This window comes from Eschrichtius robustus, chromosome 11, assembly GCF_028021215.1.
Source record: "Eschrichtius robustus isolate mEscRob2 chromosome 11, mEscRob2.pri, whole genome shotgun sequence".
Taxonomy (NCBI): domain Eukaryota; kingdom Metazoa; phylum Chordata; class Mammalia; order Artiodactyla; family Eschrichtiidae; genus Eschrichtius; species Eschrichtius robustus.
The window spans coordinates 14,263,098-14,395,043 of record NC_090834.1 but is presented as its reverse complement, the minus strand read 5'-3'; the positions used below and the strand labels follow the sequence as shown (position 1 = coordinate 14,395,043).

Here is a 131,946-nt window from a genome sequence, read left to right as displayed (position 1 = left end):
CAGCAAAGCCTGCCTGAGGCTTGCATTTCAAGACCACATTGAATGTGGTTCTGTCCACATTGCATACTTAATCCTCTGTTCTATACACCTCAGCATTACTCTCGTTGGATAAGCTTCTTTTTTCTTTTCCACTTATCTTTTATATACCTAAGTACATATTCTGCCCTGATTTCTAAGGATGGCTCAATATAATTTACTTCTTTAACATCTCATATTTGTATAGCACTTTACATTTTCACTGACTATCTCATTTAGCCCTCAGCTTCCCTCTGAGGCATGCGGCACAAATGATAGACCCACTTAAGACATTTTTGATCAGAGACATACTACGGCCACAGGAGTTAATTTCTGCAAAAAATCCCCTGGTCAGTAATGTGTTAAGAAGTCAGGAACTAAGCAGCAGAAACACTCAGTGATTTGGCTAGGATCCCATGGGTAATCCGTAGAACCGCAAGTTGGACCCAGGTGGTGATCCCATGTGTAGCCTCTGCCCTGCCTTCACTCCTTGTAGACTCCCTTACATTGTTTTTCATGGTTCCATTCTGCACTGCTTTCTGTATATTCTCAGTCCTTTGCCCTACTGTCAAGCTGTTTAAGCTTTCTTGACAAATCAGATGTCAGCCTACCTAATCGTATATAAAGTGATATCTAGCTTTGTGAGACTTAGTATTTCCTAATTAGTGTGGTTTTCATTTCTACTGGAATACGAATTGGTATGATCAGGATGACTCTTGAGATAAATACAGTAGCAATTCCGCCAGAGATTCCCTAACCAGGGAACTTAACACTAGGCCTGCTTACCAAATGAAAGGCCCCGATACTATTAAAATACTGATAAATACATGCAAGGCCCTTGACAGTATGCCTTCAGCCTTGGCGTAATCACATTTTGCCACCAACCAGGGTTTCAGCCACACAGCTTCTAACCAGTCCCCGTAAAAACTCAAAGCTTTAAATCTAGTCTTCAGATTATGTACCCACTGCCCCTGATTGTTGCAGTTTTCTACCAGTCACCAGGCCACTCTTCTTTATTTCTTGATAAATTTTTTTCTCCTGGCTTTCTGTCACTCTACCAAACGAATTCTGTCATAATTCTTGGCCATTTCAACATACACATGGATCAGTAGTTTTCAAAGTAAGGAAACTTGGTAATGAAAATTCTCAGGTTCTACCTAGGAAGGGGGGGTGGGATCTGGCAATCTCTGTTTGAATTGGCTCTCCGTTTAATTCTGATGCATGCTAAAGTTTGAGAACTATTGACATAAATTGTCCTTCCAACAAACTGGCCTCAGTTCCCTTAAAAAGTCCAATGATTATGTCTCACCTTCCCTGGGCGTTCATTCCTGTCGTTACCAAGGAATTTCAGCCACTCCGTAGTTTAAGTTTCACGCATCCCTCTCTCTGACCATCTATAATCTTTCCAGCCCATTCCCTCTAATATCCCAGCTATGTTAATTTGGAGTCACCATGACCATCAAAAAATTGATACTACCATCTCCCTCACCACCTCGATGTCCCCTTTTCTTCTCCCGGCTTATTTATATTCCATGGTCAATCGGGATCACTTGAATAAACCCTGAACTTTACCTCTCACTCATTTCGGTGTACTCATTTGCCAAAACCACATCCTCGGCTAAGTCTGCTTAGTCTGTACTTGCACCCATGTAGCTGAATGTAGCTGGAGGAAACAGCCAAGGTGGCTACTCTCACTTTATGTTCATGATCAGAATCTTCAGATGGTACTTAGTACTACCTGACAACCACACTGTGTTTCCTTGGGCCACGATTATTTCTGTCAGCAGATGACCTTGCTTACTACTTAACTAAGAAAACTGAAGCAATTAGAGAACTTCCATTGGCTCCCACAGCATCATTCTCACATACTGTCTGCACCCATAAATATTCTCCACCTTGCCTATACTAGATAGTTTATGTGCCTTTTTTTTTTTTTTCTCTTTCTTTCTCTTTGTTTTGGCCCTGCAGCTTGTGGGATCTTAGTTCCCTGACCAGGGATCAAACCCGGCCCCTCGGCAGTGAAAGTGCGGAGTCCTAACCGTCAGACCACCAGGGAATTCCCAATTCATGCTCCTTTTTAAAGCCAGTCCCTCCATTCAGTGTCTTTGTGCCATCATTTCTCCCCTTTTCCTGTTGTTTGTCTGTTGTTCCTATGAGTGTATACACATATTATCTACCCCATCTTTTACAAAATTAGCCCCCTTTTGCAGCAAAACACCTCAAAAGTTGTCAATATTCAGGGCCTTCCCTGGCGGTCCAGTGGATAAGACTCCACGCTCCCAATGCAGGGGGCCCGGGTTTGATCCCTGGTCGGGAACTAGATCCCACATGCGGCAACTAAAGATCCCTCATGCCACAACTAAAGATCCCGCATGCCACAGCGAAGATCCTGTGTGCTGCAACTAAGACCCGGCGCAGCCTAAATAAATAAATAAAATATTTTTTTGAAAGTTACCGGTATTCAGTGTCTCCAAATCCTGTTCTCCCTTCAACCCATTCCAATCCAGCACTCATTCCTACCACTCCACTGAAACTGCTCTTCTGACACTTTAAATGGGTCACTTCTCAATCATCATTTTACTTGCTCTTTCAGCAATATCTGACTCAGCTGACTATTTCCTCCTGCTTGGTGCACTTTCTGATAGACTTGTCTTGCAGAACTTCCCTTTGGCCTTCCTTCTTCCTTCCTTTTTGTTCACTTCTCAGTTTCCTTTTCTGGTTCCTCCTTTCCCTGGCAGCCTGTCTTTGGAATATCCCAAACATAAGGCTCAGCTCTCTCGCTCTCTCGCTCTCTTTCTCCCTCTCTCTCTCATCATTCCACTGGAGATCTCATCCAGTTTCCTGGTTTAAATGACACCTCTTAACTGATGACTCTCAAATTTATAGCTCTAGTCCCTACCTCTCCTCTGAACTCTAGGCTTATATGCCACTACACCTCCACTTGGGTGTTTAATAGACATCTCAAACTTAGTATATCCAAAGTGAACTCCTGATTTCCTTCCCCATCCCCATCCCAAACCTGTTCCACAGTTTTCTCCCTCTCAGCTGATGGCAACTGTGTCCTTCCAGTTGCTCAGGCTAAAAACCTTTGGAGTCATCCTTGACTCCTGTCTTTCATGTTCCATATCAATCCTTCAAGAAGTCCTATTGGTTCTACCTTCAAAATATGTCTATTTCTTACCACCTCCACCACTAACACCAAGGCGCTATAATCTCTCACTGGGATTGCTGAAATGCCCTCTTAAATGGCCTCCTGCTGCCAAGCTTGCCTGTCTACAGTCTATTTACATCAGTCAGAGTGATTGTATCAAAGTGTAAGTCACACCATGTCACTCCTCTGCTCAGAACCCTTCAATGGCTCCTGCCTCACTCAGATTTGAAGCTAAAGTCCTTAACTGTGGGCCACAAGGCCCAACAAGATCTGGCTTTCCATTATATCTCTGACTTCATCCCCCTCTACCCTTCTCCTTTCTCACCCTGCCCCTCTGGCCCCCTTGCTGTTTCTCAGACTCACCAGGCAACTCCTGCCTTAGCACTGACTGGTTCCTCAGTTTGGAATACTCTACCCCAAGATCTTCCCAGGGCTGGCTCCCTCACCTCATTCAATATTTTCAGTGTGGGCTTCCCCAAACATCCTAATTATAATTGCAAGTAAACCTCCCTCCAAATACTCTTTTCTCCTACCCTGCTTTTTTTTCCAAAAATTTCAACTTCTAATATTCCACATGATTTACTGGATTATTATGTTTATTGTTTTACCTTGCTAAAATAAATGCAAGCCCCACAAAGGCAGAAATGTTTAAAAATCTGTTTTGTTCACTGACATTATCCCAAGCTCCAAGCACATAATCACTCAATACAGATATGATGAATAAATTAATTTATCCATTAATGAATCTATACCTTTATAAATGCTGTTCTCTCGGCCTTTACCCTGTCTCTTTCTACCTGTACACCTCTGTTCCACTTTGAGAAGTCTTTTCTGATTTTCCCGAACTGCTTCCCTTTCCCCTCCTGTTGGGCCTCTTATAGTACACATCACTGTACCCTAATGACACATTTACATTTGTTTATTCCCCTTGCTAAGCTTTTTAAGGAAGGTACAGTATCTAATTCACCTTTGTAATCCTAGCCTATCTCATTATCTATCTGACTTGTCTATAGTAGGTTTTCAAACAGTAAAACAGCCAACTCTAGCTTACCGTGTTTGGTGCTAGGTTGATAAAACAGAAGAGTATAGTGGCAGTTTGCCACAGAGGGAGATGCAGGCCTAGGGGACTCATTTCCTGAAGGCCTGCAGGCTGAGACTGCTACAAAGCTGATGCCAGCTGAGTCACTCCTGCATCTCAGCCTCTAACTCTGAAACTCAGAGATTTGGATCCCTGATTATCAGCCCTTCTCTGCTAAGCAAGGTTAGTGCAGTGCTGCCTTCACATAAGACCTAGGAGGAAAGAATGAGAGGGTGGGCAGCAGAAGATCCTTTACCGAAGACCTAGCCTGAAATCTGAAAATCCCAGAAATTCCTTAGGAACTGATCATCTTAACTCCCTCTTTCTTTGCCACACCTGCCTTTCAGGAATTATACCCTTCGGAGAGCTGAAAGAAGTACATCATATATAAGTTTATAGCACCACACTATTCCTCATAGGATTTACACATGCAGCCTATGGGTGGATTTTTTTTTTTAAACATTTTTATTGGAGTATAATTGCTTTACAATGGTGTATTAGTTTCTGCTTTATAACAAAGTGAATCAGCTATACATTTACATATATCCCCATATCTCCTCCCTCTTGTGTCTCCCTCCCACCCTCCCTATCCCACCCCTCTAGGTGGTCACAAAGCACCGAGCTGATCTCCCTGCGCTATGCTGCTGCTTTCCACTAGCTGTCTGTTTTACGTTTGGTAGTGTATATACGTCCATGCCACTCTCTCACTTCGTCCCAGCTTACCCTTCCCCCTCCCCGTGTCCTCAAGTCCATTCTCTACGTCTGCGTCTTTATTCCTGTCCTGCCCCTAGGTTCTTCAGAACCATTTTTTTTTTTAGATTCCATGTATATGTGTTAGCATACGGTATTTGTTTTTCTCTTTCTGACTTACTTCACTTTGTATGACAGACTCTAGGTCCATCCACCTCACTACAAATAACTCAATTTCGTTTCTTTTTATGGCTGAGTAATATTCCATTGTATATATGTGCCACATCTTCTTTATCCATTCATCTGTCGATGGACACTTAGGTTGCTTCCATGTCCTGGCTATTGTAAATAGATATGGGTGGATTTTTATAAGAATTATATGTTGGACTTCTTGCACAAAGTAAAAAAGGTTATCTTTAGAGCCTCGAAGTTTTAATGCATTCCAGTGTTGTCAAATCCAAAAGCAATTCAAACACTGTTGTGTGGTTTTGAATTATAGACTACTTGTTAAAACAGCTATTGTTTCCCCTAAGGATTACCTGCATTTTTACCTTGATGTCATCTCACTTTGGGTCTCAAGAGGGTAGGGAAGTTAATAGAACAAGTGAATAACTATAGTTCTGAGATAACAGTGAATTCTAACATGATGGTAGAAAAGTGATTACCACTTTTGATGACCTTCAGGTAGAGTAATGGAAAGAAAACCATGTAAGCCCAGGATTGTTGTTTTGGGGAGTTTTTTTTAAAGTAATGTGAGCCAAATAAATATTGTCAGGAGTGATATTTTGATCGTCATTACTTTGCTTTGTTTGTTTGTTTTTTAATATTTATTTAGTTAGTTGCACTGGGTCTTAGCTGCAGCACATAGGCTCCTTAGTTGTGGCATGCAAACTCTTAGTTGCAGCATACACGTGGGATCTAGTTTCCCGACCAGGGATTGAACCCGGGCGCTCTGCATTGGGAGTGTGGAGTCTTATCCACTGCGCCACCAGGGAAGTCCCTGCTTTACTTTGAATCCTGTTATGGTTTCATCTGCCTTGAATATTGCGAGCAGAAGAATGCTTTATTATGTGATACCCACGTTACTGCTACATTAGGGAAACTGATTTCCACTTCTGTGCAGGCTCCAAATTTCACCCCCACTGCACTAAGGGTAAACACTGAAGCCAAATGGCCCTGGATTTGAGACCCTTGAGTTTGTTTGCTCTACCTTCACCGTCTGACACCACCCCCCTCCACCGCCTGCCACCGCGAGCCACCCATCCCAGAAGAAAGCTGCCTCTAAACACTGAGTAGCAAGCCTCTCAAAGTTGTCTGTGGAAAGGCCCACCTGAAGAACACATCAGCAACGAAACCCTTTTTCTTTTCTCTCTTAAAATGGTATCCGTAGCTGCATGTTTTCCTTATTGCCCGTCTCACCAAAGGCCTGGTGCAGGTTAGCAGAAGCCACTCCGCTTAGATGTTTTGAAACAAAATGTTACTCTCCTCGCTGTTCAGTGCAGAATGAAATGATGTGGAACCATTCGCGGTGAGGTGAGTGAGTCAGGGTTGAAGGACTGGAATGCAGGACTTGATTCCTGGTTTCCTAACTCTAACTACATCCTCTCTATGCTTGGATATTTAACCTGGTCATTGCACCCTGAGGGGCAGGAATGGGGACGGGGGATGGTTTGCTTTTTATGTGTTTATTCAGAAACTTACATCTGAACTCTAACCCACATGTAAGACACTTCATTTCAACTCTAGCAGGAGCAAGTGATGATTCATAACGTATTCCTTGTGTCAGAGTCCCATGATTTTTCCTGGGTCTTAAGCAATAGGATTGTCCAGATATTAATAGAGAGGACTCAGAGAAGAGAATGCGGCTAAAGAGAAAAGGCTAAACCCTAATCCTAATTATCTTAAAAGTCAAATTGGGCTTCCCTGGTGGCGCAGTGGTTAAGAATCCGCCTGCCAATGCAGGGGACACAGGTTCGAGCCCTGGTCCGGGAAGATCCCACATGCCACGGAGCAGCTAAGCCCGTGCGCCGCAACTTCTGAGCCTGCGCTCTAGAGCCCATGAGCCACAACTACTGAGCCCACGTGCTACAACTACTGAAGCCCATGTACCTAGAGCCTGTGCTCCACAATAAGAGAAGCCACCGCAATGAGAAGCCTGCGCACCGCAACGAAGAGTAGCCCCTGCTCGCCACAACTAGAGAAAGCCCGCGCACAGCAACGAAGACCCAAGGCAGCCAAAATTAAATGAATAAAATTAATTTAAAAAAAAAAAAAAGTCAAATTAACCAGTGATCCTTTAACTACCTAGTCTCTACCCATAATGTTTCAAAATAAATTCTCAGTTTTTAAACTTGGTATCAGAAGCTCATATAACTTCACCTGTTAGAGACATTAATAAGCATAGCTTTTAAAGCAGGCTTACATTTTTGTATCAGATTATGAGGTCTTTGCCTTGTGCAATGATGGCCATGCTCTCATGGTTTTATTTGTTTGGTTTTTTACTTCAGTTATCTTCCAAAAGATATACAGTGAGTATTTTTTTTTTAAGTCTAGGAATAAACTAAACACAGTGCATGCGTTGTATTATAGATTCAAAAACATGTCGAAACAAGCTTACTCATCTAGCCTTGGAAAAGATAACCTTTGGGAAAACTTCCAGGCCAGTCATGATTGCTGGAGAGAAAATAACCAAATGCTTATTACTCAAAAGTCTTCTTCAAGTGACCATAAAGTCTAGTCTTGCAATGCTAACATCTTCACTTGTGGAAATTCATCTCAGAATCAGGAATTGGTAGCTTCCAGTTCCTCTGAGAATATTCCTCCATCAACAAGCTGTCCACCTAGCTAAGGGACAGCTTCCTGGAATTAAGACTGAAGAACCTAGGTTATAATTAACTCAGACTTCCTCCTCCTCTTGTACCTTGGCCATGACCTTAATCCTCACCTAGAGTTTCCACCCCATCTACAGATAAAAATTTGTTCTAATTTAGACCAACTGAACTCTAGTCTTGTTAGCCTAAGGTGAGTTAGCATTGGTGGTTGAAAGGAATCCTAAACCAATTTCAGACCATTGAGTTAGACTTTAAGCATGACTCAAAAACATCTAGACATATCAGTGGGAGAATAACATTGCTCAGTATTACCCTTTCTCTGCCTGTAGTTTAAAAAAAATTTTTTTATTTGGTAATGTTAGGTCTAGTGAATTTTTTCAAAGTAATTTGGAGGCAAACAAAATGTTTCCAGTTCTAGGAACTGCAGCATTGACAATACACAGAAGTAATTAAAAGGAGTGTTAAAATGGGAAGGGCTTTGGAATTTAGCAGCTTTCAGCGACATGGATTTAAAGTCATATTTAAGTGAGAATCAGTAGGTCCATTGACTTATCTAAAGACCCCAAAGCCTTATATTATATGATCTCCTTGGCTCTTAAAATTTCACAAGAGATAAGATTTATGGGATAAAGAATATAGAATCAAGTGTTCAGCAGGCATGGGAGTTGAGATTCAAAGAAGCGGTGATACACCTTCGTTCACATGACAGTCTTTGAGAAAAGAGGAATGCCTTACCTGCTACATTAAGGAAAAATAGAAACTATGTAGCAAGGACTCCTTCAATTTCCTCCCCTCACCTCAAACTGATCTATTTCTTCCCTCCTTTCTCCTGTCCTAGAGGAAGACATTTAGAACACTCTTTCTGAAATTATCCATCTACATTTGCTCTCGCTTCTCTGCCTTTCCACTCTTCAGTGATCTGAAGAGACCTACCCGTTCCCCATTTTCCTTTGTTCATTTATTTATTTGTTCAACAAACATGTATTACACTCTTGTTATAGGGCATATTAAGTGCTTGGGATACTGAAAATAAAAGACACGTATCCTACCTTCAAAGGACTCAAAGGGAAGAGGTAGCAAAATAAACAATTACAAGTCACACAATTATGATACATCGTGTAAAGATCAACAAGAGAAGTCTGCACATTATGCTATGGTTGTATACACAGGAGAGGTTGAAGAATGCTGGGGTAGTGGGGCTGGCACCTGAGATGGGTCTAGAAGTTAGCCAAGAGAACAAAAGGGGAAAGAAGGACTTTTTAGACAGAGGGAATAGCATGCACCAAAGCAGGACCGTAGGAGAGAATTCAAATTTAATAAGGCAGGAACACAAGGAATAGATGAGTATTGGAGGAAGGGGTGAGGGAGAGTTAGACCAAATAACACAGGATCTTCAAGATGATAAGGAATTATTAAAGTATTTTAAGGATGGAAGTAATATGGTCAGATTTGCATTTTAGGAAGATCAGTCTTCTATCAGAGGATGATTAGACTGGGAACTATAGCAGTTATCCTGAAAAGAAATGAGCAATTGGGAGTGCACGTGGTGTAATTAGAGGAGGCTGTACAGAAAGAGGCAAACTTTGGTGTAAACAGGAATTTAGTTTAAGTGAAGATGCCCAACAAAGTGTTGGTTCTGTGTGTCTGAAATTAGAAAGAGTGGTTAGTGCTGAAGATGTAAATTTGGAAGTAACAAGCCCACTGCAGGGACTGGGGCCTGGCTTCTGAGATGAGATTGCTTAGGAAGAATGGGAAGGCTCCAGGAGGGGACAGCAGGTGTTTCTGTAGGTTTTGTTTATTGCTGTATCCCCACCACCTACAACTGTGCCTGGTATGTAGTCAGCACTCAGTAAGTATTTGAATACATGAATGAAATAATGAAAAGAAAAGAGGATTAAGAACATAACTCTGAGAAACATCAACATTTAGGGATGGACACAGAAAAGAAGCCACTGAAGGGATCTGAGATAGAAAGATTAGAGAGGTAGGTGGAAAAGCAAGACGGAGAGAGTGGGGTCACGGAAGCCAAGGGAAGAGAGCTTCCAGAAGTTCAACCATGCTGCAAAAAAGACCAGGTACAACAAGAACTAAAAAGTCTCCATTAGTTTTAGCAACTAGAAAGTCATGGGAGTTTTTTGGTGGCAGCAGTTTCAATAGGGGTAGTGGGTGGCCAGATGATAGTGTTTGCAGAGTATGTGGAAGATGGGAAGGAAGTGGAGGCTCTGAAGGTAGATGATTCTTTTCAGAAACTTGGCTGCATCTTCATTAAGCAATTTTTTCTTTCCTTTTTCATTGATACTTTCCCTGAAGCTATAGACAGGCTCAAGTCTCCCTCTCTTAAAAACAAACAAACAAAAACACCACCTTCCCTTTAATTCATTCTCAAGCTATTGACCTATCTTTCATTACCCTTCTTCTCAAGCGAATGGAAGTATGTGAGTGTATCTTGAATCCTCTTTCTTCTGTTAACTTTCCCTTTCATTTATTTTCTGACCGAGGTAGCCCTTGTAATGTATCACTCTGTAATGACTATATATATACAATTAACTTATTCATTTACTTATCCATTCATCCTTGTCTCTTTTCTTTCTCTCCCTACATTTAGTACATCAACGAATCCTTACGCTATCTTCAAAATATATCCTGAATCTGTCCATTTCTCATCACCTCCGCATTACCACCCAAGGCCAGGACACCCGCATCTCTCACCTGGACCACACCAGTCACCTGCCAACAGATCTCCCCACCTTCACCCTTGCCTCTCTATTATCTATTCTTATACTAGCAGCCAGAGTGATCCTTTCAAGTCTTAAGTTAGGTATGTTGTCAGTCTTCTATTCAGAACCCTCCAGTGACTCGTCATCTCATTTTAAGTCTCTGTATGAGCTGAAGCCCCCCCCCCCCCAATGCTTGGCTCAACACATTTCTACCACTGTTCCCGCCATTGACCTGACTGCAGCCACACTGGCCTCTTTGTTGTCCCCTAAACACACTCCACCTCAGCCCATCTGCATTTGGTTTACTCTCTCACTTCCTCAGCACTCTGTTCAAATAGCCCCTTAACCCAAAGGTCTCCCCTGGCCAGCCTGCAAAAACAATTGCACCTTAGCCTCTCCCAGCTGTCTACCCTCTTCATCGTACCTACATAGCACTTGTCACCAGCTGCCTTATGATAGTCACTTATGTGTTGTCTGTTTCCCTTCACTAGACTCTGAGCACCTACAAAGTGCCCCTACCAAGAGCACCTCCCTTGGAGAAGCAGAGATAAAGATAACCGAGGAACTATTCCTGCCCTTGAGGAACCCACACTTCAGTGAGTCATACAACCTAACAAGTAATTAGAATGGAAATGCTCAAAGCTGTCTGGATGCAAGAGTCAGGCCCCAGGGAGCAGTGTGGTTTGGGGCAGCAGTTCGGGCATTCTTCCGCCTGGGTAGTAGTTACAACCATGAGTTCACTCTAAGAGAATGTGAGAAACGAAAAGCACTCAGGAGGCATCACTGTCTAAGGGGTGAAGGACAGAGAAAGCAGCCAAGGAGAAGAATCAAAGAGGTGAAGAAGGGCTGGAAGAATGGAAGAAAGACAAGACAGGAGCTCGCTGAGGTTGAAGCTACTATATTGTCTTTCTAGAATATTACTACTAATCATTGCAATGAAAACATTTATTAACAGTTGGCTACGTGCCGTTACCATCCTAAGCATGTTCCTTATGTTCACACATTAAACCTCACAATGACGCAGGAAGTTAGGCACTAGTGTGGCCCCGTTTTACAGAGAGAAAATGGATTCACTTACCCAAGTGCACCCACCTACTGAGAAATAAAGATTAGAACCCAACCAGTTTGAGCTTGCACTCTTAAACACTATGTTGTTATCTTTAATACAATACTGTGCCAGCTCTATATGCGTTTTCCTATTTTATTGAGTAGCTATTAAGGTCAGGTACTGTTCTAGCCTCTGGATACAGAGCAGTGAAGTGGACCAAGTCCCTCCCTTCATGGAGTGCGTATCCTTGTGGGGGTGATTGACATGAAACAAGTCCGTAGATGCAGATACAAGTGCTATGAAGAAAAACGAAGTAGGGTAAGGTATCACGAATGACAGTGGTGGCCCCTCTGAGGAGGTGACATTGAAGTAGAGATCTGGAGGAAGTGAGAGAGTGAGCCAAGAGGATATCTGGGGGAAGAACATTCCAGGCAGAAGGAACAGCGAGTGCAGAAGCCTTAAAGTGTGAGTGTGCAGGTGTGTTCCAGGAACTGCAAGGAGGTCAAAGCAGTAGGAGCACAATGAACTAGGGAGAGAGAGGCGGGAGATAAGCTCGGAAAGATACAGAAAGGCTTCCAGGACATATTGTTAACTGAAAAAGATTAAGGGATAAGGCATAGTAGTTTGTATGGTATAATCACATTGAGTAAAGAAGTATGTGTGTGTCTGTGTGTACATCCATATAGATAGATAGATAGATAAATATAAATGTGTTTATATTCTGAAATAATAGACAACAAACTTAATAGTGATTATCTTTTGAGGGAAGGAAGGGATATTTAGACTTTTTTATATTCTTCCCTGTTATTTGGAAAATTTTACCTCGCATATGTGACTTTTATAATAACCAAAAAATAGCTAAAACTCTTTTTTTTTATAAATTTATTTATTTTATTCATTTATTTTTGGCTGTGTTGGGTCTTTGTTGCTGCGTGCAGGCTTCTCTAGTTGCAGTGAGCGGGGGCTACTCTTCGTTGTGGTGCGCGGGCTTCTCATTGCGGTGGCTTCTCTTGTTGTGGAGCACGGGCTCTAGGCTCATGGGCTTCAGTAGTTGTGGTTCGCGGGCTCTAGAGTGCAGGCTCAGTAGTTATGGCACACGGGCTTAGTTGCTCCTCGGCATGTGGGCTCTTCCTGGACCAGGGCTCGAACCTGTGTCCCCTGCATTGGCAGGTGGATTCTTAACCACTGCGCCACCAGGGAAGTCCCAGCTAAAATTCTTAACCACGTGTTAAGGGGCCCAAGCTAAAGTTCTCTTTCCCTTATGGCTGAGCCTCTCCAAAGTTGCCTCCACTGGCTTCTTGCCCTCTCCCTGTCCTCTTGCCCTCTCCCTGTCCTCCTCAACCAAATACAGTCCGACTCCAGACTTCATGTCTCCCCTGCCACTGCACTTACAGGGCTCACCTGCGACTTCCCTGGGACTACGAGGAACACCCTTCAGTCCTTTTTGCTTCTGGAACTCTCTGCTACATTTGACATTGTTTACAGCTCCTCTGGTTGAAACTCTTTTTCCTTTGGCTTCCCTCTTGCCCCCTGTTATCTCACTGAGCATTTTTTTAAAATAATTCATTACAAAAAAATTTTTTGGCCATGCCATGTGGCACACGGGATCTTAGTTCCCCGTCCAGGGATCCCGTGCCCCCTGCAGTGGAAGCTCAGAGTCTTAACCACTGGACCCCCAGGGAAGTCCCACACTGAGCGTTCTTTCTCAGTCTCCTTCCACTGGCTACTTTTTGTTAGCCTACTAGATAGAAAGATAAGTTTCTTCTGGTTCTATCCTTGACCCATTTGCTTCTGTGTGCCACACACACTCTTTCTGTGTGGTCTCATCCCTGCCCATAGTTTCAGTGACCATCTTCATGCTTCAAGTCCCAGATCTGTATTTTTAGCCTTTTCTCCTGAGCTCTAGTCCAAGACATCCAACTGCCTATTAGACAGCTCCACCTGCAGATCTCACAGGATCTCAAGCTCCACTGTTCTGAAACTGAGCTCATCATCTCCAAGCAAAACCACCTTCCTCCTCCTGTTGTCCTTATCTTAGTCGGTGGTATTGCCATCTGCTTGATCGACTGCAGCTGGCAACCTGAGACAAGCCCCTCTTTTTCATCCCCCAGATCTAAATGGACACCAAAAGTCATTCTATCTGCTAAACACCTCTGGAATCTGTCCTCATTCCTACATCTTCACTGCCACTGCTCCCATCATCTGGACTACTGCATGTAGTAGTATTTCAGTGTCCTTCAGACATATGAGTCTGAAGGCGTGGGAAGAGGTCAGAAATATCCTCACTGCATTTTCTGCCTCTAGGCTCACCATCAGCCTGCTTCCTTATACCCAGTTGCTACAATGATGTGGCACAAATTCCCTCATGTCAATCTCTGTTTGAAATCTGTCCTTTCCCCCTAACCTTTCCAGAATAAATTCCAAACTCCTTAATATGATCTGGCCAGTCTTTTTTTTCTTTTTTGCCCTGCCACGCAGCTTGTGGGATCTTAGTTCCCTGACTAGGGATTGAACCCTGGCCCTCAGCAGTGAAAGCATGGAGTCCTAACCACTGGACCACCAGGGAATCCCCTGGCCAGTCATTTTTTGACACTTTCCCTCGTGTACCTAGTGTTCGAGCAATACTGAAGTACTCTTTGTTTTTCAAAGGCCTCTTTCCTTTTCATGTTTCTGTGGAAGTTTTGTGACATACATCTTTGTATCTCCAGATCTAACATAATACCTGGTACAAAGTAGATGTTCAATAGATGCTAGTTGAATAAACGAAAGAACAGAAAATCAGAAAGCACAGAGGTTGAAGGTGAGAACACCAATCAGAAGACTTACTGTAGAGTACAATTTAGGGGCTTCCCTGGTGGTGCAGTGGATAAGACTCTGCTCTCCCAATGCTGGGCGCCCTGGTTCGATCCCTGGTCAGGGAACTAGATCCCAATGCATGCCACAACTAAGAGTTTGCATGCCACCACAACTAAGGAGCCCTGGAGCTGCAACTAAGGAGCCTGCCTGCCGCAATGAAGAGCCGATGCAACCAAATAAATATTTATTTGTTTTTAAATTTTTAAAAAATTTTATTTACTTTTTGGCTGTGTTGGGTCTTTGTTGCTGCGCGCGGGCTTTCTCTAGTTGCAGCGAGCGGGGGCTACTCTTCGTTGCAGTGCACGAGCTTCTCATTGCGGTGGCTTCTCTTGTTGCAGAGCACAGGCTCCAGGCGCACGGGTTTCAGTAGTTGCGGCTCGCGGGCCCTAGAGTGCGTGGGCTCAGTAGTTATGGCACACGGGCTTAGCTGCTCCGGGGCATGTGGGATCTTCCCGGACCAGGGATCGAACCTATGTCCCCTGCATTGGCAGGCGGATTCTTAACCACTGCGCCACCAGGGAAGTCCCATAACCATTAAAAAAACCAAAAAAGAGTACAATTTACAGGTAACCAGGAAGAGAGGGAAAGGAAATGCTTTCGTTCAACATTTCCTTCAAGCTTCTACAAGGTGAAGCAGTAATAATCAAATAATAATTATTCCTATCATTTTTCTCTCTTTGAGAGATATAAACTTTGATCATCGGTACAATTTCAAATGGAAACAACTTAACTGATTTTAAATAAAATGTATTTTTTAAAAACCCAGCACACGCGACTGCCTCTGACAAAATAAGACCTCCTGGGTATAAATCCCAAGGTCCAACAGTACATCTGGGAAGGGTCATTTATTCCACAAATATTAATTTAGCTGATACAGACACTGCTTGGCACAGAGGATACAAAGAAAAGCAGTATACAGCTCCTGTTCTCAAGGAGCTCACGGCCCCCAAATTATCTAGTCTTTGCCTTTGGCCGGGACTACACCTAATCCTTTACAGAAAGCCAGCTGTTCATGCTGGGGTGATTATTTAAAGTCCTTTTAGTCACAGATATAGTTATACCTAATTCTTTTTTTTTTTTTTTTTATACCTAATTCTTTTGGAATGGAAACTCATGGAAGGGGCAGTAGCAAAATGCAACCATTGCTTCCTTAATGGAAGGGTGCCTTCGTAGAAGAGTAATGAACTTGGCTCTTCCTTCCCCAGAAGAAAGCAGCATCTAAGGATTCTGAACAGTCCTCTCTGTTCAGTGATGATCAAGCCTTCCGATGGGCAAGCTTAAATGACTCAGCCACCATTCTTTTCTTAGTTCCAGGACTTTGGGGACTACTAATGCAATGTTTTCCACTGGGGGCCTGTTTGGAGAAAGGAAATTGCTTATTTGAGAGGGGGTATCTTCACCAATGACTAAGGAAGTGTTTCTGTCTGAATGAGAGAGAATGCACTTTACTTGGATTAGGTCATTCAGTCTTCATAATAATCCTGTGAAGTTGCTATTAATATCCTTATTTTTGCAGATTAGGAAACTGAGGCATCATGAGCCTAGGTGCCTGGTTTAAGATCACATAGCTACAATGACTGGATCTGAGTCCATGTTAGTTTCACCACAATACTGGTTTGCAACTAGAAATCTTTCCAGACAGGAGAAAAGGGAACGAACATCTAGAGGTCCCTTCAAACCAGAAGCAATTCATGAGTTTGCAGGAAGGGGCAAAATTTGGGGTGCCCTTCTTAAAAATTTCCTTACATCATTTGGAAAAAAATTTAAGTATGTGCATGTCTATTAAGTTGGCAAAAATCAAGAAGTTAAAAAATCCTTTTCGGAAGGGTGTGGAGAAAGCACTCAAACATTGCTGGTGGGAGTAGGATTAGTACAATCTTTACAGGGCGGCAACTCAATCTTTACAGCGGACAACATGGCATACATTTATCAAAATTATAGGTGTACATACCTTTTGACTTAGCGAATTCCACTTCTAGAAATTTATACTGCAGATATATTTGCACATTTGCAAAGTAACATACGTTCAAGGTTGTGCACTGCAGCATTGTTTGAAATAGCAACAGTTTGGAAATAACTTAAGTGCCCACTAACAGAGAACTGGTTAAATAAAGTATGCTACATCTATTCCATGCAGCCGCAAGAATGAGGAAATGCTGTCTACTGACCAGAATGATTTCCAAGATATAGATTTCTAAGCAAGATCCAGGAAATGGGTTTGATATTCTTTCATTTGAGGAAAAACTTCTATATGTATTTGCTTGTATAGGTACAGACTACTTCTGGAAGAATATACAAGAGACTGATAAACTTCGTTGCCCCTAAGAAAGGATAAGGTATGACTGCGGGAGAAGAGGGTAGTTAAAGTAAGAGTGGAGTGAAAACTTTATTTCTTTAAATTTTTAACCATATTAGTGTATTAGGTAATCAAGAAAAATAAGCTGAATTAAAATTTAAAATAAAAAATTAAATAAAGCACATGCAGTTTAAGGTAACTTATGAGTAAGGCATAGAATGCCTTTTTTCAAAAATACGTTCACATTGCTGTTAAGTTATTACCACATCCATCCCCATAACTCTTTTCATCTTATACATCTGAAACTCTATACCTATTAAACAATAATGCCCCATTCTCCCCTCACTCTGTCCGCTGGCAACCACCATTATACTTTCTGTCTTTACAATTTTGACTGCTCTGAGGACCTCAGATAAGTGGAATCATACAGTATTTGTCTTTTTGTGTCTGGCTTATTTCACTTAGCATAATGTCCTCAAGAGTCATCCATGTTGTAACATATTACAGAATTTCGTTCCTTTTTTTAAGTCTGAATAATAGTCTACTGTATGAGTATGCCACATTTTGGTAATCCGTTCATTGGTTGACAGACACTTGGTTTGCTTCCATGTTTTGGCTATTGTGAATAATGCTGCCATGAACATGGGTATACAAATATCTCCTCAAGATCCTGCTTTCAGTTCTTTTGGGTATATACCCAGAAGTGGAACTGCTGGATCATATGGTAATTTTTTTATTTTTCCTCAAGGAACCACCATACTGTTTTCCACAATGGCTGCACCATTTTATATTCCTGCCAACTGTGCACAAAGGTTCCAATTTCTCCACATCTTCACCAACACTTGTTGTTTTCCTAATGGGAGTGAGGTGGCATAGTATGTCTTTTGGGGTTAGTTAGTATGTTAGTTGATATTGCAGCAGTATGGTTAGTTGATATTGGTGTCAGACCCCAATGAGATTTGGTCTTGCCACTTACTAGCTGTGTGACTTTGGACATTACGCCAGTTTCCCCATTGGTAAAATCAGAATTATCTCGGAGGGTTGGTGAGAATTGAATGCGCATAAAGCACTCAGGCTCACAGAAAGCACTCAAGAAATATGTTATTATTCTTTCCGCCTTAAAAACTCCAATAATAAACCAAATTCCAACTTGCTCTGGCTCCTTCTGGACAAGTCAGGAGGCAAAGAGACAAACTAGATGATTTTATCAAGGAGTTTTCTACTTAGAGGCTTGAGTCTGAGGACTTCACACAGTCTTCACAGACATTCTTCCTTCCTGCTGTCCCCACTCAGCCTGCAGACCTCCCACCTGTGCCCAAAGAAGAGTGCTTGAAAGGAAGAGGTTACTCAGAACCCAGCCGGTTTATGTTTTCTCAGGGGTGGAGGTCGGGAAGAAATCCTGTTGACACAGTTTTGTAAAGCCTGTCACTCAGTCAGTCCCCTGCCTATTACCTCTGCAGACCGTTATGCATATTAAAGAAGGGGGGGCGGCAAATACAAAAGAAAAATAAGCGAGAGTGAGTGAGAGAGGGAACAAATCAGGATGCTTGAGGGAATCCACGTGGTCGCCAATCTGTAACTGATCAGAGCAGCGACACTGAAGCAAAACCCCCAGCGCCTAACGCTAAATATACTGCAATGGAGAAACCGTCCACAATGGGGTGTCTATGTCCTTAGCAGAGTCCTGGGGCTGCCGTTTAAGAGACTCTCCCCGTACTCCCACCCTTTTTGCACCTAGTAAACCACGCGATGTAACAACGGAATCTGGCTCTGTGTGTGCGCTGTGGGAGTGTGCGCTTTGCAAACCATCTGGGCTCCATCCTGCGCGGTTGGAACCACGATCGATCCAGGACGAGTTGGGGGAGTTGGCGCTTGCCAGTGTCTCCTTCCTCTCCCTGCTCCTCTCTAGCCCCCACCCCATCGTTCGCTCTGCACAAACGTTTCGCGGGTGGAGGGACGTAGGTTTTCAGCACCAGGAGGCCGTGGACCTTCTCTGGAGGCTGCAGTGCACCCTCCAGAGGGCCAGAGCTGATTGCAACCTGCTCACCACGACCCTCCCCCTCCTCCCCAAATTCGCTGCCCCAGGCTGTTATATTACAGGCGGGGCGCTGTACCGTTGCGGGAGTCCAGGAAGGCTGCGTGACCTTCCAGCGAACTCCACCTCGGCCGGGGGTGGGAGGGATGGAGGCTGCCCCGGGGCCTGCTGGCTGTGTATCGATCCCCCAGCCTCAGCCAACACAAGTTCTCCCGGTACAAACCCCTCCCTCCCTTCTGTGCTTTCCCAGCCTTGCAGGCTTCTAACGCCTAGCTTGTGGCGCCCTCCTCTCTTTCCCGCAATAAAGTGAACCGGGTGGGTATGCATCCCCCGCCCTAACCCTCCCCTTCCCCCTCCCCCCTCTGCCTACTAACCCCGCGCACAGAGCTCGCCGCCGGCGGGCCCCTTCCACCCAGTGTATCATAATGCCCAACGCTCTTCTCCTCCCCCTCTCTTAATCAGAAACGTGGTCGCGAGCCACCCGCCCCCCCGCGTGCATACATTAGGGTCTGCTTTGCATGCAGCGGCAGGCAGAGAACTGAGGAAGAAGGGGCGGGGGCGCTTTTGCCCGCCTCTTCCCTCCAGGCCCCGTTAGCCACCCAGTTTCAGCTTCGTTGTAACGCCGCCTCGTTAGCGGAGCACGCCGCGGCCCCAGTGCCCGGGCTGGAGAAACACAACCCAACTCTCTGCAGAAGGGCACCAAAGCCAGAGGTTCCTCAGCCCCGAGCGCACAGTAGGGCGAGGAGGTGGCGAGAGGCCGACCACTCGGTGTGTGCATTTTGGAGAGAGCTCCAGCCTGAAAATGGGAGGGGCTCTTTTTTATTATTATTATTTTTTAAAGCGCATTCATTGAGGGCCTTTCTATTTTGCATATAGTAAACTGGGCAACAATTCCGTCTTGCCTGTAGCACAATAAGGGCTCTTTTATTCTAGAAGCGTTAAATGCGGGCTAACCCCTCTCGTATCCGTGCCTCGAGGCGGAGAAGGCGCACTCATCCCCGGCCCGGCAGCCGCGTTAGACTGGAAGCTGCTCTCCCGGGCGGTTCGATTCCCAGCGCATCCCGGGAACGTGTGTAATCGGCCTCTCGGCTCTCGAGGCTGCAGGCGGCCGGCCTCCCTCCGCCTCCATCCTCTCCGTAGTCCTCGCCCCTCCCCCTCTCCCCGGAACCCGCGCTCCGCGTCGGGCTCCTGGGCTTCCTTCCCCCCCTCCTTTTCCCGAGTAATGCCGCTCCCGGAGGGCGGGGCACGCAGTTATCCAGGTTGCGGGGCGGGCGGGCGGGCGGCAGGCTGCGGCCCGGGCCTCGGGATGGCGTAGCCGCCGCCCGGCGTCGGCAGCGCGGGTCCGAGCCTGCTATACAGCTTGCTGGGCCGGCTGGCGCGGCCCGGCCCTCGGCATAGCGGCCGCGGGGTGCAGGCGGCCGGGCGGCGCCGAGCGGGCCAGGCAGGTTCCGGGGCCCGCGGCCCCCCCCTCCGCCTCCCCGCCCCCCTGTGTTGTCGCCTCTCCCTCTCGCTGCTTCACTTCACGGGGCGAACATGGCGCACAGCTGTCGGTGGCGCTTCCCCGCCCGACCCGGGACCACCGGGGGCGGCGGCGGCGGGGGGCGCCGGGGCCTAGGGGGCGCCCCGCGGCAACGCGTCCCGGCCCTGCTGCTTCCCCCCGGGCCCCTGGTCGGCGGCGGCGGCCCCGGGGCGCCCCCCTCCCCCCCGGCTGTGGCGGCCGCGGCGGCGGCGGCGGCGGGAAGCGGCGGGGTTGGGGTTCCAGGGGGAGCGGCCGCCGCCTCAGCAGCCTCCTCGTCGTCCGCCTCGTCTTCGTCTTCGTCATCGTCCTCAGCCTCCTCTGGGCCGGCCCTGCTCCGGGTGGGCCCGGGCTTCGACGCGGCGCTGCAGGTCTCGGCCGCCATCGGCACCAACCTGCGCCGGTTCCGGGCCGTGTTTGGGGAGAGCGGCGGGGGAGGCGGCAGCGGAGAGGTAAGGGGGCGAGGAACCCCCAGGTCCGGGGTCTCGACCCTCTGCGGAGCCCCCTCCCCTCCCCCATCCGGGATTGTGGAGCATCCCAATTCGGGGACCATCCTGGGGTCCCTGACCCGGGGCAGATGGCCCTCCCATCTCGGGACCCCCATCCAGGGGTGCAGACCCCCAGGCGTCCCCACCCCGGGGTTCGGACCCATCTGGCCGAGGGCGTTTGACCCCCACCCTCCTTCCCCTGACCCTTCCCCACATCCCCTGGCACAGACCCCTCGCCCGGGTTTCTCATCCCGGGACTGAACCCCTCCTCCCTTTCACAGATTACCTCATCCGAGCGAGATTCCTCCCTCCCTCCCTCCTAGAGACTTGATCCCGCCACATCCCCGCCTCCCTCTCTGGGCAGATGTTTTACTCCTGGGGCAGTTTTCCTCTTGGGCATCTCTCGGGGGATGGCCTCATCCAAAGCCACGTTCTTCTCCCACCCTTGGGGACCGATGTCCCTTCTAGCACCTTGCTTTCGAAAACCTGATGAACCCTCGCTCCGTCCCCGGGCCAGGTCCCTACACTACCAGCCACTCCCCCTTCCTTCACCTCCACCCGCACCCCCCCCTACCCCCAGCGGAGAGGTCCTCCCGTCATCCCGCCCTTCCCCACCGGGAAAAAGCTACTTTCCTCTCCACCTTGCCTCCCTTCGCCTTCTTTCCCTCTGAAGATAACGGCGATCTCCTCCTACAGCAGTCTGTTTCCCCCATTTTACAGAGCTGCAGTTTCTAGCCTATTGGTAGCAGGGGATTACTGTACCTTCACTCTACCCTTTCCCTCCTTTAGAATGAAGGATTAGTGGCATCTTCGAGGGGAAAATTGTCCACTGTCCCCTAGGCTCAGAGAAGAGCAGCTTTCCACCATTCCCCCTGGAGAGGAGGCAGGTTTCCCCTCCAGCTCTGGGGAAGGGGGCCCCCGTGAGGGGCGGTGTTTGTGGGGTACTTGGGCAGCATCCTCCCAGGGGAAGCAGCTGCTCTCCTACCCCACCCACTGCGCCTGAGAGCACGCAGTCTTCAAACCTAGCTCCCTCCCGCCCTTCTCCTTTTCTCCGTCATTTCATTATTGATCCACCTTTTCCTAGGCCAATCCTGGGGCTTGGAAGGGGTGGGGGAAGCAGGGTTGGGGTGAGGAGAGTAGATAAGGGACAGTTTTACTGTAGTGCGGTGGTGGTGGCTGCTTCTGGTTGAGAGAAAGAGGGTTATGAAGAGGTTATGAAGCAAAGTTATTCCTTAGAAGGAGTTAGCGTTCTCTCTCTGATTTGTTTGAGGGGGACCCAAGGTGGATGAAGGATCTCCAGCTTTGCCCCTTCCACATTTAGTACTGGGGCGAGAATGGGGATGCTTTGATAGGCATTATTCAGCCCCCTTCAGCCAAAAGGAAAGTTGCCCTGGGAAGGGAAGTTGAGTTCAGGTTCAGCCAGTGGCGTTGCGCATTTGTTTTCCATTGGATGCAGAAGGGGGAGTTTGAATCGTAGGGGAAGGGGGAGAATGGGATGGGGGATGCCAGGAGGAAGAGCAGCTGCTAGGGGCTGAAGCGGAGGGAGGTAGGGGGTTGCTGCTTTGGAGTGCTCTTGATTGAAACAGAAAGGGAAAGATAACAACCAGCCGTTTCCTGCGTGCTCTGCCGTTGGTGCACACAAAATATCCTGGGCAAACCCCTCGTCCCCTATTGTGCCCCGCACCCCTTTAGATCTACAGAAAGATCCTGGGCAGAAGGGGAGGGAGGAGATCCCAGGGACCCTGGCCCCTCCTTTCAAGGAGCTGGCATTTTTTAGTTGTTAGTCTTCCTGCCTCCTTTTTTAAATCGTTTCTAAGGCATCCTGATCAGGAGACTGACAACAACCCGCCTTCTGACAGAGCAAGGAGGACATGATGGGGGCGTGTTCCTTGCGATGTAGCTAGCTGCAGCGTCCCTTTTCCCTGCCTCTCTCTGCTCTCTCTCCACCTCCTTTTCCCAGCCTTCAGAAGGCAGCTGCAGTCAGCAGGGTTGTTTGAGACTATTTATTGGTTGCTGTAGATTATTATTTTTTTTTTGAAAGGCCAATTCTGTATTTTTTAAGCTAACAACACAGATCCCATGTAGTTGGAGAACCAAAGGCCTCATACATGACAAAAAGACTGAACCGTTCAGGTTACTTGCATGGAGTTGGTGCTTAAATGTGAGTTGATTTTGCTTTTTTAAAAGATACAGCAGCAAAAAAAAAAAAAAAAAAAAAAAAAAAAATAGACTTACTGACATTTCATTTACCTGCTTGTTTTCAAAATTGAGACTTGCCTGGTTATATGTAGAATTTTAGCCCCATGTATATTTGAGTATAATAAGAAAGTCTCTATTAGGAGAAGTTAGTCTATTTTTAAGGGGATCCTGAGAAGCATTTTCTTCTTGTTTAGCATGCTTATTTATTTTATACTGAAGGACCAAGTGTTCACATTCCAAATGTTATCACATATTCAAAAGCAAAGTTTTATGCTGACAGCTTCCAATCATAGCTTTTCAAGAGACTGGTTAGAAAGAGAGCCACCTGGATTCAGGGACCTAATGTCTGGGCACCAGAATATTTTATCTGTTGGTCTTTGACAAATCACCTTTAAGTTTTAATCAGGTGCTAACATTTTCTTATCCACTGGCATTATTTTGCTTCGCAGTAGTATGTAGTGTAAAGCCTGTCAAGGAAATGCAGTAATTTCAAATAAGATCATATTAATACTTATTTTCTTTAAAACTTTTGCCTGAACAGTAGTTGCTACTTCATTATGAGGAAAGTGGTTGACTCCTTACATTAAACTTCAGTATTTTTTCTGAATTAGGCTTGAATGAGCTGTTGTTCCATTGATAAGCCTTTTATGTGGTAGTTTGAGTTAATCTAGGATGGGTTAATGGTATGCATTCATGAGTGCTAACCCATGGTATGGCTTAGTACTAAACCATGGTGATTATATCCTTTGACCTGGTTGTTTTCAACGTGGAAAGCAAGCATTTTGTTACAGAGTGTTACAAATCAATGATAAAGTTCCAACAAGGAGGTTTAGGGTTCCCACAGGCTGCCATAGAGTTCTAAAGATTGTTTCTGAGAAGTTGCTCACAGATCTGTATCAAGGCTTGTCTGGATTCATGAAGACATGGTTTGTGATCCAAAAGGATTCTAGCCTCTTTAAATTCTGGTTTGCTTTAAGTGAATAATGACTATAACTTCTCCATAACGAAACGTAAGTTAATACTTATTGAACTACTAAGTTAAGGTGGTTGAAAGGTGACAAAACTTCCAGATCAGTTCCGTTTAAACTCCTTTAGCTGTAGGAGATTTGTCCTTTACTGCCACAGGTTCTGAACTTCCCTCGGGATTGATATCTCTCTGAGTAACAACTACATGTAAGGGTTCTTCATGACCAAGGTCTGTCAGAATGGGATTATTTTAAAAAATACATAGGTGTTGCTGATCTCCTGTTTGGGCTTTCTGTGTGACAATTATGAAGTAGAATTAGAGTTTTATTTGATTGAGCACTGTGAGAAATCACAGAGGTCTGCTATTTCGCCTTCCCTTTCCCCTGCATGGTGTCAGGGTCCCACTTTTCTGAGGATTGTCTCAGGTGGTATATATGTGACTCTACTTTGCCATCTAATTAAACATAGTACAGCATCCTCTCTGTTGACTAGAATTTGGGCTGTTTTAATATGAACCCCAGAAATGGTCTATTTATCAGCAAGTAATCTTTGTTTATTACTTTCATAATCCAGTTACCATTCCTACCACCTCACAAAATGTTAAAAGCAGAATTGCCACCCTGATCATAACATGGCAAACTTTGATTAGATATAAATGGAAACCGAATCACAACATTGGTATGTATTTGTCTGTATTTGAAATGGCAGTTTAGTTCGGGTGGACTAAGGTGGGCTCTTGGGTTGGGCTTAGAAAAGATGGTGGTCCTGGAGTGGGAGAGTGTCTGTGATTTTTTTTTTTTTTTTTTGATGTTTGTTGGGCATATGTGCCAAGAGTGGGAGTTGCTCCTTCATTGCCTTCACAGCTAATCCTGAGCTGGGCAGAAGGAAAGTGAAGCAGAGAACACAAGTGGATTAGAAGAAGCCCCTCCACGTGGAAGTCGATGGACGTGGGCTCTCCTCGCACTCATCTCTGTCACTCGCCACTCTGGACAATTTCACTTTTAACTTGAAATTTCCGATCAGTAAAATGAAAAGGTTGGGCTAAACGTCAGCTCAGGAATCTTTTCTACTCCAGTATTCTGATTCCTCTCTGTTACATTAATTATTTGCTCAGGTCAGAACTTCTTATTCTGAATTTATTTAAAAAGTAGAGTCAGTGAGCCTGTTTGGTAATTTTTTTTTTTTTTTTTTTTTTTTGGCTGCATTGGGTCTTTGTTGCTGTGCGCGGGCTTTCTCTAGTTGTGGCGAACGGGGGCTACTCTTCGTTGCGGCGCGCAGCCTTCTCATTGTGGTGGCTTCTCTTCTTGCAGAGCACGGGCTCTAGGTGCGGCGTGGGCTTCAGTAGTTGTGGCATGCGAGCTCAGTAGTTGTGGCTGGCGGGCTCTGGAGCGCAGGCTCAGTAGTTGTGGCGCACAGGCTTAGTTGCTCCACGGCATGTGGGGTCTTCCCGGACCAGGGATGGAACCCGTGTCCCCTGCATTGGCAGGCGGATTCTCAACCACTGTGCCACCAGGGAAGCCCTGTTTGGTAATTTTTAATATCAGAGTGTACATTTGCCATTAAACTGCCATTATTATTGGGAAGAGAAATTTGAACTTGGTGGGAAAGTTTTCATTGTATGGACAAAATGTAAGGATTTTATGGAAAAAGTTCTTTGCTGAAGTTGACCAATTTCATTTATAAGAAAAGTGAAGATAAAATATTAAGTATAACTCATTATCTGGTGTTGAGAGGCCCTCTTGTTTGGCTAAATTTGTTTTCATGTTTTCAATACTGTAGATTCCTGACTCTCCAAAAGGGAAGTTATTTTCAGTCTAGGTAGTATATTCCTTTAGGTATGTGAGCTTTTAAATGAAAAAAATCCAATACACTAATGTATTTATAAATCCAAAGTGATGGTACCTACATTGCAGGGAGTAGTTGTTAATATGCTCTAAAACATACTTTGGTTTGTACTGAGCATCACAAATGCAGTCTTTAGAACTTTTCTTCATCTTTCACTGAAAGGCATATCACTTGTCCCCATCTTTACCTTCCGGCTAATTATCTTAAGGCACATGCTCTTGTAGGAAATCATCGTTCACAAAATAGTGATTGATCTTTTGATTGGAAGTTGAGAAGAGAAAATAGTCCCATCTTGACTCCCCTCCCATCTCTACTCACCTGGGAGCTGGCCTTCCATAGAGCAGCTGTGCAGGCTTAATACCCGTTGCCTTCCTTGCCCTGTGGCTAGGGGGGGTGGCAACACTGTTTCGCTTGCTCTGAGGCATAACAGACTGCAGTGCCGCTCTCTCCTTTGGAGACTCACTGTTTTAATTGTAGGTCTCCTAATTAAGATCTCTTTGTGCCTGCCCACATTCCACTAGTGTTGGCACAGAACTTCAGCTTCCTTCTAGCACTTAACTGAAGGCCTTCAATCCGGCCTTTTGTGAATATCTTGTCTCTTTCCATTCTTCCTCTGCCAAGGTGGAGAGCCCAGTGGCATAGACCTATGAGAAAGGGGGAAGCTTTGTGACTATCACTACTTTGGGAGGAATTTATTCTAGGATTGCTGGGATGGGACCTTCTTTTGTTTGCATATGTTATTTTCAGGAATTAAGAAAAGTTAAACTACTAATGAGTCTGACATGAGGTAACTACATTTTAGTCAGATTCTTAACCCTATAGGCACTAGTAGGAAGAAGGAAGCTAAAGAGTTTACTATTAAGTGTTTGTTTGGGTCTTATCTAGATTGATTTAAAGCTTGATAAATAAAAGCTTATGGAGTAAATCACAGACTTGGGGGTTTTGTGGTTGCGAAGTCAATCAAATGAAATTACTGATTGTTCCTAAATTGTATCAGATTTTAAAGCATAGAGTTAACTTTGATATTTGAATTAACTTTTTTGATTAGAAAAGACTGCAGGAGGATCTAGAAATTATTGAGTTAATTAAGAATACTCTTGTAGCCTCCGGTATTTCTTGAGAAGATCAGGAATTGGCTAGGTTTCTAGAGCAGTTTCAGAATAAGGGAAAGTAATTTTTCTGGAAGATGTAGTTTCACTCTAGTTCCCATTATGTTAGTGCGCAAAATACAGCATGTCCTTTAACGGATCTATATGTGCCATGCTAGAGGAAATGCAGTCTTTATTAAGAAGAAGGAATCTTGAATCCTTCACCTGGACCCAGATGGTTTCATTGATCACATCAGTATGAGGCGGACAAAGGGCTACTTTTTTGTTGTTGTTATTGTCATTGCCTTAGTTGTGAAGGCCTGAAAGAAGGAAGTTTATGGCATGCATGAAATAAAGCTGGAGGCCTGCGCTCTTATACCTGAGTGGGTGGTTTTATGGCCTAATTCTCTAATTGCTGGCGTTTATGACAGTGTGGATGCAACTGGCCCTATGGCTGAGGTGGATTATGTTGGGAATAGGGAGAGAAAAGGGGTCCTTTTGTTAGCCTTTTCATTTTCCCCCTCAATAAGTTCTCTGAGAAAGCCCTGAGGAAATACAGAGACACTTGGACTGAGGGAATGGCATCCCATAAAATGGTTCTTTATGTTTTTAAAAAGGACGAGCTGCTTTTCTTGATCTATCCAAAGAAATCCATACCACCACTGTTAAATATTTCAGTGAGCTTTGTACCTTGTCAGGTTACACACCAGGGGAAGCCAGCCAGGAGGCTGGAGGTGCTGCTAGGCGTTTGCTTTTAAAGACTAAGACATTTGAAAGAAGAATGTTGTTGTGTGACTTGTAGTTGTTTTGGATGATATAAATCCCCTTGTAGGATTCGTATGAAACTTCTTAGAGGCCAAACTTGGTTTAACTTTTTAGATGTTGAATACAACTATTCTAATGAGTTTTAGTTTTAAGGAAACAGTTAAAGATATAAATGTAAGAGTTAGTTGGCAGTTTTCTGTGCTGTGTATGAAAATTCCCCTTTCTTTGAAATGAGTAGTTGTTTTTCTATTTGACAAATAGACTGAAGGGATTTCCCCAGCTGTTTTACCTTTAATTATCGCTTCAGCAATGCCTTGTGGGGCACCAGTGGGTAGGATCTAGTCAACTGCCATTTATTTCTGGAGTTGGAGTTTTTTCCATATATTTTATCTGTTTTCTTGTATTTCTGTGTTTTGGGTTTGGTTGGAATGTTTGGGTGTAGATGTTTTGATGTCTCTCATCAGTAAGAGCTATGAACCTTTCTAACATTCGAATTGTTTTAGAGAGATCCAACCCTTATGGTCCACGCTTTGCTGAGGCATCATTGTTTCATTCTCATTTTACAGCATCAGAGTAATTGTGGCTTTCTGTCTTGAATTAGGGGAGTAATATTACTTGTGAGGAGTGTTTTTGGAGAAATTTTTTTTCACTAAGCTCTCCTTTGTACCATCTCAGTTCTAAAAACTGGGGAGTAGTTAATCACACGTATCTGTAATAAATATCTACACCTAAAGGAATAACTATTTATACGTGCTTGTATTCAACTTCTGTCCATCCATGAGTATTGACTGATTTTTAGATCAAACACAAGCATACAATATTGTCCCTAGATTATTGCCTTTAATTATAAGCAGTAAAACCATGTGGATAACATCTCTTTAAGCTTAGTTAATGAGGAAATCCTTTTGTAATCTCTCCAGCAAGGATTTTTTATTTGTACATATATAAATACCTTTACAAAGGAAGGACAGAATCTCATTATGTAATTTGTAATAGTGTGAGATAGTACAGCACAGTAATTAAGAGCTATTAAGACCATGGGCTCTGGGCTCAGTCTGCCTGGGTTCAAATCTTGGCTCCATTATTTATTAGCTGAATGACCTTGAAGAACTTTCTTAACCTCTCTATGCTTCAGTTTCTTCATTTGTAAATCAGTGGTAATTGTGCTTCATAAGATTATTGTGAGGCTTAATTGAAATTATGCATGCAAAGTACTTAGCACTTTGCCTGGTACAGAGGAATCCCTAATTATTATTAGGACTCAGATTGAAAGGACAGGAGTGCTTAATCTTTTTTTTTTTTTTTTTTTCCCACCGAGGTATCAGGTTTTTTTTACTTGGAGGTATACATATGTATGTGTACACATATATAGCTATTCGAGTGCTATAATCTTGACTTTAGAATGTTCTTGATTTTGGTATGGGTGTCAAGTTCATCAGTAAGCTAGGTGGAACCAAACTGAAGCCAGTCACACATCTTGGTAACAGTGGGTACCGTTGGTATCCAGCTAGAATGTAATTAGCGATAAGGCACAAAAGGGAGTAAAAAGAACAGGACAGTAAATAGGCGGGTAGGCAACCAAGGAAGACAGTGCCTTCATGAGTTGCATAACTGTCAAGCCAAGGCAGCTATATTGGGGTTGCTACCCTTGGTCCCTGTAACTAGTGTTCCTTATCTTTTTGAGTATGAGTACTTGGTGATTTCCTAAAACAACTCCGAGGTTCTTCAGGGTTCTTGGCCCCCAAGTTCAGATTCATTAGTCTGTACTTGGTAACTATTTGACATTTGTTCTCAAGTTTTAGCTTAGGGAGAGTAAGTGTTGGTCTGTGGAGATCAATGCAGCTAACCATTTAATTACAGAAGAAATGCTAAGTTGTAGGTTGGAACTTAACTTGAGAAATAAAAATAGCCACAAGTAGAATAGTCAAAAACAAGTTAAACTTTACCTAGTAGAGGATAGTATGCTTAAGGAGGAAAAATATAGTTCTGTTTTATCTCACTTTAAAAAAAAAGGTTTGCTGAAATACTTAATACACTGTCTTTTACAGATGAAGAAACCGAGGTACAGACACGTTAAATAGATTTCCTTAAGTCATATGGCTAGTAAGTGGCAGAGCTAGAATTCAAATCCAAATCTGTAACTATTTGAAGGCTTGTTCATGCTCTCTGCACTGTGGTACCTTCAGTCCCTTTCTCTTCTCACCCCATCCAATAAATTTCTGAGGCTTGTCTGTGATACTATTGTATTGTTTCTTTAATCTGTCCCTGTTTTTCTGTTTTTACCATCCTACTTTAAATTTCCATTACCTTTGCATGGATTAAAACCGTAAGCTCCTAACCGGTCTCTCTGCCTTCCTTTTCACTGTATAGTGGTGCCAGTGGTTTTCTTAAATACAGATCTGATTCTGTCACTTTATTCCTAAAACCCTTTGACTACTCACTGAATGTAAAATAAGATTTAAAATTCCCAGCCCTTTATAATCTAGCTGGCCTGCATTTCTACATTTTGAACATTATCTCCTGAACACACATTTTCACTTAAAGTGCTTCAACCATATTGAACTACCAGTCTATTAGATGTTCTCCACAGTCTGTGTGTACCTGCCTTTATACCTTTGCTAATGCCTTTCCTTTGCCTTAAAATGTTTCCCATCTTGACCTTCCTCTGACTTATTCATCTTTCATGGCTCAGTTCAGATCCCCAGATCCCAACTCTTCCGTGAAGCTTTCAAGATACCACTACTAGCTTAAATTCAACTCCTTTCCTGTTTTCTAACTGTACTTTATACCTACCCTTAAAGAATTTACTCCAGAACACTTTATGTTGTAAATACTTTTGATTGTGTCGGTCTTTCCCCCATTAGATTATGATTTCCTTAAGACACAGACCATTTCTGAGTTATCATTTATGTTTTATATTGTTTACAGTGGCGACTTTTCATATAGAAGGTGATCAGCGAATGTTTGTTGAACTGAAAATTTGGTATACATACAACTTCTAGGAACACTTTGCAAGGACATATTGCATAAGCTATTATGTTGTTCAAGACTATTAGCAGGATAATTTTGAGTAATTTTTAAAAATAGTAAGCTAACTTAAGTACAGCAGAGGAAAGTCTTAAGAGCCATCAGAGGACATTTTTGTAAAAGTACCGATTGGGGCTTTAAAAGTGATGTTGCGTGTTATAAAGCAGAAACTAACGCACCATTGTAAAGCAATTATACTCCAATAAAGATGTTTAAAAAAAAAAAAAGTGATGTTGAGGAATCCTGATGGGATGGCATCATCTTTTATATAGGTAATGCTGGCACTGGTCACCCGCTTACTTGAGTGTTGTTTCCACTTCTAGGTTCCTCAGCTTAGAGGGGATGAGGATACCTTGGAGAGGTTTCTGAGGAGACTCAAAAGATGATTATATGATTGGAAGTCAGTCCTATGAGGAAGGGTTGGGAGAATGAAAAGTTAAGAGGCAACTTAATAACTCTTCAAAAAACATGAATGGATCCATTATTAGGAATGGTAACCAGCTGTTTTCCAGATCTACTGATGCTAAAATAAGAGAAAAATAGGTTTAAATTGAAGCAAAGGGTAGTTGTGTAAGGAACTTGTTGCTAATGATGGTTTTCATTATAGTGATGGCGAAAAGATTACCGAAATAATTTTATGATCTTCTCTGGAGGTGAATTTTAAAGGACAGGAGTCCTGCCTATGTATGTGTAAAATGACTTCTCAAGCTACCTTCTCATTCTCTGAATCAATAAGTATATTTCCATTTAGATCCTAGAGGGCATGGATCATGTTTTATACTTTTTAATATTCCCCAAGGGGTCCTAGTCTCACTGGCTCCCTAAGAAGTATTTGAATTGTCAATTTATGGCAACAATTAACTTTCAGTAGTAAGCTCCAAAGAAATGTCTTTATGAAATGATTTTATAGTGGTTTTATAGGAGAATAAAAACTTAGTAAATGGAGCTAAGAGGGAAACCTTAAACATCAAGAGAAACCAGGGAAAGTAGTAGGTGTGGTCTCAATATAGGAAACAAATATTTATAGCTTTTATGTCCATTTTCAGTTGTAGTCTAAAGAGCTGTGCTTCAGAATATCCCTTGTTAAGGGTATCACTGCTTGTGGATGCATTATAACAAGTGCTTTGTAAATCCTTTCCAGTCTAATAAGTTGGCTTCATGTGAATGAGGATTATAAAGGCCTCTGACCCTTGGCTTTTGAGGCCATGAGGAGGGCTTACATTACTTAGAATGAAACCTTTTTAGATATGTTGGGTTGCAAAAAGCATTTCCGGTACAGTCAGAATGAAAACTGTGAATTGGGATTATTCATATAGATTACCAAAAGTCTGGGCAGAGCTGATATTAACACCAGCTCATTTTCCTACTAGCTCTTGGTTCCAAAACCTTGAGTGGGTTATTGAAGCTTTAGGACTTTGGAATTTAGTACTGGAATTGTGTATAATTTCCTTCTTGTAGGTAGTAAATGGATACTAGGCTTATTTAAGGTTATTTGGCCTTAAATATTAAAAATATAATGAATATTTTCTAAGTTTCATATAGCAAATGCTGTCTACTGTTAACCAGACCATCTCATAAAATGACTGGAGTTCAAAGGTGAAGCTGGATTGTTGCAGGGATTCTGCAAGTGGTGGCAAAGTGAAGGGCGGCTTGATTCCCTAATTGTAAAATTGGTGTCATTTGAGAAACTGGGAATTGGAAATATAAGGGAGTCATACTTTTCCTGTAACTTTTTTTTTTTTTTTAATTTTTAAAACTTTATTTATTTATTTTTGGCTGCATTGGGTCTTTGTTGCTGTGCGCGGGCTTTCTCTAGTTGCGGTGAGCGGGGGCTACTCTTCGTTGCGGTGTAGCAGGCTTCTCCTTGCAGTGGCTTCTATTGTTGCAGAGCACGGGCTCTAGGCGCGTGGGCTTCAGTAGTTGTGGCTCGCGGGCTCTAGAGCGCAGGCTCAGTAGTTGTGGCGCACAGGCTTAGTTGCTCCGCGGCATGTGGGATCTTCCCGGACCAGGGCTCGAGCCCGTGTCCCCTGCATTGGCAGGTGGATTCTTAACCACTGTGCCACCAGGGAAGCCCCTTTTCCTGTAACTTTTAATTGCTAATCATACAGGTATAAATTCAGAAAGCAAAAGATTATAAACAGCAAAGAATAATTCTCATGATTCTTTATTCTACTTGAGAGATTCCAGTGTTAGACTAATAAAATACCAGGGACTTTTTTTTTAAGTAAGTCAATGCCACATAATGTGTGCTTCTCAGAATGTGATGATGAACTTCCAAATATGATGTAGTAGTCAGAAGAGTCAGTTGGTTTTTTAAGCTAGTAAGAACACAAAACTTCCCAACTGATATATTGAACATTAATTCCTCAAAAATGTTAGGTCAAAATTGTGTTTGCTGACTTAGTAGCTTTGTTGTTTTGCCAAAGGGAATGTTTACTTTTGTCACGTAACTTCACTTTGCTCCTTCAGAAAACTGGCTTTTTGGAGAGAGAATTCTTTTTACCTTTAGAGGAAAGAAAGTTGTGAATTTCTCAATGTTACTTTAGTTGCTGTTGATCATTCAACAGCCCAGAAGGAAAGATGCAACCTGACTTTTGCAGCAAGATCAGAACAAGCTGGAAGAAAAAAATACAAATTTTATAGTAGAAACTTGTAGTTGAATGAACATATAGCTCAAAATGAAGTTAACTGCTGAAAGTTGGCATATGGAGGACCAAAACCTCTTGTAATAAAAAGAATCATCTCTGAAAACAGTGTTGGTGTTTGTTTAATTTTTCCAGCCTATTCAAGTGGATCTAGTCATTTTGTGGTACTTTCCTGTTAAACAGTGAAGAATAAACCCTGTCATTGTGCTGATTAATTTAATTTCTACAGTATATCAGTTAAGTGGGCTTATTTCTTCTGCTTCAGCAAGTAGATAAACCAGTTCAGACTTGGAACCTAGGAGTTTGGAAGTCCTGATTTTTGGTTTTTTGTTTGTTTTTTAAGGTCCTGTGAAGTAATTTGGGGCATTGCCAAGAATCTGTATAGCTTACTATCTGATGTAGTGCATTCATTTTGCCTTTTTTTTTTTTTTCTTTTTTTTAAGACAGTGAGCTTCTTTTTGTCTACCTCTTTTTCCGGAGCAGGATGGGTGGAGTTCACCTGTCTCATTTGTTTAGCTGTTTTGAGCATCTTTGGTTCTTGCTCTTGTTGATAATGGAGTGAGGATGAGGAGATACTTCTTTCTTTAATTACAAAGTGGGTATCATTTGTATTTCTTAGGTGAGAGTTGCTAGGTAGAATTGAATTAAATATTTGAAAACGATTTCATTCTTGTGTGGGTGAAAATTTTACCAACTGTTGTTATTGAAGAACATTGTATTACTGTCTTTGCAGTCTTTAATCCTAGGTGACTTTTGGGGTTAACATTTCTCAGTATCAGGCAGAGATCATATTTAAAACAGGGTAAATCTCTTCCTATCTGTTATGCATTCAAACAGCCACAGTTCTCTTTGAGGCACCAATAGCCAGAGAGAATCTGGCCTTGGCCCTGTCCCTGCCATTGTGTTGACAGGAGACTATGATGTCAGTTCAGTAACTGTGTACATTTCTAGACTGCTTGGATTTCAGAAACCATCTTGGCTTAAGAAGTTTGTCTCCTGATATCTGTGTGTTTGACTATGCTTGAGTATTTTATTCTTTTCCCTTCTTATAAATTCAACAACATCATTGTTAAATTCACCTTTTGGAAATGATTTACAGGTGTCACTATCTTTTTTTCTTTTACAAATGGTGAAAAACTGCTTGCAAAGAGGCTCATCTTCCCCCCTAAATGGCATTCATAAACATAGCACTCTACAGAGTAAGAAACGGTGACTGGAAATCGAATCTGTTTTTCAAAGAACATCTTTTATGTACCAGGCAGATGACCAAGTGTTGGGGCATTAGCATTGAACAAGTCCCTTCCCCCCTTCCCTCATGGAACTTACTGTCTAATTTCTCTTTACTGAGCTCGGCTTAAAATATAGCATGAATATACGTACTAAAATTATAATACCTTGCAAGATACTTTGGAAGTTGGTAATTTGAAGGCCAAAGCTCTCAAAACTAATATTAACAGAACTGTTCTTGGGAGCAATTCAAGTAGTAGTCTTCATTTACTGAGTTACTGATTCTTGAGAGTCAGTTATACCAACTGTAATATATGAATCAAGAGATTTAAAGTACTCCCAGGGTATTTAATAGCTTTCCCCTTCCTGTTAAAAGGGAACTTAAGTACTAGCACATCCTTTACTGCCTTGTACAACTGAGGAAGTGCCACTCTCCACTTGTACTCTGGATTCCGTCCCCTCTCATCTACTCAAGGTCATTCCTGCAGTTAGTCCCCCTCTCTCCTGCATCAGCAGTTTCTCTCTCATCAACATATAAAACTGTCTAACTGTCTTAATATAATCCTTGTTTTAAAAAACTCTTGACCCCAGGTCCTCCCCCAGCAACTACCCAATTTTCTGCTCCCTTTCACAACAGAACTCCTTGAAAGTGCAGTATGTAATTGCAGGTGCTACTTTCTCACCTCTCAGCCACTCCTCAACCCCTGCAATTGGGCTTTTATCTCCATGACTCTAGGAAATTGCTCTTATCAAAATCCTCAAGGGCCTCTCTCTTGCCAGATTGAATAGATAATTCTCAGTCCTCCTCCTGTTCAACCTTTGGGCAGCATTTGAACCAGGTGACCACTCCCTTCTTGAAACACTCTTTTCTTGGATTCTGTAACACTACACTCATCTGCTTTTTTCTTAACTCATTGGTTATTAATTTTCAGTATTCTGTATGTATCCTTCCTCTGCTTAACTCCCCTGAATGCTGGAGTCACCTACGAGTCTGCCTTTGGCCACCTTCTCTATCTGTGCACTTGTCCTCAGTGACCTCATCCAGGCCTCATCTGTATGCTGAGGACTCCTAAATCTTTGTCTCTAAACCTTGACTACTTCTTAGAGTCCCAGGCTTGTATTTCCAGCTGCCTATTTGACATTTCATTTGCATAATAATAAGAATAAGCATGATGAGCGTTTATTGAGTGTTTGTTGTGGGCCAGGCAGTATTCTCAGTGCTTCACATGTATTATCTCACCTAATCTTGCCCACCCTCTGAGGTAGCCACTGCTATTCCCAGACAAGGAAACAGGTATGCATTGAAGCACTTGGATATTTAGTAGGTACCTTACACTTCCCATGTCCAGAAAGTCTTGATTTTCTCCTTTCTCCTTGTTTCAGAGTGACTCTACCCTTTACCCAATAGCTCAGGCCTAAAATTTGAGAGTTATCCTTGATTTCTCTCTATATTCACATTCCAAATAACCCATCAGCAAATTCTGTCTGTACTACCTCCAAAATACCTTAAATCCACCTTCCTCTCATTAATTCTCCTACCAAAACCCCACACTTACCCATTATAATCTTTTGGCTGGACTATTCCCTTATCTCCTTGCTTGTGTTCTTACCTCAGTGAAGTTTGTTCTTCACACAGCAACTGTGGATTCCATGTGTAAATCAGTCAGATCTTATTATTCCCTCACTTTAAACATGTTGGTATCTCTCCCCCATCTCCCTTCTCCCCACTGCTTGGATAAATCCAGATTTCTTACCCTGTCTGGCAAAGCCGTACATGATCTGGCCTCTGGTCAGGTCTGCTGCTTCCAGCACCGCCTCTTCTCATCTCACTCATTCTGCACAGCCACACTGGCCTTTTGGTCTATCATATGTGCCACGCTCGTGCTGTCTCTGGGCCTTTGCATTTACTATCTAGCTAGAATACTATGCCACCTAGATCTTTATATGTCTGTCTTTTTCTCATCATTTAGGTCTAAATCCGGGTTCAGCCACTTTTTTCTGCCAAGGGGCAGATGGTCTCTGTCGCAACGACTCCCCCCTGCTGTTGTGGTCCAGGAGCAGCCATAGACAATACAGAAATGATGACACACGGGGCTGTGTGCCAATAAAACTTTATTTATGCACACTGAAATTTGAATTTCATATAACTTTCATGTGCATGAAATATTCTTTGGATTTTTTTAACCATTTAAAAATGTTAAAAACCATTCTTAGTTCATGGACTGAACAAACCAGGTGGCAGGCCAGATTTGGCCTGTGGGCCACAGTTTGCCAAGGTCAGCAGCCTTTCCTGACCACCCTAGTGAAAACAGCCCTCACAGGTAACCCCCATCAATCCTTCGCGCCCTCGTTGCGTTCTTTATTTGTTACATGGTTATTTCCTCATGGGGCAGGGATTTTGTCAGTTCTTCACTTGTGTAGAGTCTAAAACAGTGCCTGGCAACACTCAGTAAATACTTGCTGGAGTGATCGAACGCCAGTCACATTTGAATTTTGGCTGAACATATAGCTCAAAATGAAGTGGCAGTGGGGTTAGCAGATAGACTGCTATCTGGTCTCCAATTATTCAGTCTCTTTCCTAATCTAATTTCATATGTGTGTATCTAGAATAAACTTCAAACTTCAAAGTTATGCCTTGTCTACATTTGAGACCCAAAGGTAGCTCCTGCTGTTTATTGGATGAGCTTTGACCATACCATCCTAGAATTAACAAGGTTCTGATACTTTATTTGTCTTTGATCTTGGCCCTGCTGTGGCTACCCCTTTCCAACCAAATCAATTTTTATCAATTTTTGCATCTGATTTCCCACTTCTCCCCATTACCCCCTCCCATTTATTCTTTTTCTTAAAAAATATTGATTGATTTGGCTGCACCGGGTCTTAGTTGTGGCACTGGGGATCTAGTTCCCTGGTCAGGGATCAAACCCGGGCCCCCTACACTGGGAGCGTGGAGTCTTAACCGCTGGACCACCAGGGAAGTCGCCTCCCTCCCATTTATTCTTTTTTAAAAATAAATAAATAAATAAATAAATGTATTTATTTTGGCTGCACTGGGTCTTCGTTGCTACACGCGGGTTTTCTCTAGTTGCGGCGAGCGGGGCTCCTCTGTTGCGGTGTGTGGGCTTCTCATTGCGGTGGCTTCTCTTGTTGCGGAGCATGGGCTCTAGGCATGCGGGCTTCAGTAGTTGTGGCACAGGGGCTCAGTAGTTGTGGCTCACGGGCTCTAGAGCACAGGCTCAGTAGTTGTGGCGCATGGGCTTAGTTGCTCCGCGGCATGTGGGATCTTCCTAGACCAGGGCTCGAACCTGTGTCCCCTGCACTGGCAGGCGGATTCTTAACCCCTGCGCCACCAGGGAAGCCCTCCCATTTATTCTTTTTTTTTTTTTTTTAATTTATTTATTTTATTTATTTATTTTTGGCTGTGTTGGGTCTTCGTTGCTGCAGCGGGCTTTCTCTAGTTGCCGTGAGTGGGGGCTACTCTTAGTTGCGGTGCGCGGGCTTCTCATTGCAGTGGCTTCTCTTGTTGCAGAGCACAGGGTCTAGGCGCATGGGCTTCAGTAGTTGTGGCTCGCGGGCTCTAGAGCGCAGGCTCAGTAGTTGCGGCGCACGGGCTTTGTTGCTCCGCGGCATGTGGGATCTTCCCGGACCAGGGCTCGAACCCGTGTCCCCTGCACTAGCAGGCGGATTCTTAACCACTGCGCCACCAGGGAAGCCCCCATTTATTCTTTTTTTTTTTTTTTAAAGAAATTCACGTTCTTTTATTTTATTTATTTATGACTGTGTTGAGTCTTCGTTTCTGTGCGAGGGCTTTCTCTAGTTGCGGCAAGTGGGGACCACTCTTCATCGCGGTGCGCGGGCCTCTCACCATCGCGGCCTCTCTTGTTGCGGAGCGCAGGCTCCAGACGCGCAGGCTCAGTAATTGTGGCTCACGGGCCCAGTTGCTCCGTGGCATGTGGGATCTTCCCAGACCAGGGCTCGAACCCGTGTCCCCTGCATTGGCAGGCAGATTCTCAACCACTGTGCCACCAGGGAAGCCCCCCATTTATTCTTAATCAGCCATTGTCCATGATTTATTTCCTTTAGAGCTACGTTCTAAAAAACTTTCGTAGGTTGTGAGCCTCTTTTTTTCTTTGAGAATCTGAAGAAATCTGTGTCTCTCGTCTGGCAGATGCCCATATAAACAGAGTTTTGCCTGTGATTTCAGCAAACTCTCTAAGCTTTCTCCTGCCTATCAACTTGTCTGCAACTAAATGCATGCTTAGCCCCTTTTCTGACAGGAGAGAACTCCCTTCCATTGCACTTTGTCTTCATTCTCTCTCAGTGCCGACCCCTCCTCCCCATCCCTTTTCCATTTATTAGCGATTTGCTGTTGAGAATTTTCAGTCTCTTCCTGGCTGCTATGTTCTCTTCCAGCATCTAAACACATTCAACTCAAAAAGTAATCCTGGACTTCCCTGGAGGTCCAGTGGTTAAGACTCCACTCTGTGAGGAAACTAAGATCCCACATGCTGTGTGGTGCGGCCAATAAACAAACAAACAAATAAGTAATCCCCCCAGGCAAATCTTTCCCTACATTGTGCCCATTGTCTCTTTCCCATGTAATTGAGTTTTTTCAAAAGAGTGGTCTATACTGACTTCCATTTTTGTCACTTTCTAATCACACCTTGACCCACTGCGCTTTGGTTCCTCCTGCCTCTAACACTGCCTTGAAGTTGACCTTGGCAAGGTCATGGGTGACCTCCCAATTTTGATATCCTCTGTACAAAATCCTTTTGTGTCCCTCCCCAACTTGGCCATCCCTTGATGTGTATTCTTCCCTTGACTGTTCTGTACTTAGATACATGATCTGTCTCCTTGGCCATTCCATCTCTGTCTCCCCCCTCAGCTTCCCTGTCCCCTGTACGTGAAGTGTGGGTATTCCCTGGGGATCTGCCATGGCTCCTCTTTTTCTCTATTCTCTCCCTGGGTGACTGTTTATACGTACAGTTTCAGCATTCATAAATTCATTGAATCAGGTGCGTTTTCTCCAGATCATTATATCTTACAACTTGGACAGACATTTCAAATTCAAGCGTCTAAACTGATTTCCCTCCTGCTCCTAGAAACCTCTCTTCTTTCTTTTTTCCCAATCTTATAAATATATCACCATAAACCTAATCAACCTAAGCCCAACACCTGCAAGTCTTTACTGATTCTTTCCATCCCCTGAACCCTTTATATTGAAACCTTGTTCATTTTGCCTCCTAACTGTCTATGGAATCTGCCCTTTTCCTTAATCCCCATTGCCACTGCAGTCATTTTATAGCTGTTCTTACTGCCTCTGGTTTTAAAGGCAGTCTCTACTTCCCCACTGCTGTCATAGTGATCTTTTGAAAATATAAATCTAATCATGCTTCTCTCCTGCCCGAAAGTGTTACTGATGAGCTGTAGCCCTCAGGATGAGGCCCACACTTCCTTGAAGATAAACTTCAAACTCAGAAAGGCATTTAAGACCTTTCATGATCTGCCTCTGCCTTTTTTCCTCCTCAACATCTTATGCTCCTTTCCCACATCAGCTAGGGCCTCAGCCCTATGAACTGTCTGTAATTTCACTCCATGCCATGCTCTTTTCTATCTCTGTGGCTTTGTATGTGTTATTCTCTCTGCCTGAAATATCTCCCTTCAACCCTAATTTACCATCCTTCAGAAGTTAGAGTAAGCTTTCACCCTTTCCGCAGTGGCTTTCCTGACTCTTTCTCCTTGACTGGGTTAGTCACCTTTCTGCTGTGCTTCCATATTTATTTTTCTGGCATGTGTATTCCTTTGGCATAGCAGGAAACACACTGCATTCCATTAGTTTTTGTGTTTTTTAAAAATTAATTAACTTATTTATTTTTGGCTGTTTTGGGTCTTCGTTGCTGTGCCAGGGCTTTCTCTAGTTGCGGCGAGTAGAGGCTACTTACTCTTGGTTGCAGTGTGTGGGCTTCTCATTGCCGGGCTTCTCTTGTTGCGGAGCACGGGTTCTAGGTGCAAGGGCTTCAGTAGTTGTGGCACGTGGGCTCAGCAGTTGTGGTGCACAGGCTTAGTTGCTCCGTGGCACTTGGGATCTTCCTGGACCAGGGCTCAAATCCATGTCCCCTGCACTGGCAGGCGGATTCTTAACCACTGTGCCACCAGGGAAGACCCCTCCCTATGAATTCTTAAAAGAAGAATCTTATTGTCTAATTCTTTTGAGTCCACCAGTATTTTCTGCTACTGTGCTATTACCACATAATGTTTTTTAAACAATTAGTGTACTGCATTTCCTTTATTTTCATTTTACAAACATTTATTACTCTAAATTTGTGCCAGATACTAAAATACAATGAATAAGTAAACTTTCCCTGTCTTTAAAGAGTGAATGCTCTAGAGAAGGAGACAAACTTGTAAACACATTCTGTATCCATTATGCTAATTAAGTACTGGTGATTATGTGTGTATGTCTTTAAAATGCAACACTAAGACCTTGGTATTTTATTTTTTAAATTTATTTATCTTTTTGGCTACACTGCCCAGCTTGTGGGATCTTAGTTCCCCAACCAGTGACCGAACCCAGGCCCTTAGCAGTGAAAGTGCAGAGTCCTAACCACTGGACCACCAGGGAATTCCCAAGCCCTTGGTATTTTAGAGCTTGTAGCGATAGACACTCAGAGAAATGTGCCAGCAGAAGTGATAGCTAACTGGAATAAATTGCCAAAGGAGAAGTGTTACTCTTTAACTAGAGCTGCTGAGATGCACAATATGCCTCCTTGATGTTTCTTCGTCTTCTTTAGTTCTTAGTAATTTTCTTAGTTCTGTGGCCTCCTCATATGATGGAACCATATATGATGATACCAAAAATTATAAGCCTTCAAAACAAAGAATTTCAAACAATTACGTATCAGGGCGCTTTTGATACTGTCTATGGTTTTTGATGTTATTTTCAGTTGATTCATCAATAAAGCTCTGTAGGTGAAGAAATTTGATTTTTTTTTTAAACTCTAAAGACTGAACATTTTGGAGACAGAAGAATGCTAAGGTACTTACCACCTAATTCAGTGCTCTGAAGTGCTGAGTCTCTTGCTAGAAAAGAAAGAAGGGTATGAGCGGTCATCCTAGGCCTTATTCATCAAAGGCCAGGTGTGGCCAAGCTTGTTTAATAGAAGAGTTTTCAAAATAGCTTTGGAACCTCCACATTCGATTGGGAGGTGAAGAACTCCAGGTGAATGATTTCTGCTCTGACCAAATTGGCAAGAACTTAACGGGAGGAGCGAAAATCTATTTTACTTGGGGGTAGGAAGGAAAAGGCATTGACGTCTATCAGTTGCAAGTTCATCAGATCGCTGGTATTACTAGGAACTGTGTCGCATCTAATCACTGCAGATGATTTAGGTCTCGATTACTTAAACTCGCTCTGATTTCTAATGCTGGAGCGGTGCCTGGTACAATACTGAGGCATGGAGAGAGACGTTGCCATCCTTTGGAAGAAGTTTGAAATTTGTTGAATATTTCTCCATGAACCTAATACTAATACAAGTGGAAGAATGAACTATTCCAAGATTTAAGCAAGTTTTTTATTCCAGAATATGAATTACATAGTAATTTATCCTTCACCGACATTTTAAGGGATTTTGGCTTTCTAAAGGAAGGCTGAGATTGTGCACCTGCCTGTCTGCTTTAGATACTTCTTGGGAGCAGGATCATGTCTTACTACTTATCTCTGCATTGGGAGCAGGTAGCATATAAATGGTTTTTGAATGAATGGACAAGTGAAAGAAATAGTGTTTTGTTTGCAGAGTTGTCCTAGTAGTACATAATTCCTTGAAATACGGAACCTCATGTATTTTTCCAAAATATCTTCATCGTTACATTTTAACTGTAAACATCATTGTCTGTAATACTTACTTTGGGTTCACTTAGATTCTCTTGTGGAAAACATATTCCTATTGCTTCATCACAAATATAATAGCCACTAAAGGATTAAAATTCTGCCGTTAAAATAAAAATCATCAAATGTTAAGATATTTATGGGTAACATAGAATTTGCTAGTAAACTTATGTTTGGAAGTTCTCAAATAACCCCTAGAGATAGGGGTAGGGATAATAAAGAAATTCCACACATTTATTATTTTAGAATTAGCTTTTACTTGGGAAACGACATTAGCTTCGTTGCATTCCTAATCTCTGGAAGCTAAATATGATCCAACAGTATTTTATGGTGCTCAACTTGGCAAGGATATTTTTCTATCTTTGGAGGTGAGAAGAGGGTAAAATCTTGACGATCTAGTCTCCAAGGACATCATTATCCAGAAGGAATAGGTTTGTTGCCTCTTGCCTGTACTTTGTCTTGGAGTGCTGTGCTCATCAGAGGAAGCCAGAGTGAAAGGAAAAGTGTGGGTGGCTGTTTGGGCCCAGTTTCCAGGAATACTTTGTCCTGTGTAGTGTGGGGTCCCCTGTTTCCTCTCTTCACGGCTGTCCAGGCTTATGATGCCATAGTGCCAAACATGAATTTAATTGCAGCTTCTCTTGTTACCTTTTTTGTAGACATTTTGACTTAGTCTTTTGATTTCTAGGCAAGCCTAAATCCCTGGGAAGCTAGCACTGTTACCTTGTTTACTGAATCTTCCAGAAACCCCATGTGTTTAAAGGGGGTGATGGGAGCGACAGGAGAGGCAAAAAGGACTTCATTTGTAGCGCCTTCTTGCAGCATTTTTTCCCCCAGTGCTTTCTCAGCTTGGTTTTCCTTAGATTTGGGGGGACTCTTACGTGGACTTGGAAGTTCAGAGTTAGCTGACCAGAGCTCTTTAACATAACAATGATGGCTTTTGTTTTTGGCTAAACTGTCTGGATTATTTAAACAATGGGTGCTTATTTTTTAAAGCATGCTTCAAGAAGTCAATCTATATTTGAAGTGAAAAGAAAGCTCTTGGGTGGAAGTCAAGTCATTCTTTTCTTATTCCAACTACAAGACCACAAAGAAAGAGTTAATGCTTTCTGTCATTTTGGAAAGTACTTGGAAACTTTAAACATTGGCAGAGTTAGTTAAATTACTGCTTGACAGCTCAGTAGTACTCTTTTGGAGCACACTGAATTAGGGTTGTACAGTTATATATTGTGAAAGTTAGAAATATAGAAAAGTGACTCACTAAGGTTGCTGATAATGAACATAGCAGTGTGGATCTCATGTTTCCTTTAAAGATTAAACATTTTTCATTACTCCAGCTGTTGGTTACTTTACCTGTTGGCTATTATATGTATAGTTGCTAGAACTCTCTCATTGCAACACTTGGAGCATAGAACTTACGCATGTAGCAATGTAGTCCCCTGGCAAGTGTTAGGAAATCCTCAGATGTCTTTGTGAAATGCATAGATTAGCAGTTGTTCCATAAGGATAATGCAGGGAAAGAATGAATTAAATCAGAATCTTTAAGGATTTGAAAATGGGTGTCAGGTTACTTTAATAGTAGCTGAAAGAATAGGGTATTTTGTACTGTAGGTGATTTATTGGATTCCTTTAAATATTTATTCATAGTTTTAGATTGTAGCCATTATGGTAGGAAGTTATTTGTAAATAACTGTATGATCTTGGGCAAGTCATTTGGCCCTTCAGAACTTCAGTTTCTAAAACCACATCAATAATAAGAACTACAATATGGACACCACATTATAGTTTTATGAATGATTTTACATAAATTACGTAACTTACATAAATTATTTCATTTATTCCTTACAACACTCCAATAAGTAAAAAAATTGAGACCTCAGACAAGCCCTTCCCTCTCTTCAGTGGTGGCATGTGCCAACAAACGAGAGGATGAAGTGACCCCCTCTACAATTGGGGGGCTTTAACTGTTGGAACTTAGTTTGGGGATTATCAGTGTAAATTGGAGGTACAAGAAAATCTGTCTATAATTCCTTATTTTGTTCTTATTGTGGATTTTGTTTCTGGCATCTGAAATTCTTTCTCATCTCTTTGTAGAAAACTTAGTTTCTGAATCAGTGAATTTCTATTAATCAGGTTGTTTAAATAGACCATATTTCTTGACAGTTTGTTCAAAATCGGTTAAATCCTTAGTATTTTTTTAAAAGGCAGGTTAAAAGTTAGAGGTAAAGAGAAGTTTTTGCCTTTTCTAAGTATGACTGAAAATAAGATGCTTCCTTCAGTTATTCTTGGATGCATTCTTGAATTGATGTGGTCAATTCATCATCCCTTTCACAAATGCTGCTGCCCACCATTAAGTCTCTTATCACAGGGCATTTAAAAATGATGCCGTAAAATGCATGTTGAGAATCTTTGGATCTCAAATGTATAGAAATCACATCTAAATGTCAATTCCTGAGTTAAGGAACTGACGATAATGGCAATTTCAGTCTCTATTAATATTTAGTAGGCAAGAGATTATGATATTGTAGATTATTCCTTATGTGTCTGTAGACTTAGCTACTTGTTGAAAAGATATATTTGTTTTATTGGGGCTGTATATTTCTGCCATTGTACTGATTTGCTTACTTGAATTAAAGTCATTCTTTAATTGTTTTGGGCTGTATCTATAGTTTGAAATTTAGGACTGTCCCCTATGTACTGTGCACCAAAGATAACTTATCAATGCATTGTTCAATTACTACACAGCTCCTGTTTGTCTGTAATGAAGCCATATGGCTGGGTCCATTTATTTCAGTATTAAGTTATTTTATAATAATATCCATATGAATGATGATGAGTAATACGTAGAGGCTAAATTTTCCAAATTCATTTGTGTCTCCTCTGGGCATTTCTTTGGGATATGTTCAGATTCATGTTTTTTTTTTTTTTTCCTGATTTTAAAATAATTTTCCTTTGTTATAGGATGAGCAGTTCTTAGGTTTTGGCTCAGATGAAGAAGTCAGAGTACGAAGCCCCACAAGGTCTCCTTCAGGTATGGCCAGTTAAATGCATGGCATCTTTACGTTTTGTTTGTTAAGAGACTGTGACTTCCCCTTGCCTTCTTTGCATGTAAAGGGTGGTCTTAAATACTGGGGTTTTTTGGGTGCATCCTTCCCTTTCCCTCACACTAAGTAGGAAATGGCTTATGAGCTAGCTAGACCTCTTTAAGGGACTTCTCTGTCAGGCCGCTCTTGGTTTATCTTCGATTATGCTTCTCTGTGGGAACCACCAGAGGCATGGGGGCTAGATTTCCATGGAATGCTTGCAAAACCTGGTAGGCAGATTGAAGGTTACCTACTGAGAACAGCATCCTCAGATTTACACATTTTGAATTGTATGGCAGTATATATGACTTTGGAAATAATTTGGCCATTGTTTTTTACAGATGAAATTTGGTCTGCTATTGTCAAAGAGCTAAAAACAAAATGTTGGCACTGTATGAAACTATTTTATCTGATCCTTGAAAAACTGTGTTAAAATAAAGAAAATAAAAACGGCATGGGTATTTCCATTTATTAGCAATATTTGTCATTGTTCTCTTATATCTAGAATGTCTCGAAATTCTAGACTTAACAGCAGTCTCCTGCAAGATGATCCTCAGTGGAAATAACATTTAATGGCTTGCAGAATTCTGTTCTGTATAGGAGAGGGCTATAGATCTTTTGATGAAAAAAACATTCCCCATCTGTGCTGCCATTGTGACTTCTTGTATGGTTGTCTTTGATTTTATGTGCATAGACAGTCTAGTTAAATATGATGTTGTTAGCTGTGCTTTTGGTCCTTGATGTTGACATAGTTTGTGATGTTTGTTAGCATTTGCATTTCATTTGAGTCATCATATATTATATAGTAATCCAACTCAAACACATAAGTTGACAGTTTTTCCTTTCCCAAGTGGTGGTGGTATTGCCATTCTAGTTGAGAGGACTTAGTCAGTAGTATTCCAGTATCTATGCCATTTAGACAGTAGCAATATTCTCTTTAAGATGTGATGAAATCTTAAAACTTCATATCAGGTGATGTTAGAGATTGTCTGGTCTGACCCTTCATTTATAGATAATAAAATGAGGCCCAGAAAAGACATGATGAGCATTTACTTCTGACTGATTTGTGAGTTCTTTGAATGTGTTGTGGATTATGGATGTTAGCAGCAGAGCAGGACTCTTCTCTATTCTGCTTTTTCTACCTGTCCACCAAAAGCTTTTTTTAAAAGATGGATAGAAGAGGTTTTCAGAATTAATAAAGGCCTTTGAGTAGCCAAGTTCAAGTCTACCAAGATTATAAGGAATCTTGTGATGTACTTCTGGGTAGGAGTTTATTTTGTTAATTCACAACCCTTTCTTGATGGTTTCCTCTTAAGTTTTTTTCTTGGCTGTCAGTGTACCTTAAATGTTGGTTTTTGTCTGTTTGTTTGTTTTTTTAAACCATCTGTATATACTTTATTAAGAAATGAAACCGTTTCTCTGCTGTCTTTGAGTCCATTACTTTTGTTGTAATTAGTATATATTGAGAACAGATTTGTGAATCTTAATCTATTAAGAGAAGTTTCAAGTTAATTGGTGAGGAAAGCATTTATATTTAGAAAGCTCAACAATAAGACCTTTGTTGATTTCTGTTCTGTTAGAAAGCTGGTTCCGTAGTCTAAAATGTTCATCATAATGGCATAAATCTCTTCTGGTGCCTCTTAGGGGAGGTTTTCATCTCAGAAGAATGTTGAGTCATATAAAACATTGAAAAGTCACGAGAGAAGAGATGATATGATAGAGGAGGCAACTCTTAATACATTTAGAAAGTACAGACTATATGTGGTGATCAATCTGTGGTGTATATAAATCAAATCACAATGTTGTACACCTGGAACTAATATATATTGTATGTCAATTATACTTCAATAAAAAAGAATGCATCTTTAAAAAGAAAAGAAAGTACAGACTATACAAAGAATTTTAGGGAGTTCCCTGGTGGCCTAGTGGTTAGGATTCCAGGCTTTCACTGCTTTCAGTGCTGGGGCCTGGGTTCAATCCCTGGTCAGGGAACTGAGATCCCACAAGCTGTGCAGCATGGCCAAAAAAAAAAAAAGAGAATTTTAGGCAACAGTGGTTTTCTGAAGTCTCTTGATAAGCAGCAAATATAAGTTGGCAAATTCCGTTTATTTAGAATAGAAGAAATCGGATTTATATTGTCAGTTTGCTCTTGACATCAATTATGGTTAAATCTTTTTTGTAATTTGAGACTAACTAGTTCAAGAACCTACCTGTAGGTAGGGGAATAGATGAATGGACATCTCATGTCATTTCACTGATTAGTTCACCTACCACTGAGTTCAGTGATCTTATTCTGATGTCTCATGAATGAATGTTTTTCTTTTCAATGAAACTCTCTTAACTTACTTTGGCAAAGCAGATTGAAAATACAGGAAGCTGAGCTGCCTATAGAAGTTGGTATATTATTGTAGCCTATAGAAGTTGATATGTTGTTGACTGAAGAGCATCTTGTTCAGATTTATTAAACCCAAAATTCTGAGTTGAAAAAATGGGATGACTTACTATAAATGTGTTCTCAGATGTTAACTCTTGGTGGCTACGATATGGAAAAGGTCATACAGATTTTTTTTAAAACACACCTTTTTTTAATTCAGAAAAAACCTTGTTCACCTAAAGTTGTAGGAAAATTAGTTTTATATATTAATTGCTCAGTTGAAAACCTCTTATTGTCTTAGTTTTTCTATCAAAAAGGTAGTTAAGTGTTCTTTTAGGTAGGATGTTATTTACTTGATTTCTTTTAGGCAGGTTTTTGGTGAAAAGAAACTAAGCACAATTAAGATGTTTTATTGACTGATTAGACCCAGGTAGAGTTCAGTACAGAATGGCTTGTGCTAAATTATATTCAGCTTAGTTAAGACCTAAACTACAAAGCTAAATATATGCTCTTCATTGTTTAATTTCTATACACAGTTAAAACTAGTCCTCGAAAACCTCGCGGGAGACCTAGAAGTGGCTCTGACCGAAATTCAGCTCTCCTCTCAGACCCATCTGTGTTCTCCCCTCTAAATAAATCAGAGACCAAATCTGGAGATAAGATCAAGAAGAAAGATTCTAAAAGTATAGAAAAGAAGAGAGGAAGACCTCCCACCTTCCCTGGAGTAAAACTCAAAATAACGCATGGAAAGGACATTTCAGAGTTACCAAAGGGAAACAAAGAAGATAGCCTGAAGAAAATGAAACGAACACCTTCTGCTACGTTTCAGCAAGCCACAAAGATTAAAAAATTAAGAGCAGGTAAACTCTCTCCTCTCAAGTCAAAGTTTAAGACAGGGAAGCTTCAAATAGGAAGGAAGGGGGTACAGATTGTACGCCGGCGAGGAAGGCCTCCATCAACAGAAAGGATAAAGACCCCTTCAGGTCTCCTCATTAACTCTGAACTGGAAAAGCCCCAGAAGGTCCGGAAAGACAAGGAAGGAACACCTCCACTCACAAAAGAAGATAAGACAGTAGTCAGACAAAGCCCTCGAAGGATTAAGCCGGTTAGGATTATTCCTTCTTCTAAAAGGACAGATGCAACAATTGCTAAGCAGCTCTTGCAGAGGGCAAAAAAGGGGGCTCAAAAGAAAATTGAGAAAGAAGCAGCTCAGCTGCAAGGAAGAAAAGTGAAGACGCAGGTCAAAAACATCCGACAGTTCATTATGCCTGTTGTCAGTGCCATCTCCTCGAGGATCATTAAAACTCCTCGGCGGTTCATAGAGGATGAGGATTATGACCCTCCAATTAAAATTGCCCGACTAGAGTCTACACCGAATAGTAGATTCGGCGCCACGTCCTGTGGATCTTCCGAAAAATCAAGTGCAGCTTCTCAGCACTCCTCTCAAATGTCTTCAGACTCCTCCCGATCCAGTAGCCCCAGTGTTGATACCTCCACAGATTCTCAGGCCTCTGAGGAGATTCAGGTACTTCCTGAAGAGCGGAGCGATAGCCCCGAAGTTCACACTCCACTGCCTATTTCCCAGTCCCCAGAAAACGATAGTAATGACAGGAGAAGCAGAAGGTATTCAGTGTCAGAGAGAAGTTTTGGATCTAGAACGACGAAAAAGTTGTCCACCCTACAAAGTGCCCCCCAGCAGCAGACCTCTTCCTCGCCACCGCCACCCCTGCTTACTCCACCGCCCCCGCTGCAGCCAGCCTCCAGCATCGCTGACCACACACCTTGGCTCATGCCTCCAACCATCCCTTTAGCATCACCATTTTTGCCTACTTCTGCCGCTCCCATGCAAGGGAAGCGAAAATCTATTTTGCGAGAACCGACATTTAGGTGGACTTCTTTAAAGCACTCTAGGTCAGAGCCACAGTACTTTTCCTCAGCAAAGTATGCCAAAGAAGGTCTTATTCGCAAACCAATATTTGATAATTTCCGCCCCCCTCCACTGACTCCTGAGGACGTCGGCTTCGCGTCCGGGTTTTCTACATCTGGTACCGCTGCTTCAGCCCGATTGTTTTCGCCACTCCATTCCGGAACAAGGTTTGATATGCACAAAAGGAGCCCTCTTCTGAGAGCTCCACGATTTACTCCAAGTGAGGCTCACTCTAGGATATTTGAGTCTGTAACCTTGCCTAGTAATCGAACTTCTGCTGGCACGTCTTCGTCAGGAGTCTCTAACAGGAAAAGGAAAAGAAAAGTGTTTAGCCCTATTCGATCAGAACCAAGATCTCCTTCTCACTCCATGAGGACAAGAAGTGGAAGGCTTAGCACTTCCGAGCTGTCACCTCTCACCCCACCGTCTTCTGTCTCTTCCTCGTTAAGCATTTCTGTTAGCCCTCTTGCCACTAGTGCCTTAAACCCAACTTTTACTTTTCCTTCTCACTCCCTGACTCAGTCTGGGGAATCTGCAGAGAAAAACCAGAGACCAAGGAAGCAGACTAGTGCTCCGGCAGAGCCATTTTCGTCCAGTAGTCCCACTCCTCTCTTCCCTTGGTTTACCCCAGGCTCTCAGACTGAGAGAGGGAGAAATAAAGACAAGGCCCCTGAGGAGCTGTCCAAAGAGCGAGATGCTGACAAGAGCGTGGAGAAGGACAAGAGTAGAGAGAGAGACCGGGAGAGAGAAAAAGAGAATAAGCGGGAGTCCAGGAAAGAGAAAAGGAAAAAGGGATCAGAAATTCAGAGTAGCTCTGCTTTGTATCCTGTGGGTAGGGTTTCCAAAGAGAAGGTTGTTGGTGAAGATGTGGCCACTTCATCTTCTGCCAAAAAAGCAACCGGGCGGAAGAAGTCTTCATCACTTGATTCTGGGACTGATATTGCTTCTGTGACTCTTGGGGATACAACAGCTGTCAAAACCAAAATACTTATAAAGAAAGGGAGAGGAAATCTGGAAAAAACCAACTTGGACCTCGGCCCAACTGCCCCATCCCTGGAGAAGGAGAAAACCCTCTGCCTTTCCACTCCTTCATCTAGCACTGTTAAACATTCCACTTCCTCCATAGGCTCCATGTTGGCTCAGGCAGACAAGCTTCCAATGACTGACAAGAGGGTTGCCAGCCTCCTAAAAAAGGCCAAAGCCCAGCTCTGCAAGATTGAGAAGAGTAAGAGTCTTAAACAAACTGACCCGCCCAAAGCACAGGTACTCTTTTCCATCTTGCCCATTAAAATCAACAGTCTCTCGAGCCCCATCTAGGAGCAAGTTTTAGGCTGAGTGTTTCAGTTAGATCCAGTTACGGGAATCGGGAAAAGATGGTGGCATTCGCAGTGGTCCTTTACGGACGGGTAGGATTTTGATAGGTAGAAGAAGATGATAGGGGAGAAATTTTTAAGGAGAGGAAACAGTGTAGGGTAGAGATAGAAACGTATAAAACGTACTTGAGGAACGGGGATAGCTGGACTGGTACGTGTAGGAAAGCGGTGAACCAAGACTGAAAGGTACGTGGGGCCACATTACCCTGAATGCTGAGTTGTTTGTACTTAATGGGTTTGGTTTGATGGAATCTGTGACTTAATTTTGAAGGTGCATTTTTGCAGTCAGACTGTTCTACTGTTGTTTACTATAGAAAACAGGGACGGCGGGGGGGGGATCTCTGCCTCTGAGTTGTGAGTGATTAGACCAATAGAAAATAGGTATTTGCAGAATACATATGAGAAGCACTTAGCCTCAAGTTGTGGTACAGAAAAGCTGTACAATTCAGTTAGTGAAGATGATGACAAACAGATTTTTGTAAAGAAGAGCTTTTTTTTTTTTTTTAATTAACAAAGCGAGCTAGGCACTGGCCTTTTCTGAGAAAACCTGCCAATCTTTAGATTGTTTTTAAACATTGTCATGTAGTAGATGCGTGTTCATACCAACATATCCAGTTAGGTTAAGATGACCACAAACTTAGGTTTTAATGTTATTCAACGTAGGGCCACATTTACATTTAGTAATTCTGCCAGTTGAGGGGTCTAGCAGGAATATGATGAGACTTATTTCTGACACCATTTTGGATGTTTTTGGTTAACCTCCTAGTGATGGGAGCCGTGGCTCTTTAAAATGTGAGACATTTCTGTTTGGAGCCGTGGCCTTTTATACTTCCATTTATAGGTTATTTCCCCCTACTTCTCTGTTGATCAGGGAAATATAAGAAATAGTCTGTGCTTAGATAAGCCCTACTTACACGAGAATGAGCTTCTTGATAATGCAGACTGGCAGCTTGATTTTTTTTGAGGGAAATTTTAAAGAAGTAGTATAATTGGGAATAGAAGCTTAGTTGGTTTCTGTTTTTTGATTAGAATCCTTTTCTGCCAATTTTAGAAGTAGGTGATTTCTATATATTGATATGGCATGTCAGCTGGGAATAACTAGAGTTGTATGTGTGGATTCTAGATTATAAGTTAATCAACTATACCTTGGCTTCATTCAATTATATTTTCAACGCATATGGTTGTTATTGTTTGTTTTTGGCTTGCCTCCCACTCAGGGTCAAGAAAGTGACTCATCGGAGACCTCTGTGCGAGGACCCCGGATTAAACACGTCTGCAGAAGAGCTGCTGTTGCCCTTGGCCGAAAACGAGCTGTGTTTCCTGATGACATGCCCACCCTGAGTGCCTTACCTTGGGAAGAACGAGAAAAGATTTTGTCTTCCATGGGAAATGATGGTAGGTCGGGGATGTCAACCTTGAGGTCTAAGCAGACACTGGGTTTGTTTGCTGATCATCCTGGGAGTGCCCAGTAGGCTCTTCATAGCATTATATGTTAGGCTGGGTCCTCCAAAAACCAGATGGCGGAGGGCGGGGGGATTAAATGTGTAAGGGTGTTATTAGAGGAAATGCCTGAGAGAGGAGATGGGGAGGGAGTCAGGAAAGGCTGGGAGAGCTGTCAGACTGCTCTGTAAGTCTGACCCTAGTGAAGGAGAGTGGGAAGGAAGGCTGGGCAGAATCTTCCTGGATGCCATGCAGTGTGAGAAAGTTTGGCAAGGCTGTCAGGGAGCCCTTGAGCAAACATTGACTGTCAGAGGAGTCTCGTGTCTCCCGGGAACAGGCCTACCCTAGTATCCCTGCCACGCTTGTCACTGCCTGAGAGCAACCCCTGTGGTAAGTGTGGCCTCTGTACCCCTGGATTTCAGAGCACAGCAGCTGGGGCCCTGTGGTTTCAGGTCTGTGAGGCACGTTCTCATGGGTGACTGCTCAGATGAAACTTAGAGGTTTAGAGAGTCTTCAGAAGCATTCAATTCATATTCTTTTGTTTTCTTTTTTCTTTTAATTAATTAATTTATTTATTTATTTTTGGCTGTGTTGGGTCTTCGTTTCTGTGCGAGGGCTTTCTCTAGTTGCGGCGAGCGGGGGCCACTCTTCATCGCGGTGCGCGGGCCTCTCACTATCGCGGCCTCTCTTGTTGCGGAGCACAGGCTCCAGACGCGCAGGCTCAGTAGTTGTGGCTCACGGGCCCAGTTGCTCCGTGGCATGTGGGATCTTCCCAGACCAGGGCTCAAACCCGTGTCCCCTGCCTTGGCAGGCAGATTCTCAACCACTGCACCACCAGGGAAGCCCTCTTTTTTTTTTTTTTTTTTTTTTTTTTCTTTTAATGCTTTCTTTACTTTCTTTTTTTTTAATCATATTTTCTTTTTTTAAAAAATTAATTATTTTATTTTTTTTATTGTGGCCACGCTGCGTGGCTTTCAGGATGTTCTCCAACCAGGGATCGAACCCGGGCCCCTGCAGTGAAAGTGCCAAATCCTAACAACTAGGTCACCAGGGAGCTCCCTCAATTCATATTCTTGACTTTAGGTTACACTGTATTTTGTTTTCATTGTTTGGATTTCTTCTTTCATCAAGCTGCAAGTTACAGGCATTTTTAAACATTTAAGTAATTATTTAAAACAGGCTCTGTGTTCTGCATATGAATATTTTTATTGTAATGAATTTGATGTCTGGAGTCCCAACTAAAACAAGGTTTGAATGTATATACTAACATCAGTAGATTTTGAGAATCTCCCCTCTGCTCCCAGGAAGGACCCAGACACTCTGTCAGAGCTAATGCCACGTTTCTTTAACAGACAAGTCATCGATTGCTGGCTCAGAAGACGCCGAACCTCTTGCTCCGCCCATCAAACCAATTAAACCCGTCACCAGAAACAAGGCGCCGCAGGAACCTCCAGTAAAGAAGGGACGGCGGTCAAGGCGGTGTGGACAGTGTCCCGGCTGCCAGGTGCCTGAGGACTGTGGTGTGTGCACTAACTGCTTGGACAAGCCCAAGTTTGGTGGCCGCAACATAAAGAAGCAGTGCTGCAAGTGAGTGCGCGTCTCTCTGGGGGGCTGGTCTCAGCCACTGTCCCGCTTGTCACAGAGAAAAAGCGCCCGAACGCCCAGTGTGGTTGTACCAAGTCACCTCAAGTTGCAAGATGAGTTGCACGCTTGGATTTCGTGCTGTGCTGGGTTTGGGCTGTGCTTAAATCAGAAATCCTCAGGCGCAGTGCTGTGAACGTTCTGTATCTGCTCAGGTCAGTGTGGTAGCCCTTAGCCATACGGCTGTTTAGCACCTGAAACATGGTTGGTGTGACTAAGGAACGACATTTAAAATTTCCATGTAATTTTAAATTCACATAGCCACATGTGTCTAGAGCTGCCATATCAGTGCAACTCTGGAGGGTTTCTACTTAATCACCAACGAATTTAGGCCTAGTATTTATCAGGTCAACTGAAATTACCTTTATCTTTATGGCATTCAGGAAATATTGGTGATATAAGTCTCTCCACTCTCTAACTCTCAGAATATTTTCATGCCTATGGAAGTCTTCCCCCGCCCCGCGCGCTACTTGCGGAATCTTAGTTCCCCAACCAGGGATCGAACCCGGGCCACGGCAGTGAAAGCGCCGAGTCCTAACCACTGGACCGCCAGGGAATTCCTTGGAAGTTTTGATTACTCTACCTTTTTTCCCTTTTTCTAGTCAGTTTGTGGATGCACTTTCTGCTCTGTGGGATAATTTGTTGAAAGTGGATCAAGAGAGTTGCATAAATAAATTTTGGTGGTTGAGTATCTCATCAAGTGCCTGGCACCAGGAATAGATATTATCCATAGATATTCGCTGAATGAACGAATAACATGAGAGTGATTTATTTATTTTTTTAATTTTATTTATTTATTTGTTTGTTTGTTTGTTTGTTTATTTATGGCTGTGTTGGATCTTTGTTTCTGTGCGAGGGCTTTCTCTAGTTGTGGCAAGCGGGGGCCACTCTTCATCGCGGTGCGCGGGCCTCTCACTATCGTGGCCTCTCTTGTTGCGGAGCACAGGCTCCAGACGCGCAGGCTCAGTAATTGTGGCTCACGGGCCCAGTTGCTCCGCGGCACGTGGGATCTTCCCAGACCAGGGCTCGAACCCGTGTCCCCTGCATTGGCAGGCAGATTCTCAACCACTGCGCCGCCAGGGAAGCCCGAAAGTGATTTATATAAAACATAATTGGGAGAAATGCTGCATTATTTACTTAAGGGGAGACAGTTTCTAGGAGACACCGAGAAGTTCTGTGCTTTGGTTTAGTCTGGCCTTAAGCAAGAATCTTGTCTCAGTCCCATTAGTGGAAAGAAGTGAGACAATTCACAGAACAACAAAAAAAGGTACATGATAGCAAGATAAAATTGCACTAAATTTAGGGGTTGCGGTGGATTCAGTTCAATATTAAACTTCAAATTAAGTTTTGAGTTTCAATAAACTGAGGACTGAAATATCTATCAAAGCCCTGAGATAGACCTGTAGCATTGTAGTGGCAGACAAAGGACTTGGGTAATTTTAGCCCATTTTGTATTCAGATTACTATATGAGTAATAATCTCATAAGGGAGCAGGACTGATTTGACTGTAAGAAATAATGACTGATCGTTTTGTGTGTGGCGCTAGTCAGTACTGGGTTGCAAGACATTTGAGTCCCATTTCAAAAATAATTTGATATTTGCTCCTTTTAGATCCTCAAGGTAGGTGAAATTGCTGATCAGAGGATTTGAAGGCTTGAATTTAAATAATGAGCAGTCCTTTTTTCAACTCTCAAAATGAACCTGAATAAAGGTTCACGGATTCTTTTTTTTTTTTTTTAATTTATTTATTTATTTTTGGCTGTGTTGGGTCTTCGTTGCTGTGTGCGGGCTTTCTCTAGTTGTGACGAGCGGGAGCTACTCTGTCGCGGTGCACAGGCTTCTCATTGCGGTGGCTTCTCTTGTCGAGGAGCATGGGCTCTAGGCGCGCTGGCCTCAGTAGTTGTGGCTCGTGGGCTCTAGAGCGCGGGCTCAGTAGTTGTGGTGCACGGGCTTAGTTGCTCCGCGGCATGTGGGATATTCCCGGACCAGGGCTTGAACGTGTGTCCGCTGCATTGTCAGGCGGGTTCTTAACCACTGCGCCACCAGGGAAGCCCAAGGTTCACGGATTCTTGCAGACGAATTAATACTTGCTTCAATTGCTTCTCTCCTAAATGAAGTTTACTTTATGCTATTCCTTATTATTCTAGGATGAGAAAATGTCAGAATCTACAATGGATGCCTTCCAAAGCCTACCTTCAGAAGCAAGCAAAAGGTAGTGTTGTCAAAAGATCTTCCCCCAAATGCTTCCTGCTTTAATGTCATATAGTTGTGTACATCTAGTGTAAAGAGAATACTAGCCTTTTTTCAAGTACTGCTGTTTCCCAGGGAGCTGTTGGTTGTTGAAGCTGGGTGATAGGTACATGAGTGTTCATTTTACTCTCCCCTTCACCTTGGAGTATGTTTGAATATTTCCATAAGAAAAATTTTTTAAAATTCATACAAAAAATTACATTATATTTCATTTCCTAGAGTAATAAAGGTATACCTGTTTCACTTGCCAACTTGGCATTAACTTTCTTGAGTCTTCCAGTGTCAACTTTAGCTGTAGGAAACTGAGACTAAGATTGTTACGTTCCTATACTTATATTTTAAATAAAATTTTCTCACTTACAGAAAAATAATCTTGCTTTCCCCCCCCCCCACCCCCAGCTGTGAAGAAGAAAGAGAAGAAGTCTAAGACCAGTGAAAAGAAAGAGAGCAAAGAGAGCAGTGTTGTGAAGAACTTGGCTGACTCTAGTCAGAAGTCTACCCCATCAGCAAGAGAGGATCCCGCCCCCAAGAAAAGCAACAGTGAACCACCTCCGCGCAAGCCCCCGGAGGACAAGAGTGAGGAAGGGAATGCCTCCACCCCAGGACCTGAGGCCAAACAAGTGGCCACGCCCTCTTCCAGGAAGTCCAGCAAGCAGGTCTCCCAGCCGGCACCAGCCATCCCCCTACAGCCCCCCAGCACAGCACCACCGAGAAAAGAAGTCCCCAAGACCACTCCTAGTGAGCCCAAGAAAAGGCAGCCTCCACCTCCGGAGTCAGGTGAGTGAGGACAGCAGGAAGAACTGCCGCACCAGAAGTACCAGCACAGGACACTGACAGCTTAAACAGCATTTGGAAACCTGAAATGTGTATTTTTAAGTCTTTGGTACAAGAAAATTAGCTCTCTTTTAAATGTTTATTTAATTTTTTTTTTTTTTTGGCTACACCGAGTCTTAGTTGTGGCACGAGGGATCTTTTAGTTGCGGCGTGCGGGCTCCTAGTTGCGGCATGCATGCGGGATCTAGTTCCCTGACTACGGATCAAACCCGGGCCCTCTGCATTGGGAGCGTGGAGTATTAACCACTGGACCACCAGGGAAGTCCCAGTTAGCTCTCTTTTAACTGTCACATAATAATAAAGAAATAGAAGCAAAAACCAGTTAAGTTGGAGATACTGTCTTAATTTCCTATTTAAAGCCTAGAGTTTAAATAGTTTTTTGTTTTTCCTAATGCCCCTTTCTTTGCAGGCCAATCAGTGCTAGAGTCATCGTTGCTATTTAGCATTAACTGTAAGTTTAGTGACATCTGACTGCAGTTTATTTTGAATTCTTTAGGTCCAGAGCAAAGCAAGCAGAAAAAAGTGGCTCCTCGCCCCAGTATTCCTGTAAAACAAAAGCCTAAAGAAAAGGTGAGGAAAGATTTGTTTCCCTGCCATTTGTCAAAGATGTGTTCTATTCTGTAGGGAAACAGCCTTATCCTTGACATTTACGTGATTGAGTGAAACTGCATTTCTACTTCTGTGTAGATGGCAGTGGAATTTCTTAAAATTAGCAAACTTCAGGTTTAGGCTTTAGCTCACTTCCATTTTTTCTCTTTTTTTCCCCTTGTTGTTTTCCCCTTCCTTGTAGCCCCACATGCTTATGCTGCAGGCTGATGAGTATAATTTTTTTTTTCCCCCTTAACATCCATTAGCAGTATTTGTCTATAACAATCACTCACTATTTTTATCATGTGGAGAGAGAGGTCTTTAAGACTTTTCCGGTCCTTGCTGTGCCCCCGTAGTGGTGTGCATGCACGTCCAGGCTGATGCTCTCGAGAGCATCAGCAGTGCTGAAAAGAGAGGCAAATGCCAGGTTCTTACTAAGGCACGTTCCAGAGTTCCTGTCCAGTTTCTAACTGTGATGATGAAGCATGGTTACGTTGGCAAATCTGAAATCATTGATGATCACAGAGCTGGGAAAATTGTTTTGAATCTCATAGGCAGGTTACACAAGTGTGGAGTGATCAGCCCCAGATTTGATGTGTGCAACTCCAAGATCTAGAAAAATGGCAGAATAACCTGCTCCCATCTGGTCAGTGTGGTTTCATTGTACTGACAACCTCAGCTGGCATCGTGGACCACGAGGAAGCAAGATGAAGACACGCAGGAGGGAAAAGCCTGGGATGTGTTTTCTAGGGGTATAAATACATACGTGCCAATAAAATGCTTCAATGGAAAAAAAAAAATCTCCTGAAGATTACTTGTCTGTTTCTGTAGGATACTTACATTGGAAACATGTTTTCCAGATCTATTAAGATTTGTCATTTGCATTATTATCTGTTGCAAGAGTGAAGGCAGGCAGGGTGTGGATTTGTTCTTTACCCATCTTCTATCCCCATAGGAAAAACCACCTCCGGTCAATAAGCAGGAGAATGCAGGCACTTTGAACATCCTCAGCACTCTCTCCAATGGCAATAGTTCAAAGCAGAAAGTCCCAGCAGATGGAGTCCACAGGATCAGAGTGGACTTTAAGGTAAAATTGTTCAGTGACCACGGGAGTATGTTGAGTGTTGTGGACTTTAAATCAAGAAAATGATGTTACCAAAGGTGTTGAAAGAGAGGAAATTCATTCGGGGGGTGGGGCGGAGGAATGAAGATCTGCCATTAATAGATGGTTTCAGGTGTGTGAGAACTCCGGTCAGTGTTACCAGGTCAGCCTGTGAACTGGCTGAAGGACAGAGGCGCGGAGCCAGTCCTGCCCATCCTGAGCTGTAAAGTGCTTTTAGATGAGAACAGTATCTGAGGAAGTGATTTTTTCACATAGGTATTATCAAACCATGATGATCGCTTGAATCAGCAAAACTCTAAGGGAAATTCAAGCCCAGTAAATCTTTGCATTGTAGTTAACAGGTGAGCCTTTTAAGAGTTTGTGTCTGAGATTTAAAATTTTCAAAGCAGCAGTTATTTTGAACTCATTGAGATGAAATATGCTCAACATTCTGGTGTCACTCTAATTTTATGCTTTTCGTCCTTATTTTCAATGTAGCGTTTTTTCAGTGCAGCGTTATGTCGTAAAACTCTCATAAATGATCTTTTTCTCTCTCTCCGCAGGAGGATTGTGAAGCAGAAAATGTGTGGGAGATGGGAGGCTTAGGAATCTTGACCTCTGTTCCTATAACACCCAGGGTGGTTTGCTTTCTCTGTGCCAGTAGTGGGCATGTAGAGGTAAGATATCCTGCTTCTTGGTACCCCAGACAGTATAATGATAGATTATTTTGCTGTGATGAAAGAAATCATTATATTCTGTTTTGTTGGTATATAGCAGGCACTATATCCTGTTGAAACCTGCAAATGAAATGCTTTTGAAGTTTTTTAGAAATTTCAGGAAGGAGTCTGCATTTTATTGGAGTAGCAGTTTTTTTTTTTTTAGAGTAGCAGTTATTGTGAGAAGTTTAATAGTTTCATCTCTTAAATTCACTCATTATTCGAGTTCTGATTTTTTGCTAGATGTCCAAACATGGAAGAAACAATAAATGTTTTTCTAGAAAAAGAGATACTGTTGATAGTTGTTTTATGTTGAATAGCAAAACTTCCTTGTCTATAAGGAGCTCTTAGCAATTAATAAGAAAAAGGAAAACACCCAGTAAAAAAAATAGTCTAAGGGCAGGAGTATATAATTCACAAAATGAGAAGTAAAAACATTGTTGGCGGGGGGGGGGGCGGGGAGCGTTAAGCCTTCCGATTACCAAACACTGTAAATTAAAGCATGATAAAAAGGATCAAGTGGAAATGGAGACTTTCTGTTTCTGGAAATCTAAATTAGTTACAGTCTTTCTGAGAAGATTGTTTGGAAATATGTATTTATCTTTAAAATGGGTATACCCTCTAACCCAGCAATTGCACTCCAGGCATTTATCTTGAGGATATAATTAGATAAATTATATGTATATGTATGTTTGTATACATGTATGTATATAATACATATATATAATAAACCCTTCTATATGTGTACATATTTGTATATATATAATAAACAGAAGGGTTTATTTCAGTATTGATGATAATAAAAAATTGGAGACAAACCAAAACGTCATCAATAAGGGGCTGGTACTCCGGTTAAAATAATTATAGGACATGCATATAATGGCACATATGAAGTCCTAAAGATGATAATATAGATTCATATTGACATGGAAAGATGTCCATGACACATCACTGAGTTAAAAGAGCAGGTCACAAAATAGTATGTAAAAAGCATGATCCCATTTTGGTTTGGAAAAATGTTTTTGAAATATATATGTAGAAAGAATTCTGAAGGATTTACACCAAAATCTTAAGAGTGTAGTTGGATTGTGGTTGACTTTTGTTTTTTCTTTATCTTTTTGAGTTTTTTTGCAGTGAGTATGTGCCACCTTTACCATAAGGGGGAAGAAAGGTAGCACAATTTTAACTAGGAAGCAGTAATTTGTCATTCATACAGTTCTCAATTCCTGAGTACCTCCTTAGGGTATTATTTGTCACATATGTATTCTAAGGTCATAAAGAAAACCCAAAGCCAAGTTGTAATCCAGATGTTGAGCAATCAGTGAGGCTCACTAGCTAAGACATTCAGTCCTGCCCACTTGCTATTTTAGATTACGCATTAGCACGTGCAGACAATATTGAATAAGAATTCACCAAAACTGCCTCTGTGATTTAGTTCAATGCAAATCCTTTATGTATGCGGATTATATAATCCGATATGCTATTTTTCTTCTACATCTTTAAGCTTTCTAAATAATTTCAAAAGTAAACTATCAGACATAAAGTAATTTTTTTGCAAAATTATATTCACAAATAACCGTATGCTGAAAGTTATATATTAAAGGGTGACTTTTTAAATGAAAATGATACCAGTATGTGGATTTTTAAATATGCGAAGAAAAAAGGAGTTTTAATGGGCAAAAATTAGCAGCTTAAATAGTAATGGGATGAACAGTAATTTTGAGGTGTAAGTTTTGTTTTCCTTGGGATTCTTATTATATGGTTGTATCTTAAATATAGCTTTAAGAAATTTAGAAAATATATGACATCATTATATGATAAAGTATATGGAGAAATGCAAAATTGTCATTGTAAACGTTCAGCAATATTTTTTAAAAAAATTTAGTGATTCAAACATTTAATAAAATAAAATAAAGGCATTAAAAAAATAAATTACACGTTAGCAGAATTATTGCCTGGTATTCATTCATTAAGGAAATATTTTCTTAGTGCCTGTTACGAACAATATATTGTTCTAAGTGCTGGAGTTGCTTTAGATAGCGTTGAAACTGAGACTGTTCTGTCTATATAAGTGCCAGGGGTCTACTGTATCTCTTTTCCTACATAATCTAACTCTCGTTAACATCCATACACATGTTACCCACAGGAATAACTTATTTTCGTAACACCAGTACTTCAACTTCTGTGTTAAAACAGGTTTTTTTTTTTTTTTTCCAGAGTATAATTGCTCTAATTTAAATTGTGTAGCTGTGCACAGCAATCCCACAGGATTCCTAAAAACTGAAGTTAGAGAATGAATAGCCCACTGCCTACATTGTACTCCTAAAGCATAACCAGTGCTTGATGAATTTTCCCTCCATTCAAATTTTTAAAAACTTTTTATGTTGACATGATTTCAGATTTACAGAAAAGCTACAAGAGTGGTACAAAGAATTCCCATACATCCTTTACCTGGATTCCCCAAGCATTAATATTTTTTTTAATTGGAGTAAAATTGCTTTAGAATTAATATTTTTAATTTGCATTTTCCTTTTCTCTTTGTATATGTATTGTACAAAAGAAGAAGTAAAATATGTACACACATTTTATATGTAGACATTTTTTTTCTTAAAATTTGAGAGCAAGTTGCAGACATATGCCCTTTTACCTCTAAATTTTATACTGTGTATTTCCTAAAACCAAGGACATCCTCTTATACAACCACGATATAATTATCAAAATCAGGAAATTAACGTTGGTATATTACAGTTATTTAAGTAGACTTTATTTAGTTTTGACCAGTTGTCCCACTGATTCTTTTATGGCAAAAGAAAATTATGAGTCACACTCATTTGAGTTTCTGAAAATCTCTGTATCAGTATGAAAATAACTTACTTCTAAAATTAGAGACGGGAAGGACAAACCAGAGCTTACAGTCATTTAGTAGATTATAGAGAACCTTTAAAACCATCCCTATTTCCCCTTACCCCTCTCTTTTCCCCACTCTTTTACGTTGCCTTAGCTCTTTGTTGATACCTCTTTTATGGCACTTAGCACATTCTATTAAATTTTAGATTGTATCTATTTAGTTATTTTATAATTCTACTATTATTACTGCTTTAGTCTCCTGAAACTCCCCAGTATTCTGCTTTTTTAACATAGTCATTGCTTAGTGAACTTGTTGAATACAGTATGTATACCACTACTCCTAAAGCTCAAAGTAAGCAGGTAGGATTTGGTTGATATTTCTACGTGCTATTTGACCGCCTCTGTGTTCCCATCTTACCCTAGTTTGTGTATTGCCAAGTCTGTTGTGAGCCCTTCCACAAGTTTTGTTTGGAGGAGCACGAGCGCCCTCTGGAGGACCAGCTGGAAAACTGGTGTTGTCGGCGCTGCAAGTTCTGTCATGTTTGTGGAAGGCAGCACCAGGCCACCAAGGTAGGACGCTGAGTAATGGGGCCACTTACAGTACTACTCTGTATCTCCATTTCTGCCTTTTAATCTAGGATTTCGTACGCACATTTTTCCTCTGTTGGCTTAGCCTGTTTTTACTGTTTAACTGGGTGTAACCAATTGCCTATTGTGTTTTAATTTAATGTTGGGAATATAGCAGAAAACGTGGCATTGGATAAAATGCTCAAAATAAATCAAATCTCCTTTATCAGAATGTTCACCACTGAGTGCCTTTGGCAGGACATAAATCCCTGTGCCTTGAGAGTAAATAATTTATGAGGAAATTTAAGCTGTCACAGTGATGTGCTGTATTTACTTGAAGATAAGTATGAAATGGGGTACTAAGTGACAGGTGTCCAGTGAAGGTGAGGTGATGCCCACCTTTTTGCCTTCTTATTTTCTTACAGCAGCTGCTGGAGTGTAATAAGTGCCGAAACAGCTATCACCCTGAGTGCCTGGGACCAAATTACCCCACCAAACCCACAAAGAAAAAGAAAGTTTGGGTGAGTTTCTCACACAATGGGCAGTTTCAGAGAGAATTGTCTTGGGACTGTTGGGCGTGCACAAATTGTAAGAAGAATATCCTGCTTGAGGAAGAAAAGCCGTCCCAGTAGAGAAGTCAACTCTAGAAATGGATTGCATTTGAGACCATCTTAAATAAGAAGAGATATTAAAAATAAGAAGTTCCTATTGAATTTCTTTCATCTCTTCCAGATCTGTACCAAGTGCGTTCGCTGCAAGAGCTGTGGATCCACGACTCCCGGCAAAGGGTGGGATGCACAGTGGTCTCACGATTTCTCACTCTGCCATGATTGTGCCAAACTCTTTGCTAAAGGTACTTCAGAAAAGCCAGTTTCGTCAACTTTTAGAGGTTGTACTTAGTGTTTGGGAGGTGAACTGGACACTGCAGTGGAATGAAAAGGTCTCACCATTCTTGTCAAGGATGCCATTTAGACAGATTTCCTAAGTTTCTGGTCTTGCTCTTTTCCTTACACAGAGACTTAGAGCAACTAGAAAGGTTTTGTTATCTTTGGGGGGATGAACCAAGGGGACTTTTTATAGTAACTCACCACAAAGAAATGCTCTAAACCAGTATTTCCCAAAGTGAGGTATATATCCATTTGATTGTTTCAGAAATGATTTTAGGTGGTACTGAGTCAAAGATTGTATCTTAATAGTTGTGCTAGAAAAAAATTATAGCCAATACATTAAACTGACTTAGGATAATAATGATATAAAGTTCACTATTGAAGTTATTTAAAATAAGCAAATCAATATTAAGTCTGTTAAGTAAAAAATAATAAGAGGTGATACATGGATAAAACAAATTGATGAAGGGTGTATATTCTTCCAAATTTTAGGAAGCATTGCTCTAAGCTCTAATGTAAAAAGCACTGGGAATAAGGGAAAAGTGTAAATTAATTGTGTTTTTTTACTCCCATTACCCTCTCCTCTTTTTTAAGAATTGAAACATTTCTTTGGAATGTTTAAGAGAGAAAGTTCTCTCTTCCATTCTTTTTCTATAAAATCTACCTCATGACCTTTAAAAATGGGTCTAAAGAAGAGAACTAGTGACATATTCTGAGAGCTCAGAATAATCTTGACACTTTACAGATGTGTAAACATTCCATGGTAGATGCATGCTGGCATTTGTAAGTTTCAGAAGCAGAATATGGTGGCTGGCATTTTACATCACATTGGCACATGTGAGTCAAGGGCCTTAGAGGCATTGGTATGTGAACCGAAGCTCTGCTGAAAGCTTTGCTTTGCTTTCAGGAAACTTCTGCCCTCTTTGTGATAAGTGTTATGATGACGATGACTACGAGAGTAAGATGATGCAGTGTGGGAAGTGTGATCGATGGGTCCATTCCAAATGTGAGAATCTTTCAGGTACAGAAGGTTGGAGTCTTTTTATTACAGTTTCCTTCTTTCTTGGTACAGCTGCATTTACAGCCCCCAAAGTACTATAAACATAAAATTATGGTAGTGTTGTTACTTGAAGTCTTTTTAAATTTATTTTTTGGTCTCTAAAGTAAGAACATTGTGTTAAATTTGTGCTCATTCATCTTGAACACATTCTTTAAGATATTTATTTGCTGTCCTTTGTGGATACCATAACCAATTGATTCTCCAGTGACTAAATCCTGAGTTAGTGTTAATAATGTCCCTTCGGAGATCAATACATATGAGTTCTTCGGGGGGTGTGGGAGTCTTAATACTGTTCTAACATGCAGCTTGATATTAAGTTCAGTAGAATAGCTTTCTCTTTTCCCTGTGTCCCACTCTTCAGAGCACCTCATCATTGTAGGTTTTTGTTTTCCCAGATGAGATGTATGAGATCCTGTCTAATCTTCCGGAAAGTGTGGCCTACACTTGTGTGAACTGTACTGAGCGGCACCCTGCGGAGTGGCGACTGGCCCTTGAAAAAGAGCTCCAGATCTCTCTGAAGCAAGTACTGACAGCCTTGTTGAACTCTCGGACCACCAGCCACTTGCTACGCTACCGACAGGTAGGCCCAGGTCTCATTTTGTATTCCGAATGGTGGTTTTTACCTAGTCGTGGAATGTGTGCGTTTTTGTGTGTGTTTGCTTTTCAGTTTATTTTCTTTTGCTTCATTCTTCATTTAGTTTTGTAGAGTTCCTTGTTTTGGCCTTAGGCTATTAAGAACATTCTTAGCACCAAGAGTAAAACCCTTCTCTGGGGTAAGAAGAAGGAAGGGGCCATATCTCTTTCAAAGGTCTTGCCGTTGTAATATGAAATTTGGCCTTTGTATTCTGAAGGCCATGGGGAGCCCAATGAAGGACTTCACCCAAAAGAGTAACCTGATCAGAGTTACTTTTTAGAAAAAAAAAAAAGATTCTGACTGGAGTGAGAGGAAGGATTGGAGAGGACTGAGCCTAGAGGCAGGAGGCGTGGTTAGGAGGCAGTGGTGGTGCTCTAGGTAAGAGGGAGCAGGATGGTGGCCTGATCCACGAGGGTGGTAGTGGGGCCAGAGACCCTTCGGCTCCAGCAAAGTTCCAGGGCTCCTCAGGACACGATTTGAGAATCACTGCTTCTTGTCCGTTTAAGTCATGAACTATATACATAAAGTAGTCATTGGGAACACAGGTATAATGTTGGAAGAAACAACCACATGGATAACTTTAACTCAGAGCTAGCCTGCTGCTTTATCTTTTAACAGAGTCTGTTTTTTGAATAGGAAAATTAGCTGTATCTGTGTCTTACTCAAAAGGAATTGGACAGTTTCTGTTTCTTCATACTAGGCTGGGAGTTATCAAGCAAAGCTCCTCAGTGAGCCTAGCCAAGCTATTAGATAGCCAGCTCGTTTTAACTTTCCTTTTCTAGTATTTGAGAAATCTCTGATTACTTTTAAGTTCTTTAGGTTTTATAATACGCATCATTCAGTACCATCTTTATTCATTTTAGTAGAATCTGCATAGGTGCCTCATTTTCAGTGTTAGATAAAAGAAACATATCTTTCCTGACGACAGGCTGCCAAACCTCCGGACTTAAATCCTGAGACAGAGGAGAGTATACCTTCCCGTAGCTCCCCAGAAGGGCCTGATCCACCAGTGCTTACTGAGGTCAGCAAACAGGAAGATCAACAGCCTTTAGATCTGGAAGGAGTCAAGAGGAAAATGGACCAAGGGAACTACACATCTGTGGTATGTCTATACAGCAAACTACCCACATTTCCAGCTCCAGTTTAGCTTCCTTGGGTCTTTTGGGGGATGAGGCTGGGTGTTAGCATTAAAAGATGATTTGTATTGTATTTAGAAATGTCATGTGGTTTTAAATACCTAAAAATATGTGAGTTATTTTAGTTCTGTGTTTTGGAAGATGGGTTATGATAGAGAAGGTAGTGTCTTTTTATTTGGCTTTCATCTGAGTTCTTCAAAAATTATTTTTATATTAAAATTATTTTTATATTGAAAGTGTTTATGGAAAAATACTAATGTGCAATTAATTGGTTTGCCCCTTTTGAGATCACATCTGAATAATATGTCTTTTTATAATGGATATTTGTTTCTAGATAGATGCCTTTTAATTTTATGATTTTAAGAAAGTATAGGAAGTGATCATCTGTTATCTCATGGTCCGTGTTTGCTATTAAGTTGTTTATTCATTTTAGTCTAAGTAAAAAATCGTGGCCCTGTTTGGGTAACTTACCAGGATACAGCTAATTTATCTGCATTCTTACCTTATTAGCCTGGCATGTCTTGACTGCCACAAGTTAATTATGAACTGAATCCCAAAGGCCTCCACTAAAGAGAAATTACACCGTGTTAAAATGGGGTGTCCATCTTCTCTTGGATCTCTGTGCTGGATGATTTAGGAGGGAAGAGGAAGTGGTTCTGAGAGCGCACTGCTCTATGAATAATGAACGCTTTGTTTTGTATACAGTTGGAGTTCAGCGATGATATCGTGAAGATCATTCAAGCAGCCATTAACTCAGATGGAGGGCAGCCAGAGATTAAAAAAGCCAACAGCATGGTCAAGTCCTTCTTTATTCGGGTGAATGATATTAATAGTTCATGTCTTTGATGCTTAATCAGCGGGTTGTTACCACGTGAACAGAAGAGACTTGTTCTCGTCTGTGTTTTGCTTTGTCATGTGTATAAATCATTTTTGGTTTAATTCGTTCCTCTGATTCTTTGGGAGGAGATTAGTGAGGTTCCAGAGTGGATGGATCTTTCCCTTGGTGGCCTGAAATCATCCTCATATTGACAGAGAAGCTGGTGTGAAGTTGTTGGTTTTTATGTGCTTTCCAAATGAATGGTCACATGCTTACATTTTGTTTGTTTGTTTTTCTGTTAGCAAATGGAACGTGTTTTTCCATGGTTCAGTGTCAAAAAGTCCAGGTTTTGGGAGCCAAATAAAGTATCAAGCAAGTGAGTAAATTCAGTATTACTTTTTTTCGCTTCGTCAGCTAGAAATCTGAGTGTTCTTATATTTTTAGATTGAGGGGTTTTTCTAGACTAAGTTTTAATATTAAAGATTAATCAGTTGAAATGCCTTTTTAAAAAAAAAATAAATTTATTTATTTATTTGTTTGGTTTTTGGCTGTGTTGGGTCTTCGTTGCTGTGCGTGGGCTTTCTCTAGTTGCAGTGAGCGGAGGCTACTCTTCATTGCGGTGCACGGGCTTCTCATTGTCATGGCTTCTCTCGCTGCAGAACACGGGCTCTAGGCACACGGGCTCTAGGCGCGTGGGCTTCAGTAGTTGCGGCACGCGGGCTTCAGTAGTTGTGGCACTCGGGCTCTAGAGCGCAGGCTCAGTAGTTGCGGTGCATGGGCTTAGTTGCTCCGCGGCATGTGGGATCTTCCTGGGCCGGGGATCGAACCCGTGTCCCCTGCATTGGCAGGCGGATCCTTAACCACTGCGCCACCAGGGAAGCCCTGAAATGCCTTTTTATTGCTGGTTTAGAGACAACACTTAATGTTTATTGCAGTCCGCTGCCCTTTTTTTCTTTATTTATGTATTTGTTGTTTTAGGGAACTTGCGGCATATGTACAATACATGTACTATGTATATATAGCCCAGTTATAACTGGGTTCTATTTTATTTAGTTCAAATGGTGCTCTCAACAGTTCTTGATTGTCCATATTTAACCTTAAATTTTTATTCCAGTGAATCCTTTTGACACACTGATAAGGTTATCATTTTTTTCTAGATGTTTAACCAAGAGTCACAATACATCGGGATTATATTTTTAAAAATAATAAAGTCCTGTGTAGGCAGTTTTCAAATTCTGTGACTTGTTCTTACAGTCTGTGAAAGGCTTGTGCCCAGGCCTGAGACCTGATGATATCAAGAATTTGACTGTTTTGTACAGTTCTGGGTATCTTGTAGGAGTTCAATAAATACTTGTTGAATCGATTATTTCCAGCAGTGGGATGTTACCAAACGCAGTGCTTCCACCTTCACTTGACCATAATTATGCTCAGTGGCAGGAGCGAGAGGAAAACAGCCACACTGAGCAGCCTCCTTTAATGAAGAAAATCATTCCAGCTCCCAAACCTAAAGGGCCTGGAGAACCAGACTCACCAACTCCTCTGCATCCTCCTACACCGCCAATTTTGAGTAAGACACCAGATGAAGACTTGTTATCCATTTCTCTCTGGGTGCAAATGATTGACTTTGTGACTCTAAATTTAATGTACTTCCGTATTGGAAAAATTTCCCGGTGATCCTTAAATGTAATAAAATCATTATTTTTGCTTCACTTGGAATGTTAACAGAGAATTGATACAAGTAATGTAAGGGATAGTAAGGTAGCATAACTTTGAACACTTTTTGAATGTGTTGATTTCATAGGCTCTAGGCTGTTTAAGCTGAATTGTTTTCTTTTTTCCTGGATATCAGACATAGTATTGCCAATTTTAACTGTATGTCTTCTGGGTTCCAAGGTACTGATAGGAGTCGAGAAGACAGTCCAGAACTGAACCCACCCCCAGGCATAGAAGATAATAGACAGTGTGCATTGTGTTTGACGTACGGTGACGACAGTGCTAATGTAAGTACCTTGGTGCACTGGGTCCTGCTTAGTAGACTAGCCAAATGAATATTCGTCACTTAGTTTGTGGCATTTGGGGTTTTTTTCTATAACTGATGTAATTGATTTAAAAGATGAGTTGCCTTAAATTAACATGCTGATATCTTGTAATTTATATTGGCAGTTCCTCAAAAAAAGATTTTATGAAAGTGAATAAAACAGAAGTTGCACATTAAATAGCTTGTGTTTAATGTAGTTATTAGCAGTGTGGTTAAGGTCCCCAGGTCTGGCAGGTTGCCTGGATTCATTTCTGTGCTTTGCCGCCTACTTGTTGACCTTGGCAAAGAGTTTAACCTCTCTGACCCTCAGTTTCGTTTTTAAAATGAGGATAATAATAATCTTACCTCAGAATGGTTATGAGGATTAAAGGAAATAATGTATGTAAAGCCTTATTTGGATCCTGGCACATAGTAAGCTTACAGTTTTTTTTAAAAAGGTGTTTAATGCAAGCTGAGAGAACTGGCTTTGAAATACGGTTTTAAAGAAGTCAGTGGGCACTTCTATAAACCTAACACATATTGCTTGTTCTTTAATTCTTTATGATTATAAGATACTTCCAGTCTGTGGAAAAGGTAATCGAAAAAGGTGAGAAGTGAAAACAAAGAAACTTTGAATTGTGATTTTTGTGTGCACCCCTAAGTTAAAGAATTAGACTTGATTTACTGAAGTTATCCTGAAGGAGGTAAAGCTAATACCAAGGAAAAGCCTATTTGACGTTATATTCTTCAAAGAAAAAAGGAAATCTCTTGTTTCATAGGATGCTGGCCGTTTGCTATACATTGGCCAAAACGAATGGACACATGTAAATTGCGCTTTGTGGTCAGCAGAAGTGTTTGAAGATGATGATGGATCACTGAAGAATGTGCATATGGCTGTGATCAGGGGCAAGCAGCTGGTAAGAACCTGTGGGTGAATGTTATGGAAGAGACTCCCTCTCAGTTTCCAGATGTTCTTTCTGGGGCTAAATGCTGCCTCGCTGGTGTTTCTCATAGCTCCTTCGGAATGGTTAGCCAGCAGCAAATGTTGGTGTACACTGTAGGCAGATTGCTATTCTTACCCTTGGAGGATGGGTACAAAAGCAATAGAAAACGAAGTCTTATCCAGTTGGGGAAATAATTCAGATGCCCAAGAAAGGTATTAATTTATTAAGTGATTTAGACAAAACGACCTCAGACGTTCCAGTTGAATCAGCACTCTGAGGCTCCATGTGATAAACTCACAAAACACATACACGAAGGGGGGATGTAGAAAGTGATTATTAGTAGCAGCTTAGAGTAATCAGAAAAGCCTACGAAGGAGTAAAATTTTTAAAGCTATATTTTGACGGGGGGAGAAAATGAAAGATTATCAGGAAGAAACAAAAAATAGCACATGCATAAGAAACATAAGTAAAATGTGCGGAGAGCACAAATAAAAAGTCTTCCCTGGAGAGGAGCCCAGACTGTGACTGTGACAGAATGAGCTAGTAACATATAGCCTAGTTGAAGGAAATCTTTGAATCACATAAGTTCATCAATTAAGCCTAGTAATTAAGAACCGTTATGTCTCTGACTAGTATAATCTTTCCAGAACTGAGTTCTTTGGGATATAATAGCTTTCTACCAAGATGATGTTTTTAACATCGATCTTCAAAGTTTCATCTTCTCTAAATCAGTTGTGCATCCTAGAAAAAACTGTTTTGATTCAAGTTCTAAATCAAATTGTAATATTTAAATTTAATAATCATAGGCCGCATGGGCCATAGGAAAGAAAGGATTTGTAGAGGAGGCTTTATGGCTCATATCACTTTTCTGTAATTCAGCAGATTACCAATAGCAAAATGAATTGTGGGAAACCCGGAATGGGGTGACTCTCTAGGGGGGGATGGAAAATGGCTAAAACTTCTGAAAGTCTGACTTGGACTCTGTTCTTTCTGGGTTGTTAGAGATGTGAATTCTGCCAAAAGCCAGGAGCCACTGTGGGTTGCTGCCTCACATCCTGCACCAGCAACTATCATTTCATGTGTTCCCGCGCCAAGAACTGTGTCTTTCTGGATGATAAAAAAGTATATTGCCAACGACATCGGGATTTGATCAAAGGCGAGGTGAGATGGCTTTAGCTGCTTTTTGAATTCTCTAGGAAAAGAGGCTGAAAATAGCAAGATGGTAAACTGTATTTCACCATCCTCCTAGGTGTTCCTAGTAGGTGATTCTAGGTATTCCTAGAATCACCTCCCCTTAGGAGCAATAACAGAGGCACTGCTAGTGAAACAGAAGGGTGATTTTGAGATACGTTCTGCACTTTCCCTCTGAGTCAGTATCGTGAGTATGGTGTGTAAAAGGGATAGCCTAACAGCTGCCCTGGCTTTTCATTTAAGGTGGTTCCTGAGAATGGATTTGAAGTTTTTAGAAGAGTGTTTGTGGACTTTGAAGGAATCAGCTTGAGAAGGAAGTTTCTCAATGGCTTAGAACCAGAAAATATCCACATGATGATTGGTATGACATGGGCCTTGGTTGTTGGGGAAGGCTGGCTGTGTCACTGAGGTACTTTCTAGTCTTCAGTTATAAAGTGGGCCTTCTCATGATTGCCTCTAATCAGTTCTTCTTTTCTTACTTAGGCTCCATGACAATTGACTGCTTAGGGATTCTGAATGATCTCTCTGACTGTGAGGATAAGCTCTTTCCTATTGGATATCAGTAAGTAGCTCTGTAGAGAGAAGACAGCAGCCCCACCCCTTGAGTACCCTGAAGCAGTGAGTAGGTCATTAAATGCAGAGCCATACTTGTTAGTGACTTTTAACTAATTCCTTTTTTTTTTTGCTACTTCTCGTAGATTGGGACTAAAGTATCATTTTATGTCAGCTAGATCCAGTTGTAGAAGGAAAGTATTGTTGACGTAATTTCAGAATCATTTCCAAATAAAACCTAGGTAGAAGACACCAGGCCAGTCTCTTAAGATTCCACTAAATTCCATTCACCTCAGTTCAGAAGTCCAGTGTGTTGTCAGGGATCAAACACCTCATGCCTCTGTCCTCATTTTACGTTTTACATTTTATAGGTCCTTCTAAAAATAACCCCTACAATAACAATCAAATAGTCCAATAAGAATTTGTAATCTTTCCCGCATGAAACAAATTGTTTAAACTTCTAGCAAACTGACGATATAAATTTAAAATTCGCTTTCTCTCTCTTCCCCTTTGGAGTCTCCCTTTTGTTATATATACTCTGATTTATTCTGCATTTCAATTGTGAAAACACAGTCTCTACTCCACATTTAGCTGGCAGCTCTTAGTGTAAAGAGCTAGGCTCCATCAGCATCCAGCAGATTTGAAGCAGTTCCGTTTCTCTTGTCTCATGGGGCTTTTCTCCCAAAGGAAACACGCCAGGTTTGTTCTTTCCTCACTTTGTACACATGGTGGGGCAGTTATCCCTTCCTGAAGGCCAATAACTATTTCTTGTAGTATCAATAGTTAGTATTTTTTTTTTTCTTTGCATTTTAGGCTGTTTTACTAATTTTGTCCCCTGCTTACAACACAATAAAAAAGGATTTGATGCTGTTTTCTGAGAGGCCAGGAAAAACCAAGGACTTCAAAAAACTTGGAAGACCCTAACCAGGAGACCCTCTAATAAGAATCCATGAAATAAAGCTAAATTTTGTAAATCAAGGAGGCCAGGGAACCTAGGCTGAGAAGAGGTTTTGACAAATGTCAGTCTCTGCTTCTGTCCTCGCACTCACGGTGATCGTTACCATCTGCGTGCAGGTGTTCTCGGGTGTACTGGAGCACCACGGATGCTCGCAAACGCTGCGTGTACACGTGCAAGATAGTGGAATGCCGTCCTCCGGTTGTAGAGCCAGACATCAACAGCACTGTTGAACATGATGAAAACAGGACCATCGCTCACAGTCCAACATCTTTTGCAGGTTAGCCTTTAATCAAGATGGGACTTGAATTCGATTTGGGGGAATATTGCGATTGACGGGTGGGAAAAAGGCATTGCTTTGGGAGGTCACATTTGCTTCTGTTTTGGTACTTACCTGACAGCTGGCTTTTTCTTGGTTCATTTGTTTGATATCTTAATTAAACTTTTTTAGTAAGAGTTTTTATTTCCTGCCACAGAAATTTCACCTAAAGAAAGTCAAAACACAGCTGAAATTGTAAGTCCTCCATCACCAGATCGACCTCCTCATTCACAAACCTCTGGTTCCTGTTTCTATCACGTCATCTCAAAGGTCCCTAGGATTCGAACACCCAGCTATTCTCCAACACAGAGATCCCCTGGCTGTCGGCCACTGCCTTCTGCAGGTAAAAGACTTCACTGACCTACCCGACCCAAGGAGGTCAGCTCAAAGATTAGTTTGTAATGCTGTCAGGCACCTTTATCGTGGTGACTTCTGCCAATGGAAAATGTTGATTTTTCCGTTAGCTGTAAACATATCTAGCTAAGTCATTGAAACCAGTGGTACAGCACACGTGTCCGATCTGTAATGGACTTTATTACTTTCTCTCTCGTTTAGGAAGCCCTACCCCAACCACTCATGAGATAGTCACAGTGGGTGACCCTTTACTCTCCTCTGGACTTCGAAGCATTGGCTCCAGGCGTCACAGTACTTCTTCCTTGTCACCCCAGCGGTCTAAACTCCGGATAATGTCTCCAATGAGAACTGGGAGCACTTACTCCAGGAACAGTGTTTCCTCAGTCGCCACCGTAGGGACCGCCGCAGATCTCGAGTCAAGTGCCAAAGCGGTTGATCATGGCTTAGGGCCGCTGAATTCTAACACTAATTTAGGGCAGAACACTCCCACCTCTTCACATCTGCAAAGGACGGTAGTTACTATGGGCACTAAAACCAGTCACTTCGATGGCTCTTCATCTTCAGAAATGAAGCATTCCGGCGCTTCAGACTCAACATCCAAGAGCTCCTCTTCGAAGGGAGAGAAGACCAAAATGCCGAGTTCCAAGAACTCAGAGGGATCGGCACATAATGTGGCTTACCCTGGCCTTCCGAAACTGGCCCCACAGGTTCATAATGCAACAGCTGGAGAATTAAAAGTTAGTAAAACGGGCACTTTTGCTGAACTGTCTTCAGTGCCGTTTTCTTCTAAAGAGGCCCTCCCGTACCCGCCACTCCATTTGAGAGGGCAGAGGAATGATCGAGACCAACAGACAGATTCCACCCAGTCAGCAAACTCCCCTCCCGATGAAGATACTGAAGTCAAAACCTTGAAGCTATCTGGAGTGAGCAACAGATCGTCCATTATCAACGAACACGTGGGAGCCAGCTCCAGAGACAGGAGACAGAAAGGGAAAAAATCTTGTAAAGAAATGTTCAAAGAAAAGCATTCCAGTCAGTCTTTTTTGGAACCTGGTCAGGTGGCAACTGGTGAGGAAGGAGACCTAAAGCCAGAGTTCGTTGATGAAGTTTTGCCTCCTGAGTTCATGGGGCAACGACCCTGTAATAATGTTTCCTCTGATAAGATTGGGGACAAAGTCCATTCTATTCCAGGAGTCCCCAAAGCTCCATCCATGCAAGTAGAAGGGTCTGCCAAGGAATTACAGACACCCCGGAAACGCACAGTCAAAGTAACACTGACACCTCTAAAAATGGAGGGTGAGAGTCAGTCCAAGAATACCCTAAAAGAAAGTAGTCCTCTTTCCCCTTTGCAGATAGAGTCAGCCTCTCCAACAGAACCGATTTCCACTTCCGAAGGTCCAGGAGATGGTCCCGTCGCCCAAGCAAGCCCCAATAATACCTCATCCCAGGATTCTCAAAGTAATACCTATCAGAATCTTCCAGTACAGGACAGAAACCTAATGCTTCCAGATGGCCCCAAACCTCAGGAGGATGGCTCTTTCAAGAGGAGATATCCCCGTCGCAGCGCCCGGGCACGTTCTAACATGTTCTTTGGGCTCACCCCACTCTATGGAGTAAGGTCCTATGGCGAAGAAGACATTCCGTTTTACAGCAGCTCAACTGGGAAGAAGCGAGGCAAGAGAGCCGCTGAAGGACAGGTGGACGGGGCCGATGACTTGAGCACTTCCGACGAAGACGATTTATACTACTACAATTTCACTAGGACAGTGATTTCTTCAGGTGGAGAGGAACGGCTGACACCCCATAATTTATTTCGGGAGGAGGAGCAATGTGATCTTCCAAAAATCTCACAGTTGGATGGTGTTGACGATGGGACAGAGAGTGATACTAGCGTCACAGCCACCACGAGGAAAAGCAGCCAGATTCCAAAAAGAAACAGTAAAGAAAACGGAACAGAGACCTTGAAGATGGATCGGCCTGAGGACACTGGTGAAAAAGAGCATGTCATTAAGAGCTCTGTTGGCCACAAAAATGAGCCAAAGATGGATAACTGCCACTCTGTGAGCAGAGTGAAAACACAGGGACAGGATTCCTTGGAAGCTCAGCTCAGCTCATTGGAGTCAAGCCGCAGGGTCCACACAAGCACCCCCTCAGACAAAAACTTACTGGACACCTATAATACTGAGCTCCTGAAATCGGATTCAGATAATAACAACAGTGATGACTGTGGGAACATCCTGCCCTCAGACATTATGGACTTTGTACTAAAGAATACTCCATCCATGCAGGCTTTGGGTGAGAGCCCAGAGTCCTCTTCGTCGGAACTCCTGAATCTTGGCGAAGGTTTGGGTCTTGACAGTAATCGTGAAAAAGACATGGGTCTTTTCGAAGTGTTTTCTCAGCAGTTGCCGACAACGGAAGCCGTGGACAGCAGTGTTTCCTCCTCCATCTCAGCAGAGGAGCAGTTCGAGTTGCCACTAGAGCTGCCGTCAGACCTCTCTGTCCTGACCACGCGGAGTCCCACTGTCCCGAGCCAGAACCCCAGTAGGCTAGCTGTAATCTCAGACTCAGGGGAGAAGAGAGGAACCATCCCGGAAAAATCTGTGGCCTCCTCTGAAGGTGACTCCTCACTGCTGAGTCCAGGAGTAGATCCCAGCCCTGAAGGCCACATGACTCCTGACCACTTTATCCAAGGTCACATGGATGCAGACCACATCTCCAGCCCTCCTTGTGGTTCGGTGGAGCAAGGTCATGGCAACAACCAGGATTTAACTAGAAATAGTAGCACCCCTGGCCTTCAGGTACCTGTTTCCCCTACCGTTCCTATCCAGAACCAGAAATACGTGCCCAACTCTACCGACAGCCCTGGCCCGTCTCAGATTTCTAACGCCGCTGTCCAGACCACTCCGCCCCACCTGAAACCAGCCACCGAGAAACTCATTGTTGTTAACCAGAACATGCAGCCGCTTTACGTTCTCCAGACTCTTCCGAATGGAGTGACCCAAAAAATCCAGCTGACCTCTTCTGTTAGTTCTGCACCCAGTGTGATGGAGACAAACACGTCAGTACTGGGGCCCATGGGAAGTGGTCTCACCCTAACCACAGGACTCAATCCAAGCCTGCCGACTTCCCAGTCTTTATTCCCTCCTGCTAGCAAAGGACTGCTCCCCATGCCTCATCACCAGCACTTACATTCCTTCCCTGCAGCTACTCAGAGTAGCTTCCCACCAAACATCAGCAGTCCTCCTTCAGGCCTACTTATCGGGGTCCAGCCTCCTCCAGATCCCCAGCTTTTGGTTTCAGAAGCCAGCCAGAGGACAGATCTCAGTACCACAGTAGCCACTCCATCCTCTGGACTCAAGAAAAGACCCATATCTCGCCTGCAGACCCGAAAGAATAAAAAACTCGCTCCCTCTAGTACCCCTTCAAACATCGCCCCTTCCGACGTGGTTTCCAACATGACATTGATTAACTTCACACCCTCCCAGCTTCCAAATCATCCCAATCTGTTAGACCTGGGGTCACTTAATACTTCATCTCACCGAACTGTGCCCAACATCATAAAAAGGTCTAAGTCCGGCATCATGTATTTTGAACAGGCGCCCCTGTTACCGCAGAATGTGGGAGGGGCTGCTGCCCCGGCGGCGGGTGCAGCCACCGTAAGCCAGGATACCGGCCACCTCACGTCAGGGCCTGTGTCTGGCTTGGCCTCCGGTTCCTCCGTCCTGAACGTTGTATCCATGCAAACTACAACCGCCCCTACAAGTAGCGCGTCCGTTCCAGGACATGTCGCGTTAACCAACCCGAGGTTGCTTGGTAGCCCGGATATTGGCTCCATAAGCAATCTTTTAATCAAAGCCAGCCAGCAGAGCCTGGGGATTCAAGACCAGCCTGTGGCTTTACCGCCAAGTTCAGGAATGTTTCCACAACTGGGGACGTCACAGACTCCCTCTACTGCTGCAATGACGGCAGCATCCAGCATCTGTGTGCGCCCCTCGACTCAGACCGCGGGCGTAACAGCTGCTTCGCCTTCAGGGGAGGCAGAAGAACACTATCAGCTCCAGCACGTGAGCCAGCTCCTCGCCAGCAAAACTGGGATTCTCTCTTCCCAGCGGGATCTTGATTCCGCTCCAGGGACCCAGGGCTCCAACTTTACCCAGACGGTAGATGCTCCTAATAGCATGGGGCTGGAGCAGAATAAGGCTTCATCCTCAGCTGTGCAAGCCAGCTCCACCTCTCCTGGGGGCTCTCCGTCCTCTGGACAGCAGTCAGCAAGTCCCTCAGTGCCGGGGCCCATGAAACCCAAACCAAAAATCAAACGGATTCAGCTGCCCTTGGACAAAGGGAGTGGCAAGAAGCACAAAGTTTCCCACTTGCGGACCAGTTCTTCTGAAGCACACATTCCAGACCAAGAAGCCAACACGACACCCCTGACCTCAGTCACAGGGTGAGAGATGCAGACCTTGGCTCTGCTGGGTCTGAGGGGTTTCATGCTCTGGATCAGAGGCTGTTGAAGTGGTCTTCTGGGAGGGACACACCTCTGCCCAAGTTGTATTACTTGGGTTTTCTGGGCTTTGACTTTGATTTTTTTTTTTTTTTTTTTTTTCCTCACGGTGGTGATTTATAGAGTAAAATTTAGTTCCATCCGCGGGCAGTTGGTCCCCTGGATAGAACCACATCTTTAATTGCTCTTTGCTCTGATTTAGAACAGTGCTGCTGTTTGCTCCTGTTTCTTTTTTGCTGAGGCTTAGTTAGGATACTAAGGGATGATTATTGCTGTCTGGAGGGCAAAACCACCTGTTGTAGATCCTCATGGTGTCCTTTTCTGAAACATTGTCATTAAAATATACATAAAGTACACAAAGTGAACTTTTACCTAGGTATGCCTCCATGTAGCTGCCATTCAGATCCTAACATAAAATATTTCTAGTGTTCCAGAAGGCTCCTGGTGCCCTCTCTTAGTCAGTACCCCCTCAAGGTAACCACTGTCTAACCGGTATCACCACAGGTTAGTTTTCTCAGCCCATAAATTTTATCAGATCCTGTTAGAGTCGTTTCTTTAGACTGACCTCCATGTTGGATACATATTTACTGTTGTTTTTCTTGAAAAGATACAAACGATTCTGTTCCAGGACTCCAGGAGCAGAGGCAGAGCAGCAGGACATAGCTAACGTGGAACAGTCGCCACAGAAAGAGCGTGGGCAGCCTGCAGGGTAGGTGTAAAGCTTAGTTCCCTGAGATGAAGCACTCAGTTCTGTCCACCTCATTTAGAAAATAGTCCTTCCTGATTTGTGTTGATTTTTTATTATTATTTTTTTTTTTTGCCAGAGTTTTTTTAATGGAATTAATACATGCTTGTAAAGAAAAAAAAAACCCACAGAATTATTTAAATAATGGGTAATGGTTGCATGTTCATCCTGCCTACTCTGTTCCGAATTTATTGCCTAGAGGTAATCATTGCTCGTAATTTGTTTTCATTCATACCGACATTTCTGTGCATACAGATATGCATGGTGTACATTTGAATACGTATATACCTTTTTTACATAAAATAATGCCGTACATACTGGTCTATACTTGTTTTTTTTCAGCTACTGTATTGTGCACATATCTCTATGCCACTTCATTTTTTAATGGCTGCCTCCAGTTCTGTTGTGTAGACCTACAGTAATTTATTTAACTAGTTCCCTCTTGATCTGCATCTGGATTGTTTGCAGGTTTTATTTAATTGTAAAAAGTGAAAATAGGTATGGTTTACTGGTTCATCATGCAGGCTGCTTTTGTTTTTAATTAAACCAGCTAACTCACTTAAGGAACTCCAGAACTGCTTCTAACAAGCGTCCTTTTATTTTTTTCTAACAGTTAAGGGTATGAGAAGAATTTTAAGGACACAGTCTACAACTCCAAAAGCAGAAACTTCATGTCAAATGTTTGGGAGAGAATCTCACAAAAGATAGTTGATGTTATGTATCGTACAGTAGTGTGGTGGTGTGTTCATTCAAAAGCTTGTTCACAAAGCATCCTGTGGTTCATGTCTAGTGGTTGTTTTGTATAACTGATACAGCTGTATGGTAGATTGTGGACAGTTTTTATCTTTGAATTGAAGAACTAGCTGGTGTTACATCTCACATTTGGTTTTCTTTTCGTGTAGGCAAGTGGCTGTTCTTCCTGAGATTCAGACAACACAGAATCCAGCAGATGAACAAGAAAATTCAGGTGTGTGGGTGGGTAACAGGTTAGATGGGTAACGGGTTAGAATCAGAATTTCAAAGCCAGAAGTACTGTAAAAGTCACCTTCTCTACCTACTGATTTTCTAGATTAAAAAAAAAAAAAAAAAAAAGTCAAAGCGCTAAAGATGTTAAGTGATTGGCCAAAGGACACAAAACTAAAACCTATAAATACTCTTCTGCTCTGTTTGCTGTAACAGCAGTGTGACTTAAATAGCTCACAATAAGCTGCCTTCATCCTTTAGTTGTCACTAGTGAAGACCAAGAACCATTTTTATTATATAATATAGCCAGATTTAGGTTATGACGCCAGATACATCTCCATAGCACTTCTGTCCTGATGAATTTCATCAGTAAACAACTAGTCACTTCAAGACTAGAGAGCTCTGGATATAAGACTTTGTCCTTTTCCGTTGAGGGGATTCCCAGAAGAAAACCAGGCAGAGAAAATGCTTAGCCATACGATTTGGGATGCAATCACATTCTGCTGATTTGCTGATTCCTGGAGAGGATTGATACATCTCTCTGCAAGAAGGCAGTGTGAGGGGTGGTGGCTGAGAGTACAGACTCTGCAGTCAGATAGGTTGAAATCCCAGCTTTACCACTTACTGGCTGTATGAACATGGGCTGCTTAACCTCTCTCTGCCTCAGTTTTCTCACCTTTAAAATCTAGATCATTTCTCACCTACCTCATTGGATTGTTGTGAGGTTTATCTGAGTTAATACAGGAAGTTCCTAGAAGAGTGCCTCATATGTAGTGTTTCATACATGTTAACCATTGTCATTTTTTAGCTTTGACTCTGTTGAGGGCAATTACTTACTGAAAAACTGTCAGATTGTCATACCAGAAACTACCAGAGAGACAGCATAACTTCACATAAAAAAAAAAAAAAAAAAAAATTCTAGTTTTGGTCACTTCCCAGCTATAACCTCAGGCAAGCTGCTCCACCTCTTTGAACCTCAGGTTTGTTATCTGTAAATGGGAGTAATAAAACCAGCTGTGTAATGTTGTTAGGCTTGGAGATAACGTGCATAAAGTACTCAGTAAGTGTTTGCTATGGCATCCACTTTGGCCCCTATCTATTTTCTCCCTCACAGAACCTAAAACAGCGGAAGAAGAAGAAAGTAATTTCAGCTCTCCACTTATGCTTTGGCTCCAGCAAGAACAGAAGCGGAAGGAAAGCATTGCTGAGAAAAAGCCCAAAAAAGGACTTGTTTTTGAAATTTCAAGTGACGATGGCTTTCAGATCTGTGCAGAAAGTATCGAAGGTGAGTGGATTAAATTAGGCCAGCCCAACAGCACAGGCTCTGTTCAGCTAGGGCTGCAGTAGTACCATTTGTGTGAGCGGCTCCATATGAGATAGATTGAATTGGAGACACTAGAAGGCAAGAGGCCACTAGTGAGAGTATTGGTGCAGTAGAGGTGTCAGGTAATAAAGCCCACTTCCAGTAGGAGAAGAAAGGAAAGGAGAGAAGAACAGACACATTGATGACTGCTTGGATATAGAGGGTAGAGGGAGAGGACTCAAAGATGCCTCTGAAGATTCCGGCCTGGGTGACTGAAAAAAAAAAAAAAAGACATGTAAGGAGAACAAAAAAATAACTAGTTTGAGTGTACACGTTCTGCATTAGATGTATTGAGTGTGGAGTGTGGGAATAAATCCAACAGATAGGAAGAGATCGTAGACTCTTAGGATAGAGCTGGAAGGGACTGTAAAGGTTTTCTAGTTACACCCCTCAACTGTAAGGAACTGAGAGGTTGTGATCTCCTTCCCCCAGTCCTGGTTAACCGTTAGTGCTGGGATTGTTTTGGTTAGCAGTACAGGGAGTAGAGTTAATACCACACATTCAAGTTTGGGACCAGGACTACCTCAGGGGAAGTGAGTGCGTTGAGGATGCAGGGGTCATTTTCAGAAGGTGGGAACCTCCTCACCACTTCTGTATCCTTTGTAACAGAAAGGAGCGCTGTTGGGTGGGGCACCTTCCCAGCTGCTTTCTTATTCACTGAACTGATTTAAACTAAGAAAACGACAAAAAGCTGTTCTAGCAGGGGATGTTTTCACATCATTGGCGTTAAGAGATGTTTGACTGAATTATCTTATTTCCTCACAGATGCCTGGAAGTCATTGACAGACAAAGTCCAGGAGGCTCGGTCAAACGCCCGCCTAAAGCAGCTTTCATTTGCAGGTAATGCTGCAGCGGTCATTTTACTCTCACTCTGGTAACTTGTGGGTCTAAGCTACAGGGTTGATTTCACAAAAAAAAAAAAAAAAAAAAAATCAACCCTCTTTTTTTAAAAAAAATCATTTTTCACAGCTTTATTGAGATATAAACCTTATACTACACAGTTTACCCATTTAAAGCATACAAATCGATGGCTCTTAGTGTATTCACAGAGTTGTGTAAACCATCACTACTGTGTAATTGCAGAACATTTTCATCATCCCTAAAAGAAGCCCCATACCCATTAGCAGTCATTCCTCAGCCCCAGCCCCTGGCAGCCACTAATCTACTCTCTGTCTCTCTGGATGTACCTCTTCTGTACATTTCCTACAGAAATGAATCATATAATACGTGGCCTTTTGTGACTGGCTTGTTTCATTTAACATGATGCTTTCAAGATTTCTCTCTACTGTAACATTGTCTCAGTATTCCATTTGTTTTTTTCTTTTACAGATGAATATTTTTTATTGTGGTAAAATACACATAACATAAAAGTTACCGTCTTAATTATTCTTTTATTTTTTTTTTAACATCTTTATTGGAGTATAATTGCTTTACAATGTGTGTTAGTTTCTGCTGTACAACAGAGTGAATCAGCTATACATATACATACATCCCCATATCTCATCTTAACTATTTTTAAGTATACAGTTCTGTGGTGTTAAATACATCCACCTTGTTGTGCAGCCATCACCACCATCCATCCCCATGACTTTTCATCTTGTAAAACTGAAACTCTATATCCATTAAACAATGACTCCCCATCCTCCTCTTCCCCCAGCTTCTGGTAACCACCATTATTCTTTCTGTCCTTGTGATTTTTAACTATTTTAAGTACCTCATATAAGTGGAATCATACAGTGTTTGTCCTCTTGTGACTGGCTTAGTACACTCAGCATAATGTCCTCAAGGTGCATCCTTGCTGTAGCATGTTGCAGAACTTACTTCCTTTTTCAAGCTGAATAATATTCCATTGTATGTATGTATCACATTTACTTTATCAGTTGATCCATCTGTGGGCACTTGGATTGCTTCCACATTTTTGTTGTTTTGAATAATTCTGCTGTGAACATGGGTGTACAGAGATCTCTTTAAGACTTTGCTTTCAATTCTTTTGGGTATATACCCAGAAGTGGAATTGCTGGATCATATGGTGATGCTATCTTTAATTTTTTGAGAAACCACCGTACTGTTTTCTGCAGTGGCTGTACCATTTTACGTTCCCACCAATGGTACACAAGAATTCCGATTTCTCCTCATCCTCACCAGTACTTGTTTTTGTTTTCTGTACATTTCCCTAATGACTTGAGATGTCGAGCATCTTTTCATGTGCTTATTGGCCATTTATATGTCTTCTTTAGAGAAATGTTTATTCAAGTCCTTTGTCTATATTTTCATCAGGTTGTTTGTTTTTTTGTTGTTGAGTTTTAGAAGTTCTATGTATTCTGGATATTAATCCCTTATCAGATGTATGATTTGCAAATATTTTCTCCTATTCTGTGGGCTGCCTCCTTTTTTACTCTGGATAGTGTCTTTTTTGTTTTTTGTTTTTTTTAGATGGGTGAGGGAGATATTTTGGGGGCAGAAAAATATGGCTCGTAGGTCCTGCTCTGTCCAACTGTGGCAGTCATTGGGTGAACTATAATTAAATTTGTACATGGCCTCTCCCAGGAGTCACTCTGAAATGATTACTGATAATATATGTAAGATTCTGCTCCTGGAGGAAACCGGCATCCCGAGCTCAGTGTTCTCAGTCTCAAATTGAGTAGCTCAGCCCTTTTCGCCAACGGCACAAAGATTGCTTTCATTTATCCATGTCTTTTGCTGCCACATGGAATGGTGGTTAGAAACCATGAACTCTGGAGACAGAAACTGAGTTCAAGTCCCATTTCTGCCCTTTTGCTATCAACATTATTTCAGGTGCAATCTAATTTACTTCTTCAAGGCTTAATCTCCTTAAGTGGGAATATTAATGCAACCTTCAAAATTTGTCGTGAGGGTTAATTAAAATAATGAACCTGGGAATTCCCTGGCGGTCCAGTGGTTAGGACTCCGTGTTCTTACTGCCGAGGGCCCAGGTTCGGTCCCTCGTCGGGGAAGCTGTGCGGTGCAGCCAAAAATAAAAAAATAAAAGTGATGAACCTGATATGATTTATTTAAGTACCCTAATATGCCAAATTAAGATCATTATCCTGACTGAGGGGATTTGAGATAGAATTCAGAGAAATCACTGAATACTAGCTTTTTTTAATAGTATCTTTTGATGCACAAAATTTTTTAATCATCATGAAGTCCAATTTGTCTGTGTTTTCTTTTGTTACCTGTGCCTTTGATGTCATATCCAAGAAATCATTGCTAAATTCAGTGTCATGAAGATTTCGTCCTATGTTTTCTTCTAAGAGTTTTATAGTTTTAGGTCTTACGTTTAGGTACTTGACCCATTTTGAGTTAATTTTTATATATGGTATTAGGTAAGGGTCCAAGGGTTCTGGTGACATTAAAGCTGAGACCTGGGCTTCCCTGGTGGTGCAGTGGTTAAGAATCTGCCTGCCAACGCAGGGGACACGGGTTTGAGCCCCGGTCCGGGAAGATCCCACATGCCGCGGAGCAACTAAGCCCGTGCACCACAACTGCTGAGCCTGCGCTCTAGAGCCCGTGAGCCACAACTGCTGAGCCCGCATGCCACAACTACTTACTTAGCCTGTGCACTAGAGCCCGCGAGCCACAACTACTGAAGCCCATGCGCCTAGAGCCTGTGCTTCACAACAAGAGAAGCCACCACGATGAGGAGCCCGCGCACCACAACGAAGAGTAGCCCCCGCTCACCGCAACTAGAGAAAGCCGGCGCACAGCAACAAAGACCCAACTAAGCCAAAAATAAATAAATAAATAAATAAATTTATTTAAAAAAAATAAATCTGAGACCTTTCTGTCTCGGGTACCTTCCTGTCTTGTTCACCTTTGTTTTCCCAAGATTCTGTCTGGCACAGTGGAGAGATGGAAAGAATGCGGGAGATACAGTAGGTGCTCAGTAAATATTTGTTGGATGAACAAGTGAATGGCCCACACGAGAATAGATTGTTCCCTGTTGTACTTTGTACTACACCTTTATCTGGTTGCTTTCACATTGCGAGGTTTGTGTTCATATCTGCCTCCCTCTGCCAAGGGCTCCTTGAGAACAGGGGCCATGTGCAACTCATCTTTCTTTTCCCATTATTGACACAGTGTCCAATCTCATTGTAAGCCCTCCAGTGAAGGTTGAACACTAGAGTTGAACACTCAGCCTAAACATTAAAATGAATTTTGTGAAAATACACTTAAGTATGTTTTTTTGTTTTGTTTTGTTTTTTTCACTTAAGTATGTTTTTTAATGGCTTTTTCTACCTAGGAATCCACAGCAATCTAAAATTCCTAGGAAGAAATTCTTAGGGAAAATCAGTGTTGTATAGAAGAAAAAAAAAATGTTTGCCATTGTCTTATATGACTTCAAGCTCTTATATTGTCGACTTGTGTTTTATACTTTTATAGGTTGAGTTCTAATCGGAACAACGATTGTGATCATAAGAATGTTGCTTATCTGGAGACTTAACTTTCTGCTTGCCACTAAAACCAAATTATATCCCTTAGAGATTCTCGTAAGTGAAGTGGAAATTAGGCACCTGATAATAACTTGCCCCTCTTTTAAAAAATTATACAAGATGTAGAATTTTAAAATTTGGAGAAGCTAATCACCACAATAACAAATTGGTGGACGGGGTCCCACCTCCTAGAAGTAATTGTTAACATTTAAACACGGATATCCTTCCAGACATAGCATATGGCCCCCAGATTACACTGGGGTTACATCTCTATAAATATGCTTTATAACACAAACTGTGTGTCTGTTGGAATTGCATGTGTGATCCTAACACAGTTATGCCTATGAAATAATATCTTGTCCACAATAGATGCCATTATTATTTTGGTATCTATTAATACCAAAAACAATAATTGTAAATGATATACTATTTATTTAACTAGCTATTTGCTAGTGTTAAAAAGAGGTATGGCAATTATTACTATGTCCCATCCTTTAAGGAAATAAGCCAATCATTTTATTTTATTATTATTATTATTTTTTTTTAATATTTATTTATTTATTTATTTGGTTGCGCCGGGTCTTAGTCACAGCACGTGGGCTCCTTAGTTGCGGCAGGCAGGCTCCTTAGTTGTGGCATGCAAACTTTTAGTTGTGGCATGCATGTTGGATCTAGTTCCCTGACCAGGGATTGAAGCCGGGCCCCCTGCATTGGGAGCGCAGAGTCTTAACCACTGCACCACCAGGGAAGTCCTGAAGCCAATCATTTTAGAAAGCCTTTCACCATCTGTGCCAGCAGACTTACATAAATTTTTTTTTAAAATAAAAAGAAATAAGAAATGCTCATTAATGGAATAAGACTAAGTGAGTAAAACAAAGTGGCTATTGAGTGTATTTCTCCATAAGTTCACTGTAACAGCACGGAAGAGAGTTCTCTGTTAGGGGTTCACTAACATTCCTTATAAATTTTAGTGAGGTGCCTGTGTGCATGTGAGCTGATTACTCCATTACCTGTAAACAAAAATGGGATCATAGTTAGAGTTGTACGGACCAAGGTTCAAATTCTGTCACACTAGCTATGTGACCTTGGGTGTGAGCCTAGGTTTACTTACCTTGAGATGAAGCTAGCATTTCCTGCCTGGTGTGGTCATTATGCCATGAAACGAAATAACACATATAGCATTTCTGCGTACACAGAGAACATAGAAAATAGTCCATAGTTTGGTGGCATGCTTTTTTCACTTAATCTATCATGAGTGTTTTCCATATTGATGGATCTGTATCCGCATCATTTTAATGGCTATCTAATGTTGATTTCTAGCTTGTCTTTAGTATAATTCACCCTTGAGCAGCCTCTGGCTGAGTTATTCCCTAGCTTAGGCATTTCTGTGGTTGTATGCAGCTTCCTATCGGCTGGGCTCCTCACTACCTGGGTGCCTTTGATCCTGCAGGTGTGAACGGTTTGAGGATGCTGGGGATTCTCCACGATGCAGTTGTGTTCCTGATTGAGCAACTGTCTGGTGCCAAGCACTGTAGGAATTACAAATTCCGTTTCCACAAACCAGAGGAGGCCAATGAACCTCCACTGAACCCTCATGGCTCAGCCAGGGCTGAAGTCCACCTGAGGCAAGTTCTCTTCCTTTCCATAAGCAGTTTGAGGTCTTGATTTTATGATCTAATGATATAATTATTTTCCCACTTAACCTTTGAGATTTCCAGTGTTAACACTGTCCTTCACTGGTTCTATTAAAGTATTTCTCTAAGTATATTTTCATCTTTTGGCTCCAGGAAGTCAGCATTTGACATGTTTAACTTCCTGGCTTCTAAACACCGGCAGCCTCCTGAATACAACCCCAATGACGAGGAAGAGGAGGAGGTACAGCTGAAGTCAGCTCGGTAAGTCTGGAGTAGAGAGCGGTCATAAATACTCTTTACGAATGAAATAATGCCGTTTGCGGCAACATGGAAGGATCTAGAGATTATCATACTAAATGAAGTGAGTCAGAGAGAGACAAATACCATATGATGTCACTTATATGTGGAATCAAAAATATGATACAAATGAACTTATTTACAAAACAGAAACAGACTCACAGACACAGAAAACAAACTTTGGTTACCAAAGGGGAAAGGTGGTAGGGATAAATTAGGAGGTTGGGATTAGCAGGTACAAACTACTGTATATAAAATAGGTAAACAACAAGGTGCTACTGTATAGCACAGGGAACCATGTTCAATATCCTGTAATAAACCATAAAGGAAAAGAATGTGAAAAAGAATATATGTATAACTGAATCACTTTGCTATACACCAGAAACTAACACAACATTGTAAATCAACTATACTTCAATAAAAAATTTAAAAATAAAATAAAAAAAAGAAATACTCTTTGCTTCCCTCTGTTGCAGTTTTGCTTAGATCACAATTTCCCAGATAACATTTAAGAAGACTGAAATAGAGTTTGTGTTGAAGTAACAGTAGCTGGCTGGCAAAGAGAGGGGAATGTGTTACAGAGGAGAAATTCAAATAACTATAAGATGTATATTTTATTTTCTTTAACTGTAGTATACTCTGTCAGCTTTGCATGTACCACCACAGACTTCATATATAACACTATATTTTAGGCCTGATTTTATAAGGCCTTTGTTATGCTTGGGATTGAACACACAGAATAGTGTAGTCATATGCTCTAGGAACCTTTGATCCAAGACTCAAAACTGATGATTTCCTGAAGAGAATTCATTAATAACGAACCGTCTCTCTTTAGGAGGGCAACTAGTATGGATCTGCCAATGCCCATGCGTTTCCGGCACTTAAAAAAGACTTCTAAGGAGGCAGTTGGTGTCTACAGGTATGGCTAAAATTGTAGAAAGAATTATAGAAAACTAATGAAGTTTTCCAAAATCAAAGTGGATCAAATGCTGGAGTGACCTCCTTCATTCAGTAAGTGAGGTTTTTATCGATATTACTAATTGAACCTGATGTCCTGGGATCCTGCAACTCCTTGTGTTGAATGAGGAATTTAACACAGTAAGCTTTAAAGTATTGCTACTTCTGGTGGGCTTTGGAACGGAGAAATCTTTAATCCTTGGCTGTTTGTTAAGAGTGATTAATATACTCAAATCAGGTGGGTCCAGATTCTTTCCAAGTCTCTGTCTCTCCTGGGGAACTAATAGACCAGGAGATTTTATTCATTTATTCATGTATTCACACATTTAACCTTATTTGCAAAATCTGCGGCTGATGTCTTTTCCATCTTTATGTCCTAGGTCTCCCATCCATGGCCGGGGTCTTTTTTGTAAGAGAAACATCGATGCAGGTGAGATGGTGATTGAGTACGCTGGCAATGTCATCCGTTCCATCCAGACTGACAAGCGAGAGAAGTACTATGACAGCAAGGTGAGTTCCACACTTTCATTCTCCAGTTCTTTTGTTATAGAAAGGGGCCATCAACTATAAAGATGATCCCTAGATCGCGGAAGAATTAGTTTTTGTTTTTTTTTTTTTTTTACATTTTAACATCTCTGAATTTGTGGTGGGCCCAGTCCACTCTTGGGATTAGCACACAAAGATACTCTTTGGAGGTTTGTCTGAATGGATCCCAGGGTCACAAGCACACAGTGACGGGAATTCCCTGGCTGTCTGGTGGTTAGGACTCGACGCTTTCACTGCAGGGGCCCGGGTTCAATCCCTGGTCGGGAAACTAAGATCCCGCAAGCTGCTTGGTGCAGCTAAAAAAAAAACAACAACAACACACAGTGACACAAGTTTTAGGTTTCTCTTGCCTGTGGAGACATTAAGAAACTTCTAGCCTAGTGCCTGTAATCTAGGAATTTGTCATGGAGGCATCCTGAAAGATGGGAGAAATCCAGAAATTTTACCAGAAGGACCTGTTCATCAGTGGCTAAGGTCACATCAGAAAAAGGTTGGGAAATGTTGTCAAGCCTGCGCTGTAATAAATAACAGGTTCTTCTCCGCTCTGCTTCCTGTAGGGCATCGGTTGCTACATGTTCCGGATCGATGACTCCGAGGTGGTAGATGCCACCATGCATGGAAACGCTGCCCGCTTCATCAATCACTCATGTGAGCCTAACTGCTACTCTCGGGTTATCAATATCGACGGGCAGAAGCACATTGTCATCTTCGCCATGCGCAAAATCTACCGAGGGGAGGAACTCACTTACGACTATAAGTTCCCCATTGAGGATGCCAGCAACAAGCTACCCTGCAACTGTGGTGCCAAGAAATGCCGGAAGTTCCTAAACTAAAGCTGCTCTTCTCCCCACTGTTGGAGCACTAGGACCCAGGGCCTCCAAAACAGTGCCGAAGGCCTTTGCCGGCAGCCAGGAGTTCCAGGATTGAGTGGGCACAGTTGAGGGGCCTGCGTGACGGCTGGGCTCCCTTAGGCCCCATATTCACATTATACATGTGATCATAGTCCTGGAGAGGGATGAGGTCTCGAAGCAAAGATCCGCGATCGGCTTTCTCCTGGGGCCCCTCTGATTGCGTGCCGTTAAAAAGTGGGAAACGGGTCCCTAGCAGACTTGCCTGGAAGGAGCCTATAGAGGGTTAGTCATGTTGGGAGATCGGGCCTGAGCACCTCCTCAGAGAGAAGTTGCCATCCTCGCCTTGGCCTTTCCAGAGCACTGTAAGCAAGGGGTCAGGCACAGCCCCGGTGCGGGGTTGGTTGGGTACCTGACAGTTTGCCAGCCGGGCCCAGCCTGTAGCCGTGTGTTGAACAAAGACGGTCTGGTGGTTTTCCCTACTATGCTCCCACTTGAGAGTTCCCTTCTGGTTGGGAGACAGGATTTCGTAGCACCTTTGGTGTCAAAGGCTGTCTTGGGGTTGTGCCAGTTCATTACCAAACGTTGAGCCTGTGGGCTGTAAGTGGGAGTGTTACCCCCATGAGCCTTATCTCAGTCAGTCACCTTCCTAGACAATAGGAGCGGCTTCCCTCTCCTTCTCTTCACTCCACTTTTCTCGTCCCCCGTTCTGCATCCCACTGCTTTCCCGTGCTCTCTGGGTGGTAGGGGAGAGTGACTCCCTGCTCGAGGACACTCCCTGTTGGGCATAGGATGTGCCTACAAAACGTTCCCTCAGCCTGTAAGCACTCCCAGTGGGGAAGTGGACAGGAGCCATTGGCCATAACCAGACAGAATTCGGAGACGTTTTCATAAAACTCCACTGAGAGTTTTAAAGAAATATATGTAGCATGATTTTTTAGAAGAGGAAGATTATTTAAATAGGAGTTGAATCATGCAACGACCAGAGTATCACAACCAGGGTAACCCCTGGGCCCCATTCCTAGGACATGATAACTTTACTTTCCCCTTGTTAAGACATAGGAAGACTTAATTTTTAAATGGTCAGTGTCCAGTTGAAGGCAGAACACTAATCAGATTTCAAGGCCCAAAACTTGGGGACTAGACCACCTTGTATCGAGGGAACTCTGCCACCTGCACAAAATCTATGGATAAAGTAAATTAAATGACACTACTGCCCTGATTACTCCCTAGGATGTGGTCAAAACAGCATCAAATGTTTCTTCTCTTCCTTTCCCCAAGACAGTGTCCTGAACCTGTTAAATTAAGTCATTGGATTTTACTCTGTTCTGTTTACAGTTTACTATTTAAGGTTTTATAAATGTAAATATATTTTGTATATTTTTCTATGAGAAGCACTTCATAGGGAGAAGCACTTATGACAAGGCTATTTTTTAAACCGCGGTATTATCCTAATTTAAAAGAAGATCGGTTTTTAATAATTTTTTATTTTCATAGGATGAAGTTAGAGAAAATATTCAGCTGAACACACAAAGTCTGGTTTTTCCTGCCCAACTTCCCCCTGGAAGGTGTACTTTTTGTTGTTTAATGTGTAGCTCGTTTGTGCCCTGTTGACATAAACGTTTCCTGGGTTTGCTCTTTGACAATAAATGGCAAAGGAAGGTCCCCCAACTCCATCGGGCCACTCCCCTCCTTCCCAAATCGAAGCTCCTGAAAAGGCTGCGGTAGGATCTCAACAGCAGTTTCTCCTCTTCTTTCCTGCGCTGTCTCTCTCCTTTCTGGCACAGCTCAGTGCTGAGAGGCGGGAACCTACACTTCCCTCGTCTTTCCTCCTTCAGAGTTAGCATCCAAGCTGAATGGCAACCTGACATTTTCCATCACCATCTGCCTCATAGGTCACCTCGTTCCCTCTCCCTCTGCCCACCAAGTCCTCATGCCTGCAAAGACCCCCTGGATCCCCTTGTGCCCTCTTTTGGGGCAGCCCGTTGAAACTGAAGCACAGTCTGACCACTCACGATAACGCAGATTCTCCTCTGCCTCTGTCAGCTACAAGGTTTCAGAGCAGCGTAGTCCAGTGGAGGGCGAGGCACCTTTTCTCGCCTCGAGAAGCCCATTCCTACGGAAGGAAGTCTAGCGAAGCAATACGACTCAGCCCAGCGCTCTCTGCCCCGGGACTCGTGGCTCTGCTGTGCCTTCCATCCTGGGCTCCCTGTTCTTCCGTGACCTTAATTAAGAACTTTGGTGGCTCTGCTGGAACACTGTCACTGTTTTCACTGTCATGCAGGGAGCCCAGCACTGTGGCCAGGAAGGCAGAGACTCCCTGTCATCGTGGAGAAGTGCCAGCAGGGGACTGGGGAAAAGCACTCTACCCAGACCTCACCTCCCTTCCTCCTTTTGCCCGTGAACAAGATACAGTGGCCCGAGGGGTTCCACTAGTGTCTGGTTTCCTTTATTATTGCACTGTGTGAGGTTTTTTTGTAAATCCTTTTATTCCTATTTTTTTTTAAAGAAAAAAACCTTAAGCTGCATTTGTTACTGAAATGATTAATGCACTGATGGGTCATGAATTCACCTTGAGAAAGACCCAAAGGCCAGTCGGGGGTGGGGGAAACTCAGCTAAATAGACCTAGTTACTGCCCTGCTAGGCCGTGCTGTACTGTGAGCCCCTCCTCAGCTCTTTCTACCAGTCCCAAACCCTGAGGCCAGGGGAGGAACCCCCAGCTCTCCTTCTCCTGCCAGCTGCAGATGGTTTGCCTTGCCTTTCCACTCCCTGTCAACCATGGAAATGAGGAATTCCTCTTAGAGCTCAGCCTTGAGTCCATTGCCAAAATTCAGCGTACCTGCCAGCAACTTGGGGAATAAGCTAAGGTTTCCCTACAAGAGGGAAAGAAGGCAAAAAAAAGAAATGGCATAGCTATCTCCAAAACACCTCCGAAGTTTGTTTTGAAAGTGACCAAGGGAATCTCCGCACAAAAGTGCAGACTGAGGAACTGTGGTGGGTCATTCCCAAGAATCCCCTAAGGGGCATCCCAAATCCCTAAGGAGTAACAGCTGCAAACCTGGTCAGTTCTCAGTGACAGAGCCAGCTCACTTACAGCTTTGCTGCTAGAACCTGTTGTGGCTGCATTTCCTGGTGGCCAGTGACAACTGTGTAACCAGAATAGCTGCATGGCGCTGACCCTTTGGCCGGAACTTGGTCCCTTGGCTCCCTCCATTACCATCCGCCACCTCCAGCCCAGCCCCTCCTGTTTTTAGACCAATGACAAGAATCAAGGGGGAAGCCCTGGCAGCTATATATAAGTTTTCAACCAGACTCCTTGGCCGGGATCCACTCCACCACCCCGCTTGCCTCTGTCAAACCCCCGGCCAATGCCGTGAGCACCATGCAGCTCCCTTGATTTAAAAAAAAAAAAAAAAATACAACAACAAAAAAAACAAAAAACAACAAAAAAAAACCTTTTAATGAATGTATCTTTCTAAAGAACTGTCGTTCAATCAAATATCTGAAAATACTAAAGGTCAAAACCTTGTCAGATGTTAAGTTTGATTTGGGATTTTTTAAAATAGAAATCAAGTTGTGGTTTTTTTGGGTTTTTTTTTTAAAGGAAAAGCGGGTCATTGCAAAGGGCTGGGTGTAATTTTATGTTTCATTTCCTTCATTTTAAAGCAATACAAGGTTATCTAGCAGATGGTTTTGTGCCGAATCATGAATACCAGTCAAGTCTCACACTCTGAAAACTTGCAACTTTTTTGTTTTGGTTTTCAAATAAATATAAATATGATATATATAGGAACTAATATAGTAATGCACCATGTAACAAAGCCTAGTTCAGTCCATGGCTTTTAATTCTCTTAACACTATAGATAAGGATTGTGTTACAGTTGCTAGTAGTGGCAGGAAAATGTCAGTCTGGCGCTCCTCTGATCCCCCCAAATTGGGGGGGGGGGGTACCCATCCTAAGGGGATGGCAAAACAGTCCATTCCTGGGATCAGAGAGAAATGCAGAAATGGTGTCACCTGGATTTTTTTCTGCCTGTGAATGTTGCCAGTCAGTACCTGTACTCCTTGTTTCTCTATTTTTGGTTATGAATGTTGGGGTTACCACCTGCATTTAGGGGAAAATTGTGTTCTGTGCTTTCCTGGTATCTTGTTCCGAGGTACTCTAGTTCTGTCTTTCAACCAAGAAAATAGACTTGTGGTGTTTCTTTTATTGAACTTTTAACAGTCTCTTTAGTAAATACAGGTAGTTGAATAATTGTTTCAAAAGCTCAACAGATGACAAGCTTCTTTTCTAGAAATAAGACATTTCTTGACAACTTTATCATGTATAACAGATCTTTCGGTTTTTTTTTCCTTGTGTTCTTCCAAGCTTCTGGTTAGAGAAAAAGAGAAAAAAAAAAAAGGAAAAAAATGTGTCTAAAGTCCATCAGTGTTAACTCCCTGTGACAGGGACGAAGGAAAATACTTTAATAGTTCAAAAAATAATAATGCTGAAAGCTGTCTACGAAAGACTGAATGTAAAAGTAAAAAGTGTACATAGTTGTAAAAAAAAAAGGAGTTTTTAAACATGTTTATTTTCTATGCACTTTTTTTTATTTAAGTGATAGTTTAATTAATAAACATGTCAAGTTTATTGCTGCACATGGTTGAACTTTCTTTTGGCTTTGGCTGAGGTGGACGAATGGGAGGGGCGTGGCCCGTGACCTGATTACAGAGTCCCTTCCACAGTCCTTTCTTTTAAGGTGGAATCATGAAATCATTCCCCACCGCCTTCCTTCAGGCCCCACTCTACACTGTCTCTCTTAACCATATTTTCTTCCCTTATTCATCAGTGATGTATGTTCAGGACCTAATAAACTCTGGATATGAGGAAGAGGTCAAGAGGACAGAGGAATAGTTCCTTTACTTGGTACATATATCCCCCTTCTTCATCCACGGGTGGTCAAGCGTTGGCTTCTAATGAGTTCCTCCCAATCTATGAATATAATAAAATGAAAGCATTTCAGGGAGAGCCTGGGCAGTACCCTCTCTTTGCTCCACTCCACCTTAAAGCTGAAATGCGATTTACTTACTCTGTTTCTCCCTAGGACTGGGGTGGGGGTAGGGAGGCAGTTGAGAAATATTTGTAAATATATTCTGCCAAGCCAGGGTCACTATCCCCAGGCTAAAGGGGGCTGAGTTTACACTGCACCCAAGGAATGGTCAACACTCCTCCTCATGGGGGCTGGTCCTCAAACGGACCTCCTCCCTCTGGATCAGCTGGCTGGAGGCTCGGCCCTCACCCCTTTTTCCTCCCTCTCACGGTGAGTCACCTTTTCGGATTTTGGAGTTGAGCACCATGGGGACTCCAAATGATCAGGCAGTGTTGCAGGCCATCTTCAACCCCGACACTCCGTTTGGAGACATTGTTGGGTTGGACCTGGGAGAGGAAGCAGAGAAGGAAGGAGGAGATGAAGGTCAGTATTCGACCTTGGAGTATAGCTCTCCACATTGGCTGGTCTGCTGCCTCGCTGGGGTGGCAGAGGTAGGTGGTCTTACGAGGGCCCTTGTTCCACGACCCTTGGATGATGATTGCTGACCCTCTGCACTGACGGGGGCTTGGCAGGAGTCACTGTGGCCAGAGGAGAAAGCCAGGTTTGTCCTCCACCACCCCCCTCTGAACTTACCTCCCCACTCAGTTCACCCCATGGTCCAAGCTTAACTGTGCTGGTGGGGAGGGGCCATGTGATACGCTCACGTCTTTGTCAGAGTATATCACCCTCCACAGCAGGGAAGAAAGAAACAGGGCAGGGGGTGGCTCAGCTAAACAGCTCCAACCTAAGCAAGTATTCAGTGTCACACACCTTACAAGCCAAGCCCTGAGCTAATTCTTCCAGAGCAAGTGCGCTCACTGGCTTTTCCACCAGCCCCTAAGGGGGCCTGCTGTCCGCGTCAGGGGTTTTTGATGCCCTTTGTTTCTAAAGGGGTGAAACCTAAGCCTTAATGCAACTTCAGGCTGAAAAGCTGAGAGAAACACTGGAAATGGTTTTCATGACCCGGGTATGTCATGGCGGCCTTCCTGTTGGAAGCAGTGGAGTAGAACAAAACAGAGACAGACTGAAGAGCCAGAAAGACCTGGGTTCAAATCCAAGCTGTGCAGCTTATGGGCGGTGTGACCTTGAGCAAATCATTTAGCTACAGGCTAAGGAGTTTGGGTTTCATTCTCTTGGCAGTGGGGAGCCAACCAAGGCGCCTTTCCCAGGTCCCTTTGGAACTTTAAGCAGGGCTAGCTCTCTGCCTTGCTGACCTCCGTTCCCCCTGCCCCAAACACTGCATCTGACTCCTGCTGTGACCTACAGCCCTGCCCAGTCAGCCCTGGCTCGTGTCCCAGGTTTCCAAAGCCCCAGGTGGCTTTTGCTTCCTGCTCCCAACTGCACACCTGTCCACTCCTGGCTCCCTCCCTGGCACAGATGGAGTTTTCCCTCGAGCACAGCTGGAGCAGTCCAAGGCCCTGGAGCTGCAAGGGGTGATGGCAGCAGAGGCTGGCGACCTCAGCACGGCCCTGGAGAGGTTTGGCCAAGCCATCAACCTGCTGCCTGAGAAGGCCTCAGCTTACAGCAACCGAGCCCAGGCCCGGCTACTCCAGGGAGACATGGCAGGTGAGGGGAGAGTCCCTGGAGCCTGTGCAGAGGGGCCGGGGAGGGCACAGACCAGAGACGGTGTGTCTGTGGGGCTTGGGCACGGGGCGTGGGAAGTCACTAAGCCCCTCTGGAACCTATGTCTCTACCCATAAGAGACATATCATGGGCTCGGCTAACCTCTTGGGGATATTGTGAGAGTCAGGGGGACTGCATTCCATTTACATATTTATAAAAATTTAATGAGAGCCTACTATTCTAGCAGTGGGCTAGGTGCTGAGGATTATAGTGCTTATAGCAATTACTATGTGCCAGGCACTCAGCACTTCACATGTGAGTTGTAGTCATTCATATAATCCTCATAACAACCCTAAAAGGTACGTGCTACTGTTATCTCCATTTTGCAGATGAAGAAACTGAAGCATGGAGGTTAAGTAGCTTCCTACTCACGCAGCTGAGAAGCGGCAGAGCTGGGATCTGGTCCAGGTGGCAGGGCTCCAGAGCCTGTGCTCCTAATCCCCACATGATACTGCTTCTCAAGAAGCTCACAGCCTAGAGGGTAGAAGAGACACATAAATATAATAGCAGCATAACAAGCTGAGAGGGTTCAGCATGGGATCTGTTCCTGAGGAGTGAGTTTTGAAGGATGAGTAGGCGTTAGCTGGATGGAGGGCAGGGAGTGGGAGAAGGCACGGCCTGTAGAGGTCCTGAAGTCATGGACAGGTACAGGGAATCTGGCTGGAAAAGGGCGTGCTGGAAGAATGGAGCCTCTCCAGAGCCTGGAGAGGTAAACAGGGGCCAGAGAGTGAACAACTGCGAACATTAGGCCGAGATCGGACTTTGTCTTGAAAACACTGGAAATCACTAACGGGCTTCAACTAAAGGGTAAACCACAGAAGCCTAGTAGGGAACTACTAGACTATCGAGACCCGTGGTGGTAGAGGTGTTCCTGGGGCCAGGAATGCCAGGCTGGGGAGTTTGGACTCCATTCTGGGAACATTGGGGGACTCTGAGGGCCTTTCCCAGGCTTGTCTGCCACCTGGCTTTGGCAGAGCAGGGCCATAAAGGCCGCTGGGACAGCCTGCAGACCAAAACCCCAGAGAGCATCAGAGGGGATTCTGCCTGGAGAAGGCCTTCAATTCCTCCTGACCAGCTCCTCTGAGGGAAACCAAGGAATGCTGTGATTAGAAAGCTTCTCAACCGACCAGTCAGGATGGGGAGCAGAGCCTCTGCTGGGTTCCGGGGACCAAAACACACAGCGAGAGGACAGGGAAGACCAGCCTTGCTGTAGGATGCTGCTGGCGCTCCCCCAGCGCCCTGCCCTGGCAGGCGCTGTAGACTAGAGAACTTGAGTGAATTGAAGCAGAGCGCAGAAGAAATGCAGCTCGGTACCCTACCGTGGATACCAGCTGGCTGCCTGAGGTTGAGTTCACAGCTCTGATGCCTAATAAGCCAAGTATTTATGAGGATGATAAAAACAAAAATGCTGCAGGTCAGCTCTGGCTCCAAGACCTCTTTCAAAGAAAATTAGACACAAAATAATGAAGACCATGGAAATAAAGAATGAGAAGAGACAGTCAGTAGAGAACACAGGTGAGAGAAGCGGTTTTAAGGCATCAATGGAAAAGAGGAGTGAAATGTCTTCAAAAGTTAGAGAGGGACTTCCATGGGGGTCCAGTGGTTAAGAATCTGCGCTTTCACTGCAGGGTCACGGGTTCAATCCCTGGTCAGCGAATTAAGATTCCGCATGCCCCACGGTGCGGCAAAAAAAAGAAAGAGAGGAAAAAAAGGACTTTATTGTATAAGACATGGTTGTCAGGTAATTCTAATGTTTTTGGACTCTGGGATTCGGAGTCAGTCACCTGGCACATGGTAGATGGTTAATAAAGTATGCGTGCCTGGCAACAGGGCCAGATTCATAACATAGTGACCCTCCGTCCGTGTTTTGATGTATCAGATGGTAGAAAATAACACGGACAAGGCGAGACCTGGACTTCAGTCCCAGCTCTGCCACTAACTGGCTGTGCAGCCCAGGCCGAGTCTTGCCAACTCTTCCAGAGTTCATCTGCGTAAAGGGAATAACAATACCGATCTCTAGAGTCAAGTGCAGGCGGGATGTAAACGGCCGAGCCCCAGAGCCTCCACTCGGGGCCGGATCGCTTGCTGGCCGCGGCCCTGACCCCCGCCCGTCCGTCGGTTCCGCAGGCGCCCTGGAGGACCTGGAGCGCGCGCTGGCGCTGAGCGGCGGCCGGGGTCGCGCCGCCCGCCAGGCCTTCGTGCAGCGCGGGCTCGTGGCGCGACTGCAGGGCCGGGACGACGACGCCCGCGGGGACTTCGAGCGGGCGGCGCGGCTGGGCAGCCCGTTCGCTCGGCGCCAGCTGGTGCTGCTCAACCCGTACGCGGCGCTGTGCAACCGCATGCTGGCCGACGTGATGGGGCAGCTGCGCGGGTCCCGCGACCGGCGCTGAGCCGCCGGCGGGCAGGCGTGGGGGGAAGGGGGACTCCCGCAACCAATAAACCTGCCGGCTCTCCCAGCCACCGCCTGTGTCTGCGTCCTCCGCCGTCCCCGCAGGGAAGGGCGCTCAAGTATCCCCGGCGCGCGAGGCCGTCAGCGAGGCCCGGGACGTGGTCCCGGAGCCGCCGCCCTGGGGGAGGGGGTCCTTCGGGCCGAGGTCGGGCATCGATTGGCCCTGCCTGGCGCAGCCCGGGCCCCTGCGGACGACTGCGGTGCTCATCAGACCTGAGCAGTCGCTCCGGCTGCTCTCGGGGAGTGAGCCAGGTGAGCTGCACCGGAAGGCGGGGCGGGGCGGGGCGAGGCGGGGGCGGGCGTGCTTCGCGACCCCCGCCTCCTGGATCCCCTCCTCTTCGGCCCAAATCCGGAGGAGGGGAGAAGGGGCGTAGGTGGGTGAGGGAAGCGGGCGGGAGAGAGCAGGGGTCGGGAGAAGGACGGTCCCTTTGGGGGAGGGGCACGTGTACCCGAGTGTTTACGCGCGCGCGCGTGTGTTTCTGGGCCTGGTGCGGGCTGCAAGGTTGCAGGTTATTTCTGTGTACCTGCGAGCGTGTGCCTGTTTGTCCCGTGGAGTCAGCGCTCAGTTCTGTGCCCGCAAGGTGTACAGGTACGTGCTGGCTGGGTTTGGACCTTTGGGCTCGACCATTTGCGTCCTTGCCTTCACCACTGTGGATCGTTCTACATTTGTGTTTCCGTGCATGGTTTATTTTTGTTTCTGGAGAGTAAATTCCTGGAGCAGTTATTAAGCTTGTCTGCTCTCACCTGGCTAACATCGAGGCCTGCCCCCTTCTCTCGGCAGCCTGGGGCCCAGGCCGGGGCCACCATGGCGCTGCCTCCAGGGCCAGCTCCCCTCCCGCACACACTTCTGCTCCTGCCGGCCCTTCTGAGCTCAGGTACACCCCTGTTCAGCCCTTGGCCATGCATTTGTGCGGTCAAGTCCCCCTCTCTCCCCTCCTTGCCTGCATCTTCAGTTTGGGTACCCACTCCAGGCACCAGAGTTGGGTTTCCTTCATCCACCTCCCCAAGGTCCAGCCGTCCCTGGTTAGAGAACCCAGGTGCTCTGTCTCTTGGCCTGCTGCCCCTCCGTAACTGGACCTCATCCCGGTCACAGAACAGTACTAAGCCTCCACCAGCCCTCCCCAGAATCCCCTGTGTTCCAGGTTGGGGGGAGTTGGCGCCACAAATTGATGGTCATACCTGGGCAGAGCGGGCACTTCGAGAGAATGAACGCCACGCCTTCACCTGCTGGGTGGCAGGGGGGCCTGGCACCCCCCGATTGGCCTGGTACCTGGATGGACAGCTGCAGAAGGCCAGCACCTCAAGACTGCTGAGCATGGGCGGGGAGGCCTTCTCTGGAGGCACCAGCACTTTCACTGTCACTGCCCAGCGGGCCCAGCATGAGCTCAACTGCTCCCTGCAGGACCCAGACAGTGGCCTGTCAGCCAACGCCTCCGTCCTCCTCAATGTGCAATGTGAGTGCCCCTCAGGTGGACAGAGACAGAGGTTCTCTGCCCAGGGACCCCCAGCAGTCACCAGGCAGGTGGTCTGGTAGGACATTTAAAAAACACTTAAGCACTCTGCAAATATTAACTCACTTTATCCTCACAGTAATCCTATGAGGTAATTACTATTGTTGTCCCCATTTTACAAATGACAAAACTGAGGCAGAGAGGTTAAGCAATCTGCCCAGGGTCATACAGCTGGTAAGTAGCAGAGCCAGGATTCAAATCTTGACATTTTGGTTCTAGTGTTTATACTCTTAATCTTCATTTGTACAAAATGCTGCCTCTCTGGCAGACCCAGCCATCCTGTTTCCCAGTGCCCCCTAAGGAGAGGTCCAGACCCCTGGCTCCCTTCTGGGTTTGGGAAGAAATGGAAGGCGTGCAAGGGGCTGTGGTGGGAACATACTGGTCTCTGCTTTGCACCAGTTAAGCCAGAGATTGCCCAGGTTGGGGCCAAGTACCAGGAAGCTCAAGGCCCGGGCCTCCTGGTCGTCCTTTTTGCCCTGGTGCGTGCGAACCCGCCTGCCAACGTGACCTGGATCGACCAGGATGGGCCGGTGACTGTCAACGCCTCTGACTTCCTGGTGCTGGATGCCCAGAACTACCCCTGGCTCACCAAACACACCGTGCAGCTGCAGCTCCGCAGCCTGCCACACAACCTCTCCGTGGTGGCCACCAACGACGTGGGTGTCACCAGCGCCTCGCTTCCGGCCCCAGGTGAGCATTGCCAGCCACGGGCCCAGCAAAGCCTCGGATGGGTGTGGGATCATGGTGCAGAAACAGGAAGGCTTGTTGCCTTTTGGGCGAGTCTGGTGAAAGCTGTCCCTGGCCACCTGGGGCAAGGAGGCCAGAGTAGTGACCTGTGGCATCTCAGAGTTGGTGGGCCCTGCCCGCTTGGAACCTAAACAGAGAATGACCTGCAGGGCTCCTGGCCACCCGGGTGGAAGTGCCACTGCTGGGCATCGTTGTGGCTGGAGGGCTTGCCTTGGGCACCCTGGTGGGGTTCAGCACCTTGGTGGCCTGCCTGGTCTGCAGGAAAGCGAAGAAGACCAAAGGTAGGGCCAAAGCAGGGCGGGGGCAGAGGGTGGCTGGGGAAGGGGAGACGAGGTCAGGGGGTGGGCAGCAAGGCCATGGGCAGCGAGTGGAGCTGGGCAGAACGTCTCTGACAAGTGGTAGGACAGGTCTTCCTGGGCATGGCCATGATTTAGACCACATGCATCCCAGGTAGCAGGGCCAGGCACTGGGAAGCCAGTCTGGGCATCTGAGAGACCCCTTGCCTGAGGGTTCTGGGCCTGAAGAGGGCAGGGGGCAGAGCCCAGAGCAGGTGGGCACACGGAGACAGCGCTGTGGTTTCTTTCTCCTCAGGCCCCTCCCGGCGCCCATCCCTGATCTCTAGGTAACTCTCCCTGGGGCTGGGTGGATGGGCCAAATGGAGAGGCAGCATGGGGACGGGGGGATCCTGGGCTTTCTGGTAGTTTGGGAACGGGCCGCAAGCAGGAGTCTGTGCCCGCTGGTGCCAGGGCCCATCCAAGCCTTTTTCTGCCCTGTAGTGACTCCAACAACCTGAAACTCAACAACGTGCGCCTGCCGCGGGAGAACATGTCCCTCCCGTCCCACCTGCAGCTCAACGACCTCACTCCGCACTCCAGAGGTACATCGAGGACCCTCTGTTGGCCCCAGCTTTATCTGTGGAGGTGCTTCTGAGAAAAAGAGAGACCCTGGGCCTTAGGAGGGTCTAGACCCCGTCGGGCACACACCTCACCCCGGGCACCATCCCCTTTGTCACCCAACAGGGAAAGCAGCGGACCAGCAGATGACTCAGGACAACAGCCAGCCGGAGCTTCTGGATCCGGAGCCCGGCGGCCTCCTCACCAGCCGAGGTATGGGAAAGGGGCCTGCTGCCCTGCTGCCCTGCTCCCCGGCCCTTTTGCTTGTGCCAAAGGCCTCTGAATCCCCAAGGGGCAGAGAGTGGTCTCCCAACTTCCAAGGAATGAGGGTGACTGAGTCTCCTGGGATCTCTGACCCGCAGGTTTCATCCATCTCCCAATGCTGGGCTACATTTATCGGGTGTCCAGTGTGAGCAGTGATGAGATCTGGCTCTGAGCTGAGGCTAAGACAGAGGGTGCCTTCTTGGCCCCTGGGCACCCTCCCGGTCCTCCTCCAAGGCACCCTCTGCCTGGCCACATTGCCAACGGGAAGAGGCCATGCCACTGCCACTTTTGCTTGTCCTCTGGGTCACTGGTATCCTTGGCAAGGCTGCCAGCTGGACCTAAGCCCTTGTTCCAACTCTGGTTGAGGGCCTGCATGATGGCCTGTGCCCAGGCGGATGGGGCTCTCTGTCCAGGTGTGCCTGGAGGTCATCCAGCATCTAAGCGTGGCGTGGCCCTGTCGGCTTGGGGCAGCTCTGTGCCCCACGCCGGTGCTCCTCAGCACCATGTACAGCAGGCATGGGGCATGCCTGGTTGGGAGGGCCCTGCACGTCCTGGATCTCCTTCCCATGTTATGCAGCTTTGTTCCCTCAGGGAAAATTTAGGACCCTGCTAGCTGTAGAGAACCAACCTGCCCTTTGCACAGGAACTCACCTCTGGCCCAGTAGTGCTGGCCAAGCACAAACCAGTACCCTCTGCTGCATACCTCTCTGCCCCAGCCCCCTCTTGGGCATCATAGGTTATACATTGGACCTTCTCCACTTCTTCGCTTGGCACTAGACTTCCCCACTGGCCTGGGCCCTGGTGGTGCCAGTGCCTGGTGTTAGCACAAGAAAGGGGAAGAATGGGAGGTGAGAAGCCTGGTGCGTCCAGGCCTGCATGTAGCTATGCCTTGTTTTCTTACAGTGTTAGCACTTTAAGCACATCTTCCTGGGAGGGGGTGAGCAAGGGCCCCAGGGCCCTGTCTGGGGCTTCCCCAAGTCTGGCCTTTTCATGATTCACTGTGAGTGCCCTGAGCCCTCGGGGTTGACGGGTTCCCGCTCAAAGTATCTACCCCGCTATGGGACCCCAGCCCTGGACCCCATCAGCAGGACCCTGACTGCCCCATCAGCAGGAAGCTGTTCTTCCTGTCCCATCCTCTGTTCTTTAGGGGATGGCCATAGTGGCACATAACTTGACAGTGCTGGAAACCTTAGGGGGACATGGAAAAAGGAGGGAGATCACATATCCCAAAACGACCCAAGAACACTTTTGAAAAGCAACGTGGAAAAGATTGCAAATTAACAGAGTGCAAAGTGTATTTTTCCCTTCTTGATATCTTGTTTTGTAATTTTTCTCACGTTACTGCCGAGGACAGTGCTGAGCACGTGGTAGATTCTCAATAAACTTGACCGAGTGAATGCTGCATGTCTGTTTCATTCCCTCAAATATGTTGTTTTTTTTTTTAACTGAAGTAGATTTACAAAGGTGTGTTAGTTTCAGGTGTACAGCAACGTGATTCACACACACACACATATATTCTTTTTCAGATTCTTTTCCATTATAGGTTATTACAAAATATTGACTATAGTTCCCTGTGCTATACAGCAGGTCCTTGTTGTTTATCTGTTTTATATATAGCAGTGTTATAGTCTACTCTTAAGTCTTTTAAATCTGGAAAAATTAAAAGACACAAAAAGAATTTATAGTGCATTGAGATAAAAATTTTTTAACACCATGTGGTCTGTTCTAACTGAAAGAGTTACTACTTACCTCTATACAGCAGTGTGTATCTTTTTTATTTATTTATTTATTTATTTATTTATGGCTGTGTTGGGTCTTCGTTTCTGTACGAGGGCTTTCTCTAGTTGTGGCAAGCGGGGGCCACTCTTCATCGCGGTGCGCGGGCCTCTCGCTATCGCGGGCTCTCTTGTTGCGGAGCATAGGCTCCAAACGCGCAGGCTCAGTAATTGTGGCTCACGGGCCTAGTCACTCTGCGGCATGTGGGATCTTCCCAGACCAGGGATCGAACCCGTGTCCCCTGCATTAGCAGGCAGGTTCTCAACCACTGCGCCACCAGGGAAGCCCAGCAGTGTGTATCTTTTAATCCTCAACTCCTAATTCTTTTTTATGGATGAGAAATACTCCATTGTGTGAGAGAGAGAGAGAGAGTGTGTGTGTGTGTGTGTGTGTATCACATCCTCTTTATCCATTCATCTGTTGATGGACACTTAGGTTACTTTCAAGTCTTGGCTATTGTAAATTGTGCTGCTATAAACACTGGGGTGCATGTAACTTTTACAATTAGAGTTTTCGTCTTTTCCGGATATGTGCCCAGGAGTGGGACTGCTGGATCATATGGTAGCTCTCTTTTAAGTTTTTTGAGGAACCTCCATACTGTTCTCCATAGTGGCTGCACCAATTTACGTTCCTACCAACAGTCTAGGAGGGTTCCTTTTTCTCCATACCCTCTCCAGCATGCTGAAGTGTTTAAGGGTAAAGTGCACTGATGTCTGCAACTTACTTGAAATGTATCAAAAGATAAGATAGACTGACGAATGGATAGAGAGGTATGGACGTGTGATAAAGCAAATATAGCAAAATGTTAATTGTAGGATTTAGTTGGTGAGTATTTAGAACTCACTGTACAATTCTTCCAAAATTCTTTTATTTAACAGTTTTCATAATAAAATATCAGGGGGGGGGATACCTGATCTAGTTACTTCTCTGATATTTCTGAAATCTTTTTGATCTAAGGATCATGGAATTTTCAAGCATTACTGATACCCTTAACATGACAGTTCAATCTTTCCTGGGAAAGAAGACCAATTTTTATTTTTATTTTTTATTTTTGGCTGCACTGCACAGCTTGCGGGATCTTAGTTCCCCAACCAGGGATTGAACCCGGGCCCTCGGCAGTGAAAGCGTGGAGGCCTAACCACTGGACCGCCAGGGAATTCCCCAATTTTTATTATACTTCACTCACCTAATCTTTAATCTTTACCCTCCAATAATAGTTACCTTGAGCTGGAATGTACAGCAGTCCAACATTCTGGGCAAGCACACACAGCTCAGGCTGCATTTTCCCACCTGGACTATGTTTTACTGAATTCCTCCAGACACGATAGACTATTTAATCAAGACTTGTAAAAGTTAATGTTCAAGTTTGTGCATTGCTGGTGGGAATGTACATGGTGCAGCCACTATGGAAGCTAGTATGGCAGTTCCTCAAAAAGTTAAATATAGAATTACCCTATGATCCAGCAATTCCACTTCTAGGTTTATTCCCCAAAGAACTGAAAGCAGGGACTCTTAACAGTTATTTGTACACCAGTATTAATAGCAGTGTTATTTGCAGCAGCCAAAAGGTGGAAATGCAAATGTCCATTAACAGATGAATGGATAAAGGAAATGTGGTATATACACATGATGGAATATTATTCAGCTTTTTAAAAAGGAAGGCCATTCTGACACATGCTGCAACATGGATGAACCTTGAAAACATTACGCTACGTGCAGTAAACCAGATACAAAAGGACAAATTGTGTATGATTCAACTTATGTGGTACCTGGACTAGGCAAATTCATAGAGACAGAAAATAGAAGTTACTGGGGACTGAGGGAGGGAAAGGAAGGAATCGTTGTTTAATGGGTCCAGAGTTTCAATTGGGGATGATGAAAAAGTTCAGAAGCTGGACAGTGGTGATGGTTGCCCAACAATATGAATGTACTTAATGCCCCTGGATTGTACACTTTAAAATAGTTAAAATGGTAAATTGCATGTTTTGTGGATTTTACTTTGATTTTTAAAAAAATTTTGATTACTGATTCAATCTTCTTACTAATTGTAGGTCTTACAAATTTTCTTTTTCAGTATTGGTAAGTTTCGTGTTTCTAGGAATTTGTCCATTTCATCTAGGCTATCCAGTTTGTTGGCATGCAACTGTTCATAGTACCCTCTGCTCCTTTTCTCTTCTGTAGAATTGGTAGTAATGTCCCCACTGGCTGGAGTTATTTGAGTCTCTCTTAGACAATTGGCTAAAGGCCTTTCAATTCTGTTAATCTTTTTGAAGAACCAACTTTTGGTTTTGTTGATTTTCTCTATTGTTTTTCTATTCTCTATTTCATTTATCTCTGCTCTAATCTTTATTATTTGCTTCCTTCTGCTAGCTCTTTTTTTTGGCTACGCCGTGTGGCAAGTAGGATCTTAGTTCCCTGATCAGGGATCGAACCCACGCCCCCTGCATTGGAAGTGCGGAGTCTTAAGCACTGGACTGCCAGGGAAGTCCCCCTTCTGCTGGCTTTGAGTTTAGTTTGTTCTTCTTTTTCTAGTTCCTTAGGTTGTAAAGTCAGATTGCTTATTTGAGATCTTCCTTCTTTTTTAATGTAAGCAATTACAGCTATAAATTGCCTCTGAGCACTGCTTTTGCTGTATCCCATAAGTTTTGGAATGCTGTGTTTTTGTTTTCATTTCTCTCTAAGTATTTTCTAATTTCCCTTGTGATTTCTTCTTTGCCCCATTGGTTAAGAGAGTATTGTTTAATTTACACAAAATTTTTCAGTTCTCCTTATAGTTTTCTAACTTCATTCCATTGTGGTCTGAGAAAATACTTTGTTATTTACCTTTATTTTTTATTTATTTATTTTAAAATAAATGTATGTATGTATTTATTTTTGGCTGCATTGGGTCTTCGTTGCTGCGCGTGGGCTTTCTCTAGTTGCGGCGAGCGGGGTCTACTCTTCGTTGTGGTGTGCAGGCTTCTCATTGCGGTGGCTTCTCTTGTTGCGGAGCATGGGCTCTAGGCACGCGGGCTTCAGTAGTTGTGGCACATGGGCTCAGTAGTTGTGGCTCACAGGCTATAGAGCTCAGGCTCAGTAGTTGTGGTGCACGGGCTTTGTTGCTCTGTGGCATGTGGGCTCTTCCTGGCCCAGGGCTTGAACCCAGGTTTCCTGCATTGGCAGGCGGATTCTTAACCACTGCGGCACCAGGGAAGTCCCACACATTTTTCATTTTCACCAAGAATTTTATTGAACAATGTAGTCACTAACCGAATGAACTTTTTGGCCAGCCCAATATTTCATGGATATGGAATCTTCTCATCTCTCTTTGACAGTGGTTCTCAAATTTGTCTACATATTGAAATAATCTGAGGAACTTAAATATGGATTCTTGTATCCTACCTCCAGAGATTGTGATTTTATTAGTCTGGTGTGTTGTCTGGGAGAGGAAACTTATCTTTAAAATATCTCCAGTTGGGACTTCCCTGGTGGTCCATTGGCTAAGACTCCGCACTCCCAATTCCGGGGGCCTGGGTTCAATCCCTGGTCAGGGAACTAGATCCCACATGCTGCAACTAAGAGTTCGCATGCCGCAACTAAGAGTTCGCATGCCGCAACTAAAGATCCCACGTGCTGCAACTAAGACCCGGTGCAGCTAAATAAATAAATAAATAAATAAATAAATAAATAAATAAAATCAATCTATCTATCTCCAGTTGATTCTAACATGCAACCAAACTTGAGAACTACTGCTCTATGAATATTATAGGTAAACAAATTTTTTTCATATCTTGCCTGCTTTGCTTCTCTGATATCCTTTGTTCTGTTTTTGTCTGTCTTTTTCTGGCTTTCTTCAAATGCCTGGTGACTGTACATTCATATTTAAGAATGAGAGTTGCAAGCATGCCTGCGCACACATACACACACACACGCACAAGAATGAGATACCCGCAAGCTGAATGGAAGTTGACGGTAGGTAGGGGGCACCAAGTAAGTCTGTATGCTTGAAGACCCCCTGTCAATATCTTTAGGTCTTTTCTCTTTGGCTGATCAGTTTCCCAAGGGAGGACTCTTCAGATATTGTGCTTTGGAGGGATAAGCTGGAAGAGGGCTGAGGGTCTCATTGCTCATTCCTCTATTTTGTCCTCTTATTTTAAATATGGCCCCTTATTCCTGTCCTCAGAACTGCTTGGTGTTCTCATGTCCAGAGGCTCCTTGGTTTAAAGGGGACCATCTTCTGTCAGGGTAAGGAGGTGGGCAGGACAGATGGGGAAGGTTCTGGGGATCCCATCTTTCTACAGACCTTCAGCCAATCCTCCTGTCTGCAGCCCCTCCCTGCACACATGCCATCAGAAATATCTGACACTTTCGATTCCTGATCCTTTCCAGGACTCTGCAGTGTCAAATGGCTTACTTCTTATTGGTTTCTCTGTCCCTCTCCTCTACTGGAAATCAAGTATCCACTAAATCTGTTACCACTTGTCCATCTTTCAAAATTGTATTGGTCTCTGGTCTACAGTCATTTTCTTTTCCTATTATCTGTCCTTGCTGGTTTATACCTTGAAAAAAAAATTCCTATACTGTCATTTTAGGAAGGTTAAAGGAGGGAATGCAAATGTAAATACTTGTGTTCAATTTTTGTTTATTTAGAAATGTTGAGAGCCTGGGATAGCAGAGGGGAGGGACACTTCAAGCCAGGAAAATAGACTGCATAAAGGTTTAGTTAGAAGAGGGAACTCATGAATCATGTGTAGAGCATGGCAAGCAGGCTGGCTTTGCGGTTTTCGCTGGGGAATTAGAAAAATGAGAATCTCAGGGCTGGGAGAGAACACCCAAATGGAAAGTCTAAAAGGCCAAGTGAAAAATTTATACTTAGTAACATAATTATTAGATCTTACATTTTGTGGCATTTAATCATCTTTTCACATATTTTCACCCATAGGACAAGCCTAAGAGTTAAAGTTAGTGTTTATTATAACTGTTTCATAGCTAGAGTAACTGAGGCATAGAAGTTAACTTATTTTTCTAGGGCCACAGATCAAGTAGCCAAAAGAGAGTAACCTCAGATTGTGGAGGAGGAGGAGCCCACGATGGAAACAGTGTCCGAAGGTGCTCACTGGAGAGCTCAGTGGATGTGCTTGGGTAGGGAGACAGTCTAACATAACAGGCCTGCGCATCAGCCAGTAACTTAGGCAGGAAGTACAGCTGATCCTCATTATTTGCAGATTCTGTATTTGTGAATTCACTTACTAAAATTTATCTGTAATCCTAAAATCGATACTTGCAGTGTTTTTACAATCGTTTGCAAACACGCTTAGAGCAGTGAAAAACGTGAGTCGCCTGACACGTACCTTCCCAGCTGAGGCTGAACAAGGCAACGTCCTGCCTCCTGGTTTCGGCTCTCACACTCTAAATGAGTGCCCTATCCAAGGTCTACCTAATGCCTCATTTTTTGCTTGTTGGTGGTGGCTTCAGTGTTTAAAATGGCCCCCCCGGGACTTCCCTGATGGTCCAGTGGCTAAGACTCCATGCTCCCGATGCAGGGGGCCTGGGTTCGACCCCCGGTGAGGGAACTAGATCCCACATGCCACAACTAAAAAAAAAAAAAAAGATCCCCCGTGCCACAACTAAGACACGGCACAGCCAAATAAATAAATACAATAAATATTTAAAAATAAATAAATTAAATGGCCCCCACCCGCATAGTGCTGAGGTGCTGGCTAGAGTTACTAAGTGTAGTAAGGCTGTCATGTGCCTTACAGAGAGAGTGCGTTAGATGAGCTTCATTACGGCATGACTTACAGTGCTGGTGGCTGTGAGTTCAATGAATCAATGGTTGTTGACGAAAATGTTAGGACAGAGGCACACAGGAACCTTACCTTCTATTTCCCCCAGGAGCAGTGGTTCAGTATTTGCTAATTCAGTGTCTGCGGTGACTTGATAGAACAAGCTACTGTGAATAACGAGAGTTGACTATACTTACTAGTGCTGAGTCTCAGTTCTAGCCAAAGAAGGCAGTCTGATTGTTCCCTGAAAACCTGATGGAGAATCTGAGTTCCTATCACGTTTTTGCCTCTCTTTTTCCTTGAGTGAAATGTGAGCATTAATGACATCCGTCTGAGAGCAGAGCACCTGGTCCCAACATGGTGTCAAAGTGAGGCCTGAGCTCAGATGTTCCTGCTCAAGTTCAAGCATGAGATGAACATCAGAGTTGGCTTAAGGGTCTGTAGGAAACGATGCCCCTCCTGTCACGTGTTTCTCGGGTACGTATTAGGCTGTAGCATCTTACTGTAATTTTCCCCTCCGATCAGTTCTTGCCCCGTGTATCAGTACTTGGCTCCATTACCCGCCCAGCTGCTCAAGCCAGAAAACCTGGGAGTTGCCCTTTCTTCTCTTCCGTCCCCCACATTCTATCACTAAGTTCTGTTGGTTCCACCTCTCCTGGTTGTTTATCTGTTGCCTCGTACCCCACACCTTCCCTTCTAAACTTTATGCTGCTCGATTTTCCAGATTCCTTTGCCAGCTGTTAATTTCTGCCAGTGGGAGGCACCAGCAAGCTAGGAGAGGGTGGGAGAGAGGAGGCAGCAGCCCTTGCCCAGGGTGGCTGTAGTAGGGGTGAGGGTCTCGGACCTGCGACAGCTCTTCTGTTTCCAGCCCCTGCAGTGGACACTCCCCTTTAACCTCTTGTTCCTTCAGCACTCTCCATTCTCTCTTTTGTTTCTTCAGCCCTTCCAACACTTTTGTAGCCAACTGCCCATACTTAACATCCTTTGTTAGAAATAACTAGTATGGTTTCTGACTTCCTGACTGGAGCTTAGCTGATACAACCTCCAAAATATTTCCTGAATCTGTCCATCTCCACCACTACCACCCAGTCCAAGACACCATCATCTCTCAGCTGGGTGACTGCAATAGCTAGGCTCCCTGAGTCCACAACCAGACAGGTCTGGAGCTAGACAGGCAGGTAGCCTGTAAGGCAGGTAGCGCTACCTGGTGGGAGACCCCCAGGAAAAATAAGTTCTGGGAGAAAAAAGTTTCCCCTCTATTGCCAACCTTGGAGGACTGGGGTTTGATTTTATTTCACAAAGTTGATTTGCTTAAACTGCTATTCACTCAATGCCTATTCCTAGGCCAAGTTCCTTATCTCTGCCTTTGCTCAGTCTGCCTTCTCTCTTTCATATTAAAGGACAGCAGGATAACCTGAAAGATAAGAGCATTTTATTTGTAAAATCTTTGCCAACTAACTTTAAGAATGAAAGAAAATAATTCTATTGTTATCTCAAAAGAACATCTGTTAAGCCTTCCTCCCAACCTGAGCATCCTGGGATCCCAGGAATTCCAGTGCTTCTAACTCACATCCCCACAGTGGTGTAGATGCATAATTAATTTCCATGGGAAGGAACTCTGACACAGGCATTAGCCATTTAACGACCATGGGCAGTGCTTTCTGGCAGAGAGGGCAGTAAGACGTGCGCTGTCTCTGAATCAAGCTGTGAGGCAGGCAAGGCCGCCAAGTGGCTGACAATGATCCCTCCTTCTCAGATGGGGCAGAGAAGCCAGCTCAGCCTTGAAACAGAGTGACATGGGAGGTGTCTCAGCTGAAGGTTAATGTCTCTGCGTCTCCTGCTTGGGAGGTGGAGTTGGATGGAGGGGTGAATGCTTTCTTGCCTTCAGCTAGAGCTTTAAAATGCTGTGAGGAGAGAGAGGGAACGTGAAGGATTGGGGACATACTAGTTACTACATTTTAGCAAGAACTAACCTTGCTTCCTGCTTCCATTCATTAGGCCACTTGGTTCTCCTGTAAGAATGACTGGCCACTGTAGATCCTTACCTAGCCTTGTCTAAGGCCCACATTGCTTCTACTTCCCCTTCCTTTACAAGCCCCACCCCTGCCTGCTTTGCAGTTCCCTTCGTGATGCGGAAGGGTGATGGTAACTCCAGGCAGAGACATCCTCCATTGTCACACGACAGAGTCACAGCAGACCCAAAATAGTGGCGACAGCAGCAATCCTCACTACAGCTTAAGTCAACCTCCAATGCTGGTCTCACCTGTGAGTTCTTGAATTCCGAGTAGAGGGAAAAGAGCAGATGGAGGGACTGAATCCGACTCTTGTAGATGGGGATGTCCAGGATGGCTGAAATCGAGAACTCCCGTGAGCAGAAATAAACAAAAATCCGGAAGCTATGGGGCATTTCTGTTGAGGATGGCCAGTCCCCTCCCAGATGGGATGTGTTACTATAACTCTGCGGGTTAAATAGCCAGCAGGTAGTCACATAAACCCAAATACCACCCTCGCGTGCTGCCAAATAGCACAACGGGCTTAAAGTAAAGGCTGTAACTCAGAGTAAACCAGCCTTTTCAACAGCCCACAATGAATTAATTTATCCAGAGATGGGGTCAAGGAAGGGATGGAAGGGCTTACCACAGATCATGTCTATGTACTCTGCCAGGCTGCAATCAATCTCTGCTGTGGGCAGGCTCACCTAGGAGGGGCACGGGATAGACCCGAGTCAAAAGGCTGAAATTTCAGTGGTCCTAGCATCACTCACTCTCTCTGAAGGAAAAGAGCTCCGAGCATAAGGGGTGACATGGGCTGAATTGTGTTCCCCCAAAATTCATATGTTTAAGTCCTAACCTCTAAGAGCCTCAGATCATGTGACTATATTTGCAGATATGGTCGTAAAAAAAAGAAGTTAAAATGAGGTCATTAGGGTGAACCCTAATCCAGTATGACTGGAATCCTTATAAAAAGAGGAAATTAGGACCTAGACACATACAGAGGGAAGACCATGTGAAGACACAGGGAGGAGACAGCCAAGGAGAAAGGGTCTAAAAGAAATCAACTGTGCTGACAATTTGATCTCCAACTTCTAGCTTCCAGAGTGTGAAAAAATAAATTTCTGTTGCTTAAGCCACCCAGTCTGTGGCACTTTGTTATGGCAGCCCTAGCAAATAATACAATGTGCCTTTTCTTTTCCCCCTGATCAGTAAAGTGGAATTGGTTATACTCATTAACTACCAAAGTAGCAGATGATATAACAGGACCAAAATATTTTATAAGTAAAATATACTGCCGTGCAGTCTTCCTGTGTGTATTTGTGAAGAAGAAACTGGACCCAAGTTATGGCCAAGTATTTATAGTTACTTGGTGTTAGAAGGCCTAATGGTCCTTGGACACCACAGGAACAGAAAAAAATGACATGACATCTCAGCAGGCTCCAGATCTAAACTCATATTGTAAGTTTAAAAACCACTGGCTTCAAAAAAAAACCACTGGCTTCTTAAAAATTTTTTGTTCTCTTTTTACAAAAATCAGAGTAGATGGTTCTGCAATTTCCTTTTTCCACGTAACAACATGTCATTGGTATTTCTCTGTATCAGAGCAAAATAAGGCCAAATGATCTTCCATTGTGTATTTCACTGAATGGACGTACTACAATCTATCTATTCAATTCCCTAATTAGACATTTTTCTTCAGCTATAGCTTTAAAATGCTGTGAGAAAAGAGACTGTTTTCAAATTCTTTGCTTTTACAACACTCAATAAACATGTACCAAAAACTCTGTCTTCATGGAGCTTATATTTTAGTAGGGAGAAACCAAAGACAAAATAAGTAAGGTATACAATATGTTAGAAGGTAAGTATCATGGAGAAAAAGCAGGGAAAGAGCTTGGGGAATGTGGTGTAGCAATTTTAAACACCATGGCCAGGAAGGACCTGTTATCATCTTTGCTCAGTTTTCTTTTCTTGATATGTAAGAGCTTTTTGCTTGGACAGTAATGTTGTCACATATATATGTAAGTAACTTTTTTTCTTCCTGGCCGTGCCACGTGGCACGCGGGATCTTAGTTCCACGATCAGGGTTCGAACCGGTGTCCCCTGCATTGAGAGTGTGGAGTCTTAACCATTGGACCGCCAGGCAAGTCCTGTATAGTTTTATTTTTGTTTTAACTGTTTAATTCATTTGGAATTCCTGTATGCTCATGGTTGAGGCTTAGATCTATTTAATTTTTCTCAAATGGCTGGTCAATCATGTCATCACAACCCATCCTATCTCTAATCATTTAATTCCCAGCTAGGTTTTTTTTTTTCTTCTGGCCACGCAGCATGTGGGATCTTAGTTCCCTGACCAGGGATCGAACCCACGCCCCCTGCATTGGAAGTGCGGAATCTTAACCACTGGACCGCCAGGGAAGTCCCTCTAATCATTTAAAATAACCATCTTTCTTATACAACAAATTTCTACATTTACATGGGTTTGTTTCTGGATTGCTATGTGCTGCTGATCTATTTCTGTTCCTAACCAGTACATTATTATTTTATTTACTACAGCTTTATAATGTGTTTCTAATGTCTGACAAGGCAAATCCTCATTTTTTCCCTAAAATTTTCATGATTAGTCTTAAAAATTGATTCTCTCAGATAAACTTTGTTACCGAATTTTCAATTTCTAAAAAAATGCAGTTAAAATCCTAATTGAAACGGCCTTCCATTTCCACGGTGAACTGGGGAGGACTGACAGTGCTGAGCCATTGACCCCTCCCTCCAGGAACATGGCTTGACTCCTCATTCACTCAGAGCTTGTGTCTGCCCTTCACTGAAGTTTTATAATTGGTTTTCAAAAAAGTCTTGACAATTTCTTATTAAATATATTCCTGAGCACTTTTAAAAAATTTAGGATCATTATGAATGGGACTTCAGCTTCTTAGAATAGCATATACACCTCTGTGGAAAAGGTAGAGTCTAAAGTGATAATACAAAAAGTACATATGTTCATCAAAAGGTATGTACTCATAGTAATAGGACAGTAATATTACAGAGTAATTTGTAATATCCCCAAACTGCAAACTACCCAAATGGCTATCCTAGAATGGATATATTCAAACAATGGAATACCATACAGTTGTGAGAACAAATATATAACCGTGATGTGTGAACAATATGGATGATTCTCCATATGGATGAACAATATAGATGAGCAAACAAATAAGACACAAAGGAACATGATTATATTTAGATAAAATACAAAACTGGCAAACCTAGGGAGTTCCCTGGTGGCCTAGTGGTTAGGATTCTGGGCTTTCACTGATTCCAGGTTCAATCCCTGGTCGGGGAACTGAGATCCTGCAAGCCATGTGGCAGGGCCAAAAAACAAAAACAAAAAACAAAAAAACAGGCAAACCTAATCTGTGCTATTAGAAGTCCGGAAAATAGTTACGTTGGGAGGTGGAAGCCTGAGGGGGCTTCCAGGATGCCAGAGATGTTCTGTTTTTTTGATCTGATGTGTTGGTTACACAGAGGTGTTCAGTTGGTGAAAGTTAATCAACACTTATGTGTATGTTTCTGATTTTGTATTATACTTTAATTTAAAAGTTAATGATAATAGTAGTACAAGAAGAGAGAAAACACTGGGCCCTAGAATGAATGCCACACTTGCTTAGCTCCTGCTACCTTCCACTCACCTTTCCCAAAAGCTCTTCAAACTCTGGAGACCATTCCTGCATCAGCATGTCAATATCGGGCATAGGCCTACAAGTACAGAGGTAAACATGAATAGAAAACATGGGCCGGTACCAGCAATCTCTGCATCAGGATATTCTAGACTGAAGGGAGATCCTCAGTCTGGCACATTAGGATTTCAGGAGAACATAGACTGGGTGGGACAAACTTACCCAAGACCTGGGGTTTGGAGAAGCTGGCTAAGTAATAATACCAGATAAATCATAATCTTTACGTCTGCACTCTTAGCCAGTAGCAGGCAGGATCCATAGACCCTCAGGTTGATATATCTCAAATATGCCCCAGCCTTGGGACCCCCTTCTCAGAAGCAGTGGCTTTATAGGTGGTGACTGTTACCATGGGTTACTACAGTGAAGAATGTACTATTTCTTACCTGGTGTAGTGCACAGTCGCAGGGGGCTTGGAACGGTGTAATTCAGAGATGCTCTCAATCCATGTGTCAATGGCTTTGGGATTCTTTTCTGCATCTTCCAGGCTCTTTACTTTCATATGTTGCTAGAAAAGTAAGGGGACAGTCTGGCTGATGGCATTGAAGGATGTTTTTTTGTTTGTTTTTCTAGAATTTTTTTAAAAATAAATTTATTTATTTATTTTTGGCTGCGTTGGGTCTTTGTTGCTGTGCGTGGGCTTTCTCTAGTTGCGGCGAGTGGAGGCTACTCTTTTGTTGCGGTGCACAGGCTTCTCATTGCTGTGGCTTCTCTTGTCGCGGAGCATGGGCTCTAGGCGCACGGGCTTTAGTAGTTGTGGCACACGGGCTCAGCAGCTGTGGCTCATGTGCTCTAGAGCGCAGGCTCAGTAGTTGTGGCGCACGGGCTTAGTTGCTCCACGGCATCTGGGATCTTCCTGGACCAGGGCTTGAACCCGTGTCCCCTGCATTGGCAGGCGGATTCTTAACCACTGCGCCACCAGGGAAGCCCTTGAAGGATGTTTTTACTCTTGTTTTTACAGAGTGGCTCATCATATGCTGCTATTTTGTATTCAAGGTAGCTGCTGAAAAGGGAAGCCTGCCAGCAGCCAAATGAAGATTATAGGAAACCCTGATAAAATCTTCTGCAGCCAGGGGAAGGGGGCAGGTCAATAGGACAGGAATGACCACAATAAGATACCATGTCACACCTATTAGGATGGCTAGAATAAAAAAGACGGACAATACCAAGTGTTGGCGAGGATGTGGAGAAATTGGAACTCTAATTCATCGCTGGTGGGATTGTAAAATGATTCAGCCACTCTGGAAAACAGTTCGGCAGTTCCTCAAAATATTAAAGTTTCCGTATGGCTCAGCAATCCCACTCCTACCTATATACACAAGACAACAGTATATGTGCATGCAACAACTTGTACACGTTCATAGACGCAGAATAGAAATGGAAACAACTGGTAAATGGATAGACAAAATATGGTATGCCCATACAATGGAATATTATTCAGCCATAAAAAAGGGAATGAAGTAGTGACCAGGGTTTAAGAGCAGGATAAATGAGGAGAGGAGTGACTACTAATGGGTATGGGGTTTCTTTTTGTTTTGGTTTGGTTTTTGGCCCCACCTTGCAGCTTGTGGGATCTTAGTTCCCCCAACAGGGATTGAATCCCGGGCCCACCACTGTGAAAGTGCTAAGTCCTAACCACTGGACTGCCAGGGAATTCCCAAGGGGTTTCTTTTTGGAATAATGAAAATGTTCTTAAATAGTGGTGATGGTTGTACAGCTCTGTGAATAAAATAGGGCTGGTTGAAACCATAGCCATCCCTTTTAATAGGCAGTAAGTCAACTGTTCAAATACTAGCAAGGCTTCTACTCTCGGCCCCCTGGAGCTGGGGCCTGTGCTAGGCTAGTATCTTACTGTGACGTTGTGTTGTTTGGAATTCTCTGTTAACCAAAGTGAGAGCACTGTAGGGTCCGACTGCTTTGTAGAAGGCTCATCCAGTACCAGTAGGCCAAGGCTGTCAGGCTTTCCATCAGGACGTGGAACCTGGTTAGGAGAAAGGTAAGAAAGAGAAAAAAAACATGGGAGGGATATAAAAAGGTACACTTGCTTCCAATAAGCTGAAGAGGAAGAACTCTTCTGGCTCATCATTATTTCTAGTATTAAAAAGCATGCCTGGGACTTCCCTGGTGGTGCAGTGGTTAAGAATCCGCCTGCCAATGCAGGGGACACGGGTTTGATCCCTGGTCTGGGAAGATCCCACATGCCACAGAGCAACTAAGCCTGTGCGCCACAACTACTAAGCCCGAGTGCCACAACTACTGAGGCCCGAGCGCCTAGAGCCCGTGCTCCGCAAAAAGAGAAGCCACCGCAATGAGAAGCCTGCGCACCACAACGAAGAGTAGCCCCCGCTCGCCGCAACTAGAGAAAGCCCACGTGCAGCAATGAAGACCCAAGGCAGCCAAAAATAAATAAATAAATAAATAAATAAAAGAAGACAAAATGTTTAAAAAAAAAACATGCCTGTATATCATGCTGTACTAAGATACTACCTAGAAAAAAATACACGATCTATAGGACCTTAAATATAAAGCTGAAGTCATGGATAATTAGGAGGCAGATATATGACAAATTTTTAACACCTAATGAGATAATTATTACCTAATAGCAATGAGTATGGAGTTGAGAGCAAGTTAAGAACTCCAGTGAAATGAAGAATATATATTAAGGTAGCTATTGCTAGTCAGGGAAATTAGTGGAACTGTTAGAGTGATAGAGGGGTCAGAAGAAACACCTAAGGAGTCAGTTTTAGGATGTTCTGACTGTACCTTTAAGAATGCATCAATATCCCCGACAGCTGGGATAAAATCAGGAATGAAAGGTTTCAGTTTGTGGTCCAGGTCAATCAACTGAGGTGTATACCTAGGAGATATTGCCACGGGAAGGTGGAGACTGTCAGAGAAACTTACTTTATTATTCAGGCTGAAAAAAACCTAAGGGGAATGGCCATGTTTCAGACTAGAGAAAGGAAAGGGCAAGGCAGGGCTGGGGGTTATGGTGGGAGGGCCTGGTACTCACCTACTGATGTACTGGAAGAGTTCCTTAATCTCAGGAGAAACTGGCAAATGCTCATAATCTGCAGGATCATAGGCCCTGGGGAAAGGAAAATGTGGTTCCAGGTAGCCAGAGAAGAGCAGGGGTTGCTGAGCCCTGGTTCAGGCCGGGTGTTACTCTGGCCACAGGGCATATGACTCTGAACCTAGTTTCTGCTCCACCCACATCTGCCTTTTCTGAGCAGCTTGCAATGTAACTTTAAAAATGTTTATAATTAGCTCTCAGCTATCTCTGACAATGAAGAAGAACAGAGCTACAGAAAATCCAAAACATAATTAAAAAAAATTTTGGAATGTAGCAGAAATTGTTTTCCCTTTTTTTTTTGAATGAAGGGGATGAAGAGAAAAGATGGAATGAGATCTTAATTTCTGACATGAAAATGGTTTACGCCAAGAAAAAAAGCAATTTTTACAAAGATGTTTTTCAGTGTTATTTATAAAAGTAAAAAATTAGAAACAAAATGTCCAACACTTGAGAGATGGTTAGATATGTCAAGATGAATATTGCAGTTATTAAAAAATACTTGTATTAATACATGAAATGTATACAGTAAAAAAGTAGTAGAGTACATATTAATGACTATAATTAAGTAAAATGTAATGAATTGACAAAGTATATAAGCGACTAGGAGAGTTATTTAAGGTTCTTCTGGGAAGAGTTGCTTAACAAAAAAACTAAATAGTTTATATTTCCCCAGATTATAATTTATGGAAGCAGAATCATGAAGTAAACTGGGAAGCATGAAAAGTCAGTCTGGTATTAAACATTTGCCTAATTTACTTAGTGTCTACCTTCAGGTGGATAATTCAAAGGTAACTTTTTATTTTTATTAAACTACTTCATTGAATAAAGTATGCATGCACATGATAGGAAATAAAAGGTACAAAATGTATACAGTGGAAAGTTATGTCCCCTTCCACCCCTGTTCCCTTGCCACCAAGTTCCCCTCCCAAGAGTAATCAGTATTATTAGTTCCTAGGGTAGCCTAGAGATAGCTTATGTAATATTTGTTTTATACACATGGTAGCACAGCATAAAGACTTCTATACCTTTTTAAAATGTAACAATGTCCCTTGGAGATTGTTCTTTACAGTGCATAGAGTGCTGCCTCATACTTTTTAATGGCTAGAAAGAATTCTACTGATTGGCTACACCAGTAATTGTATTTTAAGTGAATGGGCTTTAGAATCTACTTTGATTAAAACCTACAGGGGTGGGTCATGATTAATCTAGCACCAGAGCTGGAACATGGTGAGGAGAATTTTTCCTGAAGCATCATGCAGGAACATTTTGCCTCAATACAGGGTTCTGGATGCACCTATTCTCTACCCGTCCTAAAAGGGTCTGAGCCTAAAATAGAAATGTTCCTGTGCATGTACGTTTTCCTTGCTAAACAGAAATGCTTTGGTATGTGTATAAATTTATCTTCTCTTCCCTAGAATGTGAACTCCTTGAAGTCAGAGACCATCAGTTAAACTGACTCAGCAAATCCTCGTAAAATCCCTGAGCCCACAGGTGTTTCCGATAGTGCAAGTGACATCACAGGATTCGGGCAGTAGAGCCGAAAAAGAAGGAAAACTCATTACACTGGGTTTCTGAGCATCTGCTAATCCTAAATAGAGGAGATCAAAAGAGCTGCTGGAATTTCACTTCTCACTGACGTCCTCCTGTCCAGTGTTTTGAAGGAGGCGTCCTCCTTGGCAAGGGGGCTTTCCTCACCCTTCCAGAGGGGCCCCGTGCTCTTCGTCATCATCATCGTCATCATCAGAATCAGTTTCAGATGAGTCATCATCGTCGTCGTCATCGTCGTTTTCACTCAAGCCCCGCTGAGGCGTGAGCTGCGAGGTCTTCTTTTTCTCCTGAGATAGGGCAGGAGATAGAAAGGTCCAGGTAAGGAGAAATTTACTGTTCCTTTACCCAGTTCTCTCCTAGTGCTCTAACCAGAACCCTCCCGCCTGACACCAATTCACTGGAAAGAGAAGGAAGCACTCCCCAGAAGGGCCTCGAGAACCTTCTTCTGCTCCTCCTTAGCTACTAACTGAGTCCCCACTTTCTATAACCATGGTCTCTTCCTCTGCTCGAGGCTTGGGTATAAATTTTGTCCAATACATATCTCTTTTACCTATTACTTAGGAGATTCTGAGAACTCTGCGTAAACTTTATCCAGTCAGCTTCAACTCTAAAACTGAGGGACTTCTGAAGAAGAAAGCAACTCTAAATATAAGTTATTTTGGGAAGAAATGGGGGAAGATGAAGTAGGGAAGACACAGTTTAGGGAATCTTAATACTCACAAAGATCACAGGGAGGAAATATAGTATTTAATTTGCAAGACTGCCCAGGGTAAGCTGCTTGTAACTATCAAAAGAAGAAAGTTCATAATCAACCCCGTGCCTGGATTCTGACCAGCAGTTCCGGAGACTGTGTGTTTTCCCTTTCCATTCAATGGGTATCTGACCTATGCATGGTTCCCCTCCCTTCCCCCGTAAGCTAAATGCAATGACTGTACATTATATCTCAAGATAAGAGACTCTTCTGTCCTTGGCATTACGACCTACCTTTCTGGGCTTCTGGTTCTAGATGTACCACCCCACCCTCAAGCCGACGAGAAGGGGTGAGGTGGTGCTTGGGCTTGCCAGGGCAGTTGGGACAGGGTCCATGTCTTTGACTGTAGGGCCTGGAGCCTGTGGCATGCCCTCACTTAGGACCTAAAGGGTGGCCAATTGGCCCCCTTTAAAAGTAGGTTTTTCAAGCTTGGTTTCCATATGCCATATGGCTTACACTGAGGTTAAGAGATGATTGGTTCTAGTTTTTTAAATTATTTAACGTTTCTTTTACATTAAAGCAGCTACTGACATATAAAACTGTGACACATTACAGGACATCAAAAACTTCTTTGGGTTACATTCTCCTCTAAGCATAACACAGATTTATTATACATAGATAAAAATATATTTTAACTAATCTGTAACATGTGAGACTGATGACACAGTTGCAGAATATGCCTTATTGGTATACAACTGGTAAATATCTCCCACAGTGTTCTTTCCTAATTCAAAATCTGCCCAAATTATTCTTGGTCACATGGGAAGCAGTCTGGCAAGGGGAGATTTTTAAGAATATCGTCAGCTCAAAGATTATTCAAAAGTGGATCCTATCTGCTGATTCTGGGTGCATATTAAATTGGAAAGATAAATGAGCCTTGAATATTGACTACATCATGATGAAAACTAGAAAAATTTAGGGTGAATATACAAAATTAGGAGGTCAATTTAGGAAACTTGTTCACTTTTCTTTTGTCTGCTTCTTCAAAGTAGTGCTTTGCAAAATCTCTGACCTATGGGAGAAGACTTTATATACCACAGACAAGATGCCAAAAAATTACTTTGTAGGTAAGATGTCAAACAGCACACTAGTCACAAAGTGGGGCTATCTTAAAACACTGCCTTTTAGACTTTCTATGAAATCCGTCTGTTGCTACAGCTTTCTGCATTACTTCAAATATTCTCCTTCACCTGAGTTTTCAAAACGCCTGTTCTTGGAGGACGATTAAAACATAACCATTGGACCATGTGCTAAGCCTAAACACAGGGGCTGTTCGCCCACATGTGCAAATTTAAGGCCCTATCTGGCTAGAGCTGTAGGGGTCTTCTCATCTCGCTTTCAGAAACGGTGATTCTCTTGGTTCATAGAATAACACCAAAGTGACATCTGGGTCTTAAGACTTCAAAACTAAAGTCTCTTTCACAAAATACTAGCAGTATCACAACTGTTGACAGTGAACCAATGCCAGGATCAATCATTCCAAACTTTCTTTATCATAAGAATTACTTGGAGTGCTTGCTCAAAATATACATTTGCAGGCTTTTACCTTCAAGATTCTGATTAGGCAGTTCTGGGTGGGGACTGGAAATCTGTTTTTCTAAATTTAAAAAAATTTTTATTTATTTACTTATTTATTTATTGGCCGTGCCACGCGGCATGTGAGATCTTAGTTCCCCGACCAGGGGATCGAACCCGTGCCCCCTGCAGTGGAAGCACAGAGTTCTAACCACTGGACCACCAGGGAATTCCTATCTGTTGTTTTTTTTAAATAAGTACCCCAGTTGATTATTATGACCAGAAAATTTTGTGAAACCCTGGCCCGTGTTATATGAAACTTCTCACCAGAACATCAGCTATAACAGTAAGCTTTATTCCTGAAGGAGAGTCAAAATCTTAATGCTCTTGGCTCTTGACTGTCCTCCATGAGCTCAAAGGAACCCAATCACTGGAGGTGAGTATTTAAGAAATGTTTGCTACTGAACTAGTGTCATTTCAAACTAACTACTAAAAATTCAAAGCAGAAATTTCACAAGAAGCGGTGGGTTATACTGCACCTTGTTGTTTTCCTCTTCGTACTCCTCACTGCTGTTGTCAGCCATAGTCTTGTTAGGAAGACGGGTGGAACGACGAAGTCCTTGGAAGAAAAGTTTTCCCTTTAGGTTATTGTATTTTGGGTGTTTTTAAAAAATATTTATTTGGTTGCGCGGGGTCTTAGTTGTGGCAGGCGCGCTCCTTAGTTGTGGCATGCAAACTCTTAGTGGCGACATGCATGTGGGATCTAGTTCCCCGACCAGGGATCGAACCCAGGCCCCCTGCACTGGGAGCGTGGAGTCTTAACCACGGTGCCACCAGCGAAGTCCCTAGGTTATTGTTAAAATGATTTTCAAAGACAGATATTTTTCGTTTATATTTTATGCTCTAACCATTTTATGGAACAGGGTTTATAAGAATATCTAGCTGAAAGACAGGAAACTGAATTCTAGTCATGGCTCTGTCAATTCAATTCGAGATATACTTACTAAGTATTACTATGCTTAAGGCATTAGGTTAGACATTATACTGATTATCTGACATTACATAAATAGCATAAAATCTGCCCTTAGTTTACATATTGGTGAAATGAGGTTAGTAATTAGTAAAGCAAAAGGAGTGCTGGATTTATAGTCAGAAGACTGGGTTTATAGGACAACTCTATCAGGTGGACAAAATGACTTAACCTCTCTGAGTCTCAGTATTCCCACTTCTAAATGGGGTCAGTAATATTTCTCAGTCGGGATTGTTGTAAGGATCAACTGAAAAAAATTTTATGTGGAAGGAAATGACCTAGTTCCTGGCAAATAGTAGTCACAAATATGAATCTCAATCAGTGTCTATAAGATAAAAGCAATAAAATATTCTGAACAATTAAAAGCATAACCAGATGTAAGATATTATTAACTGGCATGAAAACATGTTCAATGATTTCTAAGTCAAATGAATGCCCACTAAACACCATTTTTCTGCCTTTTAAATTGCCTAAGCTGAAAACAAATTATAATGTCCACAGGTGGCAAGATTATAAATGTGCTCAAGTCAAAAACCTGGGTGTCAGGGGACTCCCCTGGTGGTCCAGTGGGTAAGACTCCGAGCTCCCAGTACACAGGGCCCCAGTTCAATGCCCGGTCAGGGAACTAGATCCCGCATGCTGCAACTAAGAAGCCTGCATGCAGCAGCTAAAAGTTCGCATGCTGCAACTAAGACCCAGCGCAGCCAAAACAAACAAACAAATAAATAAATAAACATTAAAAAACAAAAACAAAAAACCTGGGTGTCAGATAACCAACAAGGACCTACTATATAGCACAGGGAACTATACTCAGTATTTTCTAATAACCTATAAGGGAAAAGAATCTGAAAAAGAATAAATAAATAAATAAATAAATAAATAAATAAAACCAAATTACTGTGCTATACATCTGAAAGTAACACAACATTGTAAATCAACTATACTTCAATAAATAAATAAATATGTATGACAGGCATTAAAAAATTAAAAATTAAGTAAAAATTAAAAACAAAAAAATAAGTAGGTCAATGACCTGGTTAAAAAAAACCAAACACCTGGGTGTCTAGGTGTGTCTGGGTGTCTTTCCATACACTGAAAGACTGAAAGCAGGGACTCAAACAGATACTTGTACACCAATGTTCACAGCAGCATATTCACAATTGCCAAAAGGTGGAAACCACCCAAGTGTCCATCGACAGACAAATGGATAAACAAAATGTGGTTATACAAACAATGGAATATTATTCAGCCATAAAAAAGAAGGAAATTCTAACACATGCTACAGCATGAATGAACCTTGAAAACATTAAGCTACGTGAAATAAGCCAGATAGGAAAGGACAAACACTGTATAATTCTGCTTATGCAGTACCTACAATAGGTAAATTCATAGAGGCAAGGTAGAATAGAGGTTACCAGCAGCTGGGGGGCGGGGGGGGAGGGGAGGGGAATGGAGAGTTATTGTTTAACAATAACTCTGTTCAGGATGATGAAAAAGTTCTGGAAATAGAGAGCAGAGATACTTACGCAACAACACGAATGTACTTAATGCTACTGAATTGTACACTTCGAAATGGTTAAAATGGTAAATTTTATATTAGGCAAGTTTACCACAATAAACAAACAACCCTGGATATCATCCTTGATTCCTAACTCAAGAGCTAAATCCAATCCATCAGCAAGTCTTAGTGATTCTACTACAACAATACCTCTAGCATTTGCCAATTCTCTCTATTCTCAACTTCCTCCCCACATCCAAGCCACTATCACCTCAACTCAGCCATGGCGACAGTCCTTCTAACTGGCTCCTTGCTTTCACCTTTGCACCTTTCAATCCATGCCATGCATAACAGCAGTATGGCCTCTAAAGCCCTGCTTGTTATACCTCCTGACTACCTCTGAGGTTACTCTCTCCTACCATATGCTGGTCTCTTTCAAGTCCTCAAACTAACCCAAGTTCTTTCTGGCCTCAGGGCCTTTTTGCATTTCACTAGCTGCTCCCTCTTCCTGGCCTACTTTTCCTCTGTGTCTAAATCCTTCTCACCTTTCAGTTTCAACCATCAACTCCTTAGGTCTTCCCTGACCCCTCCATCAAAAGTAGATCCCACTCCTCACCAATATTCTCCATAACATCAAACTCTTTGCTTCCATCAATGCACTTAACACATTTGTAATTGTGTTTCTTTATTCATTTGGCATCTGTCTCCCATAATTACAGGCATCAGGAGGGCAGGGTCAATGTCTCTTTTAATACTGTATACCTGGGAATTCCCTGGCGGTCCAGTGGTTAAGACTCCGAGCTCTCCCTGCCGAAGACCTGGGTTCTTTCCCTGGTCGGGAAACTCAAATCCCACAAGCCACGCGGCACGGCCAAAACAAAGAAACAAACAAAAAACTGTATACCTAGTGCCAAGCATAAGGCTGACAGATAATAGGCATTCAAAAAATGTTTGTTGAACAAATGATGGTGTCAAGTCCTCTAAAAATATTCTGTTGAGGTTTCAATTGGAATTGCAGGTTAAGGATAGGTAACTAAAGCATCTTCAGAACTGAGCAAAAGAGTTTTGATAAATTAAACAAACAAACATGAACCCCCGGCAGACTGTGGGCAGAACAGTATCATGAAGTAAATGGCGATGGGGAACACTGGTTAGGTTGATGGAAGATCCTGCAATCTGGGTGGCTGTGTTTTCTCCCCCCTTAACTAGTTGGAAAACAGAAGCAATGGCAAGTAACTTGACTCTGAAAGCCAATATCTGCTAACAGAAAATAGAAAATTCTTGTGGACAATCATGAATCCATCCTGCAACCCTCAAGGCGGTACCTAGCAGGGTCAAACGTATTCTCCATGTGGTAATAGACAATTGTTTTGTTTCTGTTTCTAAGAAAGTACGGCTAAGTTCTAAGCTACATGTCATTCACGCGAGATCAACAGTTTTGGGATTCTCATGGTTTATTTGGAGATGACTTTTTTTTTTTTTTACAAATTTTGGTTTGTTTTTAATAACCGCTGACTTACAAATGCAAAACAAACAAAACAAAGAGAAAAACAAAAAAAACCATTTCTCTTCTTTACTCTTCATGCCTCTCTTACCTTTGTGTCTTGTGGTTGGAGCATAAATACTCGCAACCTCTTCAGAGTCGTTAATCTCTAGACGCTCATCATATGTCTGGTTTTCAACGATCTTGGTCTAAGCAAAAGGAAATATGATTACAGAGCTCCTATCACGGGACATTAAGCACTCTGTGGGGAGGTGGATTCCAAACCAGCATTGGTTCCTCTTCCTTACCCAAGACACCAGTTTTACCTGAAACCTTCACCACCCCCAATTCAAACTTTCCTCAAGGCTTCTTGGCCCCAGGTCAAGCAGTTAAGTCATTCTGCTGCAGCCCGTATTTAGGAACTGCTGGCAGGCTGGCTGAGGAACGAGGGAATCGTGGAGAGAAACGACAGCCAATTTCTGCAGCAGCTCCCCATAGCTGTAAGTTACCCGCGCAAGGGCAAAACAGTATTCGTCTGTAGATAATGGCTGTCTCCTCCGGTTCGATCAGTTTCGCAAGGCGGCCGGAGTTTCTCAGGGGAGGCTGTAGAGGCTCTAGAAAGAGTTCTGTCTCTGGGGTTACCAGGGAGGGAGGGGCGTTCCCCGAAGAGAGGGTAAACTCCAGTCTCTTGGTCCCACCCAATAATCCCGAAAGCATCACCCTCACCCCCACCACACCACCCCCGTCTTGTATGTCGGATCCCACTTAAGTTTCTTGGGGAGTAAAGGAAGCAGGATGGTTGGTGATGGCGTGAAGGAAGGGGGGAAAGAACAGTTGTCAAGAAGATGGGAAGAGGTGGAGGGGAGATGGGGAGAGGGAAGGGGAGTCCTTTCTATTCCTCTACAGAGGGAGAAAGAGAGTTCTCTTTCTGCTAGGGTAAGTACGAATTACCTGTAGCCCCTCTGAATCCGTCTCCTCTATGTGGAAAGAACCCCAGCCTAGGGCTAGGGTCTCACTTCAATCTCAGGCCAGGCCACTTCTACTTGGAAGAAGACCAAGGGCTTCTACTCGGAGCAACCGGCCTGCTGTCAGTCGCTAAGCAAAAAGAAAGAAAGAAAAAGAAAGAAAAAATCGCGAGACTTTCTTTCACTCTCGTGAGACCTTCTCCACTCGCGCGTCAAGTCTCTTCCAGCATTGAAGGATCCAGGGAGGATCTAGAGGGGCTCGGATCCTGTTTGTCTAGGGTTTCAATAAATTTGTCTGTGGCGGCATCTAGCGGCCGGGGGCGGCAAAGCTGACGGATGAATTTCGGTTCGCATAGAGTTAGCCTTCCAATCGGGAAATATGGTGTGCCTGTCTCCCCCAGGACAAGGAGCACTGGGTATGTAATTCCTACTAAGTCAGTCCAATCAGACTTTAGGCAAACTCGGGAGTTTAGCTAAATTCCCAGGACACTTTGTACGACCTTTTATAGTATTTATATTACATTATAGCCCTTCCCCTCCACTGTGTCCCATTGCATGGGACATAACTTATGTAGTACTATCAGATTATTCATTATCTGAGATTCAGATTTAACCCATTCTCCTGCATTTTTTAAAAACATCTTTATTGGAGTATAACTGCTTTACAATGGTGTGTTAATTTCTGCTTTTATAACAAAGTGAATCAGCTATACATATACATATATCCCCATATCTCCTCACTCTTGCATCTCCCTCCCACCCTCCCTATCCCACCCCTCTAGGTGGTCACAAAGCACCGAGCTGATCTCCCTGTGCTATGTGGCTGCTTCCTTCTCCTGCGTTTTTATTTGCTAAAGAAGACTGTGGGCTTCTTTAGGGCAGGGTCTGTGTCTAATTAGTTTTTAAGCTTTTCACAGCCCAGTGCATTGCCTAAATCAGGCACTTTCAAAATGCTCATTGTGTGGATGAATGAAGGAATGAATGAATGAAGATATAAGGAACAAATATTTCAAAACTACAGACATAGTTAATTTGGGGAGTCAGAAGGAGAGAAACAAAGAAAAGAATTTTGGAAATTTGATCATGAAAACCTGCCAGAGGAAAGCGAAAAGTGGCTTTAAAAAGGGAAATCAGAGACACCTCTTCTGAGACACTTCTGGTTAAAAGGGAAATGCAAAACATTAAAAAATATTTTGTCATGTTACTGCTAACAATAATGGATATGTATTGTTGAGCATTTAGTATGTAGGAGCACTTAAGAGTAGATAATCTTATTTATTAATATGTAATCTAACTTCATAACTTTGAGATAGATGTTACTGCCAATATACAGATTAGGTAACTGAGGTTTAGGAGAGTTAAAGTAACTTGCCTAAAGTCACCCAGGCAGTAAGTGCGGAAAATGGGAGTCACACACAGGTCAGTCTAATTCCCAAGTCTCTGCTTTTAACCACTGTGACATACTGCCTCTAAGGCACTCCTCACGAAGCATGCTTGCAGGGGTGCTTTTCTTCTGCAGTTTAATTCAGCTAATTTCATATTTCCAAAGAATCAGTATCAATTGGTCTTTGCTGAACTTTGGTGGTCCATATTGAAGGCCCCTGGAAGTTGCCATAATAAAGCAATAATTCCAGGCAGAATTTTTACTTTTTTTTTTTTCTAAATTATTACTTTTTTTTGTTTTGTTTTTTAAATTATTTATTTATTTATTTATTTATTTATTTATTTATTTATTTATTTATTTATGGCTGTGTTGGGTCTTCGTTTCTGTGCGAGGGCTTTCTCTAATTGCGGCAAGTGGGGGCCACTCTTCATCGCGGTGCGCAGGCCTCTCACTATCGCGGCCTCTCCTGCTGCGGAGCACAGGCTCCAGACGCGCAGGCTCAGTACTTGTGGCTCACGGGCCCAACTGCTCCGCGGCATGTGGGATCCTCCCAGACCAGGGCTCGAACCCGTGTCCCCTGCATTGGCAGGCAGATTCTCAACCACTGCGCCACCAGGGAAGCCCTTACTTTTTTAAATTAAGAATTTGTTCATTTTTTTAGACTCACAGACATAGAGAACAGACTTGTGGTTGCCAAGGGGGAGGAGGGTAGAGGAGGTATGGATTGGGAGTTTGGGATTAGCAGATGCAAACTATTATATATAGAATGAAGAAACAACAAGGTCCTACTTACGGCACAGGGAACTATATTAAATATCTTGTAATAAACCACAGTGGAAAAGAATATGAAAAAGAATATATATATATATATACATACATATATAACTGAATCACTTTGTTGTAGACCAGAAACTAACACAACATTGTATGTCAACTATACTTCAATAAAATAAATTTTAAAAAGAATTTGTTCATCTTTTTAAAAAATGTGTGTTTTTAATAACAAAAATAAACAATACGGTTTGATATATATCCTTCCAGACATGTAAAGTTTAAAAGTTTTCGAGCTTCGTAAAGATTCTACTAGAAAGCCATTGGAAATGGAATTGAAATGAGTAAGAGGGAGAATTCTATAATGCAGTGCTCAAGGGTACAGGTTGTGAAGTTGAGCAGCCTTTGTTTGAATCCTGGCTTTGCTGCTTTCTAGCCCTGACACCTGTGGTAAAATGGTTTTCCTCTCTGTACCTTGGTTTCCCCACCTGCAAAAGGGAGGTATTAATGGTACTTACCTCAGAGAGTTCTTGTGAGGATTAAGTAAGATAATCTGGGGGACTTCCCTGGTGGCACAGTGGATAAGACTCCGTGCTCCCAATGCAGGGGTCCCAGCTTCGATCCCTGGTCAGGGAACTAGATCCCACATGCATGCCGCAACTAAGGAGCCCACATGCTGCAACTAAGACCCTGTGCAACCAAAAAAAAGTAAAATAATCTGTGTGAAGAATTTGAAGTAACGCTTGGTACATTGTAAGTGTTCAATAAACATTAAGGAGTACACAGGAGATATAGAGAGGCAGTGTGACATACTGAGAAAAGCTGAGTTTGAATCCTGGCTCTACCACTTGCTGGCTGTATGAATTTGGGTAAATGCTTAACTTTTTTGATTCTCAGTGTCCTTATCTGAATTGCTGTGTATAAGGATTAGAGATAATATGTGTAAAGTACCTGACATAAAATAAACACTCAATAAAAGATTGCTGTTTATCCATTATTGCAGCAATAAAGAATAAACAGTTGAGCCACTAACATGGGATAAAATAATATGGGGAAGAACTGCTGAATCACTTATAATCTGAAAAGTCTGACATTTGGCATGGAAGAATACCCATACAATCAGAAGACCAGATTTGAATCTTCTTTCCATTATAGAACTAGAACTTTGGGTACATTTCTTAAACTTGTCATCATTTTCTTCATTTACAAAATGGACACAAGCACAGTAACTGCCCTGCTTCCTACACATTTTTTTGAAAAAAAGATATAATTTACCATAAAAACCATAAAAAGCCACCCTTTTAAAGTGTACAATTCAGGGGTTTTTAGTATTTCACAAGGTTGCGTAACCACCACTTCTATCTAATTCCAGAACATTTTCATCACTCCAAAAAACAAAACTCATTCCCTATTTCTCCCCTCCCCCAGTCCCTTGCAGCCCTACTTCTTGTCTCTATGGATTTGTCTACTCTAGATGTTTCATATAAATGGAGTCATACAAAATGTGGTCTTTTGTGACTGGCATTTTTTACTTAACGACATAATATTTTCAAGGTTCATCCATGTTGTATCATATATCAATACTTTATTCCTTTTTGTGACTAATAGTTCATTATGTAGATATACTACATTTTGTTATGGACACTTGGAATGTTTCCATTTTTTGGCCATTATGAATAATGCTTGTATGAACATTAGTGTACAAATCTGTGTGTGAATGTATGCTTTTAATTCTCTTGGGTATATACCTAGGAGTGGAATTGCTGGGTCACATGGTGACTCTATGTTTAACTTTTTGAGGAACTGCCAAACTGCTTCCCA

At 43.2% G+C, this 131,946-nt stretch overlaps 4 protein-coding genes, 1 long non-coding RNA gene and 1 pseudogene across 19 annotated transcripts; 4 read left to right on the top strand and 2 right to left on the bottom strand.

The window, feature by feature from the left end:
- Window positions 1-20,250: 20,250 nt before the first annotated feature.
- KMT2A (lysine methyltransferase 2A) lies at window positions 20,251-94,731 on the top strand. Of its 5 annotated transcripts, XM_068555787.1 has the most exons (38): window positions 20,485-20,685; window positions 22,784-22,882; window positions 45,327-45,396; window positions 48,359-48,682; window positions 50,876-51,012; window positions 52,340-52,517; window positions 53,915-54,149; window positions 56,351-56,415; window positions 56,853-57,230; window positions 57,784-57,857; window positions 58,831-58,962; window positions 59,541-59,654; window positions 62,964-63,110; window positions 63,533-63,628; window positions 63,840-63,960; window positions 64,902-65,024; window positions 65,450-65,634; window positions 66,617-66,790; window positions 67,530-67,640; window positions 67,944-68,017; window positions 69,015-69,208; window positions 69,535-69,641; window positions 70,438-70,575; window positions 71,605-71,763; window positions 72,037-72,154; window positions 72,277-72,355; window positions 73,420-73,580; window positions 73,777-73,962; window positions 74,175-78,420; window positions 79,106-79,186; window positions 80,125-80,189; window positions 81,300-81,470; window positions 82,314-82,388; window positions 87,453-87,627; window positions 87,790-87,897; window positions 88,769-88,852; window positions 89,271-89,400; window positions 89,994-94,731. In XM_068555787.1, the coding sequence occupies exons 4-38, from the start codon at window positions 48,622-48,624 to the stop codon at window positions 90,267-90,269; spliced, it is 8,958 nt and encodes a 2,985-aa protein (XP_068411888.1). In that variant the 5' UTR covers window positions 20,485-20,685; window positions 22,784-22,882; window positions 45,327-45,396; window positions 48,359-48,621; the 3' UTR covers window positions 90,270-94,731. The 5 variants fall into 5 exon arrangements, with proteins under 5 accessions (XP_068411884.1, XP_068411883.1, XP_068411887.1 ...); XM_068555783.1 differs by having other exon boundaries at window positions 20,251-20,685; window positions 48,359-51,012; window positions 64,902-65,015; XM_068555782.1 differs by having other exon boundaries at window positions 20,251-20,685; window positions 48,359-51,012.
- LOC137771968 (small ribosomal subunit protein uS8-like) lies at window positions 58,237-58,625 on the top strand (annotated as a pseudogene).
- A 124-nt stretch (window positions 94,732-94,855) lies between the features above and the next one.
- LOC137771969 (uncharacterized) lies at window positions 94,856-99,544 on the bottom strand. 2 transcript variants are annotated; one of them, XR_011075446.1, is made up of 4 exons: window positions 99,426-99,544; window positions 97,353-97,454; window positions 95,598-95,704; window positions 94,856-95,260 (listed from the first exon to the last, which is right to left on the bottom strand). It is a non-coding gene; the product is annotated as an uncharacterized lncRNA (long non-coding RNA). The 2 variants fall into 2 exon arrangements; XR_011075445.1 differs by having other exon boundaries at window positions 99,422-99,496.
- Window positions 95,573-99,440, top strand: TTC36 (tetratricopeptide repeat domain 36). Its single transcript, XM_068555788.1, has 3 exons — window positions 95,573-95,741; window positions 96,735-96,923; window positions 99,108-99,440. The coding sequence occupies exons 1-3, from the start codon at window positions 95,624-95,626 to the stop codon at window positions 99,368-99,370; spliced, it is 570 nt and encodes a 189-aa protein (XP_068411889.1). The 5' UTR covers window positions 95,573-95,623; the 3' UTR covers window positions 99,371-99,440.
- Window positions 99,545-99,655: 111 nt separating the features above from the next.
- Window positions 99,656-120,729, top strand: TMEM25 (transmembrane protein 25). Of its 9 annotated transcripts, none has more exons than XM_068556738.1 (10): window positions 99,656-99,681; window positions 99,932-100,018; window positions 100,211-100,304; window positions 100,572-100,883; window positions 101,340-101,630; window positions 101,837-101,968; window positions 102,279-102,309; window positions 102,464-102,564; window positions 102,707-102,793; window positions 102,943-104,241. In XM_068556738.1, the coding sequence occupies exons 3-10, from the start codon at window positions 100,235-100,237 to the stop codon at window positions 103,014-103,016; spliced, it is 1,098 nt and encodes a 365-aa protein (XP_068412839.1). In that variant the 5' UTR covers window positions 99,656-99,681; window positions 99,932-100,018; window positions 100,211-100,234; the 3' UTR covers window positions 103,017-104,241. The 9 variants fall into 9 exon arrangements, with proteins under 9 accessions (XP_068412839.1, XP_068412838.1, XP_068412840.1 ...); XM_068556737.1 differs by having other exon boundaries at window positions 102,464-102,607; XM_068556739.1 differs by lacking the exon at window positions 101,837-101,968.
- IFT46 (intraflagellar transport 46) lies at window positions 111,655-128,121 on the bottom strand. Of its 2 annotated transcripts, none has more exons than XM_068556742.1 (12): window positions 127,957-128,121; window positions 127,118-127,214; window positions 123,534-123,613; window positions 120,876-121,015; window positions 119,121-119,195; window positions 118,871-118,964; window positions 117,960-118,088; window positions 116,494-116,615; window positions 116,063-116,129; window positions 113,023-113,083; window positions 112,649-112,734; window positions 111,655-111,799 (listed from the first exon to the last, which is right to left on the bottom strand). In XM_068556742.1, the coding sequence occupies exons 3-12, from the start codon at window positions 123,576-123,578 to the stop codon at window positions 111,740-111,742; spliced, it is 879 nt and encodes a 292-aa protein (XP_068412843.1). In that variant the 5' UTR covers window positions 123,579-123,613; window positions 127,118-127,214; window positions 127,957-128,121; the 3' UTR covers window positions 111,655-111,739. The 2 variants fall into 2 exon arrangements, with proteins under 2 accessions (XP_068412843.1, XP_068412842.1); XM_068556741.1 differs by lacking the exon at window positions 111,655-111,799 and adding an exon at window positions 111,801-112,289.
- Window positions 128,122-131,946: the final 3,825 nt, after the last annotated feature.

Coding starts and splice junctions, on each gene's coding strand:
- KMT2A (XM_068555782.1), top strand. CDS start 20,251: ATGGCGCACAGCTGTCGGTGGCGCTTCCCCGCCCGACCCGGGACCACC. Junction 69,642..70,437: donor ACGGTGACGACAGTGCTAAT/GTAAGTACCTTG, acceptor CTTGTTTCATAG/GATGCTGGCCGTTTGCTATA. Junction 78,421..79,105: donor CCCCTGACCTCAGTCACAGG/GTGAGAGATGCA, acceptor ATTCTGTTCCAG/GACTCCAGGAGCAGAGGCAG.
- TTC36 (XM_068555788.1), top strand. CDS start 95,624: ATGGGGACTCCAAATGATCAGGCAGTGTTGCAGGCCATCTTCAACCCC. Junction 95,742..96,734: donor GAAGGAAGGAGGAGATGAAG/GTCAGTATTCGA, acceptor TCCCTGGCACAG/ATGGAGTTTTCCCTCGAGCA. Junction 96,924..99,107: donor ACTCCAGGGAGACATGGCAG/GTGAGGGGAGAG, acceptor TCGGTTCCGCAG/GCGCCCTGGAGGACCTGGAG.
- TMEM25 (XM_068556731.1), top strand. CDS start 100,235: ATGGCGCTGCCTCCAGGGCCAGCTCCCCTCCCGCACACACTTCTGCTC. Junction 101,969..102,278: donor GAAAGCGAAGAAGACCAAAG/GTAGGGCCAAAG, acceptor CTTTCTCCTCAG/GCCCCTCCCGGCGCCCATCC. Junction 102,608..102,706: donor CCCCAGCTTTATCTGTGGAG/GTGCTTCTGAGA, acceptor GTCACCCAACAG/GGAAAGCAGCGGACCAGCAG.
- IFT46 (XM_068556741.1), bottom strand. CDS start 123,578: ATGGCTGACAACAGCAGTGAGGAGTACGAAGAGGAAAACAACAAG. Junction 119,196..120,875: donor CACGGGGCCCCTCTGGAAGG/GTGAGGAAAGCC, acceptor TCCTTTCCCCAG/GGCCTATGATCCTGCAGATT. Junction 118,089..118,870: donor ATATTGATGCATTCTTAAAG/GTACAGTCAGAA, acceptor TCTCCTAACCAG/GTTCCACGTCCTGATGGAAA.